Raw genomic sequence first — 144,179 nt, forward strand, 5'->3', positions numbered from 1 at the left:
TTTTTGTTTTTTTTTTTGTTTTTAATCTTGTAATTATACGTAGGGATTGTTTGATTATTAAGTGGTTTGCATTTTTCTTTTTTTTATTACTTTTTGATTTTTAAAAAAACCAAGAATCAAGTGGATTCTTAATCTAGTTTAAGAGCGAGACTTTGTTGACGGCAGAACTATATGGAACTAGGCTTTTTCTATAAACAAAGTATTACATCGTCTTCAATTTTTTTGTTCATTATTGAAATAAATTATAGCTTATAAATTGTCGTATAATGTATAGAGAACAAGTGAAGAATCATTTACAGTCTCCACTTGATTTTACACAAGATGTAACAATTGTGCATGAGAATAATGAAGAAAAAAAAAAATTAAAAAAGAAAAATTAAAAAAAAAACGATCACTGCAAGTCTTCAAAGCCAATGTGTAGCTGAGTTTCTATGTCTTGCGTAATATTCCTGTAATTCATTGCAACCTTATAAGAGAAGAAAAACTAATGTACTTTAAAAATACTTCGAATCCATGTAATGAGTGTAATTGAAGAACAACAGCTTACGGTGAGAATAAGAAAAAATTTCTACTAGAGGTCACGTAAATTAATCACATTTTGAGTAGATTTGTTGTAGTAGCTACATTTGTATATTCTTGTAAAATTTACCTTGTTTCCTCATGTACGTACATATTATATTCGCGCACCTTGTTTAAGCGCTACATTCTTTTTTTTTACTTTGATGCATAACATTTAAGGCCTTTGTATTTAAAAGATGGTAAAAACAAAAAAAAAAAAAAAAAAAAAAAAACAAGAAGAAATGGAAAGTTTCATAAAAGCTGACGTCGATGCAATCAGTCTGTTAATTTAAAAAAAAAAATATATATTTCTCTTTTAAATAATTAGTTTTATTCACATTACATCAAACTAACATACCTGACAACTAAGTTACAAACCACATCAATGGAACAAAAACACATGTAATTTCGAGAAAATCTTTTTTCCAATGCATACTTTTGATGTACTAAAAATCATCCAACATGTCACAAAAAATTCAAACAAAGCCTATTCAGATTAAATAGTTTCGTAAAATTAGCAAAACAAGTGTCAATTTCCCAATTTCATTAAATTTATGTTGTGACTATTGAGGCGTTTAACGATTTCGTAAATACAGTTGTACCAAAAATTTTCTAAAATTTATTATATAAACGCTACAACGTAAGACATTAAGAGACATCCACACACTAGACAATAAATATTTTTATTGTTCATACAAGAAGTGAGAATTCGAATTAACCGGGATAATTTTATAGTGCTTTCATGTGTACATAATGTCATAAACGTGATCCAGCACATTGTTTCTATGACATGATGAAGTGACAGGCAAACGTTTTACTGTTAATTTATCTAATTGTATTTTTTACTTTTATTACATTTGCTATTGGCAAAATAATTCAAAATGGACGTGTACATATTAATGGTGGCCGTTTAAAATTAAACGTACCTACTACTTTTACTCTTGAATTAGTCCATTTAAAATAATCGCATCAAAGCATTTTATTAGCTACGACTTTTTTCTTTTGTGTATAATTATATATTTTTAATATTAATGCTTTGTTGAAAAAATAAATTTTCTCCAAGTTCCAGTGAAAATTGATCTACTATACTTGTACTTGAAATTTAACGGACTTCCCTGTTGTTGCAGTCCAATAAAAACCAATAAAATTTTACAATGGGATTTTTCTATTAGTTTCTTATCGGTATTTGCACCCGTAAATCCAAATAAAATCCGAAATGGTCAAAAATAGATTTTCTATATCATTTATTATAACTAGGACATGATTGAACAAAAATAAATTGACAAATTTATGTCATACCATCCGGATGGTAACATCAAAACGGGGGGATTAAAGTATTTTATATGTAAATTGAAAGAAAAGTTAGTTATTAATTCTTATTAGAATTTTGTAAAAAATACTTTAGTCCCCCCGTTTTGGTGTAGCCATCCGGATGGTATGACATAAATTTGTCAATTTATTTTTGTTCAATCATGTCCTAGTTATAATAAATGATATAGAAAATCTATTTTTGACCATTTCGGATTTTATTTGGATTTACGGGTGCAAATACCGATAAGAAACTAATAGAAAAATCCCATTGTAAAATCAATGAATTTTTTATTGGTTTTTATTGGACCGCAACAACAGGGTTAGCAACTACTGAATCTAAAAAATGTTGTTACCCATGCACTTACATATGATTCTAATTTTTTGGTGTGGAATTCTTACTTTTTAAAAAAATTATCTGTACAGTTTGTACTTGTCATAGATTGCATTTGAAATTGCACAAGAAGTGTCAATTGCACTTTTAATAACATATGGCAATTTATATTTTACTTTTTTTCAAAGCGACTAAAACGAATTTTTCAAAATGTAAAACAAAACAAAATTTTTTTCCCCAAGTATCGTTCAGGTACCCAAGTAAAATCTGCAAAGTAATAACAATTTTTGCAATAATTGCAGATTAAACATACATATGCTTACATTGGTTATTATATTTACACACTAAATTTAGGTCCTCTCAGTAGACTGAGCAAATTTTTAAAACAGAAAATTTATTTCCGCTCATTCGGTTATAATTAAAAAAAAAAAGTTGGTTGGAATAAAAAACTAATTCCATTTTCATTTCGTTCTATTATAATTTAAAAATGTTTTCCCTCATTGAAAAGTATATTTAACAGAGTGAGTAAAAAAATTTTTTTCTGGTGACACTCTGAGTGTAAATATCATTGTGATTTTATCTAGTTCAGTTATTTTATTTTTTATTTATAAGTTTCTCTTAAGATAGAAAATCCATCGCCACTACTTAACAAATCAAACTTTTCTTGAATTTGAAACGTTATATATTAAGTTTTTTTTATGTTATGGAAAATTTTTTAAAGGTAATGTATCGGTACTAGTTTTTGATATATTTTAGTTTAAAAAATGTTTTTAACGTGGGTTTTATTACGGTATCAGCAATAACAGCTTTAGAGACATACGTAACAAATCAAACTATTTTTATGAAAAACACTGTACAAATCATCCAAATTTGTACTTTATTTTAGTCCTTTTAAATTACGGTTTGTCGGCACAAAATAAAAATCAATTTATTGATTAATATTTTTCCCGTTACAAAATCTTACGGCCATAACCTACAAGACTGTCACAATACGGTAAATGACGCACGTCACTCGCTTGATTAACTCGGCCCACGGATTTTCTACCTTAAAATTTCTATTAATCAAAGTTACATTTCACCACCTTTCATTTCGTATTTTCAAACATGTAATACCATTTAGAAACTGGACAGCAACTCGTTGACCACCCTAATTATTTGTTAACTAAATCCTTTTGCTCTGTTTTATTGACCAACGAACGTTTTTTGGTGCAGATTTTCACTTATCGACTCAAGGAAAGATTACGCTAGCGTAACCACAAATATATCCTTAGGAAACCATATATACGATACGTCATATTCCATATTCCAAAAAAAATCACGCGTAGCGTCACGTGACTTAACAGATTTTCTTCTAGGGTCCATACATTTTACAAATCAAAGAAACAATCATCGCACTCCCAAGGTACCAAAAACACATAAGCGTCCACCCGCACCTTGTATACATCATATCGTTAAATCAACGGCAACGATAAGTTTCACACGAGTCGTCGATCATCGAGCAACCTAAGAGCGCTCAGAAGCAGGACGAGCACGAAGCTCGTCGACCTCATCTCGATGAGCCTCCAAGCGGAGACCGCGTTCGTGGCGTTGCAGCAATTGTTTATCGCGGCATTCAAAACGTTCGGATAGTACTCGTTCCAGAACGCCAGGGCTTTGTAATCAACGGCCGAGGAGTCGCTCATCTCGATGTTCCTTTCGATGATCAGTATGCCTGGGTCCTTGTCCGAGAACGGCTCCCACTTGATGGTGCTGATGGACGGGTTTCCGGTGCGCGCGAACGTGGCGAGCATCGTCATCATGAGGTCGGTCATTTTCTTGTCCGCGGCGTTCCACTGGATGTTCGTACCGGTCGCGTAAGGCAGACCCCAGACGAACGGCAACTCGAACATGTGCGGCACTCCCGCCCAATCGGGTACGTCCCGGGTGACGGCTTGGGTGCGCGCTCGGTAGTCGAACCTGTACACGAACGCCTGCGCTCGTGTGGAGTGACTGCAAGAAATCAATTTCGTTAATAATTGCCCTTACATACATACTTTGTCCTTTTAAAAAGAAATGACGGGCTTTGTCGGTAAAATAATGTTCTTCTTTACTTACGGAGTGAAAAAAAAATGTTTTCTAGCTGTTTAGAAAAGTTGAATCGTTTGAGAACAGGAACGATACAGATAAAATAACCAATGAGAAGAAAACGCGTATCGTTATAGTTTGTAATACTTATGTTTGTCGGAACATTTTAAAATAAGGTATGGTTCAATGAATTAGTACTTGGTCGGTAAAATCGTATTCCATATTATCAACAGAACCTGGTGGAAAATGTTAATTGATTGAGACAAGATACCACGACCATTGAAATCAGGTTTAGGGCCGCATATACGCGTCCGCACGCGTTTGACATCCATCGGAATCGTGCCTATAGTTCTTCACTGCCAACGTGCAAACCTTAAATAAACTACAAAAAGTGAGAATATATACGGGATGTGTTTGGGAGTTGAAGTTGGCAGCTCAGAACTATTAAGCACGATCCTGACGGACGTCAAACGCGTGCGGACGCGGCCTTACAAAGAGGCTACCCGGTCGGTAAAGATGGTGAAGAAGAAACGCGTGTCGTAAGTCGTAATTAAGACAACATAAAGCACACCTGGAAACTTTATCCGCCAACTGTGTCAAACCGGCCGCGTAATTTTTCTCCGTCTGCAGATCGAGGAAGCGGTCCCTGAGATGTTTCGGGTCCTTGGTAGGGGGATATGGCCTGTAGTAAAACAGAACGGCGTCGGTAACTAGTTCGGGTTTCAGTTCGCAGGTGCTGTTCTCCTCGGGGGCGATGACGGCCGCGCTGCTCTCCTCCCTAATGAGGCTCTCGAACTGGTGCATCGGCAGTCTGCCGTCGACGTTCTCGCTGCCGATGGACTCGATGTAGGACAGCGCCTGCTCGTTGCTCGTGAAACCGGCCACGAGGGGCACGGCGTAGATCTCGTTCGCCTGGACCATGTCGCGCGGGTGCTTCGGCAGGAAGGGCCCGCCCGTCCAGTTGTTCGTGTCGGCGTCGACGATCGGCCCCCAGGTCTCGATGTCCGCCGTCTCGCGGATCAGGGTGTCGATCTCCACGTTGCGCAGGCACTCCATCAGATCGTCCGTGTTGCGGTAGCAGCCGAATTTGTCGGCCACCTGGTGGTCGAGCAGAATAAAAGTGATTTAACGTACCGTCTAGTCCAAGTGATGCTTTTCAGAAATTTGTTTGATTATTTTTTGAAAATAATTGCCAAGTATAAAACACTTCATTTTTTATACGTAATGATGTTTTTTTTTTAGATATTAACTTTTATTTTTATTCTAGAAAACCTTAATCCAGTTGTCTTAATGTTTCGAATGAACACAAATTTTTATACATTTTTTTCCTCGTAAAAACACTTTTTTGGAATTACCAATGGGAGTTTTTCGAAAGTTTGTAATAAATTAATTTTTATCTGCTACTTACATTCCCAAGTGAAAATAATTTTAGTAAGTAAGTAATGATAAGTAATAATAATCGATACTAAAAATATCAACAAAGTCCAGATTTGAGAATAAGAACAAAATTTAACAACTGCTATTATTAGTCGTTACCAGTTATTACTATTCTTTTTTTTCGTCCTAAATTAAATCTCAGAAAGAAAAAAAATGGATAACAACTGTTGATAAATAATGTATAACTGAAACTCATCGCTTTTAATGTCTAATACTTTTCAGTACTTAATATAAAGTTTTGGTGTAAAACTCACAAAGCTATTTCATAAATTATAACAAAATGTTCATAAAAATCATTTACCCTCGTTATTTAATGACGAAACTAATTCATTCTATGAATTTAGATTTTACAAACAAAAAACCATAACAGATAATAACTATTGAAAAGATTTACTGATAGTCCACTATAGATGAGTAACAAATATCATTATAACCTGGACTTTGTTAATATTTATTTGTCTACTAATTTTTATTCATCACTTTTTAAAGTTATACTTCTATAGGTGCGTTCTACCCTATGGATTTCAACGATTTCTGATTGGTGACCTTGAGAAAAAGTGTAACGGAAGTGGATTTTGCTTCATTCTCCCCCTTCGCCCCGCCCCACTTGACGTACTTCCGGTCCCCAAGTATACCACACCATACATTTTGAATTTTACTTCTTTTTTTTTTTTTAACCAATTCTTAAAAAAAAAAAAAAAATCATATTGTTTGTATTGTATTGTGCAATTATATATACATTATTGATAATTGTTCAGTTATTAAATATTAAAATATTTATTGAAACCACACCCAACGAACGTAGGTATAATTTTTCCAACGATAATTGCACCACCCTCGTACACAGTATTGTTTCATGAGAGATATATTTATACTTATAATTACTATCTACATTATTTGCCACATAATTTTATAGAAGTATAACTTGGGTACCCAAGCACCCACTGTCCACTGGTTTTCATAAATAATTAATCAAATCAGATTATTTTCGCTTTTGTTGAAACGTAAATTTAAAATCATCTTAAACATAGTTTTCCTAGTGTATAAATACCTTTTTATGAATAAGTCACGTGATTATTTATGAAGAAAATTAAAAAAAAAACGCGTGGCAAACATTTTTCGTTACCTCGTCGATGACGGTCATTTCCTCTTGGGGCATTCTCACGGAGCTAATGGCGTCGCCACTCATGGCAATGGCCTTGGCGAACTTGCCTCGGCTGAGTGGGCTCATCATGTGCAGGCCGACGCTTATGGCACCCGAGCTGTGCCCGTAAATGATGATGTTGGACGAGGAGCCGTCGAACAGCTCGATGTTGTCTTTGATCCAGTTGAGGGCGGCTATTTGGTCCAAAAGGCCATAATTACCCGGGGATTCCCCATCCGCTGTTGTGAAGAAGCCGAGGATGTTCAGCCGGTAGGCAACCGTGACGACAAGGATCTGTTTTATTTTATTTTATTTTTTTCAATTTTTTATTTGATTACAGGTTTTTGATTTGAATATCACATCGATGGTACATTTATTTAGTTGAGGAATAATAATTACATCCAAACGTGCATGAAACTAGGGTACTTGGTACGTCTGACTAAACGCGGAGCTCTACTACTTACGGTTTGACACACAACACGTGCGCGCTGATTGCTATTGAAGTAACCCCGCAAACGAAAAGGTACGTATTATAAACTAAATATTATGTAAAACGACTGTAACTTTGAGTCGATGGATCATTTGAAAAACAATAATTTTAGGTTTGTACCCATATTTATATGGAAAATACAAAAAAACAAAAATTTTTTTACACTTTAAAAATTTTCATATTTGAGATCTTGAGAGGATCAGGATGAATTTTGTCCCAGTCTTTGGTGAATTTTCAATTCTTGTACGTTTTACGTAAAGAAATTTTTAAGTCCTTGAAGGAAATCATACAATTTGTTCTCGCACAGGACGTCAATAAAGATTTTTTTTGAAAAGTAAAAAATTGTGCTATAACATAGACCCTTTAAACAAAGAAAATAATGTTTTTAATACGAAAAAAATGCGACAGAAGAATAAACTTTTTTACGAAGACAAAAAAAATTTTTGTTTGACAATGCCGATGAAAAACACGACGGTAACGAAAAAATCAGCCTATTTCGTTATTTCAATGAAAATTAACGTACAATCAATAAATTTTTTAAATCAACAAATTAATCAAAGTACAGGGACATTGACACAATTACACAGCTGAAACCCCGATCTTTGCCCTATTCTAAATCCACGTCCTAAATAAATAAACAAACAATTGAAAAACCCATCACCACCAGCTATTTTTGCGCGTATGTCCCTCAATGATAAAAAAAAAAAAAAAACAAAAAAAAAATAAAACAAGTTCAAGGCTACTGTAATCGAGGCCAATCAAACAGCCAATCGAAGCACCTGTCATTCCGGTATCAGACAACCTGAATTTTTCATTGGGCATCGATTTCGAGGAGAAAAAGCGACGATAACATAACTGCCCCTGGTCGCGTGCGTACAGCCGCTTTTGGTCAATTTGTCGCGTGCGCGCATCGACTCGGCTGTCGATCCTATCGCCCCTGCTGTCGAGCACACGGTATACACACAAGCTGTGTGTGTGTGTGTACTTATCTTTTTCGCTGGAAGTAACAATAGGTAATTGCACAACTTAATTCTCGACTTCCAACATGCCCCTTTGAACGCGATAAGCACGGCAGAGAGCAGCTAATTATTTTCGCATGAGCATTTTCAATTGGCACTTGCGGTCCTTTTTACACGATAAACTGAATAATGCATGAAATGTACATGAATCACGTGGGGAAAAAAAAAGAAAATTTGCTGGATCGACTGAAAAACATTGTTGAAAGTAATTTAATAGTTGAGGCAAAGGAGGAATACGTAAAGATTTTTACGAGAATTAAAATTAATGAAAGAAAAAGGAAATTTCGGACTCGTTAAATATATTTGTTTCCCACACGATTTCTGGTGCTGACGAAAAGCAGCACTTCTCCATACCCTTTTTTTTTCATGCATCCACGTGTCGTTGCGACCGACTCGATTATCGTACGATCGGGCGTGCATTGAGTCGTAAAAAAGTGGGTCAGTGTGCAAGCGTTGCATAGTATAGAAATCACGATCAAGCGTGTACGAAAAAAAAAAAAAAAAAAATTAACATACTCGTGTCACCTTCGAAGCGCGTTATTAGCATCGCATCGATACACGGGGCGACGAGTTGAAAAAATAAAAACAGAAAAAGCTCGGGTGCATCGTACGTGAGAGGGTGGGTGATACTATACGTGTATAGGTGCATCGAAAAGTGGACGAACTTGACCTTCTGCTTGGAGACGAAGACGGAAGCGTCCCAGATGGCTGGCGTGCCGGTGTTGAAGTCACCCCCGTGAAACCAGACCATGACCGGCCAACCCTCGGATGGTCGAGCGCCTGAAAACGCGCGTGTTATATGTATCCGTGGCACATATATATTTATTTACAAAATTTTCCATTACAATAAAATTACGTGCATGTACAATCGACTTTTGTAGATGTGCATGTATACACGTGATGTGTCGGGAAGGAGGGATCGATTGAAAATGCATTTGTATGAGGGTTCCTTTTTTTTTTATGTTCTGGCACTTGTTTCTGTTTTTGTATACAGCAAAGGGGATCGACGTTGCATTAACGATGCATGAGCCGGGCTGTGTAGGACGAGGGTATGTGGTATCAAGGTTGCGCGGCTTCCGGAGGACTGTATACCGCTGTACTGGCTGCGATTCGACTTTTTATCGATTCGTCTTGATAGGTAGGAGGGGTTTTTTCCTTGGGGGATCGTTTTGCAGCTCGATCTTGGGATTTTTTTTTTTTTTTTACCAATAGTGTATTTTATTACACACAGGTAATTTAAATATTCTCTACATAAACATTGTATGCGAAGGTAACTGGGTCAAATGTGTGTGAAAAAAATAATTAAGATTTTATTCTGATGTACTAGTGTAGTGGGGATTTTATTGAGCTCTATCAAATTTTTTCGAAAATTATTCTAAATGTTTCGATTAAGGATAGAAAAAAAAAGTTTTACATTCGTCATAACACAATACAATGCTTCCTATATGATTGGAAATCCTAATCGTAAAAAATGTTTCAAAAGCATTGATTTTAAGACTTTAAATGTTTGATTTAAATAAATATTTTGTGAAAACTTTGAAAGTGTTCTTGTTTAAATTTTGATGATGTCGCAATAAGGTGTAATAATGAAACGGAAACGTTGTGTGTTCACTCTTTTTTTAGGGAAACGAGTAAACAAATTTTTTTAGCAACAGATAACGTACAAATTTTGTTTTTCAGGCCTCTATAAAGTAAAAGGGCAGGGAATTTTTTTGTTTTTTATAAAACCTCTCTGCTATATGCTCGCAAAAAAATTCATCAAACATATTGGAGCACCATTAGGTGAAAGTTATTTATATTTTTCTCACTTTTTGATTTCATACGCATACACTTGTAATTTAAAATAAAACATAGAAAAGATACGCAGAATTCAGACAATGTTTACATAAAAGTAACGAATCACACAAGTTTTTAAATAATCTTTTCGTTCACTGCCAAGAGAGTGTAAAATTTATTGGTAAACTTCTACCTTTCGTACGTACTAAGAGTTAAATCGTATTTCATACATTTTTATGCAACTAATACAATCAAAGTACGTCTTACTATTTTACTTTTTTGTTACATTATATTACATTATATTACATTATTTGTTCTCTTTGTAATTACTAACGTATCATTTTTCGGACTCTTCTCGCTACTCCTAAAGTTCGCCCTTTTGTTCATATTATATTCAGTTGCAATTTATACATTCCTCCTAGTCCTATTCCGCACTTAATCTTAGAAGTTTTCGCATTTTTTACTCACTGGGAGATCTCTTTGATAATTTATTTCTTCAGTATTTCTATCATCCTACGAATAAAATTGTCCTTTTCCCCGCTAAGCCCTAATTCTTCAATTTTTTCTACCCATTCTCTTTCGATTTTCTCCCTAGCTATTATGAAGTTCAACACATGCTGCAAGTTTCCTTGTTCTACTTTACAAAGCCTGCTCACGGTAAAATACGTCTTACTATTTCATCAGAACTGATCACGATGATATATTAAGAATTAAATTTTTTTTTTAATAGTCCGTGATTGAAAAGTTATTCAAATCTTTTCTAGAAGTATTGTTAACTAAAAACTAGTAAACAAATAGATAATTGCTTCTTGTACATCAAAAAAATTCCTTTATTGAATCCAAAATTTTATAATACACATTTTGAAGAGTACTTTATACATGAAAAATTAACTCTGCGTCCAAATGCATAAAGTTGAAAATTTTTATTACTTTAATTACATAACTGATTCAAAATATTTCATAAATTATACATAGTTCAATGGAAAATTTATTTTCACCAAGAACAAAAAGAAAAAAAAAAAATTTTATACGTTACCAAATTAAAAAACAAACTACTTTGGGATGCTTTTCGTAGAATTTAAGATATAGGATGAAGGATCATGAACGGATTATCGCTCTTAAGGCCATTATATATGAAAAAAGTCTGTAAAGAAGCTGAAAATAAGGATAAAATTATTATAAAATTAACTTTACGAATAATATCTAACACTTACACGACTTAAATATCTCATGTCCCATGATTCCAATATACCAGGAATTGATACACCTAGTGGTTTTTGACTTCTTAATATTACCATGGACTTAGCTAATATAATTTGTCGATTTTGCTGATACCACGGGGATGAATATACCGAAAATCCAATGCTGTTTCCCTAAAGATGTAATTATTACATTAACTAGAAAATGTTTCGTTAAAATATCTATACTATTATGATTTTTTCTTACCGATTGCTTTATGTTTTCAGTACAGAGTGAGAATGTGTAGAGTCTCATGATGGCATTAATTATATTAAGCACTGATATTATTTGTCTTTCCGTCGTGAAGTCAGACTGAAGAAACATAAAACTATTTTTTTTATAAATTTTTACGTCTTTTAACAAAAAACATTACTAACCGTAAACCAATTTAAACTGCTAATTATGACGTAAACAGATAAACTTATAACCGATTTAAAAATGTAAACTCTTGCCAGCTGGTTTGTTTTATGTATGAACCTGCCAACAATCTATCATCAAATATTGCTGGAAAGTTATTATTTTAAACAAAAAATTGCAATATGCGCTTACTGTATTATGGATTGATGCTTAAAGATACATCGAGTGAAGTCTTCGTAAAAGTTTGCATTTTGTATTTTTTCTTTGAGCTCTTCTAGTTCAATTATTGGTAGAAAAAACAACATCGCAATGAGGCTGTTAATAAATACAAGAGAAAAAGCAGGTATTATTGCAACAAATTGATGAACATAAAGTAAATTCCATGTAATTGATGAATTTATCGAAAATGGATAATCAATCAATAAAAGAAGTTGCGCTGGTACACTACAAAGTGACTTATATAAAAACAAACTAATTGTAACTGTTACATTTCCTAACACTATAGCACTTAGTGTTATGTATCGGTAACTATGTTTACGTATTAGGGAGATTTTCTGATCATCTGCATCGGAGACGAAATCTTCAAAAACTTTCAACAAGTCCTACAAACATTTTTCTGTTATTTTATTAGCGATTGATTTTAAACTATTCAAAAATTGTGAAAAAATGTTCGTATTACCTGCATCTTTGATCTTTGATATTTATAATATAACAGCACTGAAGCAGAGTCAAGGCAATATAATAATTGAAAACCACATAAGTACAAATTAGTTGAGTCTAATCCAGCTTGATACATTGACAAAGAAAGCAACGCCCCAGTAATTATTTGGTTGACAAAATAAATGTACCAGAGGCATGAACTAATTAATTTCGCGATTTTTGAAGTATTTTCGTCCATTACACAAATCCCACATACTCGTCCTATGGATTTGTAAAGTTGAAAATTGAATAACAAAGACAGTCGTGACACCAAGTTTTTTATTGTTTTTTTGATGCTGTAATGCAAATCGACTTTATCGACCACTTCCATTTTTTTCTAAGTGTATTTATTCCAACAATATATTTTACACTATTTAGTAAAATATTAATATTTTTAGACTATTATTTTATTTAAATATCAAGTAATACTAATAATATGACCTTGTACTTTGTTATCTTTAAAGAAGTTTCACGATAGTATTAACAAAGACATTTTACCGAGAATGTGCGGTTAAGACTGAACTGTCAAAAATTTCCAGAAGCTCAATCCTTTGTTCTATCCAAAACAAGCATACCTTGACATTATGTCGGCATGGACTATAACGTTTAATGGATACACAAGACATAATTATTACGAAAACATAATAAAAGCAAATTAATGGTATTGAAAATAAATACATCAGGTAAACAGTATTAGGTACAACACGTACCTTAGATCTGTTTATCCAAGTAGCTTAATTACGAAATGCATCATAAGTTTGAGAGAAAAACATGTTGACATATTTTTTCATAATTGAAAGTTTTGGGTCGTTCCTGCAATAATTCAACGAAATAATCTAAGAAACTAATGAATACACAACACAAAACAAGTTATTCACACAATACCATGCACATTATTTATGCCAAAAAAAGGGAGATAGTTTATTTCACATTTCAGAATTTTGGGTATTTCCCATAGTAATCTCTAATTAACACTAAAATGTAATACCAAAACAATCCATGTACCGTATGAGTTAAATTTAAAAAATTAAGTAACATTATCTACAAGTTTGATATTAATCACATTTCTGTCTGTAAATTTTGCAGACTCTGTTTTGTAGATTTAAGGATTGTGCATATTTTCGTTTCATACAAATTTTTGTGTACACCAACAACAAAATGTTTTGTTTATATTTTTGGTGCACAATATTTGTGCCCAAATCAGCACAGTTTTGTTTAGAGACAACGTTTAATCTTAACGTAACATATTTATAAAAATAGTACAGTAGATTTAGGCACAAATATTTTGCATACAAAATGTCAATGAAATATTTTTTGTGATCGTTATACTCGTTAGCTCAAACCTTATATTTTGTGTAAAATTTTTGTACATAACAATTGTGTAAACTGAACATAGTCTATTGTAGCTTTTTTATGGTCAACTTATTACGGAGCAATTGTTATTCATCCACTATAATATAGGCCATAAACAAATCCCAAAATGAGAAGCCCGTAAATCGGGAAAATCAGAGCAAAAATTGCTTACATAACACTTTATTTAATCCTAGACGTCCTGTAATTAAGTCTTAGTTAAAACATTTTTTTTGATCATCACCAGTTATTGTATAAATTCTTTATTATCTTCTTTATTAATTAATTGAGTACTAAGATAAGTGCTAGGTACTTACTTTTTTTTTATTTTACATATACTAGTGACTATTCTCATCAAATTTCCAGTGGATCAACACATAAGCATTGATTTCATTAATTTCAGTCAAAAACCAATAAATAATACATCTGATAAGGGGTTCGAACTTTAATAATTAAAGACATACTACACATTACGTACATTTTTAGCAGAAATTTTACCAGAAATTTACTAAACTGTTGCATAATGAAAGATGCAAGAAGTTTCCATGTTTGAATTAATACTTTTATTTCAAGCTTTCTGTTGCAGTATATCTGCTTATTTCTTAATACTTGAAAGTATTACTAACTAATTACTTAAAAGTGAATATGACGTTGGATTAAAAAACTACGTTTAATACTTTTTTGATAAGAATAATGATAGTTTGTTCAATTACTAAAAAATTCTACTATTGTATATAATTCACCACTGATACATTCATTACTAAAAATAATTTTTTGTATAATATATATAGGTGGTGATTTTAAACAAGGTGAAAATGTATAATTAAAATGTGAAAAACAAACCTGTAAGTCATCAACGTCACATTAAATGCTGGTGTTACGATAAGAGTAATTAGATGGGTGTATTTATGAGGTTGATGGAATAATGAGCTACTATTGTATCAAAATATGGTTACGAAAAAATTTATGATGCATCCTGAAAATTAACGTTAGCGTATTTATTTTAAAATATACAAGATAGTTAATTTAAACATTAATCCATCGAGTAACTGTGTATTAAAATGTAGATAGATTTATTTATATTCTCGACCCTGCACAACCTTCCTTGCGAATCATACATTTACCACCTCAATTTGAGTATATGCAACTTTAAATAATGGAAAAACGTGTATTACACGCATTATTTAAGAAGCATACCTCGAATATATGTGAATAATAGAAGGTGCACAAGCCTTCAAAGCGTTCTTTTAATTAATCACTGCAAATTTTTGTCGCACATATTACGACAAATTTTACATGTAACTCGTGTGGACGTTTTCCGTACTTATGTGATTGACTCGCACTCGTTGGTCCCAGTAACTCGTACCGTGTGATCAAACTCGTATCACACAATAGTGTGATCGACTGGCACTCATTCCCGTCAACTTCGACCACCAGTATGCATCAATCACAACTTTCACTTTTTCTTTATTAAAGTGCACAAAGAAAATTATACATGTAAGTATCATATATTTTACTTCAAGTTTGACATGCTTCAGTTAAATCTCGCTTTGCATCCTTAAGGAGAAAATGTTAAACACCACTTGAGTTGAGCGCAAGAATTTGCATCCTTGTGCGAACTTCGCGCTCTTCGACTACTTTGGGCCCTAGGGCGCAAAGTACTTTTCTGCCCATGGACCCAAAGTAGTTGGTGGGCACAAAGTGAAACTTTGCGCTCTGGTGGCGTAATGCACTATTTTTAAAGGGATCGATAATTGACAAGTTTTTAAATTTTCTAGAGGTATGATAAACAAAAATATACTAGCCTATATATATATATAGATAGCCCTCTGGGCCCAAAGTGATTTACTGGGCGTAAAGTGTGCCCACGGGCGCAAAATTGCACTTTGCGCCCTCGGTAAGAAAAACATTATACGCGACTCGGGCACCAACCTACAACAAGCGCGCCCTTCAGGCGCTCAGATTTGTACTTTGTGCCCTAGTGACGTAATGTACCATTGTGTACAACAAAAACGTTTCTAATTAAAAGAAAAATATTCATTATATACATTCTATACACAAAAAAATAATACGTGTTTAAACTTATAACAGTAGTAATTTTTTTTTCTGATATTTTATTATTGAAGACAAAATCTTTAAAAAGTTGTAGTTTTTTTTATATTGTAGTGTTATACGTCCTCTCTTTCGCTGCACTTGACAGTTGGTAATGGAACAGTGAAAAAGATGGAATGGGATAAAAAAAAACGCTGTATTGTCTGAGTCCTGATCGAGTGTTTAAGTATAAACACCAAAACTAACTTCTACACGCGAAACTTCAGAACTTGAATGGTCACCCATTCCAAGTACTAACCGCGCCAAGTAAATCCTAATTTAACTTTACAAAGTTTAGTAACTTGAAGATATGAATCCTTAAAAGATAAAAAAAATTTAAATAAAATAATATTTTCTAACAAGTTTAACGTAAAAAATATGGCAAAAAAGATTGTCCCAATATTCAAAAATTTTAGCTATAAGTAAGTAAGTGTAAATAATAATCAAGAACACATTTTACAAGTATTGTAGTAAATAAATAATATTTATAATATGCACACATTTTTATTGAAACAATTATTTCTACAAAAGATTTAACTTTGACCATTTGAATAATTAATTAGATATAAGTAATACTAACTGTTAGCTTATGCAAGAAAATCGAGTACTTTTTTATAAACAGTTTCGTACAACATATGTTATTTTGTAATAATAATAGTAAAAACAATAATAACAACAATAGTAATAATAATAATAGTAGTAGTAATAATAGTAGTTATAATGATAATAATAGTAATAATAACAACAATATTAATAGTACTTAATGTCAATAACAGTAGAAAATTCATAAAAGTATACCTGTAAAACATTAGTTTTATAAAAATAATGGAAATAACTTACAAATTATTGAAAAAAAACAAGTATAGTACATGCGGTATTTAACACTAATGTGAAACTTATTTATTATTTATCTTTCAGTCTCTGGATAAAATTCTCCCAAAGTGGAGTGAGTGAAAGAGAAGTAAAAAGTAATGCTCTACTCAGAAAAGTGAATTTAAAGAAACTTTGTGTAATTAAAAAATTAAAACAACAATGATACCCTGATACTCACATCATTTCTAATGTCAAAAACAAATGTGCTGTCATAGTAATAAACATTGATGTGTCCCATTACAACTTACGTCCATTGACATGGAAAAAATAGTGGATTTGGTACTTTGTGGTGCATGTCACCAACACAAACGTCAGGAACTACAAGGGATCCTTTGTCCATGGCAGAAAATTACTACTTACCATGGCTAGACACTCATTAACGTATATATAAGTGAGTGGGTCGACAACATGTTAATGAGGTTTATCGAGTTTATGTAGTAACTTTTCTACCAGGGATGTTTTTTAAGTAAACGAAATTGATTTTTGTCAAGCCCAAGTAAAAAGAAAAAATAATCAACGTCTAAACCAATATATATTAACCACATTGAACAATAATCTACTTCGGGATGCTATTCGTAGAATTTAACATCTAGGATGAAGGATCATGAACGGATTATCGCTCTTAGGGCCATTATATATGAAAAAAGTCCGTAAAAAAGCTGAAAATAGGGATGTGATTATCGCATAATAAATTTTACGAATAATATCTGACACTTACACGACTTAAATATCTCATATCCCATGATACCAGTACACCAGGAATTGATACACCAAGTGGTTTTTGACTTCTTAATATTACCGTTGACTTAGTCAATGCAATTTCACGACTTTGCTGATACCACGGGGATGAATATACTGCAAATCCTATGTCATATCCCTGAAGACATTATTATTACATAAATTTACATAAGAACTTTCTAAGAAACACATATTGATACAAGTCATTTTTACCAACTGTTTGATGTTTTCAGTACAGAGTGAGAATGTATAGAGTCTCATGATGGCATTAATTATATTAAGCACTGATATTATTTGTCTTTCCGTCGTTAATTCAGACTGAAAAGAAATTTAACTATTTTTTTTTTAATTTTTACGTTTTTTTTACCAAAAAACGTTTCTTACCGTAACCCAACTTAAACTGCTAATTATGACGTACACAGATAAACTTGTAATCGATTTGAAAATATAAAATCGTGCCAGCTGGTTCGTTTTATTAATATACCTGATAAAATTTTATTACTAAATACCATTATATATTTTTTTTATTTTTAATAAGCAATATTCTTTCAAGCTTACGTTATGATGAATTGATGCTTAAAAACACATCGAGTCAAGTCTTTGTAAGATTTTGCATTTTGTATTTTTTCTTTGAGCTCTTCTAGTTCAATTATTGGTAGAAAAAACAACATCGCAATGAGGCTGTTAATAAATACAAGAGACAAAGCAGGTAATAATGCAACGAATTGATGAACATAAAGTAAATTCCATGTAATTGATGAATTTATCGAAAATGGATAATCAATCAAAAAAAGTAGTTGCGTTGGTTCACTAGAAAGTGACTTATATAAAAACATACTGATTATAATTATCATATTTCCTAACACCCCAGTACATAGTGCTATGTACCGGTAACTATGTTTACGTATTAGTGAGATTTTCTGATCATCTGCAGCGAAGATGAGATCCTTGAATACTTTCAACAAGTCCTACAAAAATTTTTCCTGTTATTGTATCAGTATTTGGTTTCAAATTATTCAATAGTTATTAAAAAATATATATATCACCTGCATCTCTGATCTTTGATATTTATAATACAACAGCACTGAAGCAGAGTCAAGGCAATATAATAATTGAAAACCACGTAACAACAAATTAGTTGAATCCAATCCAGCTTGATACATTGATAACGAAACCAACGCCGCAGTAATTGTTTGGTTGACCAAATAAACGTACCAAACGCATTGATAAATTAATTTCGCGATTTTTGAAGTATTTTCGTCCATTACACAAATCCCACATACTCGTCCTACGGATTTGTAAAGTTGAAAATTGAATAACAAAGACAGTCGTGACACCAAGTTTTTTATCGAATTTTTTATTATGTAATACAATTGCAATTTATTGGTCACATGCATTTTTTTTCTTAGTGTAATTATTTAAACACTATTAAATGCGGAATACATATTTGGTACTATGTTATTTAATCAAGATCTTGTATTTTTTTGTTGTTTATGGAAATTTTAATGTGGTATTAATAAATACATTTTACAACGAAGGCGAAGCACAGACTAAAGCAAAGACCCATCTTCTACTTCGTTATAACCGAGTCCAGAACAAGTTAGTATACCCTGACATTATGTCGATATGGGCTATAATATTAAATTGATCATATATACATTTATTAAGAAAACGCTACAAAAACGTATTAATTACAGGGAAAATTAACATATTAGCTGAATACCAATAGTTAAAACTAATAGTATAACAAGTAATATGTATATCGATTTATCAAAGTGCTTTTTTATGAATTCCATCAAGAAGCCCAAGGAGAAAGCTATTGACAATTTACTGTACAATTTATTGTATACTTCATAGTTTTGGGTAATTCCCACAATAATCTAAAACTACCTCTAAAAAGTAATACCAATACAATGCGTGTGCCATAAAAATTAAATTTTAAAAATGAAATAAAATTACAAGTTAAACGTTTATCACATTTATATAAGTAAATTTGACAGATTCCGTCCAATGGACTCAAGGATTGTGCACATTTTTATTTTGCACAAATTTTTGCAAATTATCTAATCAATACCAATCACAAAATATTTTATTTACATTTTTTGTGCACTATATATGTACATGTGTTGCGTAGGGTTCTATGGTCTTGGGGATATCGTACGTGACATATGTGTCTAAATTTTAATACGTTCACACAAGTGGTCTTCATTTCATCAAAACGCAAGATCAAATAATTTACACTTCATCAAAGTTATATGTACTGTATACATCACATAAAATTTTTAGCGAAAATTCTATCAGCAGCTTAAAAAATTATTGCATAAAAAACTAAGAAAGATATATTAATTTCATTACGGAAAAAGTTTTTCAATTTGAATTGATTCTGTTACGTACGATATGCTGGGCATATCATACTGACTCACCCTACAAGCCTACGCTAGTAAAGGACACCAATAGGGGAAACGAGCTTATATAAGGCCCTGCGAGACACGAATCGGGGCACTCGAGCGTCTTTTAGGCAAGAGACCGAACGATAAGTTGAAAACACCGCGCGAAACACACACGCCTCTGCCTCTAAGAAGCTAATAAATAATTGACCAACGAGTTGAGTTGTTTTCGTGACGCACCTCCTTACCAGTTTCTTTATCCTACGTAACAGTTTTGGTGCTAAGTGTGGGGTACGGTAAGAGTCGGAATATTTTTTTTTTTTCGCTTAGTTTACTCGTTTCAAAAAAAATTCCGCCGAGAAGCACACATAGTGCAGTGCCACGAAAATCGAACTTGAGTGCCGGAACGGACCCAAACAGGACAGAGATAAACGGGTAGCTGTTCATACGAGCGATTCTCGACATCAACGATCGGGAAGTCTACAAACAGAAGGTCAAAGCAACTTCGGGAAAGACCAGCAAGAAGGTAGCAGTTTTTAGCAGTCACATCTGTATTCCTGACGCTCAACGCCAAAAAGGGGAGTAGTTACCAGGGGAGGATGATATTCAGCACAATCATTCTGGCAATGGGAGTACTGTTGACTTGGTAAGTGAGTTGTTTAAATTTTTATATCGTTTTTTATTTTCCCTGACCCCGGGACAAAATATATAAAACTTTGCGTAACAAACATAAAACAAAGGTATCTTATTAGTGGGCTTGCACATGTATAGGAAGTATTCGAAAATAATTATAAAATAATAATAACCCGCACCTATATAGATCACTATTTTCAATACTATAATTTTTATTAACAAAAACAGTCTACAGATATTCCCAGAAGAATATTTCGTCCTATTTATCACTAAATAAAGAGAGAGCACAAAATTAAAAGAAACCGAGTAAAAGACACACGCCGCTCCTTTGCTTTCTTGTCTCGCATCTTACTATTCTTTTCGCGCGATTATTTTTAAGCCACTCTATACGTAATTAAACGTCGCCCCGTAATTAGGAAAATACATAAGCTTTGCAATAATCAAAAAGAAAATACGGTTCGCGACACGTACATACAAAAGGAGGGAAAAAGTAGGAAAAAATGATTCATCTTGGCGGCATTACCCATGAGTCAGGGAGCGAGAACGAAGGCCTAGATAACACGATAATCGACACGTGCAGGCAGAACCCTAGTAATAAAAAGCAAAAGAAAAATATGGCGGAACAGATGTTAGAATTAGAACTCGAACCAGAAGGGTGCGAGAAACTAGACGCCCTCGATGAAGGAACGAAGGCAATAGTAATGGGCCTGTTTTAGAAAATTAGTGCAAAGCTAAAGAAGACAGAAGAAGTGGGCGTGCCATTCACAGCGACCGCAGGGCCCATCCGAAATTTGTCACCGACAAATAGAGACTTCGACTACATACAACGCGACGCAGGAGTAAGCATAGGACCTGCAAATAAAGAAGTGAGTCTTATCTCCGGCGAACGGGCCATTGGGGGCAATATAAGAAGGGCCGAAGAAACACGCGGAGCTCGAACGGATAGAGTAGACACCCTACCGATACAATGGGGCATGCCGGGGAAACCAGAATGGCCGATTTCCGGTGCATCACAGTACGAAAGCGATGAGTCAAGAAAAATCGGGGCAAGCGACTTACACAACCAACAGCTATGGGATAGAATAAAGGATACGAGCGAAGAACTCGAAAAAATGATGAAAGCCGCGCGTATGGCAACGGCACCACCACCAACTAATTATCATACAGATCGGGTAGATTTTAACGCGAATAAGGATAGACGATGGGGTGACATAATACCGACCATGACACCATACATAGAGAAGGAACAAGAGACACGCAATTACGATCACCTACGCAGACCGCAGTATACGCACCACAACATTCTGTCCATGCTCAGCAATATGACAAACAACATCCCGTTTTTCGATGGTGACCCGATCAACTTACCGCTGTTCGAAAGAATGGTGCGTATGGTTGCACGTACAATAGGCCCGGAAAACGAACTTTTTTTTTTGGGCACCCTCGCAAATAGGCTAAAAGGGAAAGCAGCGGAACATTTTGCCCCGAGACTGACGCAGTTTAGTACAGTCGAAGAGTTCATCAAAGAGCTCTCAAACAGATACTGCAGTATTAATAATGCAGACTCGCTCATGGCAAAATTGAAAATAATAACGCAGCAAGATAGTGAAGCAATAGATGACTACGGGGGACGGGTACAACAATTATACAATAGACTAACAATGCTGTACGATTCAAACCCATACTTTCCCCCAATTCAAAAACAGGCGATGAAGGCAAACCTAGAATCCGAGGCGGTAAAACAATTTATTTACGGATTACTTCCAACTTTTAGTTGGAGGATGGCAAGGTTTAACCCAGAAACTCTAGGGGAAGCAATAATACAGGCGTTGAAAATTGAAAGTGACCTTAGTTTACGGCACGCAATACCGGTAAGCGCACTGCCCACATGCAATAGGACAACAACAGAGTGGGGACCACTCGTTAACCTAGCAAGAAAAGAAGAAAAAACAGCAGAAAACACTAAGGGAGTACAAGGAACAGCAGCAGTAAAAGAAAAACGCTGTATATACTGCGACGGCCGAACCGGGCATTCAGTTGAGGAATGCCGAAGGCTACTAGCGGTGATAAGTGATAGAAAAACTTTGAAAGAAAACGGAAGGGAACTGAGGGGCAATTGTAATTATTGTCAAAAACCGGGACACTATGCGAGAGACTGCCGCTCGCGCAAGCAAGACAGGGAGGAAGAAGAGAGACAGCGTAATGAGAGGCGTAACCAACCCGCAGATAATACTCCTACTGACAGTAATGCCCATAACTACAGGGGTAGGAATGATAACTATAACCACAATAATTATTATAATAATTACGACAGGGGTTATAACAATGGCCCAGCGGAGCCATACAATAGTAACAACAATCACAATTACAGGTATAATGATTATAACTCCAGAGGTTATAATTATTACGACAACCGTGGCAACGGTAACGCGTACAATAATTATAGCAGGGGCACATTCAACCGCTATGGTAACGGCTACAGAAATCAGGATAGCAGGGATGGCTATAATAGGGATCTAGTTAGGCACAGGCCGCCACAGGAGAGGGGCCCACAGCAGCGAAAAAGCGGCGCATACACTCCGGATAACAGAAGAGACCCTCCCGTAGCTTTAAACTCGCAAGATGTTCGACGTGGTCCCCAAACGTCGAGCATCAACTAGAGAAAGAGATAGAGAAAAGTGTGTCCGGTGAGGAAGAATGTGTGAGAGAGAGGCCGCAAAAGGCGGAGAAAGAGATAGTAGAGAAGAAGACGCACAACAACAGTCCGAGTACTTACACAGCGCAAGGAAAAATAGAAAGTAATACGGTAGAGCAAGATGACACTCCGATACAACGGAGCGGAAAACGCACAAGAAAAGGCAGGAGAGCCCGCAAGAAGAGTAATCGGACAAAGGCGCCGGACACACATGTAAATAATGATGAACCCGAGCTTTCAGAGCGCGACGAAGAAATAAAGCAGCTTCCGAAGATAACTATAAAACTCGCGAGAACAGGGCACATGCCACCATCGGTCCAGTTACAGGGACCACAGTTAAAGAATGGAAAGGCGACTTTTTATGCGGATACAGGCGCAGAGATTTCGATTGTAAAGGTTAATTTTCTGAGCACAGACATGCTAATAGACAGTAGGTATCGAGTAGCTATTATCGGCGTGACTCACGGAGCACGCCAAACGTTGGGCACAGTACAGGCTCAGTTGCACAGATTAGAGTGCACATTACATGTAGTCCCCCATGAATTCCCAATTGACGCGGAAGGAATCATCGGGTGGGATATTTTTAAGCGATACCGGGGCCAGATAAGCGCCGCCGAGAATACGATTAAATTGGATAGCGTAGAGATACCACTGGTAAGGCCGGAGTGTTTTAAAATACCTGCGAGATCGAGGCAAATAATTTATGCGCGAATAAGAAAAAGCAAAAATAATTTAGAAAATGGCTGGATACCCCTCCAAGAAATGGAGGAAGGAATACTGTTCGGGAACTTTATAGCCAGGAGTGTTAATGGAAAAATAGTCGCAGAGTGCATTAATACAAGTAACGAAATAAAATATGTGCCTGTTCCAGAAGTAGAGCTGCTAGAATATGAGGAAATTTACCGGAAGAACGCAGAAAACGTCGAAGGGGACGACGTCAAAAGCTTGGGGGAAGCAATGATAAGATTATTTAATAAAGAAAAAAGAGATGACAAGAAAAAAATTGAAAATTTTTACAAAAAACGAAGGGGAGCTAGAGAAACAAAAACGGGTAGATAAAATAATGCAACTCGTAGACACAGCTGGTTGCAACGTAAGGAATCTAATCGAGTCCAATAAACAAGGAGAGCCGAACATACATGATTTATTAGAGGGAAGGTCCGATGAATTACGGGCTCTAGTAATAATTGGCATGAAAATGCAAGATGTAGAGGGAAGGACGGGAATGAGGATTGACTTGTGGGAGCCCAACGAAAAGCGCATAAGGCCCCCACCTGAACCACCAACCCCACCGGATCCTTAAAGCAACGGTAAGCTATTGACTGAAGAGAATACAACGACGATAGTTACAACAATATTAATAATATTAATAATAATGATAGTAATATTAATAATAATAATGACAGAAGAAATACAGGATATAAGAAAAATAAAGCTAGTATACCGACATAGTATATTGTATGGGAAGACAGGATGAACAGAAACATACGTGTATAATACATATATATAGCGACAAGTGTTAGTTTTCATGAATTCGCGGCCCTCGGACGAGCCGCGAGTGAGCAACAAATCATACGAAAAGAAAATATGAAATAAGTGATTACTGCGCAACCAACAGATATTCTGAAAATTAACCCACCCCCTTGTGGAGATAGACTATTGTAAAAGTACGTACAAAAATTCAGATTTCTAAAATTTTCGCGGCCCCCGGACGCAGCGCGAAAATATGACAAAAAGAGTGGGATTAATTAGGTTCACGATAAAACTTTTTTCGCGGCCCCGGACGCGCCGCAAACTAGATATTCATATACGCTAGACTTAGATTTGCGAAAAAAAAACAACTATAATGGAAAGGTACGCATGAACAAAGCATTAATAATATTAATCAATTGTAATTTGATGTAACGTGAATGAAAAAAAGCAAAGCGAATGAGGGGCGCGTGTGGCACTCTCTAGTGAGTAGACGAACTTAATAGGAGTAGAATTAACTCACAGCCCAAATGTAAAAATTATGGATGGTAAAGACAAATAAAAAGGAAAAAACAGACGTATAAGCTGACATATACTTGTAAATTGAAGTAATTTTATTCTTGATTACCCGATTGACTTCGTTATTGTAAAAAATATATATAAAAAAAAATAAAAATTTTAGCAATCATTGTTAGGTAGAGAAGAGCATGGAGGAATGATAAAAAATAAATAAAACAATTTCAGGAAAAATAAAACCATTTTTTGAAAAGGCCCACGAGCCCACGTCGAGTATGAGAGATTAAACCTCCTCTTCTTATTTCCTTCTATCGTTCTCCATTAGAAACAATCCAACCCCTACCATCATGATATACTGATAATCACAACACCTGAAACGTCACACATAATCGTAACGGGATATAGAATTGACTGACATGTCTAAATTAACGAATAGCCCGTTCGTCAAACCGTCCACCTCAAAGTTAGCATAATTTTGCAAAAACTACATGGACCAGTACTTAATCGTTCATGTAAGGGAGACTAAAAATAATGCACCCAGATCACCGCTCGACGATCGAGAGGAATAATCGACCACACCAAGTGTGCGGCAGTGTTTCTGAGAACTTGGCCATCGAAGGACAACGTTACTAAGCCACCCTCATTCAAACAGGGTCGTCGATATTGGAGAGAAGGCATACGAATCTACAACCCGCATGCTTAACTAGGAAAAAATAAAAGACGCTTGCAATCACATAAGCTGTCACTTACATAACGACATTGCGCAGCAGTGTACGCGAGCTGCTCCTGCTTTTGCAAGAAAGAAAAAAATAAAATTGCATCCATAAGGACCACACACGGAGATTCTACTGGCGCAAAAAGAAAAAAAATCACGCTGTGACGCAAGTAGAGTTGAAGCTCAGCTTTGAGAACTCAGTCGCCACGCAAACATCTTAAAAAGTACACTTTCTCTAGACATTAGAGAGGAAAAATGAAAGCTTTGTTGTTGTAAAAAAAAAAAAAAAAAAAAAAAAAAAAAATATCGAAAAAGCAGCGAACTAACTCAGCAAATACGTCTACGGCGTCAAGAGTGGTTTTTGACAAAAAAAAATACCCTTATAAATCCTTTCCTAAATCTGACCTCATAAGAAAAGAGATTGGAGGAGTATAAGGGAAACATTATATAAAAAAATGTATGGATGAAAAGTATTAGAAATGTGTACGATACGGGTCAAAACTTCACTGCCAGAAAATGATTTTTTTTTTTATTCATACCTCCAAGCTTGTCTCGACCAAAAAAAATACTAGTGAAATGTAAGACAACCAATCGTCAAACTACCTGACTCTACAGTGTTCTTGAATATGTTATATGACCCCTCAGGCAAAATGAAGCGCATAATATTATATCCGACTATTCACAAACTCAATAAGCGACTTATATGCGCACGTAGAGCCGATGCGAAATAAAAGATAACGTAATGAAACATATTTACGATGGAGAATTTTTTTAACTAGGAGAAAAATACCCACATTGACAAAGACACTAAAATAAATTATAATAATTATAAAAAAAAAGTACAGAAAGAGGATTAAAAGATATACGTTTATTATTATATACTTTATATGTAAGGAGAGAGCCACACTCGCAGCTCAACGCTAACCAAATAAAGGGGAAACATAAGAGAAAGGGTAAGGTACATACGGTAATACATTTAAATAAATACCTATCGATGGAGTATAAGTAGTGTTAGGACAAGTATTTACCACAGAAACCAGGGTTGGCAACTAATAGCTAACAGCTTTATATATTACAGGATTAATAAATTCGGCATGGGGCTTCTTTTTCTTATGTATAAGTGCCTTCTCCATCGGGGGGGGCCCTACCACTGATATGTTATAGAATGTTCACAGGAAAACAAAAGGTTCAAGAAGAAGCACGAGAATTGGCAGTAATTCAAACCACACCGACAGTAGAACTCAGAGCAGAAAGGCGACTGCAATCCTCTAGACGGATACTAGAATTGCCGATGACCGTGATACAAAATTAGAATTCGTGAGCCTCGGGGATGAGCGCCGGGAGTCGCTCGACTATATCGGAGGGCGCAGTCCGAAGGATGAAACTATGAAACTATGAAAGAATTTTCTTTTTTTTAAAATATGTAGTATCAAAAAAAATCACCGTAAGTCAAAAAAAAAAAAACTGGTAGCTGTAGCTATAATAATAATAATAATAATAATAATAATAATAATAATAATAATAATAATAATAATAATAATAGTAATATTATAAGAATAATAACCACAAATAACATTTTAATTTGAAAAAGAGAATGAGCGTCGGGAGTCGCTCGACTATATCGGAGGGCGCAGTCCGTAGGACGAGACTAAGAAAGAATTTTCTTTTCTCTAAAATATGTAAAAACAAGAAAGATGTATTAAGTTTAATTATGTATGAAAAAAAAAATGGTCGTTGATCATAATCTACAGTAATTGTAATAATAATAACAATCATGATAATAAGAGAACGGGAATGAGCGCCGGGAGCCGCTCGGCTATATCGGAGGGCGCAGTCCGTAGGACAAGGATAAAGAATTTTTTTTTACAAAATGACAAGTAGTTTGGAAAATAGGTAAAGAAAAAAAAAAAGAAAAATCTCTAATGATAGATACTTAAGCGAACACGAACATGTAAAGTATAAATGTATTGATTAAATACGAAAAACATCATTAAATGTAAACTAGTAGTAATCAGCTGACTAATTCACTAAATTTTTTTAAACAAAAATGTAACAGAAGGCAGAGCGCATACATAAACAGAATTGTCATACACAATTATACTCGAGTACAGAATGAAAAGGATGATTGAATGTGAAAATGTACAAAGAACGGCGGTTTTCTAAAAGTATGAAAGGAGGAGTGAACCACCGTATATGAGAAAAACAACACAAACAACATAACACACGCATTACACACACAATCATAGGTACAACGGCCACCAGACACAATTCAGCGTCGTCGAGGACGAACGACGTCGCGGCCTCGGACGTGTTACGTACGATATGCTGGGCATATCATACTGACTCACCCTACAAGCCTACGCTAGTAAAGGACACCAATAGGGAAAACGAGCTTATATAAGGCCCTGTGAGACACGAATCGGGGCACTCGAGCGTCTTTTAGGCAAGAGACCGAACGATAAGTTGAAAACACCGCGCGAAACACACACGCCTCTGCCTCTAAGAAGCTAATAAATAATTGACCAACGAGTTGAGTTGTTTTCGTGACGCACCTCCTTACCAGTTTCTTTATCCTACGTAACAATTCTTTTACTTTGCTTTCTCTATTTCAATATGACTGATTATTTTCTAATAACGTACGGTTCAACCAAGTTTCATTCTGTTCAAATAGAAAAATGATAGTTTGTTCAGTTAATAAAAAATTCTACACTTTGTACATAATTCACCACTCAAACATTTATCACTAAAAACAGTCATTTATATAATGTTGGTGGTGGATTTAATTAAAAAAAATTTATGAATAATATCTGAAAAACAAATGCAAATATCACTTTATAAATGCATGTCCAAGTGTCATTAAAAGTTGATGTTAAAATTAGATTAATTAATTGGGTGTATTTACGACTTTGATGTATCATTGAGCTGCTATTGTATCAAACTATGGTTACAAAAAAATTTATGATGCATCATGAGAATTAACATTAATGTGTTTATTTTAAAATCTACAATATACTCAAGTAAAACATTAATCCATCGAGTGACTTGTATTAAAATTTAAATAGATTCACACAGAGACTGAAAAATTTATATTGGAGTTATAGGATTAAAACTGTAATAAAAAAGTTAACTTCAATTGAAATAACTTTTATTGTTTATTATTTACTATTTGTTGTTCACATTTTAAGTGTTGATTTTTAGATATTTTTAAAAATATTAATAATCTACACATACTTTTTAAAATAAACATTTTTATTACTCATATAACTTAGGACTCTTGAATTTATATAGAATATAACTGCAAGATTATGCCACCGATACAATTATGTACTCTGAAAGTCAACTTAATATAAAGTTTTTTTATTTGCAATAATTATAACAATAATAACAGTTACAACAAAATAGTAACAATAGTAAAAGTAATAAAAACAACTTTAAAAACAGTTATGGTAATTATCACTATAATAATGATAACAATAATAATACTAATAATAATTATAATGATAATAACAATAATAATAACAATAATAATAAATAGCAATACAAATAATTATGATAATAATAATGATAATACAAATAACAGTGTAAAATTAATAAAAATTTTATTTTTCAAACAAATATTTTACTAAAATTCATAACTTGCTTGGAAAAATGTAGTAAGTCTCTTATTAAAATAGTACGTAAATATAAATGAGATAAAAAAAATCAAAGAATAAAACCCTGATTACAGCTTTCTTTCTTTCTGTTATTTCTATATCACTGATTACTTTTTGACATTAAGATCAATTACAAATAAGAATATTTTATCCCTCCATTTCACCTTGAATTTCAAAAATATACCATAATGATTTTTAATGTCACTAACAATGGTACATTCATAAAAACAAACCTATTGACTTGTCCCATTAAATGCTCTAAGGGCTCGGTACTTGCCCTGGCGACATGCACTACCTGGTAAGAATTAAATTAACTTTTTTACCTACCGTTAATAGAAAACATGTGAAAAATTAACCTTTAACTATACATATTACGCGGATCGTTCTACAAAAATATAATACTGTGAAGACTGAAATGATCGAAGACTCAAAAGGGAGTTTGAATTTTAAAAATATTATTTCTGTACTGTTAGTAACCAAACAAAAAATCAGGAATTTTTGGGGTCCCGTTAAAAAAGAATTTTGCAGTACCAAAGTAATGGGTAGAGCTACAGGGTCTTACATAATTGCCGTAAAATGGAAATTGTGATCTAACTGATGCACCAAATAAAAATTAAACTTCACCGTTTCAATTATATCGTGTATGTAATAGCTATATTTTTACTCATCACCTATCAAGTCGACAACCAAACTCTTCGCAAAAATACACTTTATTCAAAAGCGTTACGGGCTACTCTGAGGTTTTATGGTGGAAAGACTGACCTTACAAATTTGCGAGCCTGTAGTACTGGCCAATGGTAATGGAAAAATCGAAAAAAATTTTGCAACACACTAAACCTCCGTAGAACAGAAAACGTTTGAACTTGAGCACCTAAATTTAGTTGCATACATTATTGCGAGAGTATTTTTCATAGAAATGTTGAATTTTTCAGATTTCGTTTCCACAACTTGAAGAGTATTCAAGTCTCAGATAAAATTTTTGGTCAGTTCTCTAAAAAGCATAAGAATATTCATTAAAGAAAAACTTTTTTATAACCTGAATTATGTTGTATCTTTCGAAGAAAAATTTCCTTAATGCTTTAAAAAAAATTTAAATTAAGAAGTCTTTATTCGACGTTATATCGAACTGAAACATAAAATATATTGTTTTTTGGTAGAATGACTCATACATACAATTTTAAAGAATTATCTACTTTAAGATGCTGTTTGTAGAATCTTTCATTGGATGAGACATCATTTATGAATTATGGCTCTGAGGGCCATTATATATGAAAAAAGTCCGTAAAGAAGCTAAAAACGAGAACATATTTATGGCATGATCTAGTTTACTCATATAAAATCTGACACTTACACGACTTAAATATCTCATGTCCCATGATTCCAATATACCAGGAATTGATACACCTAGTGGTTTTTGACTTCTTAATAATACAATGGACTTAGCCATTACAACTTGACGACTTTGCTGGTGCCATTGGGATAAATATACTGACAACCCAATGCTGTTCCCCTAAAGACGTAATTATCCAGTTAACCAGAAAGTATTTTTCAAAAATATATATATTATAACGATTCGTTCTTACCGATTGCTTTATGTTTTCAGTACAAAGAGAAAATATGTAAAATCTCAGAGTAACATTAACTATAGAAAAAATTGATATTATTCGCCTTTCCATCGGTAACTCAGACTAAAAATTTGTGTATCTTATATATTTTAGGTATACATTTTAAACTTTTTCTATAAAAAACTTTACGTACCGTAAACCAATTTAAACCACTTATAATTATGTGCATAGACAAAAATGTTATGGACTTCAAAATGTAAAGATGTGCCAAGTGGTTCGCTTTATGAATGTACCTAATAAAATTTCATTTCTAAATACTGTCAAAGGATTGTTTTTTTTCAAAGAAAAAAAAAATTATTTCACACTTACGTTATTATGAATTGATGCTTAAAAATACATCTAGTCAAGTCTTTGTAAGATTTTGCATTTTGGAATTCTTCTTTGAGCTGTTGCAATTCAATTATTGGTAGAGAAAACAACATCAGAATAAGACTATTAACATGTACAAGAGAAAAAGCAGGTATTAAAGCTACAAATTCATGAACATAAAGTAAAGTCCATGTAATTGATGAATTTATCGAAAATGGATAATCAATCAAAAAAAGAAGTTGCGTTGGTACACTACAAAGTGACTTGTATACAAACAAACTCGCCAAAATTGTTGTATTACATAACACTACAGCACATAGTGTTATGTATTGGTAACTGTGTTTACGTATTAGGGAGATTTTCTGATCATCTGCATCGGAGACGAAATCTTCAAAAACTTTCAACAAGTCCTATAAAAAATTTTCTGTTATTTTATTAGCGTTTGATCTTAAATTATTCAAAAATTGTCAAAAAATGTTTATGTTACCTGTATCTTTTGTCTTTTATATCTATAATACAGCAACACTAAAGCAGAGTCAAGAAAATAAGTTAGTTGAAAGACACGTATGAACAAAGTAGATGAATCCAATCCAGCTTGATACATTGATAACGAAACCAACGCTGCATTAATTGTTTGGTTAAAAAAATGAATATACCAGACGCACTGATAAACTAGTTTCGAAAATTTAGAAGCACTTTCATCCACCGGGAAAACTGCTAAAAATCTTCCCACACATTTGTATAGTTTAAAATTAAACCACAGAACTACTCGTGATAACCAATTATTTATAATTTTTTTAATTCTATATTCCGAATTTACTTTATTAATCGTATACATTTTTTTTCAGTGTACTTTTTTAATTACTAGTAAATCCGTAAAATATATTTGGCACTATTTAATGTTATTTAACCAAACTCTTGAATGTTATTGTTTTTAAGGAAATTTTAATATAGTATAGAATAAATACATTTTATGAAGAAGGCGAAGAAAAAACTAAAGCTGAAACCCACCTTTTATTCGGTTACAACCCAGTCCGTAACATGTATACCTTAATGTTATGTCGATATGGACTATAACATTTAATTTACACATTATTTGTAAGTATTGGGAAAACGTAACAGAAGCACATTTATGACATTGAAAATCAATACATTAATCGAGCGATGTACGTTTTATAGATCTTTTTATGAAAGTGTTCAAGTGCTTAATTACTCAACCAGTCATTAGTCTAAGAGAAATACAGGTGAATACTTTTTTTCAACTTTTACATGGTTCCACTATAATTTTTAAATAACACTGAAATTTTATATGAAAATAATAATTTATCAGAAGCAAACGGTTTTGTATTTTTTTTTCATACTTTTTAGCCGAAAGGATTCCTTGTGATGGCCTCGGTTATATGTGCACCAAGTATGGTGTCCATTTTTTTTGAGGACACAATAAACGTCAAAATGTAAAAAAACGCCTACAGTATAAAAAAAGCTCTTATTTTCAACACTTTTTATCAAGGAGAGTACATTTTATTTTATTATTTCCTGGTGAGGTAAAAATGGTTTTTTTTTTTTAGTAATTTGTTTAGATTGAGCGAAGTTATAACGATTGGTGATATTTATTCATACAAATTAGAGACGGTTACTTTTATTTAACTACCTTTTTTTCATTGATATCTATTTTTTACCTACACAAGTTATTCTCATCAAATTTACAGTGCGTTAACGCACAGTCATCATAACGTTTATTTTATTCAATAACAAAAGCAGTAAACACATGATCAAGAGTTTTATTTAACACTCATAGAGTTTTTAACAAATAAAATGTATTTGTGACAGCATGTAGTGAATAAATGTTCTTTATTTAAATACGACTTTATTTGACATTTAATAATTTTATAATTTACAAATATGCTTTTACAAAAAAAAGGGTATTGAAGATAAAATAATGTATTTCATTGAAAAATCGTCTGTCTAACACAGTTATTAAGTGAATAATACTAAACTCAGACGAATATTTTATCCAGAACACGTTCTTACGTGGTTTAGTCTCGTAAAAAATTATTAATGTAAAAAAAATGTTACAGATACAAATAAATTGGTTACAAAAATGCACTTGTGCATTACATATTAGAATTGTCGGACACTGTCTCAATATCACAACGTGTATGTGATTTTATAGTCGAAAAATCATTTCCACTGAGCGTTTCCAGTGTTTGTTGGTAAAAATTTTTTTAAAACTACTTTTCTCAAATAAACTTTTTCTGTAGACATGGATAAACTCATAACATTCATGCACACTTATAATTCAAATTACTTGGTTTAGTAAAAGCTCTTCCATGTCAACGTTCCTTACTTTTTCTTTACAAAATCTAGTCGTCTCATACGTTCATCACACTCTAACGAAAACTCGGCAGTTTGTAAAATTATATGCCTGTTGACCTTACTTTTGGTAGTAAACTTTTTATCCACTTTTGTCGCAGGGACGTTCGCCCGTGTGTGTGCGTGTATGATCCGTCAACACATTTTTGGAAGCAAAAGCTTTCCCACATCCAGCCTCTTTGCACATAAAGTGATGCTCACCAGTATGTCTGTGTTTATGTCTTGAGAGATTACTACGACAAGCAAAAGCTTTTCCACATCCGGCCTCTTTGCACTTAAAGGGTCGCTCCCCAGTGTGTGTGCGTGTGTGTGCTAAAAAATTGCTTTTTACAGCAAAAGCTTTTCCACATCCGGCCTCACTGCACTTATAGGGACGCTCGTCAGTGTGTATGTGTTTGTGTGTTAAAAGATTACTATGACAAGCAAAAGCTTTTCCACATCCGGCCTCTTTGCACTTAAAGGGTCGCTCCCCAGTGTGTGTGCGTGTGTGTGCTAAAAAATTGCTTTTTACAGCAAAAGCTTTGCCACATCCGGCCTCACTGCACTTATAGGGACGCTCGTCAGTGTGTATGTGTTTGTGTGTTGAAAGAGTACTTCGTTTAGCAAAAGATTTTTCACATCCGGCCTCTTTGCACTTAAAGGGTCGCTCGCCAGTGTGCACACGAAAATGATCAATGAGGTTTTCTTTATGAGCAAAATCTTTCTCACACTCATCACATTTATAAGGAAACTCAGCTGTATGTGAAATTAGATGCCTTTTGAGACTCCTTTTGGAAGAAAACTTTTTTCCACAGCCAATTTTGTCACACTTATACGGACGCTCCCCAGTGTGTGCGCGTGTGTGTGCTGAGAGATTACTTTGATGAGCAAAAGCTTTGCCACACCTGGCCTCACTGCACTTGTAAAGATACTCGCCAGTGTGCAAGCTTGCGTGTATTTTCAATGAACTTCGATAAGCAAAAGCTTTTCCACATCCAGATTCATTGCACTTAAAGGGACGCTCGCCGGTGTGGATGCGTGTGTGCGCTAAGAGACTGTTTTGTTGAGTAAAAGCTTTGCCACATCCGGCCTCTTTGCACTTAAAGGGTCGCTCCCCAGTGTGTGTGCGTGTATGATCCGTCAACACATTTTTGGAAGCAAAAGCTTTCCCACATCCAGCCTCTTTGCACTTAAAGGGTCGCTCACCGGTGTGTGTGCGATTATGTCTTAAGAGAGTACTTCGTTTAGCAAAAGCTTTGCCACATCCTGCCTCACTGCACTTAAAGGGACGCTCGCCGGTGTGGATGCGTGTGTGCTCTAAGAGACTGTTTTGTTGAGCAAAAGCTTTGCCACATCCGGCCTCTTTGCACTTAAAGGGTCGCTCCCCAGTGTGTGTGCGTGTATGATCCGTCAACACATTTTTGGAAGCAAAAGCTCTTCCACATCCAGCCTCTTTGCACTTAAAGGGTCGCTCCCCAGTGTGTGTGCGTGTGTGTGCTAAAAAATTGCTTTTTACAGCAAAAGCTTTTCCACATCCTGCCTCACTGCACTTAAAGGGACGCTCGCCAGTGTGGATGCGTGTGTGCACTAAGAGACTGTTTTGTTGAGTAAAAGCTTTGCCACATCCGGCCTCTTTGCACTTAAAGGGTCGCTCCCCAGTGTGTGTGCGTGTGTGTACTGAGAGATGACTACGTTGAGAAAAAGCTTTTTTACATCCAGGTTGATGGCACTTATAAGGTCGTTCTTCAGTGTGCACACGAAAATGATCAATGAGGTTTTCTTTATGAGCAAAATCTTGCCCACAATCGTCGCATTTATAGGGAAACTTGGCAGCGTGTGGGATTAGATGATTTTTAAAATTACTTTCGGTTGTAGACATTTTTTCTCATGTAACTTGATTGCACTTGTAAGGACCTTTGTTGGCGTGGCTTCGCATTTGCTCAATAAGTTAATTTTTGATGCTCAACACTTTTTCAAAAAATCGATATTTGTAAAGACGTCTTCATTGAATGGATATTTTTTTTCGTTTTTTCTGATGCTAATGATAAAATACGTTGGCGCGATACGTAAATGTGTACCCTCAGTTGCACAAACTGAAATTAAAATATTTTCTAGTTATAATGACAATTTCTGTTAAATAAGTTATTAATAAAATTTGATGGCCACTATTATGTAAAAACAGTAACTTCATTTAAATCACGTCAAAATGTTGCAGCACTTTTTTTTAAACCCATGCAAGAAATAACGAATAAAGGCTGTTTAAAGTACAAATGATATCCACTAAGAAGTACGAGTGTTATTTTGTAAATGCGAGTCTTACCTGATCGTTGTAGAGTTTATCAAAAATCGGTTTGTACATCAAAAAGACGGTATCAGTCCTTTAAACTGCTTAGCCCTAGTTTAAATTTTACACAATCTTTTTGCTATTAAAAACGAGGAGCCAAGAATTTTTTCTTCCGACAGTAGCTCCAACCACTTCAAGTTATGGAAGCACTATGAAATACAGCTGATAAAGAAACCTCTAACCGCTTTGTCCGTAAATGACTGCTTTTTATCATTAGCGTTATCTCACAACTTTTTCCACAAATTCTAACATGAACGCACTTCTTTGTCTATACTAGATAATGTTTGAAAAAGTTTCTACAAAATTAAGAATAACACGTGAAAACACTGAAAGTTGTTTGTCTTACGAACTTTATTTAACACATCCATTGCGCACGTAGGCTTTTATGTTTAGTCAGACATTCACATTTTTGTATAGTAAAAATTTCAAGAAATGACTATATACGTATAAGTGGGGACTTTCACTAGTAACAGCACAATTAAGTGCAACCCATTCTCATGCGTTCCCGAGATATATTATTATCAAATAATAGCGTCAATTATTGTTAAGTCTAGTTTTTACACGTTTCGATTATTATTTAGTTTTGAAACTATTAAAACCAGAGGTCATAATGTGTATGTACTTTTTTTAAAATTAAATGTTATCAACTTTTATTAGGATTAGTATTTAAGGTAAGTATACAAGTTGCTACGCAGGCTATATGTAAGCAAATAAGGGAACTGATAGGTGATATGACATATATACATTGCTGAAAAGCAGCTAGAGCGAGTAGTGATGTGCGTTGCTCAACGCTTAAGTCGGTTTTCACGACATTAGGTATGATTTACAAAAATTGTGAAACTTACATATATTTATCGTAAACTTTTTTTAAACTTAATTTTTTAGCAATAAAGCAATGAATATTCTATTGCGCTACGTGGAAGAGGAAACGCTTACTTCCCTCCTGAGTTGCGTATACGATTTTCATTCATATCCAGAGGAAAAGACGCACAACATATTTTTGAATGATATTTTTCGGATTAGAGTACGCATGAGCGCATATCCCATAGGTACCGTAAATCTACGCCGGAATGTGTCCTTCTCCTTTGCAAGTGTAACTACAATTTATAACTGTAGCGTATAATACATTCGTAGGCCTCGTGCGTGCTTGTTGATGCGAAAACATTTCCGAAAGAAGTCTGTTTCCCGAAAAACAGGGAGATAAGGCGTCTTTCACTCTAGAGTCCGAGAGAAAGTCAATTTCTCTACGTTTAAGAGATAGGAACTGTCATTAAAAATCGCACTTATCATTAAATAACTTTAAAATGGCATTTGCCATTTTTGTACAATTTTTACCATATGTAGGTCGGTAAAAGGCCAAGGAAAAAAAATAAAAAAAATTGAAATCGTCCGAAAACAAAGACATTAACGGAAACGTAAACAGCGACACACTACTCAATACTAATTATTATGAGTGTTCTTTGTCAGACCGTATGTTGCAACATGTGTTTTCATTAAATAGCTTATTAAATTTTCTGTTGCATGAAAGTTGATATTTTTAACACTTACTTACAAGGTATGTAGGAATAAAATATGATTAACGAAGTTTGACTTTTTGGAAATTTCCAACACACTTTTGTTGTCAATGAATAATTTAGCGAACATTTTTGTTCTGATGTTCAAAAATTTAAACTATCATCAAGTATGTGTTAATGATAGCCTATTACATACTGCACAGGTATTATAGTTTGTAAAATAATATTTGTAATGTACACACATGTTCTTATTACAACAGCCATTTTTGTAATACATTTAACTGTGACTTATATGGAAAATTGTAAGCTAATACGAGAAATACATTGATTTACTTTTATAAACAGTCTTATTGTAACATATGGTATCTTGCAAGCTTGTGTGATACCATGATACCACCAGGTATTATTATTATTATTAATATAATTATTATTATTATTATTAATGTTATTATTATTATTATTATTAATGTAATTGTTATCATTATCATCATTCTCATTATTATTATTATTATTATTATTATTATTATTATTATCATTATTATTAATATTATTATTATTACGATCAAGAAAAAGAGTCGACTTTTCACACGCTTAGTTAAGTCGTGGTGAAGGTCGTGTCACGATCGGTCAAATAAAGGCTGGTCGGGGGCACTTTTTTCTTCCTCACCAATCACCTTAGTGATTGATAAAACGGAAGGCCATGGAGCGGGAGAGCGAAGCGCAGACGTTCGACTAAAATACGTCATCTTTCTTTTGATCTTACTTCGTTTCATTGACAATAAAAATATTGAGTTTCTTGTTTTTTTTTAAATGTCCTTTCTCAACAGGCGAGTGTCAGAATTGTTCTGGTACGAAAGCGAGCAGCAACTGTTTTTGTATTAAAACTGTCGGCGAATAAAAGTTTTATTAAAACTATATTTGAAGTTTTTTAAAGTTTCTCCGAGTTAGAAACAAGTATCGTAGGTCCCGGAAATTTTTTCGAGACCTTCGAGACTTTATGGGGAGTCTCAGAGGTCTCGAGGAAGATTGTCAAGATTTTCTAATTTATTCAGTGATTAGCGGAAAACTTGGACTGTGGTCACATACATGTGTACATGGATTGCAAAAAAGCTCATACGATACAGTTATACGAGTTTAAGATTTTTTTTGGAAAGCATTACATGTATTTTTACAATTTTTGTGACCACAGTCTTAGGCCATGTTCTTACGGAGGTGGTAGGCCGTGTGTTGCATGGTGTGTCATTGCGTCACTAAGTTGCGTAAAGATTATATAAGTAAGGCTCTACTTAAAATAGTAGTTTCAAACAAACCTTAGGTAATAAAAAAATTAAAACAACTACGGTACCATAATACTTACATCATTTCAATATAATATATGTCCCATAACGTAGACATTAATTGTTTACAATTTTTTTCTTTGGTTTAGAAGAATAGTTGATTTTGTACTTATGAGAGCATGTCACCAAGGAAAATGCCAGATTTATGGACCTCTTTGTACTAACTCTGGTTGGATGCAAACCCCATTTTTTTTTTTTTTTTTTTTTACTACTGTAAATAAATTTCTTTTTCATACCTAAAAACTCAAGCATGAACTTCAAGTGCAGCATTTGGAACTTTTCATTCTATACCGCAAAGCATTCGAAGTTTGATATGGAATATTCATATAAAAAATACTTCTCTTGAGTTTTTGACAGTTTTCGACTCTGGTGCTGAATAAAAAGAGAACTAATTTTTTTCCTGGATTCCAAAGATAATATATTTAAAATATGTATTGCCAAAAATTAGCATGAGAATTGGTAAACGATTTTTTTTCAATTAAAAATCTAAAAAATTAATTTGAAAAAAAAAAAAATTTTTAAATGCAACAAAAAAATTTTTATTGTATTTTTCAAATAGAAGTTCAATGATTGGCGAAAACCGTCAAGAATTTAAATTTGGAATAGCCGCAAGAAACGTCAGATGCTTCGTGGCAGTGAAAGAACAACCAAATGCTTAATTTGAAATATTCGCATGAGTTTTTTTTATATAAAATGATTTTTACCAGCCCAAGTGAACAAAAAATAAATAAATAAAAAACATAATAAGTGAAATTTACTTTAATGTACACGTATCATATTTAACAATTAAAATTTAATTCAATTCATCATATTAAAATCGTTAAGGATGCTTTTGGTAGAATTCGACATTAAATGAAGCATCATGTACGAATTATTACTCTTAAGGCCATTACGTATGAAAAAATTGCGTAAAGAAGCTGAAAACGAGAATATGATTATCACAAAATTATTTTACATGTAAGATAACTAACACTTACACGGCTTAAATATCTCATATCCCATGATTCCAATATACCCGGAATTGATACACCAAGTGGTTTTTGACTTCTTAGTATAACAATGGACTTTGCCAATATAATTTCACGACTTTGCTGATACCATTGGGATAAATATGCTGATAATCCTATGTCACTTCCCTGAGAAAATTTTTTATAACATAATTATAAGAACTTTCCAAGAAACACAAATTAATGCAAGTCATTTTTACCAACTGTTTGATGTTTTCAGTACAGAGTGAGAATATGTAAAGCCTCATGATAGCGTTAATTATAATAAGCACTGATATTGTTCGTCTTTCTATCGGTAATTCAGACTAAAAGAAAATATATGTAATTACATTTTCATTTTAAATTTTAACGTCTTTTATAAATTTTAACCTACCGTAAACCAGCTTAGACCACTAACTGTGACGTGTATAGATAGAATTATGATCGATTTTAGAACATAAAATCGTGCCAAATCATTTGTTTTATAAATATATCTGACGAAAATTCACCAATCAATATTAGAGCTTTGATTGCTTAATTTAAACGAAAAAATTTAAATGCGCTTACCGTATTATGGATTGATGTTTAGAAATACAGCCAATCAAGTCTTTGTAAAAATTTGTACTTTGGAACTCTCCTTTGAGCTCTTGTAATTCAATTATTGGGAGAAAGAAAAACATCGCAATAAGAGTATTAACAAAAACGAGGGATAAACCAGGCAGTATCGCAAGCAATTGGTGAACGTAAAGTAAAGTCCACATAATTGATGAATTTATCGAAAATGGATAATCAATTAAAAAAGGAAATTTCATAGGTGTACTTGATAGTGACTTATACATCAATAAAATGACCACAATTGTTATATTTCCTAACACTACAGCACATAGTGTTATGTATTGGTAACTATGTTTACGTATTAGGGAGATTTTCTGATCATCTGCATCGGAGACGAAATTTTCAAAAACGTTAAACAAGTCCTAAAAAAGTTTTTCTGTTATTTTACAAGCATTTGATTTTCAATAATTAATGTTCAAGTTAAATAATGTTCATATCACCTGTATCTTTGATCTTTGAGATTTAGAATACAATAACACTAATATAGAATCAAGAAAGTAAGTTAAATAAAAGGCATGGAAGAACAATTTAGTTGAATCCAATACAGCTTGGTACATTGATAAAGAAACCAACGCCGCAGTAATTGTTTGGTTGAAAAAGTAAGTGTACCAAATGCACTGATTAATTAATTTCGAAAATTTAGAGGTACTTTCATTTATTAAAAAAACTCCACTAACTCTTCCTACCGATTTATACAGTTCGAAATTAAACCACAGAACTACTTGTGATAAACAATTTTTTATTAATTTTTTTATTTTATGATCCGAATTTATTTTATTCATCGAATGCATTTGTTTTTAGTGTATTTATTTAATCACCACTAACTGCGTAAAATATATATTATACACTGTCTAATGTGATAATAATAAGGATCGCGTATTTTTCAGTTTAAAATTAAATTTTAATTTAATATTAATAGATATGTTTTACGAAGAAAGTTTGGTAAAGACTGAACTGAAAAATTTTCCAGAACCTCAATTCCTCGCTCTATCAGTCACAACCGAGTCTAAAACAAGGATACCTTGATATTATGTCGGCATTGTCTATAACGTTTAATTGATACACAATTTTCGAGCATTAAGATAACGTAATAAAAAACACATCAATAACATTGAAAATCAATACATTGGCTTAATATTACTATTAGTTAAAACATCTACTGTAGATCTATTTGTCAAAGAGCTTAGTTACAAATTGGATCATTAGATTAAGACAAAAATATGTTGACGTGTTCTTTAATAATTGAAAGTTTAGGGTAGTTCCCACAATAATCTACAACGACCACTTAAATAAAAACTATAACCGATTACATAAAATAAAGTAATAGTACAAAATAATGAATAATTAAATTTCTATTAGTAAAGAGATGCATGAAAACCTTGGTTGCGCTAACTTTGAGATCCTATGCCGCAGAAAAAAATAAAATATGCGTATGTATAAGCTTCCAGGGGTCGTAAAAACTGAAAATTTTCAAATTAGACACGAGCCCGTAGCCAACTTAGCTCCTTTTGTTATCTAAAAATAAAATTAAAAAAAATCTTTTATGATATGACTTCTATAAAATTTCCTTGATTATTAAAAACAATTTGCAGGATCGAGATTTCCTTATGAGACGTTGTAATTGACTGGGACATGAAATATACCATTTTTGGTAGAATAACCGATACATATCCTTTTGAAGAATCAACTACGTAAGTAAGATGCTTTTTATATAATTTCCCATTGAATGAGTCATTATTGATGGATTATGGCTCTCAGGGCCATTATACATGAAAAAAGCCTGTAAAAAAGCTTTAAAAAAAACATATTTATCATGTAACCTGTTTTCGATTGTTTTAAAAATATAAGATTAGCCACTTACACGATTAAATATCTCATATTCCATATTTTCAATATACCAGTATCCAATATTAAATTATATTTAACACCCTAAATATAATTGTACATAGAAAACTAAGAAAAACCATCCTGTAGTATAGTATTCTTCAATAAGGTGGTATTACATGTCAGTGAATGTCCCTTCAGGACGTGCATCACACGTAGGTTTGTTTGACAGATACTATTCAGACGAAAACGTATATTGAAATAGCATAAAAAATACCCGTAAAAATTGCGACTCGTTTGACTGTACCATTATTTTATACATGATACATTTAAAAAAATGGATCTTTAACATGCAACCATATACAAAAATTATATCAAATGGGATTTATATGATTTGTAGGAATCTCCTAATTTTTTGGGTACAAAAGATTACTTTTAGAAAAACCTATCAAATTTTCAAATAGACCCACAAATTGAATTTTAAATCAATTTAGAAAAAGGGGATGAGGTGTGCGTGAAAGCATGTATATGAGTACATACATAAGAAAAATGTACATACATACATACATACATCTACGTAAGAAAAAAAATTGCTAGCTTTACTGTAAAAAGCATTTAAATCACGAATGAAAAAATTTTAAAAGAAAAAAAAAACAAAAAAAATTAATTATTGTATTTGTATAGTAAAAAAAATTTTTTTGTAATTTTTGAAAACTTTGAAAGAATATGAAAGAATTTTATATAAAAATTATTTATTTATTATAAAAGTAACAAATTGAATACGTAGAAATAAATATTTATTAATGAATTGGAAGGGTGCTCTGCTTAAATAACTGCCAAGTTAAAAAAAAAATTATTTTATTTAGTAAATTGTTTATTTATTTAATTTATAACCAAACCAAATAAACCAATGTACATTAAATAAAAATTTATATAAAAAATAAGTTACAAACTACAAGATAACATGAAGTAATTGATGACCACTACTGAGCCTGCTCATAGCAGAGTAGGTAAGAGCCGTTGCCAAAGAAAAAGAGGTCAGAGGTTCGAATCTCTATGGAAACTGTTTTATTTTTTTAGAATTGGTTAAAAGAAAAAGAAATAAAATTCATAAAATTAAAAATGTGTGGCATAGCGATGTGATGTGGCGTCATGGGATGTAGAGGAAACCGGAAGTACCTCACGAGGGGTGGGGCGAAGGGGAAAATCCACTTCCGTCACACTTTTTCTCAAGGTCAAAATCTGACATCGTTGATTTACCCCTGCGCATAACGCGCCTATAGAAGTATAACTTCAAAAAAGTGTGTGGAAAACATTTTGATTGGATAATAGAAGATGGGGTAAGAATTAACTAGTCAGGTTTTAAGAAAATACAGACTTTTTGCAGAGGTGGTAGAGAGTGCTCGTAAAAATCACTCTTAGGATGTAAGTTGGAAAAATAATATAAAATATGATCAGTAAGGAAAATTTGATTTTCCGCACTAAAAATAGTGCGGAAACCATCTATTTTCCGCACATTGTAACAAAAAAATAATCATGATTATAAGGGTTGGAGCTTATACTATTTAATAGAACAAAAAAATATTATATGAACGTTTTTACAATAGTTATTTACGTAACAAGTGCGGAAAAGACGATTTCCCGCACGAGTGCGAGTCTATCACACGAGTGCGGGAAATCGTCCCTCACGAGTTGCGTACAAGTTTTTTCGCAATAAGTGTGCGGAAAATAATTTATTTTCGCATGAAATGTTAGATATTTTTTCTATATGAATTTGTATGACGACATAATTTAAAAAATAAAAATGAATATGTTATTGCGTATAATAAATAATTATTTTTTATTTTCAAAAGACTCGTAAGTGGTTTCGCTATTTACCATTTACATGAATCAATTAATCAGCATACAAGGATACAGCATTCTAGTCACAGCCGTACGACTTAATTTTATTAAATATTCTGTAATGATTCTCATTTTTGTTTGTATATTCTTATTTCGTTGCTGAGTGATCAACTAAGATAATAATTAATAGCAAAACCACTACTTGAATAATAAATACAACATGTGGGATGATCACTGTAATTTACTGTCAAGGGTAATGTGGAGAGGATTGCTATAAATGTTAAAGAGATATAAAAAATAAGAAGTCTTTGATTGTAATTCAAAAATTTTTTAGTGTACAAATATGCTTCCACAATACTTATGTATGTATCGATAATATGACCTTTCAATCACTCTTTCCCACACTCACAGCAATACTCGTCACTTTGTAGACGGAAAAAAAAGGAAATAAATCAACACACATATTTTCTACATTTATTGAATTACATTGGAAATTTATTAGTGTATGTACTTATATGCTTTTTCAAGTCCCCACTGCTAGTAAACTTTTTTTTGCAACCACTTCTATCGCACGTATAGGGACGCTCGACAGTGTGTATGTAGCGTACGTGAGACTGCAACGTACTTCGTAGAGCAAAAGTTTTTCCACATCCTGCCTCACTGCACTTATATGGACGCTCGCCAGTGTGTGTGCGATTATGTCTGAAGAGAGTACTTCGTTTAGCAAAAGCTTTGCCACATCCGGCCTCTTTGCACTTAAAGGGTCGCTCCCCAGTGTGTGCGCGTGTGTGTGCTGAGAGATTACTTTTTACAGCAAAAGCTTTTCCACATCCTGCCTCACTGCACTTAAAGGGACGCTCGCCAGTGTGTGTCCGATTATGTCTTAAGAGAGTACTTCGTTTAGCAAAAGCTTTGCCACATCCGGCCTCACTGCACTCATATGGTCGATCGCCAGTGTGTGTGCGTTTGTGTACTGAGAGATGACTACGTTGAGAAAAAGCTTTGCCACATCCGGCCTCACTGCACTTATAGGGACGCTCGTCAGTGTGTATGTGTTTGTGTGTTGAAAGAGTACTTTGTTTAGCAAAAGATTTTTCACATCCAGGTTGATGGCATTTAAAAGGTCGCTCGCCAGTGTGCACACGAAAATGATCAATGAGGTTTTCTTTATGAGCAAAATCTTTCTCACACTCATCACATTTACAAGGAAACTCAGCTGTATGTGAAATTAGATGCCTTTTGAGACTCTTTTTGGAAGAAAACTTTTTTCCACATCCAATTTTGTCACACTTATACGGACGCTCCCCAGTGTGTGCGCGTGTGTGTGCTGAGAGATCACTTTGTTGAGCAAAAGCTTTGCCACACCTGGCCTCACTGCACTTGTAAAGATACTTGCCAGTGTGCGAGCTTGCGTGTATTTTCAATGAATTTCGATAAGCAAAAGCTTTTCCACATCCAGATTCATTGCACTTAAAGGGACGCTCGCCGGTGTGGATGCGTGTGTGCACTAAGAGACTGCTTTTTTGAATAAAAGCTTTGCCACATGCGACCTCAGTGCATTTAAAGGGACGCTCCCCAGTGTGTGTGCGTGTATGATCCGTCAACACATTTTTGGAAGCAAAAGCTTTCCCACATCCAGCCTCTTTGCACTTAAAGGGTCGCTCACCGGTGTGTGTGCGATTGTGTCTTGAGAGAGTACTTCGTTTAGCAAAAGCTTTGCCACATCCGGCCTCTTTGCACTTAAAGGGTCGCTCCCCAGTGTGTGTGCGTGTGTGTGCTAAAAAATTGCTTTTTACAGCAAAAGCTTTTCCACATCCTGCCTCACTGCACTTATAGGGACGTTCGCCAGTGTGTACACGCATGTGTCTTGTAAGCTGACTTTGATAAGCAAAAGCTTTTCCACATCCAGGTTGATGGCACTCATAAGGTCGTTCTTTAGTGTGCACACGAATATGAACAATGATGTTTTGTTTATGAGCAAAATCTTTCCCACAATCATCACGTTTATTTTTGATGCTCAACACTTTTTCAAAAAATCGACATTCGTAAAAACGTTTTTTGTCTGATTTTTTCTTGGTCTTCATTGAATGGAATCTTTTTTTTCGTTTTTTCTGATGCTAATGATAAAATACGTTGGCGCGATACGTAAATGTGTACCCTCAGTTGCACAAACTGAAATTAAAATATTTTCTAGTTATAATGACAATTTCTGTTAAATAAGTTATTAATAAAATTTGATGGCCACTATTATGTAAAAACAGTAACTTCATTTAAATCACGTCAAAATGTTGCAGCACTTTTTTTTAAACCCATGCAAGAAATAACGAATAAAGGCTGTTTAAAGTACAAATGATATCCACTAAGAAGTACGAGTGTTATTTTGTAAATGCGAGTCTTACCTGATCGTTGTAGAGTTTATCAAAAATCGGTTTGTACATCAAAAAGACGGTATCAGTCCTTTAAACTGCTTAGCCCTAGTTTAAATTTTACACAATCTTTTTGCTATTAAAAACGAGGAGCCAAGAATTTTTTCTTCCGACAGTAGCTCCAACCACTTCAAGTTATGGAAGCACTATGAAATACAGCTGATAAAGAAACCTCCAACCGCTTTGTCCGTAAATGACTGCTTTTTATCATTAGCGTTATCTCTCAACTTTTTCCACAAATTCTAACATGAACGCACTTCTTTGTCTATACTAGATAATGTTTGAAAAAGTTTCTACAAAATTAAGAATAACACGTGAAAACACTGAAAGTTGTTTGTCTTACGAACTTTATTTAACACATCCATTGCGCACGTAGGCTTTTATGTTTAGTCAGACATTCACATTTTTGTATAGTAAAAATTTCAAGAAATTACTACACGTATAAGTGGGGACTTCCACTAGTAACAACACAATTAAGCGCAACCCATTCTTATGCGTTCCCGAGATATATTATTATCAAATAATAGCGTCAATTATTGTTAAGTCTAGTTTTTACACGCTTTGATTATTATAAAAGTTTAAAACTATTTAAACCGTAGGTTCATGTATTTTTTTTGTTTAGCTTACATGAAACTGATAACAGTAATGTATGACAAAATACTCTAGTTTTTAAAAAGCAGTTCTTCCTTTCCAAAGTTAACAACTTTTTGAAGCAGCAAAAAAGATGACAATATCTACAAGATGCCATGCTGACTATATAAGTCGCTAAGCGAGCTGATGGGCTGTATGGTATATACATTGTTAAAAAACAACTAGATTTTATTAAATTTTATCATTTTCAGGAAAATTGATATTAGGACGAGAAAAATTTGAACGCTAGAACTTCAGCATTGTGTTAAATTGAACTACTTTTTAACATCGAAAAATGTCAGTGAAAGCCCCCCGAAAATGGTAATAATGGTCGAAACATGTTTTTCGTGTCTAGGAAAAAACCAAAGAAACAACGAAATCGACTAAGCCAGTAGGCTGTCGTGGTAATCCGGTAGAAATAAAAAGACAAAAAAAAACATTAAAAAAATTTAGTAGTTATGAGTAATGTAAACAATTTTTCTCTTTATGTCGATTTGAAATGAATATGTGTTTTAAAAATGCAAAGATTATAAAAATCTTTTCAACATTAATTACAGAAATGAAAAGTAATATTTATACAAATAGGGTATACATCTTAAGGAATTGCGTATAAAATATTTTCAAAAACAGACTTGAATTGTCAAAAAAGGATGAATAGTGGATAAATACGTATATATAATCTAGGAAAAAACTATAGTTGAGTGAAACTAGTCATATGTTCAGATGCACCTTCGGACTGTTACGACTACTTTTTATTTTTAACACATGTATGTGAATAGTTTATAAATTTTTAAGAGTTCCAATAGTTATCAACTATAGTTCCTCGCAACCAATTTACATTTGAAAGTTTTTCGGCTCGCAGCATTTGTGTGGGTAGTAGAAGCTCAATTTTGTGATAAGCTCGTTAATCGTATTATAATGTTAAATGTATTTTGTAACATAATGAGAAAATAATTGTAGATGTTAGAAAGACAAGCATTACAAATGCATTTAATACCCAACTAAAAATAAATTTCAACTGACTAGAAAAATATAGATAGTTAATCAGCTAAAATTTTTTCATTTTTTTCAGTGGTGCTTAAAATACTTTGTTTTAGTAGAACATACAATTTTATCAAAAAAGTAACACTTATGTTGACAAAAACCTCAACTGCAAAGTTTGATAAGAATATTTTTGGTACGCACTTGCACTTGGACGTGTACCTGAGATTAGTCATTGTTATAAGTAATTTTATGTCATTGACGAATCCTAACAACATGACGGGGACATAGAACGAAATAGTTTTAGGTATGCAATTTAAATAGTTCAAAGTTGATGTATTCAACTCTAATAGCTGGAATTAGTAGCATATACCTCACGATTTTACCAATTAAAAAGTCAATTATTTTTTCATCGTTTGTTACTCTTTCAGTTTTATTTTTCCATTTTCGGTGAGTTGTTAATTGATGTTTTTTTTTTTTTCCACCAAAGGACTCTGTTCTTAGTTCAGCCCATTCTCGAACATTAATCAAATAGATTCATTTTTTTTAATTTTCCTAGAAGATTTTTTAGAAATAAACACTCTTTGCCCTTATTTGATCAATGAATTTAGAGTTTTTTTCTTTTCTTGAAATATTACCATCGAATCACTCACTAAATAAACAACGTTATCAATTTCATATTTTCATATTAAATAAGTTGTCCTTTACTACAATTTCCTAACTTACTAAACTTGCCGTAAAAGCAATTGAAAAATTTCAACTGAACGATGTGACCGGAGTACGAGTCCCATTTTAGAATATTTCTACAATAAATGTCCTATTATAACAAGAGTCCAAGAAACTTTTGTTCTGAAAATGGATATATTATAACATTTAAACAAAATCTTAAAAAATAACAATGAAAATTAAAAAACGCCAAAATGATTAATTTGTGAGCTATCGTTTATTATACGCTTTTTATTGTTGCCATTTAGTCACTAAATTTACAGTAAATTGGTTAAAAAACAATTTAAAAATGAAAAAAGAGTTATTAAACAGAAAAGTACTTATACAAATAATATAATATTTTAAGGTTCTTTTTTACGCATTTGGTAAAATAAAATATAGAAAAACACACCCTGCTCATGGTTATATTAAAAGAATACAAATAAGTGTAAGTGTTTCTAAAACAGGATATGCTTGTGTTTATTCTCTTTATCATCTGTAATTTTAATGTCGAAATAGGATGTTTGTCAAAAAATTTGAGCATCGCCAAGCGTGTCCTAATTAAAAAAGGACAGTTTTGTATCTTTCACCGATAAATATATAAATAAGCAAGTTGAAGGTGTAAAACAAAATAACAAGCCTCATATTTCCCTAAGCGATTTCGAGTTATTTCATTCTAGAAATTGGCATTAGCTACTATTTTGCCCTTTAACGATAAAGTATTTTATAAAATACCGATTATAAATAATAGACTTTCTCATCTGGTAACCACAGAAAAAGATTAAACAAAAAAATGGATAAGTTACAAAGTGTCATGTGTACATAAATTTCATCAGTGTCGAGCTACTTATGTTGGGAGAAACTAGAAGACAGCTAGAAATGCGTATAAATGACCGTATGAAAATCTATAATCAAAATTATGTTATATAACCATAAAATATGTTACAAAAACAATAGTTTTTACGTTTCTATTATACAAGGTAAATTTTTCATCTAATACAATCGTGAACAAAAAGTGCTTTGCTGCATGTATTTTGTTATTCGATGATTAAAATAATGGCTTTGACTGGAACGGTTAATCGTTACATATTGATTAGTTAGTGCATGTAATTATTTATAGTGCGATAAATAATGAAATCACTAGAGTCCAGCAGAATATTAAACATAAATTGTTCAAATGCAATACAAAATTTCTTTTGTTACTTATACTTTAAAAAACTTGTACAATGAACAATTTTATATTACAAGTATACTTTCTCTACATTTAATGAGCATTACCAACGAAATAAAGTACAATTTCACCGCATAGACAATTTTACTTCAGACAAAGGAGACAATTGAATTACGTAGAAACATGACCTTTTCATTCCAGTTACCAAACAAATGACAAATAGTTTATCTATACTTAATAATGTAACAAAATGTTGTTACAAACACCAATAAGTGATTTCATAGTAAGACCCTTCACATGATTAAATATTCAATTGCACTTAGAGTTTTCGTAACCTATTCTTCTTCAATAAACTTTTTTATAGCCGAGGAATTTACACCATATTACAATAAATATTGAGAATAAAAATGTTGTATAAAAAAGATACTAGATAGACACACACTAAATGCAAAAAAATAATGTGTCTATTTCATGAGCAAAATTTTCTTTACAATCATCCCACTCATAAGGAAACTCGAAGGTGTATTAACTTTACATGTCTATTGCGTTTATTTTTGGTAATAAATTTTTTTCCACAGCCACTTTCGTCACACTTATAGGGACGCTCCCCAGTATGAATGCGTATATGACTTATCAACGCACTGTTGTGAGCAAACGCTTTTCCACATCCTGCCTCACTGCACTGAAAGGGACGCTCGCCGGTGTGTGTGCGTATATGTGTCAAGAGATTACTTTGTGTGGCAAAATCTCTTCCACATCCTGCCTCACTGCACTTATAGGGACGCTCGCCAGTATGTGTGCGTATGTGATTCGTTAACGCACTGTTGTAAGCAAAAGCTTTTCCACATCCGGCCTCACTGCACTTATAGGGACGCTCGCCAGTGTGTATACGCATGTGTCTTGTAAGATGACTTTGATAAGCAAAAGTTTTTTCACATCCAGATTGATGGCATTTAAAAGGTCGCTCGCCAGTGTGGCTTCGCACATGAAAAATAAGCTTACTTTTGAACTGAAAAATTTTTTGACAAAAGTGACACTTGTGGAGATGCACTTCATGAGGGTATTTCTTTAACTCCATTGAAAAATTCTTACTCGTTTATTTCGATGTTGAGTTGATGTAAAACTACCGCAGTGATGCTCACTTGGAACTGTAGTATTTCCAGGCGTTGGTGAGAACCGGATGTGAAATGAGGAAAGATTCAGTTAAAAGACAATAGCAACACTTTGAATCCACAATAGCCAGAGCCACCGTTAGTTGTAGAAGCTATGATGTACAACTGATAATTCCTTGATTGCTTTGGTGGTAAAAGACAGTTTAGTCGTTGCTACATTTACTTCGTAATTGCTTCTAGAAATTATAATACAAAAGCACTTCTTTCTCTTATCTATTAGTTACAGGAACAATTAAAAATTTGAATTTATCACGTCAGCACTTGACCACGTGCGATAGATATGAATTCCAGGGAGTATTGTGGAAGATTATAACGTTAATGTTTAATTACTCAATCTTATAATAGCATGACGATGACAACCAAATTAAATTATCAAGAGGAGTTTTGTCCTATTTCCTACAATCAGCTTGGATGAAGTTTTCATGTACATAAAGACCCTCCAGAAGCAGCTGAAATTGGCGTTGACTGTACTCCTTACTGTCGAGTCATTGATTTTCATTTCTGCAATTGAAATCTTTTTTTCTGTTTTTTGACTTACAATGCTCATATTTATTTTTACTCTAATGTTACTAAATGGGCTATTCAAAAGAAAATTATGTAATGATCCTAAATATGTCCGACTTTCAAATTTTTGTTTGCCCGTTTTTTTATTCCTTTTTTTAATGATTAAAAAAAAAGAATCGTAGTACATAACTTAATAAAAATCATAGTTTAGATTAACAAAAGTATGTATGAGAGTCTCCAAAAAACAAAACTCTTTTATCAAGATCCATTTGTACAGTCGCGCATCATTGCACTGCATTTGCCGTGATAAGGTTTCTTTGGTCTACATTTCATTAGATGTGAGGTTGAAGTGAAATTTAAATTTTTTAGCCATTTTCGTTAAATTTGCGTGTCAACTTTGTTTTAAAATTTTGCATATAAGTACGTCCTTACTTTCTAAAGATATTGCTATTTGTAAAACTTAATTCACTGGTGAATCTCTTTAAAATTCTAAAATAAGTGAAGCTTTACATAGACACCCAGGTTGTGTAGCGCTAAAGGGTGCAGTATATGTATACACTTATTTTAAATGATTATCAATGTATGATGTTGAAGAATAATTGATGTTTTTGTTAGAATTTACTATTCGACGACACATCACTTATGAATTATGACTCTTAACATCATTATATATGAAAAAAGTCCATAAAGAAGCTGAAAGCAAATGAATATTCATTACATAGTTTGTCTGACATAGTATTTATAATTTCCAGGTACTTACACGACTTAAATATCTCATATCCCATGATTCTAATACACCAGGAATTGATACACCAAGTGGTTTTTGACTTCTTAGTATAACAATAGACTTTGCCAATATAATTTTTTGACTTTGCTGATGCCAATTTGATGAATATACTGCTAATCCTACGTCATATCCCTGAGGGGAGTATTTTTGTATTTTCATATTATGAAGTATACAAGAGTTTTCCGAAATATAAATATTATTATTAGTTATGCTCACCAACTGCTTCATGTTTTCAGTACAGAGGGAGAATATGTAAAGTCTCATGATAGAATTAATTATAGTAAACATTGGTGCTATTTGTATGGAGATCGGTAACTCCGACTGTAAAATAATAAGAACGATTTCCTTGGAAGCTCATACTCTTTTGTTAAAAAAACATTACTCACCGAAACCAAGTTCAAACCACTAATAATGACGTGCATAGATAAAATTATGATCGATTTAAGAATGTAAAATCGTGCCATCTGGTTCGTTTTATTAATATACCTGATAACATTTTATTACTAAATACCATTATATATTTTTTTTTATTTTTAATAAGCAATATTCTTTCAAGCTTACGTTATGATGAATTGATGCTTAAAAACACATCGAGTCAAGTCTTTGTAAGATTTTGCATTTTGTATTTTTTCTTTGAGCTCTTCTAGTTCAATTATTGGTAGAAAAAAAAATGTGGAAATAAGACTATTAACAAATACAAGAGAAAAACCAGGCAATAATGCAAGCAATTGGATAACATAAAGTAAATTCCATGTAATTGATGAATTTATCGAAAATGGATAATCAATAAACAATAGAAGTTGCGTGGGTACACTAGAAAGTGATTGATATATAAATAAACTGGCCAACATTGCTATATTCCCTAACACAGCAACAAATAGTTTAATGTAGTGGGAACTGTATCTATGTATGAGTGAGATTTTCTGATCATCTGCATCCAAGAGTGTATCCTCAAAAACTTTGAACCAATTCTGTAAAAATTAAATTAATTTTTTATTAGTATTGAAATATATTATTTTTCTTACGTTTCAAAGTACATGCTGCCATCTTACTTGTATCTGTAGTCGTTGAGATTTAGAATACAACAACACTAATGCAGAGTCAAGACAATAAGTCAACTCTGTGCTACGAATGAATAAAATCGACGAGCTCAATCCGGATTGATACATTGATAAAGAAATCAATGCCAAAGTAGTTGTTTGGTTGACAAAATAAACGTACCAAATGCACTGATTAATGAGTTTTGCTAATTTAGAAGCATTGTTTTCTACCGGATAAATCCCGCAAAATCTTCCTACGGATTTGTACAGTCGAAGATTGAACAACAGAGACAGTTGTGATAACCAGTCTTTTATTTTCCTCTTGATTCTATGAGTCAACTTTAATTTATCGGTCACATGCATCTTATTTTTCATACTATATTCTGTATTTGAAAAGACCTAATGTTGATTATAATTTAGTATTTTTATTCGTTTTTGATGAAATTTTTAAACATAATAAACTCGATTCGGAGCAAGCATACGAAATTAGAAATGTTTCACGGGCTTTTTTGACAAGATAAGTTCTCGATGTGTACAAAAACCACTTATGCAATTATTAAGATGAACAGTGGATCTTCCAATACGAGATTTGAAATTCTAGGGGTTTCCTGAAAATGACCTGTCCTGCTTCGTGGTAAAATCTGTCACTGTCAGTTTTATTGAGGACGGTACGGCGAGTTATGTGGTTAAAACAAGAGATCTCTCCAATAACGGTTGCGGTGTTCTTAAAACGATCGTTGTACCCTGCAAATAGTACCCCGAAGGACGGGTGACTGAGTCGTTTTAAGGGGAAACTTCACATTAGGCCCTCGCACGAAAGAGGAGCATACTCGAGACATTGAATATGGATCCATTTATTAAAGAACTTAGTGAATTATATATTTGAGAGAAACATGCTTACAGTTAACTATAAATTCTAAATGTTTTGGTAGTTCCCGCGATAATCTGAAACTACCCCTAAAACTAAATACTAAAAAATGCATGTTCCGTATTAATTTAATTTGTTCCTTTATTTTATGTGTAGGTATTTGTATGCAACTACACCCATCTAGAAAATAAAAATTTAGTACTAAGAAAAATTTGATTTAATATTATTAGAAGTCAAATGTCATTTAAATTTTAAAGATGCTCTTTTAACTAACTACAGAACTTGATGTATAGAACAAAAATGAGTCGGTAAAAAATAAGGAAAATATTGACCACCTATTTGTAAGCAATAAAAATCGTTGCGTAAGAAACCCGCAAATTATCCGGCAGTATAGTTTACGAAAATTGAAAAATCAGTAAATTTAACATTAAAATAAAATAAAAAAACTACTTTAAATTGTATCTTTATCCAACTTTATTTTTTAAAAGAACCAGTCCTTTTTACAAGCAATAGAAATCGTTGTATAAAAAACCCACAAATTATCCTGCACTAAAGTGTACAAAAATGGAAAAGTCAGTAAATTTAACATTAAAATAAAAGTAAAAAATGAATTCGAATTATATTTTTTTCCACACTTTATTCGTTAATTTGAACCAGTCATTAGTTCCTTTTTACATTATCTGGTGTATCAAGTATTTATTAATTTTAAATTCAGTAACAGAGGACATTAATACTTTTCATATAAGTTTTAACTTCAGTTAAACATTTTCTTGTAAATTTGCGCGTCTAACTTATTTCAAATTGTTTATGACACGATATTCTATCTTTATCTGAAAATTACCTACTGTTACATGATAATTGTGATACTTTTTAATAATCGTCCTAATCTCTTTGAAATTCTGGAACTAACAAATGTTTTCGAAGTTTTAGGTGTAAGACTGACCATGTTGCTGAACAGTTTAATACGTATTATTGTTTTAAAAAATTATTGACAAAATGTTATTCTAAAGAATATATTACTATCACAACGCTTATGGCAGAACTTGATCCTAAATAACGCATCATCAATGGATTATTGCTCTTAAGGCCACTATATACTTACGAAAAAAGTCCGTAAAGAAGCTGAAAACAAATACTCAATTATTATACAATCTATTTTACTTAAAAGTTTTGCCTTAACTCACGCGACTTAAATATCTCATATCCCACGATTCTAGTACACCAGGAATTGAAACTCCAAGTGGTTTTTGACTTCTTAATATTACCATGGACTTAGCTAATATAATTTGTCGATTTTCCTTGTGCCAATTTGATGAATAAACTGCTAATCCTATATCAAACCCCTAAGATCATTTATGTTACATTAGTTATAAGAACTTTCCAAGAAACACTTATGAATCCAAGTTATTCTTACAGACTGCTTGATGTTTTCAGTACAAAGTGAGAAAATGTAAAGTCTCATGATAGCATTAATTATAGTAATTATTGATATCATTCGGATGTCTATTGGTAACTCAGACTGGAAAAAAAAAAATTTTATTAATATTTTCAAATTTTTTATAAACAACCTTACGTACTGTTAACCAGTTTAAACCATTATTTATTACGTTCGTAGATAAAACTGCTATTGACTTTAAAATATACAGACGTGCCAAGTGGTTCGTCTTATGAATATACCTTAAAACAATACATTACTGTAAATATTGTGATATAAATTTTTATTAAACAAAAAAAACCATTTCACGCTTACGTTATTATGAATTGATGCTTAAAAATACATCTAGTCAAGTCTTTGTAAGATTTTGCATTTTGGAATTCTTCTTTGAGCTGTTGCAATTCAATTATTGGTAGAAAAAAGAATAATGCAATAAGAGTATTAATAAATACAAGAGAAAAAGCAGGTATTAATGCAACGAATTGATGAATATAAAGTAAATTCCATGTAATTGATGAATTTATCGAAAATGGATAATCAATTACAAAAAGAAGTTGCGTTGGTACACTACAAAGTGACTTATATAAACATAAACTAGTCATAATTATGATATTTCCCGAAACCACAGCACATGGTTTCAAGTAGTGGGAACTATGTTTGTGTATAAGCGACATTTTCTGATCATCTGCATCTAAGATGAGATCCTTGAAAACTTTCAACAAGTCCTATAAAATTATTTCTGTTATTTTACAAGCATTTGATTTCTAATAATTCAAAATTGTCAAAAAACATCCATATCACCTGTATCTTTGATTTTTGGGATTTATAATACAACAGCACTGAAGCAGAGTCAAGGCAATATAATAATTGAAAACCACGTAACAACAAATTACTTGAATCCAATCCAGCTTGATACATTGAAAAAAAAAGCAACGCTCCAGTAATTGTTTGGTTTATAAAATAAACGTACCAAATGCACTGATTAATCAATTTTGCAAATTTAGAAGCATTTTGGTCAATCGAAAAAACCGCACAAAATCTCCCTACGGATTTATACAGTTGAAAATTGAACAACAGAGATAGTTGTGTAACCAAACTTTTAATCAAGTCTTTGATTTTATAAGGTAAAACTTCCTTGATCACATGCATTTTTTAAATGAAATTATTCAAACATCAAAACTGACAACGGCTAGGATGAGCTTGAGATGACCACTGCGTTGCCCCAAAGGACTGATAACCGAGTTATCTGAGGAAAACACTTTACACTACGGGCTCGCACGAAAGACTCTCATTTTTGAGGAAAAAGGAGAATTGGAAAAAAAAGAATTTGGTAGTAAAAAAGTAGGGGTGGGACACACAATACCATACAAAACTAATAGTAACACTGTTTGAGACATTTAATAAATATTTTTTAATTTATCAAAGGACTTAATAACAAAATAAAATACGAGTTCGAGAAAAACATGTAAATAATAAATTATTAGTTCCAAACATTTGGGTTGTCCGTAAATAATATAAATTGACCTCTGAAAATCAATACTAGAGAATGCTTGGTATGTTTGTATTTAATTTGTATCTTTATTTTATGTGTATGTAACTGTGTACTACTAATGCTACTATTTAACTAAATTAAAATTCACCACCACAAAAAATTAAATAAAAAACGTTACAATTGTAATACTATGCACATAAAATAATATGTTTATTTTCTTGTCATTACGTAGAGAGCTTAATGTAAAAATAAAAATTATAGTAATCAGAAAAGCAAGTTGATCACGAAATGTACTTAATAAGATGGATTCATTTTATTTACAAGATGAATAATTTTTTATTGTATCACTGCATCGTGATCATCGTATTTTTCATGCAAATACTCGATTTTTAAGGCACATTGTCGAAGAACTTTATGCAAATTTGTATCCATACGTATTAACTTAAGTGTATTCGCTAGGTGATGTATAAGTTGCTTGGAATTTTGAGCTCATACTAGTTAAAGGGATGACAACTTACCCTATTTATGAATCGAAAATTAAAAACTCCTACTCTTATACCATACATTTTTTTTTATTGAAATATTAGCTGTGTAAATACAACAGTAACTATTTTCAAACAATTTTTGGTGGATTAGCGCATAAGTATCTTAATGTTAAGTTTGTTTTATAACAAACATACTAAAAAACGTAATTAGGAATTTTATTTTTTATTAAAGATCAAGTTTTTGCTTGGTGTCGACATACTAAATGACTTTTTTTGTCCTCATGATAAGGTTTATGAAAATAAAATTGGTATTGTTTTACGATCCACTATTAATCCACATTCGTCGAAAAATCTTTTTACCAGCAAAAGAGTATTTTTTAATATTTTTTTCAAACAATCGTGAATCCATTCAAATCAAAGTTCACGCACTTTACTGAAGTAATGTACATATAATACTCTGTATAAATTTTTAATAAAAATTTTAACAGTAGCGTAAAGAATTTTTGCTTTAAAAGGTAATGCTGATAAATCAGTTTCTAGCGTGATAATTTTCCAAGTTAAAGTTAACATTTATACTCAAAAATATTTATAGTAATAGGACTGTTGATATCTCGATAAAGAGCACATAAAACCGTGGCCGCAGGCACTGAACAATTAATGTGACAAACAACTGATGACGAGCTAAGCATGCGTGGGGCCAGCTATTTATGATTGTTCGAAGCATTTCAACTGTAATGAATATCCGCGACTATCACACATGTGCAACCCTGCAAATATGAAATACAGCCCACACTCCCGAGACTACAGCCAGGATCAGTAGAGGCAAAAAATACCCACCCCATAAATTGGGTGCTTAGTTGGATTGAGAAATTAAGACACATACTCACAATGCGACTGATTATTCCTATGCAACGCTCTCTATAGTTTAGCGTGTCATCTGTCTCTCTTGCTATTATGTGAATACATAACCTTTAGTAGTTTTTTAACATACTTGTTAATTAATATCTTTTCACACTTGCACCCTCAAGAGGCATTCGAATTTGGACAGCGTCATTTTCATGACTTTATTGATTTGTAAATAAATTTTCGTCAATTTTTCATTGTTAATTCTGTAACCGATAGAACTCCTTTGCCCTCCGACAATTGCCGATTTTTGCTGCAGCTTGATTTTCGCATGACAAACACTTTGAACATAAGCAAGTCTTATCTGCGTAAATATCGATTTCATTACTCCTTTCTTTTCTAACGGGAGTATTGTGTGTTAGAACAGTCAGTGCTTTTCCTTTCATGACTCATATCTTCGGGCCCCGGCTATTGGGCGTAAAGCTTAGGCCAAAAAACGATTAAGAAGTTGTTACCGCGTTTTCGACGTCACACAGTCTTTGACGACCACAGCAATCAAGGAATTATCAGTTATACATCATAGCTTCTACGACTAACAGTGGCTCTGGCTATTGTGGATTCAAAGTGTTGCTATTGTCTTTTAACTGAATCTTTCCTCATTTCACATTCGGTTTTCACCAACGCCTGGAAATACTACAGTTCCAAGTGAGCATCACTGCGGTAGTTTTACATCAACTCAACATCGAAATAAACGAGTAAGAATTTTTCAATGGAGTCAAAGAAATACCCTCACGAAGTGCATCTCCACAAGTGTCACTTTTGTGAAAAAATCTGTAAGTACAAAAGTGAGCTTATTATTCACGAGCGGAGTCACACCTACGAACGTCCGTTTAAGTGCAAGGAATGGGGATGTCGAAAAGCTTTTACTCGAGAACATGTGTTGAAAAACCACATCCGTACACACACTGGGGAGCGACCCTTTAAGTGCAAAGAGGCCGGATGTGGCAAAGCTTTTGCTAAACGAAGTACTCTCTCAAGACACAATCGCACACACACTGGCGAGCGTCCGTATAAGTGCATCGAGGCAGGATGTGGAAAAATTTTTGCTTACAACAGTGCGTTGACGAATCACATACGCATACACACGGGCGAACGTCCCTACAAGTGTGACAAAAGTGGCTGTGGAAAAAATTTTACTATTAAAAGTAATCTTAATAGGCATTATATTTCACATACCGCCAAGTTTCCTTATAAATGCGATGATTGTGGGCAAGATTTTGCTCATAAACAAAACCTCATTATTCATTTTCTTGTGCATACTGGTCAGCGACCTTACAAATGCCATCAACCTGGATGTGGAAAAGCTTTTCCTCAACGTAGTCATCTCTCAGTACACACACGCACACACACTGGGGAGCGACCCTTTAAGTGCAAAGAGGCCGGATGTGGCAAAGCTTTTACTCAACAAAACAGTCTCTTAGTGCACACACGCATCCACACCGGCGAGCGTCCCTTTAAGTGCAGTGAGGCAGGATGTGGAAAAGCGTTTGCTCACAACAGTGCGTTGATAAGTCATATACGCATTCATACTGGGGAGCGTCCCTATGAGTGTGACGAAAGTGGTTGTGAAAAAAAGTTTTCTACCAAATGTAGTCTCAATAGACATGTTAAGTTAACACACTGTCGAGTTTCCTTATGAGTGTGATGACTGCGGAGATGATTTTGTTCAGAAAAACGGACAGATCGTTTTTTTTCATGTACACACTGGTGAGCAAATTTACGATTGCAACCTGGATGTAAATGACCTTTAACTGAACAAATTAACCACTATACGCCTGTATAAATAAACATTTCAACAAGTGTAGCTTACCTAAGTGTTCTTATACAACATTTTGATACTCAATATTTATTGGAATATGGTGTAAATTCCTCGGCTACAAAAAAGTTTATTAAAGAAGAATAGGTTACGAAAACTCTAAATGTAATTGACTTTTTAATCATGTAAAGGGCAACACCATGTAATCACCTATCGTTGAAATGCTGTACAATGTTCCAAAATTCTAATATTAAATGCTTGAGTGATTTTTATCGACTTATTTGTGCTCGTAGGAACATTGTAAACTATAGATAAAACATTTTTTATTTGTTTGATGACTGGATTCGAAAGGTCATATTTCTATGTAATTTCCTTGGTAGAAACTTTATTACATAAACTGACCAAAAACTTGTCAACATATTATAAGCCAATTTACTCATGTACGTTGACGTGTTTCAAGCCAGTTTAAGTAGTAATTTTCTACCAGGGTCATTTGTTTGTATCGTTTGTCTCAAGCGAAATTTTCTGTGCTTTGACATTGTATTTTATTTCGTCGATAATGCGTGTAAAGTGATAAAAAAATATGTACATGTATGTACATGTCTTTTTTTATTTAAAAATTTTTAAAGTGAAAGTTTCCTTCAGTATAATTAACAAAAAAAATTTTTTATGGTAATAAAATGTTTTATAAGTTAACAAAGGCTTTAAATGTTGATAGATAGTCAATTGTTTCTACGATACTTTTTCACAGTAAATTGTTGTATTCAAAGAAGTTACATTTAATATTCTAGAGGATTCTAGTGATTTTACATTAATTATTATATAAATTAATTAATTGACAGACAATAATTTATTATTGTAGCCAAGGCCTGATCTTAAATTTAAAAAAAATGTAACGAGTTTTATTTTTGATGTCTCAAATTCTTGTTTCGCTCTCCACGTTACGAAACTTGAATAGTTTTGGATCTATTTAGGCAATTATCAGAAGAAAAGCAAAAAATACAAAATTTGTTTGCAACGTTTTGGCAACTAGTGCTGCCCTTATAACGTTTTTTCTTTAAATGTATTGTTATTCTACCAAATGCATAAAAAAACCTTGTATTTATCATTATTTTTCGATAGTGAATTTTCTTTTTTAATAAAGTGTGATAAAAACTGGACACATAACTGTTTTGTCGTTTTTTAATATGATTTTTTAATAACCTCCTTAATCTCAATATATGTCTGTATCATCAAGCGCAACGGTGAGAATTTATTAATTCCTTACTTGAGCTATATATTTTTTGTAATAGTAATAAAGGACGTTTTTGGGCTAGGTTAGTACAAACTTTTTTATGAGAGACTGCATAGCAACAATAAAAAAAGTATAATAAACGATAGGTCACAAACTAATCATTTTGGGATTTTTCAATTTTCGTTGTTATTTTGTAAGGTTTTCCTTACATGTTATGATTAAGCCCTTTTTAGAACAATAGTTTCTTGGACTCTTGTTATAATAGGACATTTATTGTAGAAATATTCTAAAATGGGACTCGTATTCATATGATACTGCCGAAAATAATGTACAAACACTTCAAAGGATTCACACAAGATCTTCATGTTGTTCTTGGTTCTTCAATTTATGTATTATCTTTATTTTTTATTCATCTGACCACATACATATATTTTTGCAATTTATAATTTAATTAGCATAAATCTTTACATAGCAATAACAACATTTCTCTTGAATTGATTCGTTTATTTTTTCGCAGTTGCTAACGTACAAGTACTAAATCTTACCAATACAATTTTTATAAATTGAGTTATGTCAACGTTATTTTTAAGATTATATTTAACGTAAATGCTGCAATAGAAAAATATTCAATCGTTATAAACCATTTTTTTCTTTAAAAAAAAAGTTTACGTCATGTAGAAGGGAAAACTAGTAATTATAAATAGACTTTGTGTAATTTAATTTTATATTAAATTTCACTTAATATAACGCTCTGTCTAATTGCTTTTTTCCATAGAATGTATGAACAAAACAAAATTACTCTAGATCATTTTCACATAATAAACTTGATTTATTTCGTATAGGTATGACTATAACCAATAAAATTAATTTTTTTTAACCACACCAAACAAATAGTGTATGTAACTTGTTTGAAACAACAATACACGAATGAATGGTTTCAGTCACTGGACAAACAATCTTTCGGGGTAGGATTAAGAATAATAATACTAATATACCATTTACCTTTACAAATTGTGTATACTAATTGGAATGTTTCAAGTCATTTCAAAATAATAACCATCGTCAAATTGTAATCTTACAAAAATTTTGAGTAAAGTTATGTTAATAAAGAAAGTATGTCCCTAGATATTTTCTAATCGTCTTTTATTTTTATAAGAATAAACTAACAGATTTTAACGAGTTAAATGACATATTTACTAAAGACTTTTATTGTCCCTATGGTCAATATGTTTCAACTAAATTCGCATTCGCCTTCTTTGGTGTGCCAAGCGACACATAGTTGCCAAGTATGGTACTGAGATAACCAGGTGATTGGAATTAAATCATCATTACAAACCACTTTAAAGTAACTAAAAGACAAAATAAAAGGCTTTGACAGGAGAGAAAAAAGTCTTTTTAAGTGCTTGAATCTACAATAACAATTAGTTCGTTTTTTCAGTTGTCTAATGATCATATTAAAAGAAAACAACGAATAAACCTGCACTCGTTAGGTTACGTTTTCTTAAATTTTGGATTTTACTGATTAGATTTTTATGCATTATCCAAATCTTCTTGATTTTCTAAAATTCATAGACATTTTGAAGTGTTAATTTAACAGTTTACATTTTTCAACAGTATACCATGTACCTAATAAATAAATACTTACCAGTTACTATTCAGGAAAATAAAATATTACAATTGCTTTTTATAACAATGATAAAAATGTGACGTCTTATCAATGGATTATCACTCTCAAAGTCATGATGTATGAAACTATTAGGTAAAAAAACTAAAAAGATATAAGTATATTAATTACATGGTTCATATCTATATTACACGAAATTGAATCAACAACTTACACGACCCAAATATCTCATGTCCCATGAATCCAATACACCGGGGATTGTCACACCAAGTGGTTTTTGACATCTCAATATTATAATTGACTTAGCTAATACGATTTTACGACTTTGCTCGTACCATTGGGAAGAATACACTGCTAATCCTACGTCATACCCCTAAGGATATTTTTATAATATAAAGTATAACAAATTTTTCGAAATAAACGTATTAAACATTATAATTAATCCTTACCGACTGTTTTATATTTTCAGTACACAGTGAGAATATATAAAATCGCATGGAAATACTTATAACTGACGATATTGGTGCTATTCGATAAGCAAGTGGTAACTCAGACTGAAAAAATGCATACAATTTATTGGAAATTTATTCTTACATTTTTTGAAACAAATGTTACTTACGGTAAACCAGTTCAAACTATCTATAATAAAATACATGAATGAAATTATAATCGATTTCAAAATGTAAAGATGTGCCAGTGAGTTCGTTTGATGAAGATACCTAGAGACAGTTTATTTAAAAAATCATGTGTTATGTTTATGTTCAATAAAAATTGCACGTTACGCTTACCGTGTTACAAACTGATGCTTGGAAATACAATTAATAAAATTTTCGTAATTGGTTGCATTTTTAAATTATCTTTTAAGCTGTTTTAATTCGACTATTGCTAGGAAAAAAACATCAAAATAAAAGAATCAAGATAAGGGATAGACCATAACATTAATAGTGAAAGAATTTGATGAACATATACTAAAGCCCATATGGTAGAGGAATTTATCAGAAATGGATAATTAATCACTAAAGGAAGTTGTGCCGGTACACTCGAAAGCGATTTATATAACACTAAAATGGCCGCACTTGTAACAACTACAAACGAAATAGCATATAACTTAATGTAACATGAACCACGTTGTTGTATCAGTGAGAGTTTCTGATTATCTGCATCTGCGATAATTTCCCCAAAGATTTTTAACAAATCCTGCAATAATTAATTTATTTTGTTATTATTAGTATTAAGCTTATGATTATTTGTATTTCTTTATTTATTACCTGTGAAACCTTACCTTTGTCTGTCGTCTTTGACTTTTAGTATACAACAATATTAATAATGTGTCAAGACAAAAAATGAGTTCTAAACCGAAATTGAAAAAAGTAGATAAATCTGATCCAACATGATCAATGGACCATAAAAGGGACACTGCAATAACAATTTGGTTGACAAAAAGTATATACCAAATACACTGATTTATAAGTTTCAGAAATCTAGAAGCATTTTCTTCCAAAGGATATATCGCTAAAAATTTTCCAACGAATTTGTACAGTTGAAAATTGAACAGCAGAGACAGTTGAGACACGCAATTAATTACGAATCTTTTGATTTTATAAGCTGCTAAATCTACTCCATCGGCTACGTTCATTTTCTAATTGGTATATTTATTTATATACTACTTAATTCGTTGAGTATGTTTTATAAAACTTTGTGCAGTATTAATTTATTTATCTTATTTTTGTGATGAAGTTATATTTTTGTATTAGTCAAAAGGGTCAATAAAGAAAATCGTAGACAAAGATTAAAATTAGAAAAAGTCTAAGACTCTGAAGCGCGTCTTGTTTTCAACTGAATATGAAAAAATATTCTTTGACGTCGTTTCTACATAGGTTTTAACTATTCATTAATACTGACTTTTCCAGCAATAACCAATTGCAATAAAAAAGATTAGATATCATTAAAAATGAGATCATTCGTTACATACACCTATATCTAATCAACTTCAAGGATAATACTGTTGAGTAGGCAGATGACGAACCTACAATCAATAAATTCATCAAAGGTGTCAATTACGAAGTAATAATGAGTAACTAAAAAATATATTAACTTATTATTATGACTTTAAATCATTTGGATAGCTGGTACAATCAGTGGTAATCGTAAAATATTCCCAGAATGAAATCGATACTGAAATGGTACGTATATACTGTATGAATTAAATTTGTTTTTTCAACTTAGTAAAGTGGAAAGTGGGAGGAGGTAAAAATTCTGAAAGACTAGAAAAAATTATTCAGATGGAGGATAAATCATGGATGAGTGATAAATAACAAAAAAGCAGATTTCTTTAAATAACAAAGTGTTCATCAAGTAGGAATTACTCCAAATCTAAAACTTTTCTTTTTTCTTTGGAAGTAACAAAAAATATTTTTATTAATATTTTTAATTTTTTACTCTGTATGAGTACAAACTTTGATAAAAGACTTACACTTGACATAAATTAATCATAACAATATAAAATACAATAATATAAAATACTCTATATCTGAACTTGCCGAAAGCTCTAGTTACAGTTCCAGTGCAGATGTATAAAATATTTTTTATGAGAACAATTTTAAAATATAGAAGTGTACAATTTGAAAAATTTCAAAATAATATTGTACTGTAAAAATTATTATTGCTATTTTTAATTTCATTAAGATTAACATTAATCGTTCCTGAAGTACGTACTTCGACCATACTTATTTAAGATTTCAAAAATGTATTGCTATTTTTTTTTTTTATCAACAAACGTTGAAAACTCATTACTTTTTACAGCAGGATTTGTAAAAAACCTTTTCATTCAGATTTGTTTATTTTTATTTCGTCTCTTGAATTAGAACACTAAAAAAAATAAATTTTTAGTATCTAAAAAGTATTTAATAGAACATTTCCAAGTACATCTTCTCTTAGAACAAAATAAAATTTTATTACACAAAAAAAATTCTATTTATAATAAAATATTTTTTACTGTACTAAAATAGAACTTTATTTCAAGCGATAATTTGCTTGGAACTATTTTAGTAAGTTTTTTTTTTTAATTCTGAAAATTTTTTTTTCATTATACAATGGGTTTTAAGGATAATGTTCTTCGGTATATTTTATTTAATGGTCACTCTGATGGTAAACTATGAAATGACAGAAGATGTTTTTCTTCATGTCCTTTTTGACGTGGTTGTCAAATAAAAGGAGATGACTATAGTAAAGTGAAATAATTTAGATGACATGATTTCAATTTAATATAGTGTTCAAAACGAAATCGTAGATTACTTTTTTCCTTGTAATGCTTTTAAAGGTAATTACATTCCTTGTACAATTATTTATGTTTCCCTAACTTGTGAAATTGGCATTAAATAAAATAGCAAGAATAGTAGAACTTTAATGTATGATAATGATAGAAAAATATTGTTTGGACACACTTTGGGTAATTAAAAAATAAGGCTTATAATAAAAAAAATGTTGAAAAAATCAAATTAATATTATATAGATACAATACGTAGATTAAATGATTTTAGAATAGTAGTCAAAAGTATTGTGGTCTGTATATTGTAGTTGATGAAAAAAATTTTATCTATATAAAAAATTAAAAAGTTAAAAAAAAAAATTGAAATACCTTTCTACATCGTATAAAAAAGATAAAATAATTATTCATCGTACGCATAAGTAAAACAAGTGGAGATCTCTGATAATATATATGGAGCGGTTTTTCATACATTTTTTTTGATGAAAAAATAGATGTAAAAAAGTTATACAGTTGAACAGTAGAGCATACTTTATTCAACAAAATAATTAGTGAAGTAAAATGTTTGTAGGTAAATTAATAATAGTTGGATTTTGTAGAATTAAAAGTTGGATATCATATCATTAACGGATAATCACTCTTAAGGTCATTATAAATGAAAAAAGTCCATAAAGAAGCTAAAAACAAAAAACCTAATTATTATACAATCTATTTTACATCAAAGATTTGTCGTAACTTACACGCCTTAAATATCTCATGTCCCACGATTCTAGTACACCAGGAATTGAAACTCCAAGAGGTTTTTGACTTCTTAATATTACCATAGACTTTGCCAATACAATTTCACGACTTTGCTGGTGCCATTGGGAGGAATACACAGCTAATCCTATGTCATATCCCTGAGGATTCATTCATCAAAATAAAAATAATTTAAAAAAATAATATTATCGCTAGGTATACTTACTGACTGCTTTATATGTTCAGAAAAAAGTGATGATGTGTAAAAACTCATAATAACACTTGCTATAGAAAATATTGGTACTATTCGTAGTGCCGTAGATATTCTAGACTGTACATAAATAAAAAATTTATCATACTTGAAAATTATTACATCCTTTACGAAAAACATTACTCACGGTTAACGAGTTCAAACCATCCATAATAACATACAAGGACAAAATTGTTACTGATTTTGCAATGTAAAGAAATGCCAAGTGGTTTGTTTTACTAAGATATCTGACGACAGTTTATTTTGAAAATTATTGTATAATGTTTATTTTTAACAGTAAATTTTGAATTAAACGCTTACCGTATTATCAATTGATGTTTAAAAATACAGATACTTAAATCCCTGTAACTGTTTGCACTTCTAAATTCTCTATTAAGCTGTTTTAATTTGATTATTGCCAGGAAAAAGAATAGTGAAATAAGAGAATCAAGATAAGGAATAGACAAAGAAAGTAGGATTGAAAATATTTGATGGAGATACAGTAAAGTCCATGTGGTGGATGAATTTGTAGAAAATGGATAATTAATCAATAAAGGTAGTTCCTTAGGTGCACTAGAAAGTGATTTATATATGAATAAACTGGCCATAAAGGCCATATTTCCAAATGAAAAAGCATAAAGTTTAATATAGCATGAACTATGTTTTCGTATCAGTGCGATCTTTTCATCATTTGCATTTAAAACGAAGTCTTCAAAAATTTGTAGCAAATCCTATAAAAAGATAAAGTCTTTTTCATAAATATTTGATTTCTAATTCTGTATACTCTTCAAAGAAATATTGATGTCATGTTACCTGTATCTGTGATTGTTGAGTTTTAGAATACAGCAGTATGAATACGATTTCAAGGCAAACAATCAACTCAAAGCTAAATGTGAAGAAAGAGGATACATCTAAACCTGCGTTATATATTGACAGAGAAATAGACACAGCAGTAATGGTTAAGTTGATGAAATAAAAATACCAAACACACTGGTTTATTAGTTTTGCAGATTTAGTAGCATTTTTGTCTAGCGGATAAATCAAACATATTTTTCCTATGAATTTGTACAGTTTAAAATTGAATAACAGTGCCAGCAGCAATACCCAATTTCTTACTAAACCTTTGATTCTATAAACTAAATTTGCTTTGTTGATAATGTGCATTATTTTAATTGCTATATTGTTTCAACCTACTAAAAATAGGTGTAGTATCTTTTTGTTACGTAGCCTGTATGAACGTATATATGTTATATTATTATTTTTATTATTATTGTTATTATTATTATTATTATTATTATTATTATTATTATTATTATTATTAGTAGTAGTAGTATTATTATTTATAGAACCAAATCATAAGTGTAAAGTGATTGGTTCAAGAAAGACAATAAGGTAAAAGTTAAAAAATCTATCAACTTATACGCGCATTTTCTTGTTTATAACTGAATTAGATACCCATATGTCTTGGTATTTCTCATCAAGTTTAATTATTTATAGATGTACATTCCACCAGTGCTAAGAAATTATAGTCATTACCTATGAAAACTAATGGCTATGGAAGTCGATGTATTAATAAAACACCTATATTGAGTCCAATTTTTTTTCACGAGTTTTGTAGGTTGTTAATATACCTTACAGAATTCGATAGTAGGAGTTGGGAAAATTTGGTTGATCATAATTTTATAAAGCCTTTGGGGATTTCCTAAAATCAGTATCATTTATAGTAAAACCATGCATGAGTACTACCAATTTCATTCATTTTTTTTAACACGTGTGTTATGTATACCATGAACTACGTTTAACAATCTAGCATCGAATCAAATTAAATAGAAAAATTATTAAAAATTATTATTAATTAAATATCGTTTGAAATTCAAAACAAGCCCATACGTATTTTATTATTTTCTAATTATGATTCTTAGATCACGTGCCCTTTAAAATCTTCTTTATACCCTACAAGAAAAATTTATACTTCAAAAATCCAAAAATTTTGAATTAAACAGGTGCAAATCTATACAAAATAATTAAATTTTATATTTGAATATCACGGGATCAAAATTTTCTAACATTGTTTAATTTTTTTGACTTTTTTCCATATTTTCTGAATTTCAAAATCATCAACCTTGTTGTATATTGCCTGCTACACAAATTTTTCAATTTTCCAGTCCAAAATGATAAAGGTAAGAAAATTTGACGTTTTTTTCCTTCAAATTTTTTCCATGTACTTACGTCTCTTGAGTTGAAAAAAAAATTTCCATCCAGTTAAAGCAGTATATTAAAAAGTTCAGTGGTTTAATAATCTACGAAGAATATTAAAAGTGGTCAGAAAAATTTGAAAAGTTAAAAAATTAAAATCCTTTACTATATAAACGGGAAATCATCTTGCTTCTTGTGGAATGTGTACAGGTAAAGTAAATGTTCCTATTCGTGGAATGTGTCCCTATTTATGGAATATGAAAATTCATGTATTTGTTATACAACTAACTTGATAAAAAAATTGTGGTAGTTGTATATTGTATGTATCTTTAGGAATTCACAAGAAAAATTTCGTTTTACATACAATAAATGACCAATTTTAAAGATAATTCCATAAATAGGGACAAAGTCGTACATAACCTATCTTTTGAATTGTACATATTATGGCACCAAACTTCAACGAGGAATTTATATACTTCTAGTAAACAAATAAACGATATAATTATTTTTGTTAAATAAAATAGTGTTATGCAAGTAAAAAAGCTTTAATTGTCTTAAAATATTATACTAAATTTACGTTTTTTAAAAAGTTTCATAAATAGGGACAAAATATGAAACAATAGGTACAACGTTTTATAATTATGTACATTTTGGTCTTGTAATCTTTTTATAAAATAAAGTATTTTAACAAAAACCATATTTAAAAATTATAATAAAAATGGTAAATTTATAGCGCACCAGATAATACCAAAATTTCTACTGTTAAAGCTCACAGTTAAGAAGAAAAAATTAAAGAAGTAAGTGTGATAAAATTTATGGTTATAATAGGGACATTTACCTTAAGTAATTATATCTCTCACTGTAGTAGAAAAGTCTACTCTTTGAAAAGTCATCTGTCCCTTTCACATTTATGTCAAAACATAGCCTAGAAATTTTTTCTACACATAAGAGATTCGTTCACCTCACAATCCAGGGACGGTCAGGGACAGTGTGGGCGAGTCGGAGACGAAAGTGAACAAGTGCTCTTCTCCGATCGTCCCCGATCGTCCCTGACCGTACGCGATGCACAGTTATACATGTTAGGTTAGGTTAATGCAAAAAGTAAACAAACTTTTTTGTATTTGCACTTCTTTATTTACAAACTATTGTTTACATACAGCATTAACCTAACCTAACGTGTACAACTGCGCATCGTGTACGGTCAGGGACGATCGGGGACGATCGGAGAAGAGCACTTGTTCACTTTCGTCTCCGACTCGCTCACACTGTCCCCGACCGTCCCTGGATTGTAAGGTGAACGAATCTAAGGTAAAGAACCCAATACTCGACCACAGTGGCTCTGTTCGGAAATGATACGTTGGTTAAGTATTAAGTTGGTACCTATACCCCCACCCTGGCTTAACTAACTGACCGTGCGTTCGCACATGTAAACAATAGTTAATCAGCTGATCACATTTTGGCGCACTTTAAGCGCTTTTAAGGTTAAAAAGAGGACTTGAAAGCGCTCAAAGTGCGCCAAAACGTGACCAGCTGATTAACTATTGTTTACATGTGCGAACGCACGGTCAGTTAGTTAAGCCAGGGTGGGGGTAGGTACCAACCAAAAACTTAACCAACGCATCATTTCCGAACAGAGCCAGTATTTTATTTATGTCATCTGCACATGCGCAAAATTAAAATTTTGTCAACTACACATGTGCAGAAACCAAAAATTAGGTGATCGACTTTTGGGGTAAGAAAGTTACGTTTGTTAATTCTTTAAAGTGATTAAATTTTAGAAGGCAATCCTTTTTTATTTGCACTACTATAAAGTTAAGTAGTTTGTTTATGCTGTCCAACAATTTCAGTACCAAATTTTCATAACTGTTTTATTTTCTTGGTTAGTCAACCTAAAAGTTGTGTAGAGTGGTCGAGTATTGGGTCCTTTACCTTATTTTTATGTACAATATTTCTTATCTAATGGACACCCTCAAGATATTTAATAAAATTAAGTAAAATAATGAGATACTTTTGTCGTACAGAAAAACATGTTGTTAACAGTTCCCGATTATTTTGGGTGATTTTTGTTATTAACGCCTTAACAAACACATTTTGCTATTAGGAAATGTTACAAAAACTGTAATAAATATTTTGATTCCTAGGATTATTATCTATACATGTCAAGATATGAAACGACTCGTTTTTTTCAACGTATTTTTGGTCCGTAAAAAATAAAACATTTTCTTTTATAAGGTGGATCATAATTTTTCAAGATCGTCTGTACAAAATTTTAGGAATAAGTATTGTGAAGAAAAATTTTAAATTACGTCGTACCGCTACGCGGGTATCAATCATTATTTATTTGTATATATGTTTACCTATAGCTGTAAAATAATGATGTTGTCACAATTGCGTAAGCCTTTACTTGATTGCTTGCTTGTCAAGGTAATTATTTATTTAGAGTTTCTCTGAGAAATAATGTAAGTGAATCTCGATGATTATCTTTTATGTTTTATTTTCTTACTTGAAACAAATTACCACATCATATTAGTCGTAAAAAATTAATTTCTTACATGCTCTAAATTATCGTGATTACTTTTATAGATATAGACAAATACGAATACTTTTGTATAACATTATGAAATAAGCATATCGCACACATTAAATCTGGGAATTTAATTTCTCTGTGATAAAATCTCACCACTAAAAAACCACTTAAAAATTACTGAAATTTATTGGACTGGAAATTTGATTACGTATACACATAGAATAAAATACTCGAACTATTTTTATTCGTTTATTTACTTATTGACTGAACATGAATACAGTTTGAATACATTACATAATTTTGCTTGAATAATAATTCGCATTTGTAAAATGTAGGTTTATATAATACACATGCGTAAATGAACATAACAATTATCATGACTGTAAGTGTAGTTACGAAAATAATAGCATATGAAGAAACATTTTATTGTGATTTAATTTTCTAACTATTATTAAATAATTCTACATATTTTTCTGTTTATTGTTTTCATTTATTATATTTGGGTGGAAATTTTTCCTACATTCTTAATAGATGATTTACGTATTTTTAGAAATCTCCCACAATCTTTGGTTTTTTAACAAGTATATGTTTTTGTCAATTGATAAACATTATAACAACAAAAGGTGTAAAACAATTGTAAAAACTAAAATTTTTTATAGAGGCACATCTTAGTACTTCCAGAGTCTGCTTAGCAACTCTTAGTTCACTAAAGGTATTATGAAAAATTTTCACACAGCCTCTAATGAAGCATCTAATTAAAGATAAAAGTAAGAAAAATTTTATATTTCTGAGTAGTATTTTATTTATATTTGATAAAGTTAATAAATAACTTGTCGTTTTAACACCATCAAATACTTTTTATACAACTGACAATTGCCTGATTTATTATTAATGGATTATCACTCTTAAGGTCATTATAAATGAAAAAAGTCCGTAAAGAAGCTAAAAACAAACACTTAGTTATTATACAAACTATTTTATTCAAAAGTTCTGTCTTAACTTACACGACTTAAATATCTCATGTCCCATGATTCCAATATACCAGGAATTGATACACCTAGTGGTTTTTGACTTCTTAATATTACCATGGACTTAGCTAATGTAACTTCACGACTTTGCTGGTGCCATTGGGAGGAATACACAGCTAATCCTATGTCGTGACCCTGAAGACATGTTGGTTACATAAAATACAAGAAACTTCCGAAAAAACAAAAGTTATTGTTAGTCGCTCTTACCGACTGCTTTATATTTTCTGAACAAAGTGATGATATATAAAATCTTATAATGACACTTACTACGGAAAATATTGGGACTATTCGTATAGACGTGGACAATTCTGACTGTACTTAATAAGAACAACTGTATTTTTTATTAAAAATGGTTAAATTGTTCATTTGAAATATTACTTACGGTTAACGAGTTCAAACCATCCATAATAATATATAAGGAAAAAATTACTACTGATTTTGCAATGTAAAGACGCACCAGGTGGTTGGTTTTACTAAGATACCTAACGACAATTTATTTTGAAAATTATTGTGTGACGTTTTTTTACAAATAATTGCACCGTAAGGCTTACCGTATTATCAATTGATGTTTAAAAATACAGATACTTAAATCCCTGTAACTGTTTGCACTTCTAAATTCTCTTTTAAGCTGTTTTAATTCGATTATTGCCAGGAAAAAGAAAAGTGAAATAAGAGAATCAAGATAAGGAATGGACAAACATGGAATAATTGCTAAAATTTGATGAAGATACAGTAAAGTCCATGTGGTTGATGATTTTATAGAAAACGGGTAATTAATCAATAAAGGTAGTTCCTTAGGTACACTTGAAAGTGATGCGTATATAAATAAACTGGCCACAAATACTATGTTTCCAAAAGAGGAAGAAAATAGTTTAATGTAGCAGGAACCATGTTTTCGTATCAGTTCAATCCTCTCATCATTTGCATTTAAGGTGAAATCTTGAAAAACTGTTAACAAATCCTGTTAAGAAATAAATTCTTATTTATAAGTATTTGGTTTTTAAATCTGTGTATCTTTCCACAAGTAATCGTGGCATCTTACCTGTATCTGTCGTCGTTGAGTTTTAGAATACAACAAAATTAACATGATTTCAAGGCATACAACTAATTCGAAGCTTAATATGAAGAAAGAAGATACATCCAAACCAGCACCATACATTGACAGAGAAATAGACACAGCAGTAATGGTTAAGTTGATGAAATAAACATACCAAATACACTGATTTATTAGTTTTGCAAATTTAGAAGCATTTTTGTCAAGCGGATAAACCAAACAAAACTCTCCTACGCATTTGTACAATTTAAAATTGAATAACAGTGACAGTAGCGATACCAAATTTTTCATTAATCCTTTGGCTTTGTAAGCCAAATTTACTTTATTGATTATATGCATTTTTTAATTGGTCTATTTATTTAAATTGTTTTATTCTAGTGGAAGATCTTGTTACGTTGAAGCCAGCACCAATTTAGATGTTTTATAAACTTACATTGTAGTGTAAGCTGGACGATTTAACAAAGAAAATCGGGTAATAGTTTAAGATAAAAAATCTATCAACTTACACTCGCAGTTTCGTGTTTATAACTGCATCGAAGACATACATGCCTTGACATCATTTCTCAAGATATTTAATAATTGATTTATGTATTATTTCAGTGATATGAAATTATAGTAATTATCCGTGAATATCTATTATATACGTTACGGTAATTACGTTTATTAAGTCTAGTTGCTATATAATAGCGATATACCTTGTAGATACATCTAATATCGATCAATTTATTGAAGAAGTATATTGAAGAATCGATGGTAGGACTGATGAAAATATAATGATTGATTACAACTTTAAAAATTTTAGTTATTTTTCACAATTGTTTCTGATGGTATGAATCGACTTGTTGAAAGAAGTTATTAAATAATGCATATGTAAGATAAAGGTACTACTTTGGAACGGTTTTTGGCAAGTGTTTTCTTATGATTTTTATAAAAAAAATAATATTGACTTGTTTAGCGTAAATTTTGTTTCTTCAGAAGCGCTTCGTCTTGATCTTTAGTATTTTAATTTTTGATGAAACATTACTAAAATGTATGTCCTACTTTTGAAACAGTATGTCCCCCGTATGAAACCCACATGTATTTATATGCACTCAGTGTGTTTCATACGAGGGGCATCATGTGCTTGAGGTTATGTTCCCGATGTGTCCCAGTTTGAAACAGTACTTCACGATAATCTTTTTTTGCTGAGACCAGAACATGAAACAAATAAAAATGTTTACTGTTTAAAGAAGTTTACACTTAAAAGATTGTACGAGAATAATTTCTTCGTAAACAATCATCTAAAACTATATTCATTCCTACTGTTTCATGTGGGGACAGAATTTTTACGTGTTTCTAGGTGGTACTTTTACCTTATCAGAAATAAAAAAATTTTATTTATTTATTTATTTTTTTAATATTTGCGTAACAATTTTTAAATACCGATTTTACAGTTAAATATCTAGCATCTAGTCAAATTCAACAGAATAATATTGTTAGAAAAATATTTAAAATTCAAACGAGCCCATAATGTATGTGGGTAGGTAATAGGGTGAATAAAAAAAATATCATTTTCTCTTTTTTTGACATGTAAAATTTATTAGCTGTTTGAATGAATATTTGGAGGTCACTGTAACGATAAGAAGGTACTTCTTTGAAAAAATTTGATTACTTTGAATTTATTTATAAAATCTGCTAATTCTTTTAAAAATTATAAAAATACGTTAAAAAAATGAGTAGTAAATTTTTTACTGCTGAATCGTGTAAAATTATCCATTTAATATATTTTATTATCTTGTTATCCAGTACGATTCTTACAGTTACATCCCATAAATAAACACATGTACACGTTAAAGACAGTAGTTAGGGAGCCGGGGGGTTTCTTCAGGCTTTGGTATCCTAAAAGTTAGGATAGGTAAAGAACGCTACATGATTCTTATTACAAAATAACCGTGAAAACTTTTTTAAATTATTTCTCAATATGTTAAAAATGAAACGCTTCAGAAAATGAAGTTAAATATGAAAGTCTTTCAGTGGACTAAGTATTTGCCATTGGAAAATTCAAAAAAACTGCCATACCTTAAGGTAAAAAATCAGAATTTTTGAATTCAACGTTTATAATTTTTTCATAATTTTTTCTATGTTGTGAAACATTTAAATATAATATCATTTTCAAATATCTACTAGATGTTGATCCGACGTATTCGAACATGACGCATAAAGTGGCAGTTTTTGTAATGTAACCCATATCATCATTTAACAAAGAATATGATTTGATGTGAAACTAAAAATCAGTTGAGAAAAATTATTTTCAACAAATTTAAATCATCTATCTTTTTAAAGAATAGCCACTGCGCTTAAATTGAAAATTGCAAAATAGAAAACTTGTCCCCAAGTTTTAGTCGACCCGACTTGATGGACACACTGTTTGTATATTACACATGGTGTACGATCTATTATGACGGTATTACTACAATGTAATTAATGTATTTTTTCAAACACATACCTCATTTGCAAAGCATATTGTCAAAGACTAGCATCCATGCACCAATTAAATATGTTTACCAATTAACGTATAAGCTGCTTTTTTTATTTATATGTATTACAGATTCTCGTCATATTTTTATGTTTCCAAATTTCATAACTTTTACATGTACGCAGTAACCGTTTTTTCGCATAAATCGATGCCATACACATTTAGATATACGAATACTACTGTACTATTTTAATACACCATATGCATGATAACAATAAGTAAACGTCTCGAATGCTGTGTTGTTCTGACATAATATTTCGAAATTCACACTTAAATTAATTTGAAAGTAAAATAAAAAGGTAATTTCATTGCTTATTCTCTGCTAAATAACTAACTAAAAAGTCAAAAAATTTTTTTAAGGTTGATGTAAAAAACAAGCTATATAGCTAAATAGTAAAATATTACTTTATTTAACATAATTTATTCAACATAATTATTAACAGAATACAATATTTAAAAACAAATTATAACCATAATTTTTGCGAATCTTAAGATGGATGACGCATCATAAATGAATTATCATACGTAAAGTTATTACGTACGAAAAAAGTCCGTAAAGAAGCTAAAAATACAAACATTAATGTTAAATGATCCATTTTATACTTCAAAGATCTGTCTAACTTACCCGCCTTAAATATCTCATGTCCCACAATTCTAGTACACCAGGAATTGAAACTCCAAGAGGTTTTTGACTTCTTAATATTACCATAGACTTTGCCAATACAATTTCACGACTTTGCTGGTGCCATTGGGAGGAATACACAGCTAATCCTATGTCATATCCCTGAGGATTCATTCATCAAAATAAAAATAATTTAAAAAAATAATACTATCACAAGGTATACTTACCGACTGCTTTATATTTTCAGAAAAAAGTGATGATGTGTACACACTCATGATAACATTTGCTATAGAAAATATTGGTACTATTCGTAGTGCCGTAGATATTCTAGACTGTACATAAATAAAAAAATTTATCATACTTGAAAATTATTACATGTTTTATGAAAAACATTACGGTTAAAAAGTTCAAACAATCCATAATAACATACAAGGACAAAATTGTTATTGATTTTGCAATGTAAAGAAATGCCAAGTGGTTTGTTTTACTAAGATATCTGACGACAGTTTATTTTGAAAATTATTGTATAATGTTTATTTTAAAACAGTAAATTTTGTATTAAACGCTTACCGTATTATCAATTGATGTTTAAAAATACAGATATTTAAATCCCTGTAGCTGTTTGCACTTCTAAATTCTCTTTTAAGCTGTTTTAATTCGATTATTGCCAGGAAAAAGAAAAGTGAAATAGTAGAATCAAGATAAGGAATGGACAAACAAAGAATAATTGCTAAAATTTGGTGAAGATACAGTAAAGTCCATATGGTTAATGAATTTATAGAAAATGGATAACTAATCAATAAAGGTAGTTCCTTAGGTACACTTGAAAGTGATACGTATATAAATAAACTGGCCGCAAATACTATGTTTCCAAAAGAGAAAGGAAACAGTTTAATGTAGCGAGAACCATGTTTTCGTATCAGTGCGGTCTTTTTATCATTTGCATTTAAAATGAAGTCTTCAAAAATTTGTAGCAAATCCTATAAAAAGATAAAGTTTTCTTCATAAATATTTGATTTTTAATTCTTTACACTCTTCAAAGAAATATTGATATCATGTTACCTGTATCTGTGATTGTTGAGTCTTACAATACAACAGTATGAATACGATTTCAAGGCAAACAATTAACTCAAAGCTAAATGTGAAGAAAGAGGATACATCTAAACCTGCGTTATATATTGACAGAGAAATAGACGCAGCAATAATAGTTAAGTTGATGAAATAAACATACCAAACACACTGATTTATTAGTTTTGCAAATTTAGAAGCATTTTTGTCAAGCGGATAAACCAAACATATTTTCCCTACAAATTTGTATACTTTAAAATAAAATATTAGTGATATTTGCGATATCCAACTTCTTATTAAATCTTTGGCCTGATATACTAAATTTACTATATTAATTACATGCATTTTTTAATTGTTAATGACTTTAAACTATTATAAATGTGTGTATAAAGTTTTTGTCGTGTAGCCAGTATTAAGTTTTATTAAGACATAAACTGGAAAATTCATCAAAGGAATCGATATAAAAATTAAAGTAAAAACAATTTTAACTATTGAACTGCACGTTTTCTTGTTTTCAACTGAACAGGAAATACGTTTGTTTTGCCGCATTTCTCATTAAGTTGAATAATTTATTGCTGTATATTTTTTGAGTGATAATATAAGATGTTGTAGTAAATACTCATTGACATCGATGATTAGGAAAATCGCTGTTATAATTAAATATCCATATCACGATATTGTTACGCTTAATTATAACTTTGTGATCACTTGGGTATGGTTCACAATTATAATTAATAATATGAGTTTGCTTTTACAAATATAATAAACAACATAATTATGCATGTGAAGTACAAACTTAATTTTTTTCTTTAACTTTTATGCATTTATTTGTAAGTGCCGTTTTTACATTTAGTTATTTAGCTTCGAGTTGAATTAATGGAATAAGTTTATTAGTCAATTATCATTTATAGTTCAGAATGAGCCTACATGTATATTTCCATGACAAAATATGGAACTTGATGTAAAACCAATAATTAGTAGAGATCAACTTATTTTTCAACAAATTCAATTTACTTTATATTGGCTTTAATAAAAGAAAAAATCCACTACGTTTGAGTAAAAAATTGTAAATTACAAAACTTGACTCGTCCAAAATTGTTATTTCAGGAGAAGTTGCAAAAATAACTTTTTTTATTACAGTGTGCGAAAAATAGATGTTTTCTGCACTATTTTTAGTAAAGAAAATTTAATTTCACGTAAATTGTAAACTGGCACTCAGCCCCAGAAATAACAACTACTCGAAAAAGTCCATCACTTCGTCTTATTACTTAAATAACTATTTATCTTGGGATCTTAAAATAGAGAAAGGGCCTCAAAAATAGCTAAGAATATTTATCCCATTATAAAACCTCTCTGCTTGAAAACTACTTAAAATTACTTGACTTGGGCTGGAAACTTGGTTACATATTTACATAGAATAAAACACTCGAACAACTCCTATTTATTTATTTACTTACTTACCTTAGCAATAACAAATGTCCTTTGAATTATTAAATATTATATATGATATAAAATCATATATACATATTGTACATTCGTACAAGTATTCGTTACAGGGTAGGAGACTTTTCTGAAGAATAGAACAATTTATTAGTAAGTTATACGTGAGTCTACATTTCTTTTAAAATTCCACTTTATACATCTACATGATCTTACAAGCTTATATATAACAGATTTTTTGATTTACGATGAGGCTATAAGGTTTTTTTTTTTATATAAACGTTGAAAATGTACTACTTTCCATTAATGGTTTTGTTGAAAATCTGTTTGTTCAACGATTTTTTCTTATAATTTCGAGCGTCAATCTTATCTGAAATTTTGTGTATTAATATATTCTTGCTTTATAAGCTAATCATACAAGTTTAATTATATTCATAAAACTTTTTAAGTATAGGATTAAATTTCCTAGAAACATAAGATTCGTAGACATTTTTCAAGATTTGAGTAAAAAATCAATGAAGAGCATAGATCGACCTTAATTTATAAAGTTATCAACAACCTAATATTTTAAAAAAGTACTTATGCATGCTTTTTGTAATATTGATTGTTGAGTAATGAATTATTCGTGGAGTAACACTCTCAAGGTCATGATGTACGAAAATATTAGGTAAAGAAACTAAAAAAAAATTTACATTATTATTATCTATAGGTGGATTCCTCAATTTTTATCCATCTCTTAGTTACAACTTGACTAAATCTTAATCTGGTACTAACACGACTTAAGTATCTCATATCCCATGATTCCAATACACCAGAAATTGGAACGTCAAGAGGTTTTTGACTACTTAATATTACAATGGATTTAACTAATATAATTTGTCGATTTTCCTGGAGCCACGGGGATGAATACACTGCCAATCCTCAACTAGGAATATGCATTTTTTACTTAAAAAACTCAATTTTGCATGAAACTGTTTGAAAAAAAAGCATGTACTTATTATTATGAGGTAAGGTCAACCATCTGGTGTTGACTCTAGTAACCTATTAGTTTTAAAAATCTCGTAGTTTTTTTAATAATACCTGATAGCTTTTAAAATATCTACACGATAGTGGAAATCTTCCAACCTTTTTTGTTTAACCTTGTGATTTTTATCAATAGGGTACTTTTTGTTTTTTAAACCATTTCTCAATTATCCATTTAAATACTAAAGTGCTTTCATTAAAATTTGTCTGAAAAATTGGCATCCATGTAATTAGTGATATAGTTAGTTATATTGACTAAGATAATGTACGTGTATTTGCAAAGACGAAAAAAAAGACACAATTTTAATCATAAAGTATGAAAATATTTTTAAGTGACTTTAATATCAGTCATGATGACAATTATACCGCTTCAAGTTCGTCTAACACATCTCTTTTACTAATATTGTGGGTTACTTGACTGTATACTGACAAAAATAACCTATATCAGTGCTCGAAAATTCATACTGCAAAAAAATGTGTACAATTTCATTTGATACTTTTTTCAAATATGTCGATTTTCTTAATTTTTTGTTGTTATTAAATGTTTTTTGCTAAGATATGAAAAAAAAAGTATACAAGAACATCCTCACCCACCTTTTTAATTCGATAATAGACAATGTTCTAACTCTTGGGTAGCATTGAAAAGATAAAATTCAACTTCGTGATGCGATTTGACGATATTTACCTGGACGATATTAAACAAAGAAAAAAAAACAAGAAAGTATGGGTAATTAGGCGAGAAATGTTGCGGGGGTTTAGAAGCGTGCCACAAATGTCTTAGCCTCGCGTGACATATTAGTCAGCTAAAGCTCAGGCTGGGCCGTCTTGATAAATTTCCACGTCCCCGTTGCATAATCGTGTGTGTGTATGTGTGTGTGAGTCGTATTAACCGGATGAAGTCGTAAGTTGCGGTGTCTCTTGCAGGATATGCCCTCTTCTATGCATACAGGCGCCGTTTCTAACGACTGTAACGACTGTGTTTCAGGTAAGAACCGTATAACTTGCGTTTTGTCGGTGGATACGTGTAATAAATTAATGTACAGTAAACAAAGCTTTTTTTTTTATCGTTACATTTAGTAACAGAAAAAAAGAATAAAAATTATACGGAAATCCAAACAAAAATCACCATTTTGCATAGGAAATTAAATGCAAGTTGACGAAAAAGGAAAAAAATTGTTATTTTTAACAGTTAATATTATTGTTTCAACAGTAAAAATTATGGTTAGAACAGTGAAAATCGCTATGATGGAATAGTAAGCCTTAAAATGATCGGTTGATAAATTTTACTTTCCAGCTTAGTAATTATTTCTGGTCCAACCATAATTTTTACCATTTAAAATATAATTTTTACTGTTAAAACAAAACAAATCTTGACTGTTAAAAATAATAAGTTTTTCCTTTTTTCGCCAACTTGCATCCGATTTACTGTGCAAAATGGTTACTTTTGTCAGAATTTCTCTATTATTTTTATTATTTTTTCCTCACAGTGAATGATTTATTGAAGACGTGACATTAAATATTTTGCGTATCGAAAAATTTCAAAGCTGTAATATTTACATACCTATCTTTTTTTTCGTCGAGGTTGTTATACTTAGAGGACAGAAAATTTTATTTTGTATCAGTATCATAAATTAGGTATTTTACAAACTATGGTTTTCATTACTTGAGACATTTATCCACTGGGGCTATCCAGAAGCCTGAGGACCTCTTGAGTGTCTCAAATTAGATTGAGCTCGAACACTGCTTTTTTTGACTGATTACACAAAAAATGTCCAAAGTCTAAGAAAAAGATGACAGTTATCGTGCTACAGTCAACTATTAGGATTGATTTTTACTGCGTTGAACTGCACCACTGTATAGATCCACAAATAACGTTGTGCTATAACTTTGAACTGATATATCTTCAAAACAGTGAAGCTAGTATAAGTAACTTCAGCATATTATTTATTTATAACATTCTGTAAAAAATTTAAGGAGCAGTAAGTGTAAATACTGTCATGACAACGACTTCGCGACGATCCATCATAAGAGCCTGTGCATAATCAGAATCCTTTCTGTTTTAATTTCTTGGAAACTGCAAATCTAGGCCTTCTGACATTTGAGTATATAATTCTCAGTACTAAAGTAGATTAGTTCTTATGTTTCCGAAATTGCTGTAAAATATAGAATTTTACGATGGCGCGATAGCGTTCATGGATACACTATTGTGAGCTGCTGTAAAGAGGTTTTTTAAATAGTGAAGAAAAATTCAGTATGCAATTTTTTCTATCTAAAAACTTTAGAATTTAATGTTGTGGGGTCTAAATCGTTGATTAAATTAATTATATGGTGTTAAACAATAATTTACTAATTAAAAACAATTTTATTAGTCACAAGCAGTATGGGAATGGCAATAGAATTTTTTCGTATACTAATCTAAAAATGGCTGTGTTTTTTATACTACAGAACATAACTATACGATGAGTGTAATTATCATCATCACAAGAGGTTGTATTATAAACTTTTGTATTAAACGATTTTTTACTCGCAATTTCACGCTTCAATATTATCTGAAATACTGTGAGTTTAATGCTTTTTATATGTCTTATGGGATGAAATCTTCTCAAAACTTATAATTAACAGACATTTTGTAAACTTCAAGTAAGAAACCACTTTTATAATATCAAACAGCGTAGAATATATTTTTATTCAACGAAACTGTGAACAACTTATTATTTTATAAAATAAAGTACTTGACAGATGTTTTTTGTAAAATTGACCTTTGAATGATGCATCATAAACGGATCATAGCTCTTAAAGCAATTATGTATGAAAAAATTCCATAGAGAAGCTAAAAAAATAAGGGTATATGTTTAATACATAATGTACCTAACATATTAGTAGGGCGCGTTCGATTCCATTATTCGTTATTTAGATCGTTCCTTCCTTATAAATGCAGTTCAATCTGCATGTAGAAGAATATACTATTTTTTGTGTGGATAAACTGCGTGTAACCTCAATGCAAATGCAAAAGTTGGAATCTAATGTTATTTACGTATGGGTGATAAAATGAATAGTAAAACAAAAAGTTTTGTTCAGTTAACAACGATAGTGATTAAGATATGTGACTTGTTTCGATGTATTCGTTGAAACTTTTTGCGGGTGTCTGGTAGTTGATACTCTACCCATTAATCTTTGCTATCTTGCTATTGTAATTAATTACATCTCATTAGAATGAACTTGATTAACCATTACTTTTCATTTAAAAAAAGCCCTTTCAAGAATTTGTCAAGATTTTTGTCTGCGTTTTATACTCCGTTTTATAATTAATTAAATAAAAATTATTGTTTCAATATTTGTTGCACAAAAAATGAATAAGCAATAGAAAATTTTAATTGTTTGCTTTTGTGTTTGTACTGAGTTTATAGACACAGTTTACTATAACGAACGATCCAAGTGACAAATGATACAATTGGAACGCGACCACAAGATGTAACACTTACATTACTTAAATATCTCATGTCCCATGATTTCAGTACACCAGGAATTGATACATCCAGTGGTTTTTGACTTCTTAATATTACCATAGACTTTGCCAATACAATTTCACGACTTTGCTGGTGCCATTGGGATGAATACACTGCCAATCCTATGTCATATCCCTGAAGATATTCATAGTACAAAGTATAAGAAACTCCAAAATACAAATTGTCATGGGTCATTCTTACCGATTGTTTTAAATTTTCAGTACATAGAGAAAATATGTAAAATCTCATGACAGCAATGATTATTGAAAATATTTGTACCACCATTATTGCCGGAGATATTTCAGACTGTGTAAAATAAAATAAAAAACTGTAATATTTTGAAAAATCATATTATTTTTTTTTAAAACATCACTTACGGTAAAGAAGTTCAAGCTGTTCATGATAACATACATGGATAAAATTATTATTGATTTTAAAATGTAAAGACGTGCTAGAGAGTTCATCTTTTGAAGATACCTGACGATAATTTATTATTAATACCGTCATACAATTTTTCATTTTAAACAAAAAATTGCGATACACACTTACTGTATTATAAATTGATGCTTAAAAATACAACTAGTCAAGTTGTCATAATTGTTCGCATTTTTAAATTCTCTTTTAAGCTGTTTCAATTCGACTATTGCTAGGAAAAAAAACATGGAAATGAGAGAGTCAAGATAAAAAATAGTCACAGGAGAAAACGTTGCAAACAGTTGATGAATATACAGTAAAGTCCATGTAGTTGATGAATTTATCGAAAATGGGTAATCAGTCCACAAAGGCAGTTCTTTAGGTACACTAGAAAGTGACTTATATACGAACGAACTGGTCAGAATTGCTACAGTTCCAAACGAGGCAGCATAAAGCCTAAAATAGCATGAACCGTGTTTACGTATTAATTTTTTCTTCTCATCATTTGCATTTAAAATGAAGTCTTCTAAAATTATTGACAAATCCTACAAAAAATAAATCCTTTTTTTAATAGTATTTAATTTCTGATTCTTCGTAATCTTCAAAAAAATGTTTATGTCTTCTTACCTTTATCTGTGGCTTCTGAGTTTTTGTGTACAACAACGTTAACAAAACATTAAAACAAACTATTAATTCGAAGCTAGACGTGATGAAAGTCGATAAATCTAACACAGCATAACAAAGGGACCGAAAAATCGCCAACGCAACCAAAGTTTCGTTGACAAAAAGAAAGTACCAAACAAACTGATCTGTCAATTTTGCAAATTTAGAAGCATTTTCGTCCATCGGATAAATTGCGAAAAATTTTCCTACATGTTTAAACAGTTGAAAATTGAATAACAAAGACAGTTTTGTCACCCAGTTTTTTATTAAGACTTTGACTGTACAAGTTAAATTTATTTTATTAATTCCATGCATTTTTTTATTTTTGGTATTTTTATTAATACACTATTAAATTCATCCGATACGTCTTACACCGTTTAGACTGGTACTAATTTAGATTTTTTTATTTTAGTGGTTTTCATTCAATTGCATCATAGAATAACCGAGAAGGTGTAACAAAGAAAATAAGGTAAATGTTGAAGTAACAAAGAATGTAACAACTTGATTACACATTTTCGTGTTTTTAACTGATTCAAAAACTAATTACACCTTGCTATCGTTTCTACATAAATTTTAATAGTTAATTTATTGGCTTTATTCAAATAACGGGAAAGCGTGATAAAGTTGATGGTATTGAAAATCGATATATTAATTAAATATCATTGAGTCTATGTGCAGGTTAACTGTTAGGTAAGCTGTTGATGTATCCAGTACCAATATACGTCATAAGAAATTAATGTGTGAAATAAATAATAGGTTTGAGAAAATGTGTTTACTCTCTATTACACGTAAACATAAATATAAACGTGGTGTAATTAGTGAGTAATTAAAATAAAAAATGCACAAGTAAAATTTAAAAAAAATTATAAACTTAAATTCATTTTTATATTTCTTCTCACAAATCTGAGGTAAATAATTTGTTTAAAATTTTTATGAAAGTTAGTTATCACTAAGACGATTGGGCTCACATTAAGTTAGAAATAACTTTGTTTTTTGCATGTAACTTTTTTAATGGGCTTTTTAGGTCCATACACGGTCGAGAAAAAAATTTAGATCTCCAAACAATAAAAGTTTTAACCACCTATGTGTATTGAAAAAAGATAGATTCCTATGCCTTTATAGTCTAAGTGGTAATATTTTATCGGACGAAAAAATCAGTTGTTTCGTTACATCTTAAAAAGCAAAAGACTTGGACATTTGGTATGAAAGAGAAAATTGTAGATCTCAAAAAAAATTTTTTTAATGTTTTAATTGATTTTTTCAAAACTGTATCATACTTTAAAAAATTGAAAAAAAATTAGAAAGTATGAAGAAAATCGTTTTTTTTTGCTATAACTTTTATAATTTTCATTGAAGGTGTGTGTATGGTCTTAGAAAGAGGGTCTCTTTAAAATTTAACGAATAATGAAAGCCCAACTACCACAAAACCTCTTAATTAAGCCCTAATCTAATAATAGTCTTATCGAACTGACAAACAAGCAGGTACTGGTAAGAATATGCTGGCTAATAATCGTTATAAATCAAAAATTGATTATAAACAGTACCACAAGTAAGTTTCAGTATATTTAGCGAAAAGACCTCGAAGTGTTAATTCCCTGCTCTTATATGTGGATAAAAAACCCCTTTCAAAAACGCTCCAATAATTATCTGCAAAAAAAGGTAAAAAAATCTTTCCATTCTTCTTTTAGCATCAATTAATTTATTTTATATTTATAATGCTGTTAGATTTGAGAGAAAATTAACCACCGAGAATAATTAACGCTTTCTTACTTTCTATGAGACCATTGTAAAACCACACTCAAATCCTTAATCAACCCTTAAAGAAATAAAAAACTACTATAATAATATTTATGAATTTAGACTCTCTTGAAATCTTTTATTAGAACTTATGCAGCATTAATATTGACATGAGCTCATCAGAAATATTCTCCTATCTACAGGTGCCATCTTTATGTGTAATACAGTTTAATGATTTATTTTTTAGGTAAGGATTGAAATTTGACTTTTACCAGTAGGTCAAATTGCAAGGACAATACCACTGTGAAAGCATTATCTATTTTGTGGGTGTTTTTTTTCTTTATACGATTGTTTAACACCTAATTAAATGGTGAGAAAAAAAAATGGTTCTGAAATTTTTACATTCAGTTCAAACTTTTACTACAGTATTTTTCTGTAGTAACTTCTGTATACAACCCATAAAAATTGCACTTGATACATTTTTTCAATAAAATCATACAACTGAATTTGATTCTTTTAACGATAGTTAAAGTCATCTGTATTCTAACTACGGAATCTACCTTACCAGTCGAATCAAACCACGTGTTTTTCTTCCTAACCAATGAAACAATGCGTAAAATAGCTTCACTGACAGACCCATCATGTTTCAAAAGAAAAAATGGTTGCTTCGACGCATGAGTCCTGGAAAAAATAAAAAGGTCTTTCACCCGAAAGGAGCAGGCGAGGAAAACTCTCATCGAGCTTATCTTTTTTCCTTCTTTTCCATCGGCTCCAACGTGACACTCACATAATGCGAGGTGCGTGTGTGCAGCGATACGGTAAGTACGGGGCTCGGCGTAATAAGAATAAAAGAGAAAGAATAACGGCTAAGGAGAGCCGAGTGTAAGTATCGCGTGCGGCGGCTTTTCTCTTTCTCTCGTCCGCACCCTTCCGCGTGTGCGGGTACCTGGTATGCATATATAACACACGTGGGTGCGAGGTACCTATCCTCTTTCTTTCTCTTGGCGATCGATTCCTTTCTATCTCTCTCTCTCTCTCTCTCTCTCTCTCTTATTTCTCTGGTTCTGCAATAGTGTTTCGCTACTATTGTGTTTTTATTATGTGTACATTTTTATTTGACGTTTTACTTCGCAAGTTGGTTTTTCACTGGGGTAGATTTTTGGGGGGTTTTTTGTTTTTGTTTGATTTTTTTGGAAATTTTTTTGCCGTGAATAATAGTTCATGAGATTTTTGTATGAGTTTGGATTTCTTTAAGATTATATATGTAGCTGATGTATTGTGTTTTTTAAGGTTTTTGCACTATACATTGAAAATACAGAATAACGAAAAAAGTAAAATATACTTAATGGTTCAATTTTTGGGATATATTTTTTAATTTGTTATGTTTCAATTCAGAGTTCAAATTGGTCTGTTAAATTGTAAATTATTTCATACATACAACATGTCCCTGAGCGCCCCCATACTAAACGGAAATTTAAAAAAAAATCATAAGCTTTACTGTAGTTCAGGCTTTGGACTATCCTTTAGAAAAGCCCAAAACCATGTAAGCACATTTACAATGTCGTTCTAAAGCATATTATTTTTTTTGCAGTTCTTCCTCATAAAAAAAAAAAAAAAAAAAATGATGCTGTTCCCAAAAACCAGCTCAGTTTTTTGGTAAAATAATTTTTCATTTTTGGTCAAATTTTGTAGTGAAAACACTGCTATCCAATTCATGAGAATAAGAAACAATGTAAAATATACAAAAAAATCGGAAACTTTTGGTCTGGAGCAATAATTTTATCATCCCGAAAAAAAATTTTTTTAAAAACACCAAAAACTTTCTCGGAACTCCATCAAGCGGGTATATATCGTAAAATCTCACACAGAAAAAAAAAACCCAATGACGTTGGCAAGAAAAAAAAATTTTAAGAAAGATTCTTAATCAAGATCGCAGTGGGTGTTTGGGAAAAGGGCTGCAGCCGAGCAAAATGACGAATGATTTCCGCAATCGGCTCCGGCTTCCTCGCGATTAGGCCTCCCCTGCGGCGTATTATATACACTTGGACATGTAAAATTGAGCCTGATTGCTTTGACATTGCGTGATGCATGCGTGAGTGTGTGGTGTGCCGTCATTGTGTGCACTTAATGCAAGGCAGGGGCGAAAATTGCGGCCACGCGATAAAGAAAGTTGGAAGAAAAAACGGGAACAAAAAAGACGAATTTTCCGTCAAGATAGCACAAGAATTTTTTATTTTCTGTCGTAAGCTCGGATAAAATCGTTGAATGATGTATAATATTGCATTGTGCTCATTGGGACTCCGAGAATGAGAAATCTGCGCTCAAGCATCACCGTAGGTTGAGTATTAGGGCAATTTGTCAAGCCCCTCCATGTGAACGTGCAATTATTTTTTATTTAAAATGCACTCCTTATTTTTGTCAATTTAAAAACCACAGATGAGCATTTATTGAAAGTTATTATGAAATTTTTATACCTAAATGTATAAAAAATTAATCAACGTCTCCCACAAAGACTATCACATGTCAGCACGTTACAACACATAGGTGAATGGTAACGTCATGTTATGTGATAGTCTTCGTGAAAGATGTCGTCGTGTGTTGAATTTGTTTAAACTACTAATTATTATGTGATTTAAAATTCTTCTAATTCAAGAATACAAATTAGATCAAAGAGATCCTATTCACTAACCAATCGAATCGAAAAAAAATCACTGTGTACAAAAGCGGGATATTAGTTTTGAATACTAAACTGTTTTACTTTTCCATGTAAATTTTATCGATTTATACATATATATTTTTTTTTTTAAGGACTGGGTATAAAATACTCTATAAATTTTTGTTAAACCTATGTCATAGTAGAACATGTTACGTAGTGGCTTCGAAGGAATAACTTGCTAATACCTCAGCTAAATGCTAGAGAGGGTGTTATGAGGGTAAAAGGGGCTAACTCGGCCAGCTTTGTGCTTTTCTCAGCAATAAGCCGATCATGTCATCAAGCTATAGAAGAATGCTTATTTTCTCATGTTAAAAAATAAAAAATAAAAAAATGACTCACCGTCAGGTATGTAGATATTGAGAAAAAGGCAGTCCTCGCTGCGTCCAGGGTCAGGCTGATCGTTGGGCAGTAGCCTGAGATAAAGCCTCTCCTGGAGCTTACGCCTGCCCGTAGCTTGTGGACACGACGCCCCGAAGTTCGAGGCATTCCGAACGCCAGACCAAGTGGGCAAAGGATCCGTAACTGGAGCGGCGAAGCGTAACTGATTCACTGGTGGCTGGGCATACGGTACGCCCAGATATTGAATGACTCGCTGGGCTCTGTTCAGGAACACCTGCCACGAAGAAAAAAAAGGTAACGAGGATTTTTTTCGAATTATTTGTGGGAATAAAACATACGTATGCAAATGAAAAAAAAAATTTTTTTTAACATTACTTTTGCACTTTAATGAAAACCCCTTTATTAAATCAAGTCATTACATCAAGTGGATTTTTTAAAACGCGTTATTTTAAAATCTTTAGCTATCAAAATAACTGGTAGCTTTAATTGTGTTTTAATAAGTATACACATATTATATTTTAGGTTACCTGATTAAATAATCGTCATTAGTCAATAAAAGTATGATAATTAATATATTTCATAATTATAAGAATAAACTACACAATAAAAAATAATAATTCAAGGATTAGTTTAAGGAAGTGTCAATGATTAACAGATTTTTAAAGACAGTTTTATAAATGAAACAAATTCAAGATTATGAACAGTAGATATTTTAATCAACACTAATTGTTAAAAATTCAAAAGCTATTGCTATAAATAAAAAATTTTTGTTTTGTTTTGCCGTTTGAATAATCCTACAATTAAAAACTTAATCTGGGACACTTGACGCCCAGGTGTTGGAACCATCAGGGATCTGAATAATTAAATATTATCTCAATTTACTCACAGCTGAATTATAAATTTTAATTAATTGTTTGAATAATGCAATATTAATTATCAATTAAATTTTAACTATAGTTGATTAGGGAATTAAATATTTTAGAATCCTATGGACTTGGAACAAATATATTCTATTAAAATACTATGTACGTATGGGATATCACGTTTCGCTATTGTAGGACATGCTTTATTTGGTGTTTTATCTCGTGTTTTTTCCAATTTAAAATTATTATTAACTGAAATAAAATTCTTAAAAAGTACAAATTAATGATAAAGAAGAAAAAGATCGATAACCACTGGAATTTTAATAAAGGGTGTCAATAACTATTTTCTATGAATTTATGAAAAAACCATTTTATCACTGATACTTTCACCGTATACTTACTTGATTTATAAAAATCAATAAAAATAAATTAATAAATACATTTATTTGTCTCTTAAAATGAATGTTTTTACATTAAGATTTATCTTATGTGATGATTGTTTGTGAAATCACAGATAAAATATGAATAAAAAGTCAAAAATGTCAACAATGTCTTGTAACGATGAAAAAAAAAATAAAAATACAATAAATGTTTTTTAAAACTTTTTTTAAGGAAGCGCGTGACTTACTTCAATTTATTTGGATAAAATTAAAATTTACTTTAAAGTTTGTAAAAGTTAATGAACAAAACACCGCTTCACCGTTAAATAACAATCGGGTCGACAGCCATTTACATCCTCGTTATAGTTCTGTAGATAAAAAAGAAAAAAATCCATTTTCTTAAACGCATACACTTGCCCCATTATCTTTCAAGCACATCAAATCGCGACTCGAATGAAATACTGCTTCCTTTTTTTTTCCCAAGTCTCATCGAAAGTTTAATGAGCCCGCATGCACGAAAATAATAATAATAAAAAAAAGCACCTACCCCATCCCGATAACATCTTTTATCAATCAGCCGTGACTTTATGACTTCATACATAATTATGTTTATGCACGAATACATATTCGACGAAGGCCGATTCGTCATTCATAATCCGCGCAGTTCTCGGCTAACTGCAGAATTATACTTGCACTTTTCAATGGCAAGCCGCAGAAACTAGCACCTTCATTCCACGTACGAGCATATAATGTATAGGTAAGGTAGCACCTTTTAATTTTTCCTCACCTTGAATCCTAATGTTGATCGTTTCGGTTTGATGAAGTGGGTGTTTCAAGATTTCGTACTTTTTTTTTTTTTTTTTTTTTTTTTTTTTTTTTGATTTTTACATAACTTTTAAATGTTTTTTGGCTGCACGTGATATTGATTTTCGACAAGTGATTTTTTGCACAATGAAATATTAATGTTGCGAGGTGTTGATTGAAATTTGGATGAGAATCTAATGTTGCACAACTTTGACCAAGTTGTGGCAAAGTGATTGGTGTCTTGATTTAAAAAATATCTACAGCCATCAGCGTGGCTTCGTTAAATTATTCACGGGTGGGTAAAGGACGGCGATTCGATTGTCTGTTTCTTGAGGTGTAAGTTCATGGAATGACATTGACCTTCGGCAAGGCCTGGAGCCAAGTGCGTTAGCCCGCTAGATTTTTGGGGCGAGATTGGGCACATTTAAGGCGGAACGAGAGGTCGATTATCTGGGTAATCTAAGGAAGCGATTGTAGCCGCTGTCACGGTGTCGGTGATTTACTCCTTTTGTGCATACGTTGTAGCGATTCTTATTTTTTCTTACCGATTTAATTCGGAAGAATCAATTGCATATTCTAATTAATACTTTTTTTTTTTTTTTTTTTTTTTTTGGTCGATAACGAAGGATTTACATAAAATCGCGAGATTGAGATTAAAAGTGAATAGGATGATGGAGTTTTTTAATTTTTATTTATTTATTAAAATTTTTTGCTGGTTTTATTGGTTCATTACAGATATTTACAAGCGTTAGAATGAATAAAAATTAATTGCTCTAGAATTAAGAAGCAATTTCAAACGGAATTTTATTAGTGGTTTTAATGAGGAGGCCAACTATTGATATTTAAAGTCTTGAAAAAAATTATTTTATGGAAATTTAAACACTTGAAGATAAGTTTATTTCAATTTAATTTTGTCCCTTTAATTACTTATTGTTTAATTTTGTTATTGTCATTGAAAGATATCTTTTTTTTATTACTAGCATTGACTAAATTATTATTAAAAAAATTATTTTTCTAAATACAGCACAATATTTTGTTACAAAATTAAATTTTTTATATTGTTAGAAAATGAAAAAAAAGTTAAAGAATAATATTATAAAGTATACAAATAATTATTTAATATATTTAAAAATACTTTGACACTTTCTTTTTTTTAATTCTTTTTTCTTTCGCAGAATATGGTGCATTTTTTTTATTGCAAAATTTTTGGTAGAACTATTGTTTAAGAAGTAAAGAAAATTTTACAGCACCAACAAATATTTAAAAGAAAACAACTGTAACAGTAAGTATTTAAAAAAAATCTTATCCAAAACAATAGTTTAATGCAAAGTAAAAAAATTAATTTTTTTTTGTACTCGTGCAGGAGGATGGGTGAGTGTGAAAATTTTGTATAATATACATAGTGGAAAATTTTTCAATTTTAATTAAAATAAAGTCATTAATGCTTTCATTTTTTTTTTAAATTGCAGCCTGGTATACATTTACGGCCGAATGGTCAACTAGATGTCGAAGAAAAAAAGAGAAAAAATAGAAAATAGTCGCGAATGGTGCAGCCTAACAACGCGTAAAGCGAAAATCCTCGGAATAGTACGTGAGTTCTCGGCCTCGACTTTCCACGCTATTAGTACTTATATATATGCACGCAGTGCGCTCTAACCAAGCGGAAAATCAGCGATTCTCATTCAAATTTTATTCGACGATTCTGGAACTCTCCTTTTCGTTCGATCGCTCAGAGGAGTCGTAAAGTCGGTTTTTTCATTTTACTATTTTTAACGACGGTGAGAATTTTGTTGGCATGTAAAAAAATATTTTTCCACAAAAATAAAAAATTTGGATAAAAATTAATGTATGAATGTGAAATTAATTTTTTTAAATCGCTAGACCTAATGCAGGAAAGAGTAATCTAGTTTGTAGTGTTGGTGTAATTTGCGGTTTTTTTCAAATGATAAGGACTTTTCCTCCTAGAATTAATATAAATCTAATGAAAAAAGTATTGTAAAGTCCTTTTGTTTACTTATGTTAGAGTAAACTTACGTGTATATTTGGCTTAAGGTCACGGTACAGTATGATATAAGATTTTTGTTCTGTAACCTTTTAAAATTGTATTTAAAAAATAATATTTAAAAAAGTGTATAAGATGTGGTGAAAGTATTTGTTCATGTGGTATTGAAATAAATGTATTTATAGGAAAATTTTGTCCATCAAAAAATTATGTTTGTTGTATTGACTGTTATCTTTAAAAATTAATTTAATAAAAAATTTAATTAATCATTTTAATTAATAAAAAAATGATTGCTTTTATAAAATCATTCCATAGGTATCAAAAAAATTATACATAAGAAGTATTTTACAAAATAAAGTTAACCCCCCATTGTTTCCTTTTTTCAACATGTTTTTTTAATATTGTGACCACAATCTGACCGTGGATTTTTTACTCTTAAGACATTAATGAAAATTCGAAAGTAAAATATTACGTTGCGGAATAGCAAAAAACACTGGCCAAAACCATAAAAAATTGTTTCAAAAATATTCTTCTGTTTAACAGTAAAAACTGTTAAAAATATTTTCAATCCAATTAAAAAAAAAATTTATCCTTTATCCAATGCAAGCAAAGCACGAAAAAACACAATTTTATATATTCACCGACCGAACGATTGTTCACCCCATTTAACTTTGAAATTGCATTGGAACAATTCTTTCGAATACGAAATTCAAATTGCCAATAAAAAAACACGGTAAAAATGGCATCGAGCAAGGAGACAATAAAAGAAACGCGGTATTTCGTTTTAAAAAGTTCGCGGTCGCGTAACGTGCCCGTGCACCACGTTATTGGTTGCTCGCTTTTCTAAGAACCCCACAATAATTGCCCACCTCAGTGGTTATTCGTTCCTTCGTCTCAGCGCAAGAATGGGTTAATTTGCAGAAATATTAAATTTTAAGAAGCTCCTTAACGTTTGCACACCTATGTATCGATCCACGCCTCCGTAAAAGAGTGTTATGTTTAACAACTTTTTTTTAGTGCCCTGTCATATATTTGTGCAAAAAAATGAGTTTTTTTTTTGAAATTTTATATTCATTGAATAAATTTTAATCGTTTTCCAATACAATATTCCACTGTTCTGACAACGAAGGCAGTCCATTACACGTAAAACCCCCAAAGCGATCTGCGTGATTCTAAAACATAAAAAAAACTCTCCACCGAACCATGAAGAATAAAAAAAAAAAAAAAACGAAACTTCACTCAACGAAGAGCTACCATTATTATTTTTATTAAATCCAAAGGCACCGACCACAGCGTGCACTCTTTACAAGCCCAATCAATATGCACTTGAGGTGAAAAAAAAAGAAAGAAAAGAAACCGGCGCTGTCACGCTTAGTAGACACATTTCCCTCAAAAAAAAAAAAAAAAAAAAAAAAAACTGTAAAGCGCACGCACCTCACGGCCGGCAATAGTGCCCTGCGGTAGTCTGACGGTGGGCGGCGGTGCGTTGCCGGGTCCCTGCTGCCTCCTCTGGGCCCCGACTTTGTCCATCTCCCCGAGGCAGAGACACACCAGCACCAGACAACCGACCAGCCAATCCCTCCTCACCGCCATCCCTAATAAAGCACCACAAACTAATGCGTATCGAAAAAAACGACTCGTCCGCACACGCGGTTACATTTTTTAAAGAAAAATTTTCGATTTTTTTTTATTTTTTTTTATTTTTTATTTATTTGCCATCTACGGTAATACGCTGACGGCTGCAGCCCGGCTTCGACTGCTGGCCTTACTCTCCTTTTTCCCCCTCGCTGGTGCAGCCGTCGAGTTTGAGGCTTTCTCTCCCTCTCTCTCTCTGTTATAACACACAACAGGACTTTCTATACCGTGTACTGTGGTGGCTGCTTTCGTGTGCTCGTGGTCCGTATATCCCTCCGACTTTGCGTGACCTACCCTCCTTACGATATCTCCGGGGGGTAAAGGGTTTCCTTTTCTCTCCTACCCCCCCTCCCACCGACTCCTTCGCCGCTTTTTTTTCTTCTTCCGTGTGAGCAAAAGTGAATGCAGCTCGTGTGGGTGATAGTAGTTTTTATTTTTATTTGTCTTTGTTTTATAAAAGGGGTTTTAATGTAAAATTTGGGGTTTTCTTTCGATACAGTGAGAGAGTTCGATGCGTGGGGGGTTTCACGGGGAGATGCGCGTGTACCTTGGAAAGTACGACATGTTTTGGTAAGCGGTGACACTAAAATTTTGGGTGAAATCATGGGGATCTTGATTTATTTCGGTTGTTTCATTGGATAATTTTAACGAGGATACATTCCCGAGTATGAATGTACAAGTATAAAATAAGTACAAGACGCTCCCTCCCTCGAGTGGGTTGATTCGCGTGGATTGTGCAAGGCCTCGAGGAGAAAAGCTATTCGGGTTTGATTAAATGTAAATTGTGAACCTGAAATCTTTTCAAGTTCGACTGCCTCGGGGGGATTGAAACTAGATGTAGAAATCAAATGTTTGATAAATTTATAAATATTTGAAGTTAATTTCTCGATTCCATTTTGTTTGTTTAGTGCTTTTGAAAAAAAAAAAAAAAAAAATATCGGTTAACGCGATACTAGACTTACAGATATTACCTACAAGGTATTTCGAGATTGAAATAAATATAATTTTTTTAATTTACTTTCAAACGTTGATTTGTGTACAGAAAATTATTTAGAGCTTAAAAATTTCAGAAGATTTATTTTGAAAAATATGAGGCTTATATGGTTTTCAAAGCTTTGTAATATAATTGTTTTTGAATTGGAATAAAAACAATTATTCTTCATAGGATAAAACTAGTTTAAATTTTTTATAAAGCGAATGTTAAATATAAAACTGGTGAAATTAAAAAATATAAAATTTTTCTGCACAATATATCATAAATCACTTAATTACACTTTTTTTGTTGAGTCATATCTCACGATAGCAATTCAATAGTAAAAGCTTAATTTTTATTATTTTTTATTTTAAAATACTTATTTACCACTTGAATTTCCTTATTTTAAAAATCCAATTACATAATTGTAAATTTTATAAATATTATTTTCTCTCAATCATAAAACATGGTTTAAAATTTGGAAAAATTATATTTGATACCATCTAATTTCGGAATTTCAAGTATTTTGAAAAAAAAACAGGAAGTGAATTAAACAACTCATAAAGGTAACATGCTCAATCATAGTTTATTGAAGCCTTAACAATTTACTAAATTTCTCATATGTACAAATGATAAATGCTACAAATATAATTACGTAAAATCATTGTCGTCATCATTTAAACTGTGAAACCAGATAAAAACAAAAAAGCAAAAACTGCGTTGTATCGACAATTCAGCTATTCCCCTAAAAAACAATATCTATAAAAACATACCGTGATGCGGCATGTTTATTGCGCATATGTGTAGTTTATCTAATCGAATTTCAAAAATTTTTTTAAGTTGTTGCCATGGTAAGAAAAAATTTGTCAAATTATAAACACAATATGGTTACATCAAAAACAATTTCACGATAAAAGGGCTTTGCAATTGATAACTATACAGCCAAAATGTCTACTTACTTTATTATTTCCATAAAAACAAATTCACTTAAAAACGAATTTCATCCAGTTTGTGATTTTCAGAAGATTTTAACGCAGTATCTCTTTTTAAACAAACCACATTACTGAGCTGAGAGATAACGATTTCTTAGAACTGAGAAAATAACCCCTCACATAGTATACCGAGAATATTCTCTTGAAAGCAGATAATATTTTTTTACATTAACAATATTTTTTATTGCAAATAATTACTTTTTCAAAGAGACTATGCACTTGAAATTATTCCAGTTAACATTTTCTTGACTCGAAGAAATTTCTTTTCAGTGCAAGCACCAAAAACGATCTACATGTATTTCGCGCACGACTCGTAAGTCGGAATGACGTATTTAATGTTGGCGAGGGCCTCCTCACCGCCGTGCAGCTCAAGTACCTGCAGCGTCTCCTGAATTAAGTCGGGCACGTTTTCGCCCCGCTGATGCGAGTAATCGATCTCCTCGCCATAGTTCACTGCAATCAATTTTAGCTTTTATTTTCACACGACCAAATCAGACTTATTTTTAAAATTTTTTACAACAACTACAAACGCCAAGGTAACCCCCTCTCCCCCACTTTCCTAAAAAACCAATACACATCCACGAAATAGACAACCAACTTACCAGTTCGATCCTTGAGTATGTTGAGGACCGGCAATATTTGCCGGAAGTACGGCACGAGAGCCTGACCAACGCAGTGGTCGCTTCGCACGAGTCTCTGTAACACCCGCAGGGTTCTGCAAACGATCCTTGAGATTTTTGTGTCAACCGCCCCTAAAACCCATCCGCAACACCAGCTGTGAGCAATATACATTTGGAATGAAAGTAACAAAAAAAACTCACGCTTGATCGGACGAACGAGAAGGGGCAAGACGGGCAGCACCTTGTTGGTGCCGTGCTCGAGCATGTCCGCGAGAGCGTGATCGACCAGCTGGGGAAACGGTGGCTTGCACTCGACCAGACCGTCGAGCATTAGCGGCAAGTAGAGGTTGTAGTCGAGTTCCTTTAATTCCTTGAACTCCTCGAATTTCCAGCTGACCCTCTGGCCGTCGCTTTCGAGGGTCACTGGTAGGGCGCTCCTGTCGTAGAAACGACGGAATGTGGTTACCCCCCTCGGTGGGCGCTCCGCGTGAGGGTCACAACGCGGAGGCCGGGCCACCACTGTGTTGTCCTGTTGATGAATTATATTTGGGTGAGCTTTTTTTAGTTTTATATCTAGTACATTGTATTATTTCGTTTTGTTTTTCAAACGGAGGTTAGGTTATGTTTTCCGATGCACAAACGTGGTTCGGGTCAAGTGGAACAGAGCGAGGGGATTCATAGGTAATGAGTCAGAAAGTTGGCAATGGGCGTAGGTAAAAAGTGTCAATGTAGATTTTGTGGATATATACGTGCGCGGTAAGTGATGCCAACCTGGAGGGCTTGGATAGTGAACGCCGGGACAATGCGAGGCCGTGCCGGTGTGTGCCTCTGCCTTCTGGCGCGTATCTCCGACAAGAATTCGCTCTGCTTTACCATCCTCTCTTCGGGTATGTATGCTGTTATACTTGTTTATTTTGTTTACTTTTGTCTATTATAATAATTTTTTTTTTTTTTTTTTTCGAAAACTTAGTAGCGGTGGCACATTTCTGGGCCTCTTAACAAAATGTTGCATGTGTTAATCGTACGAAGGATTTTGATGAAGGGCCCCGCTGCAGTGGCCACTTGCTGAAACTGCAGGGTAAATCGAGCTGTTGGCGCTGCTGTGAGGGTAGCTTAGCAACCGTTTGCGGTGTACCACCTTCTTCATTGATAAAACTTTGTGCCGCAGAAGCCAGAGTTTTTGGTTGCAGAGCTGTTATACAATACATAATATATGTTCTACATTTGAGATTGATAAAAATAAATCTCACGGAATCTCATTCGGCCAGAATGGAGCAAATTAGGTGTATTATAGGGACCAGAAGATTTTAAAACCGATTTTTTTTTTTAGAAAGCGAAACGGTAGCATCTCATCATCGCGTTACTTGCGATGAAACATGTGTATTTATTTTTTTTTTAATATCTAAATTAAACCTTTTTAAGCCATGTTTTGCTTAGTTTTGTAAAGTAGTAAATGTAAAGTGTTTATTTTACCTTAAAAATAGTCAAACGAACGAAAAATAAAAAAAAAATAATAAAGCGGTTAGATGGCATTAGCGAGATCAACTTTGGTTGCTCGTGGATTATGTTCTATCGTTTTAGATCAGTCAAATCTATTAGACATCGACAATTTTACTTGACTTGTATCAAGCTAACATCATCGATCCTATATTAAAAGGCATTGTTTTTCAAAATAAAAAGTATATTCATGAAATGAAAGTTATTTTCAACATGAATAAATTACAATTTATTCACATGATTCATTCACTACGTTTACTTACTACTAAATTTTTTCTTCGAATAACAAAGGCATGTTGATGTCATAAATGACTCTTGTGGCGAAGCATCGTTGAAACAAATTACAAAAAAAAATTTCATGATTTAGAGTCAATATACTTAAATCATTCAGAGAGTTCGTAGTTCTTACAACTTTAAAAATAAATTTTTTATTTTATTGGCATGTAAGAAACATTATTAGAAAATTGCGCTTGAACAAAAAAATCAATAGAATAACAAAAACATTAGGTACTTATTTAATCAATTGTTCACTTAACCTACGAAAGTTTAACCCATTGTTTAATAAATTGAAACTTGCACTTGATTACTTTTTCTGCCAGTGCTTAAAAGGACTTCAACTACTTTACATGACTTTTACGCACCTATTTTTCGGTAACTTTCATGTTTATTTTAAATAACAATTTGGTACGTCTAACTGATTTTTTTCCCTGACCTGGAGTTAACGTTAGATACTCTCAATTTAACTTTCTAAAGAGTTGATGTAGGTTTTAACAAAAATTGTTCGTGTGAAATATACGTAGTTTCTATTTTTATCGTATTTTACAATCAACAAATGATTAAAATTTTACTAATTCGTGGACAACGTCAATTATCGTATAATTAACGTACCTCGCCTGTCGCTTATTGCAGACAAAGAACATCGAATATCACTTAGTTCTTACAACGAGTCGTACACTCTAGGATTGCATTAACTTTTTGGGTGTTTAACTGTAAAGAACAATACCTTTTATTTTTTTACACGTACAATAAATACTTAATAATATCGTGTCAAGATTTCGAACATAATATTTAGTAAAAAATACAGTACGTATACACATCTATACACATTTATTAAAGTTAAGTTGCCTTTGAAGAAGTCATTAATTTATATTTCATAATTTTTTGGGACACTAAGGGACATCCATTGTTGACTAAATATTAGGAAAATTTATAAAAACAGCAAAACAGTTGGATTCAACAAGTGCTTACATAACGCAACAATACCATTGGACATTTTTTTTTTTTTTTATATATAAAATAAATACCTACTTACGCAGTATATTTATTTTTTAGGCTTTATTGTAAACGAGTACATACAGCCTTGGTACAGTAAGGTACATTTTACATTATAATAGTTACATATTACAAGTAATTGGTTACATATTACATTATTAGTTACACATTATTGGATACACTTTGTAGTTTTTGTTGGTTCGGTGATGATATCACATAGACCACCTCGAGAGCGAAGGATCTATGTATGTGGTAGGCATTGATACAGTTGTATTTCGTTGGCACGCTGATGATGTCACATAGACCACCTCGAGAGCGAAGGATCTCTATGTGGTAGGCAATTTTTGCTGCGAGAAGGTCGCCCAAACCCTTCACGAGGAGCATTGCGTGGTGAAAAAGCACATGTGATAATTCACAGAAGTAAGTACTTGCTCGGAAGAGTCGAACTGGCCGGGAAACGAACCCGCAGTCTCCCGCGTGCCGTCCCACAAACCAGCCGACCGAGCCACCGCGCGCTCAACTTCACCATTGGACATACGGAAAGGTGAGTTTTTGTCTGTAAGATCAAATTTTTGTTTCAACAAATTCGCACAGGAATTCGACTGCACTTGTACATTTTGAATTTCACGTGGATAAGAACGAAAAAATCCAACAGTAAGATCAAGCATTAATTAGCTAACAGCAAATAGGCAAGATGTCGTAAAACATCACAATTTATTAAGTTGGGGAAATACCATGGCCTAGTGGACTCTGATATTTTTTGTAATGTATTGTATTAGATAAACCTAAAAAAGTCAGGACAGGATATTAATAAACGGGTAAAATAGTCATATAGAGGGCTGCCTTGGCCTCCCTACCAGGCACGTTGGCGCCTCGAGCGCCGGAAATTTGATTGACTCGAAAATGATGATTACTTGACATATTGCATATCGTAGCTCAACTTTTTAGTCTTTAAGAATCCAAATTCGTTCAAAAATCCATTTTTACGGGTAAATCTCTTAGTTAGGGTGTTCTGGTGAAGACCCTACTTTTATAAATAGCGACAGTTCACAAAAATTAAAAAGTACTTTAATTAAAAAATTGTATTACGTATTGAGAGCTAATAAATCTATAACAAATTCCATTTCAAGCCTCAAAATTATTTACAACGTGGTTCATGAATAATTAAATTCATAGCCAAAAACACGTTTTTTTTCAATTTGCAGAAGAACCGCGAAGTCGATTCGATTACACCAAATCTCTTATTTTTTGCTGCTTTTTATATTTTTTTTTACCTGGGCCAGTCTAATAGTCAGATGAGAAGTCTTTACACTCACTAACATTGTACTTTGAGTCCTACAGTTCTTAGCTGTTTTCGTCAAGCTTAAATATCTCTGTTTTTATTCTCAACAATTTTACACTTTTTTAAAAAGTAACAATTGAATCTAAAGATTTATTACTTGGAGTGTAACGACCGCGATTTTAGAAAAATGTTGTCAGAGCCCGTAATGCTCTTATTTCTTCTCAGAGCCCATAACACTACTCTTAATATTGTCATCGATTAATTTTTTCGAGATGACCCCAAAAATAATAATTTGCTTTGTTAACAAAATAAATGTAAGAAATACTAGAAAAATAAATAAGTTATCATGTCCAACTGCATTTTAATATTAGTAACGTTAAATTTCGAACAGCAAACTTACATACTAAAAAATGCTTTTTTAGCCGTTTAAAAATTTTATAAGAATTTTAGAAGATCTATTGTTGTTTGTTAAACATGTTTTTTTTCTAAATTGTTGAAATATTCTTTAAAAAAAAAAGTACAAAAAAGAGCTCTACAAACTTTACCCTAACACTATGTCGTAAAATTTAATTTATTAATTTTTGTAACGGACAAAAAACATGTTTTTTGTTGTTTCCGTATCTATTTTGCATTATACAGTGTCTAAATTAAATGCCAGAATAAAATATATGATACAAAACAGTTGTATTTAACGAGATCTATAACTTTGTCTTCGAGTGCGAACTTGGGAAATGTACGTGAAAGACGTTATCGCAAAAAAACTGGTTTATTCATCTCAGTGCGATGCACTTGAAAATTTTTCTTTTACATGAAACACGTCCATATTCAAACTACCAGCTTAGACAGTCGATCCCAACAACAACTATTTCAGTCCATTTGAATCATAACAGCTTAAATTAGTCGAAAAACTTAATAAGGTACATACGTCCATACATACACCAAAAAACCAACTCAAATCACCATTATACTTGGTTGTGCGGAATAGACGATTTCCCACACGAGTCGTGATTTACTCGCACAAGTGGCTGGTGACGGTAACTCGTGCCTTGCGATCATTCTCAAGATTTTTCGCAATAAGTGTGAGGAAAATAGTAAATAAATCAATGAATTGCAAGGAAGGTTGTGCAGGGTCCAGGGGCAGGGGACCAAGGGGTGGAGCCCCCGGGGGGGGGGTACGGGGGAGCAAAGCCCCCCCGACTGCAATAATACCAAATGATCGTCCAAAAAAAAAAGTATTTTTATGCCTCAAATATAGAAACAGAAATTTGATTAAATTAAAATTTTATTTTAAAAAGTGAACGTTGAATTATTTAAACAAAAAAATTTTCAAAGAATTTTACAACTGTAATAAATTATGTTAAAGGATCCCACACCAACACAATGGGATTGTGGTTCCCAACGAAATTTTCTAAAATTTTAATATGAAATAGTTTAATGGAACTATCAAAAAAAACTCATTAAGAAGGAATTTTATTTGAAAGTAGAAACTTACACCGGATAGGATTATTGGGACGCACGTAGACGAGAGGCCATTCGAGTGCTCGATATGTCAGAAAGCATGTATACAAAAAGTGATTTAACAATGCATATCCGGACACACACGGGTGAGAAGCCGTTTGAGTGTTTAATTTGTCATAAAACATTCAGTACTAAATATTATTTAACAGTTCATAGGAGAACCCATACAATAGAGAAGCCATTCGAGTGTTCGATATGTCAGAAAGCATTTTCACTAAAAGGTAATTTAACAACGCATATTAGGATCCATACAGGTGAGAAGCTATTTGAGTGTGTAATTTGTCATAAAACATTTATACAAAAAAGTAGATTAACTAAACATATCAGGACACACATAGACGAGAGGCCGTTTGCGTGCTCGATATGTCAGAAAACATTTATACAAAAAAGTGATTTAGTAACGCATATCAGGACACACACAGGTGAGAAGCCATTCGAGTGTTCGATGTATCAGAAAGCATTTACACTAAAAGGTAATTTAATAACTTATATTAGGATCCATACATGTGAGAAGCTATTTGAGTGTTTAATTTGTCATAAAACATTTAGTGTGAAATATAATTTAACAGTTCATTAAAAAACTATACAATAGAGAAGACATTCAAGTGACCGAAATTTTGGAAAACATTTATCAACAAATTAATATACTTTCTCCACTTACTTAAGGAGGGATTTAATAATAGTCTATTAAGTGCTCTAACTATCCTAAATCTTTCAACATCAAATCCGAACTTACAGTGCACATCGCAGCTACTAGGATTTAAAACCTTACACAGTATTTAAATGCCATTAATCTTCCCAAACTTTCATTTGAAACAAGGGCATGATGGGACACATAATGTAATGACCATACAAATCCTAGACCCTTTCGCTGCTTCAATTGTCGCGAAGCCTCCAACAAACCGATTGATTTTATGGGCACATGCGGACCCATCCGAGGAAGAGAACCGACGAATTTTACAAGTACTATACGGTATCATATAAAATTGAATTCTGTAAGTATATTACTTCAATGACCTTTTGAAAAGTGCTTAAGTCGCAACAGTGCCACACTATAAAGAAGTTACATAACATTTTTCATGATCACTGAAGTCAACAAATGCACTGTTTTGACTCAAAAAGCTTAAAATCGAAAGGTAATGACGATTTTTTGGATGAGAAGATATTTTCATTTTTTCTTTTATACAGATGAAAACGTTTTTTAAAATTAACAGCTCCAGCTCACAAAATCAAAACAAGACTGAACAAAAAGAGCGCAGCAGTCATTCGCATTGCAAAAAACAAAAGACAAAACATAATTAGTTTTCGTTGACATGGCAACGGAACTATGACATTCGATTTTACGTTCTCCTACTTATTCAAATTATCAACGAGGGCAAATTATAATAAGAGAATCGCGCTGTCTCTTGAGATAAAAATGAAATTTCATCTTGAACTCTAACTCCTGGCCAACCGTCTACGAGAGAACCGCTTTTGTCCTCTCGTTCCGTTACTCCTCTCTTTTTCGAACTAAAAATAAGTTTGGTGAGAGGAAAAAGGCGCCCCCGCCCCGGCCCTTACTCGACCGGTCGTGACACGGCCTTCCACGGCTACTCTCTTCGTGTAAGAGTAGTTTTCGAGATTAAAATCTTTAATAAAAAATTAGTATGTGAACGTATTACAATTATTACTTCGCAACATTCTCCCCCCGTACAAAACTCTCAATTTTGTACCTTTAAAAATCTAATTAGCTTCCTTGTCGGACGCTTCACTGTTCCATTTGCAGTTTTAACTTCTGCTATACGGACCTGCTTATCTGAACTACGAAAAATCTGCGTTACGAGCCCCTTCCTCCATTGGTTTCGTTCGATATTTTTTTCAGCGATTAGTACTACATCATGCCACTTTGATCTTGGTAGCAATGAAGGAAGGTACTCGTGAAGCCATCTTTTCCAAAAAAGATTACCGACAAATTCACTAATTTCCCACTGCTTTCGAGAACAGGACGAAATGGATTTATTGTGATTGAAGCGAATTTCTCCAGACGAGGAACCCAATAAAAAATGATTCGGCGCCAATGCCTCTTTATCATGTGGGCTTAAAGAAACATGAGTTAATGGCCGCGAGTTAACCGAATGCTCAATTTCAGCGAAAATTGTCAAAAGGGTCTCCTCGTTTGAAGCCTGCTCTTTTAATGATGCATAAATTCCAATTTTTACGGAACGAATCAACCTTTCCCATGCTCCCCCCATATGAGGAGCTGAAGGAGGGTTGAATTTCCAATAAAAACCCCGATGTGCCGCAAATTCTTCGAGTTTTTTGTTATCTCTATTTAATTCAACTATTGATTCTTTTAACTCGTTACACATACCCCTGAAGTTTGTTCCGTTATCCGAGTGGATGACAGTAGGTACTCCTAGACGAGCAATAAACCTTTTTAAAGCCAATATAGCTGAGTCAGTACTTAAACTGTGAGTGATTTCTAAGTGAATACCTCTGACAGATAAACAAGTAAATAGAACGCCCCACCTTTTTTCTCTTTTTCGTCATATTTTTACGTAAAAAGGCCCGAAAAAATCTAATCCACACTGGGAAAAAGGTCTCTCTTTATATGCGACTGTAGCGTACGATAGCGCAGCCATTTTTGGATTCGCTAGTTTTCCTTGCATCATTTTACGTATTGTACATTTAAAAGTGAGACTGCGTAATGCTTGCCGGATACCAAGAATCCAAAATTTTTGAGTTATTTCATTTATAACCGTATCATGATTTCTATGAAAATACTTTTCAGGATAATACTTCATCAAAAGTTTTGTCAGAGGGTTTTTACTTTCTAAAATTGTTGGCTCATAAATTGGTTTACCATGTTCGCTTTTAAAATTTGTTAATCTACCGTTCAGTCTTAAAATTTCCTTTTCATCAATGAATGCATCAAATTTCTAGAGTTTACTTTTTTTTGAAATTTTGTTTGAACTTGAAATTGCGTTTAATTCATCTGAAAAAGAAGATTTTTGTGAAATTTTTAAACATAATTCTATTGCTTTTATTTGTAGATCTGTCAACGAAGTTTTTTGTTCTGCGATTTTTTTTTTTTATTTAGCTTGTTTTTTAATTTTAAAACGTATAGAAAAACATAACGCATTGTCAATAGAAGTCTAACCCAGGATGAGAAACACGAAAAATCAATTATGGGAATTTCTACTTGTACACTAAATACTTGTTGTTTTGTTTCTAGTTCTGCTTTAAATCGTCACGAGTAATCTTAGTTTTTTGTTCTGGCCATTCCCTTTTGTTTTTTTTTTTAAATCTGGACCCTTAAACCATCGACTTTCTTTATTCAAACTTCCAGGTGCAAATTTGGTACCGTCGTCTGCTGGGTTTTGCTTGGAGGGAACCCAACGCCATTCACATTCGTTTGAATTTTTACGAATTTCGTTTAAACGGTTAGTGACAAAAATTTTAAATTCTTTCGGATCTTTTTGAATCCAATACAAAAGCCCCAAGGCTTTTCAAAATTAAATTTTATTATGAAATTTTTGCACCAATTTTTTTTACTACATCTGCGTATATATTTGAGGCTGTAGAGCCTTCATCGAGAAAAACATCAATTTTTGTTTAAATTCTTTCGCCTTCTATTTGTATAGGAAGAGTTTTTAAAAATACTTGAGATTTCGAATTGTTTGACAGCAAATTATAAATGTAATTATCTGACTCGAGTCACAGAGGCTTGTTGTTTCTCAATGAAGACTCTACGCCAGTTTTTTTAAAGTTTGCAAGACGATATTATTTGTGCCTAAATGATCTCGATGTAATAACTCATGATGATTCCTACCGCATCTTTTACAATTATTTTTTTTACAATCTTGTCTCAAATGACCTTTGTTTAAACAATTGAAACACAAATTATTCGTCTTAGCGATTTTCCAACGCTTAGCCAACGAGTCTTTAAAATACTCTCTGCATTCGCTTAGGTAATAATTAATTTTTTTGCATTTGAAACACAATGGTTTGTTTTTCTCTTCTTTTGTTCGCATTTCTAAGCTAGAATTATCAACAGTTTCGGTTAAAAATACGCTTTTTTCTTGACGATAATTACGATTCGTGCGCTCAGAAGTTTTTACATTCGTATCGTTTGAACCCAACGTAAATACTCCTCTTGCTATAACAATTTCAGCTTGATCGTATAAAAAATTTGATAATTTTTCCAACTTCGGCTTCTCTTGATCTTTAAGGGCTGCATAACGAATACAAGCGCTCATTATTGAGTCAGGCAATTTTTTGATGATTTCATTAGATAAATTGGAACCATGCAAAAAACTAGTTTTTCCTAGTGACTTGATCGCTGAAACTGAATTTTTCAACTGAGTCGCAATTTCCATTAAATTTTGTTTCCTTGTATCAATTTTTGGCAATTCTTTCAAGTCGTTAATTATCTTTTCTAAAATCAATCGCGTATTTCCAAATCTCATTTCCAAAGTCTCAAGTATTTCATCAGAACTTCCCCCAACAACGAAAAGCGTCTTAACTGCGTAACGAGCCTCGCCCTTCAAAGCTTCAGAAAGCCGGAGTATATTTTCTTGGTCGGTGAAATCATTTTGAATCGTTGACAAATTATATGCTTGTATAAATTCAACCCAGTCAAGTGGATCTCCTAAAAAAATAGGTAACGGCTTAGCCGTCATTCTGTTTACTAACGTAGAATTATTTGCAAGAAAACTTGAGTCTCTAATTGTCATTAAAGTATTCTCTATCGCGTTAGCTAATCGATTCTCTGCGTCCCTGCTTGACTGAAACGCGTACGCGGTACTATGAAACGGATTCCTTATGGGTTGATCGCAATTATTGAAACGCTTATCAAAATCGTTGTTTCTATTAGAAATTTGTGACATTTCGCTGTCTGAGACATTTTCATCAAAAAACTCGTTTAAAGTATAACCTTCAATTTCAGTTTGATGTAATGTCATTTCAATTGCCGCAGCGAGGTTCGGATTTTGATGCACTACTCTTTGTTGAGCCGGTGTTGCAGCAGGAACTACTCTCTGACGTGGTCTTCGGACATGATTTGCTACTGCTGCAGGGGGTGACGATGCCGCAAGCTCGACGGCTTCCGCTGCTGGTCGACGGCGCGGCGCTCGATTGCGAGCTACCGCTACTGCAGGGGGTGACGGTGCCGCAAGCTCGACGGCTTCCGCTGCTGGTCGACGGCGCGGCGCTCGATTGCGAGCTACCGCTGCTGCAGGTGGTGACGGTGCCGCAAGCTCGACGGCTTCCGCTGCTGGTCGACGGCGCGGCGCTCGATTGCGAGCTACCGCTGCTGCAGGTGGTGACGGTGCCGCAAGCTCGACGGCTTCCGCTGCTGGTCGACGGCGCGGCGCTCGATTGCGAGCTACCGCTGCTGCAGGTGGTGACGGTGCCGCAAGCTCGACGGCTTCCGCTGCTGGTTGACGGCGCGGCGCTCGATTGCGAGCTACCGCTGCTGCAGGTGGTGACGGTGCCGCAAGCTCGACGGCTTCCGCTGCTGGTCGACCGCGTGGCGCTCGATTGCAAGCTACCACGGGAGATATAGGAACTGCAGGCGCAACCTCCAGGTGTGGTGGAGTAGCAGCGCGGTGATGAGACGACGCTCGATTTCGAGCTACTGCAGGGGGTGCAGCAGCTGCAGGCGCAAGCTCCAGCACTTGATGGTTATCTTCTCCTTCGACTTCTGATTCTTCCGACGACTGTATTTCTCGCTTATCTTCTTCATCTTGAAGGTGTGCGAATCTCGGGAATGGTCTTGCTCCGAATCTGTTTGGGTTGACGAAGAAATCGTCCTCCGAGTCTACGTCCGGAAAATCGTTTTCTCCAATACGTCAACGTCTTTCTGGAGGTCCGTCTAACAGTGGATGTAATCTTCTCCTCATTGTATACAAAACGCACAAAAAAAAAAATGGAAAAAACTTTTTTTTTTACGATTTCCGGGCCGATGCACCAAAAATGTTTCGACTCAAAAAGCTTAAAATCGAAAGGTAATGACGATTTTTTGGATGAGAAGATGTTTTTATTTTTTCTTTTAAACAGATGAAAACGTGTAACAAGTATAGAAAAAATAAAGGTAATAATATAAATTACAAAAATAAAAAATGTATAAGATAGTAGATAAATATATCTACAAAGATAGAAAAAATACCTTGGATAACATTATTGTTCGTGAGTAGAAAATCGATAATCTTAAAGTCTGCATTTTTGAACAAAATTTTAGTCAGCTCTTAGGCCTACCTATGTCTGCATCACAAGGTACTCAATAGACAAAAATTTTGAAACATGCTTTGAATTTGATAAAAATGTTTTAAATGTTATAAGAAAAAGTTAAGCAGGTTACTGTTCATCAAGTTATAAGTATTGTCATACTATAGTTTAAGGATTTTTTCCATTTTATTTTATATGTAACTAATAAAAATAGTTGTAGTATAAGATTACATAATAAATGCAGAAAAGTTGATAAGTACGTGATATTCTCTGACAAATATAATTCAATTTATCATGAAAATGAAAACTGTTTTTTAAATAATTTGGAAACTCGCGTTACTTATAGCTATAATTGTTAATAAAATTTTGTGTGACAACTGTTTTGGAGAAAAACACAAAGAAAGCGCTAACAGAGAAAGTGCAAACATTAGAGAAAACTGTATAAGTGGAGTATTAGTTTTCGCACAGTGGGCCTCTGACAATTATATGTTCAAGTGAGATAATATAACAATTTAAAATAAAAACACTGAATTACAATAGAATTTTTAACTTTACTAGGGGGCTGCGCCCCCTGCATGCTCCGCGCGCCATTCCCCAAAATTTAATCACACATTTATTTTCTATATAAGTACAAATTACTTTTCACTAATTTTTTAAAATCTTACTTTTAAATTTACCCGCGCTTGATCAGTCTCAGCCAATCACACAATAAATAAACATGCTTTATCACGGGACCCATCATTTTTTTAAGATATGATCAGAAAATACTGTTTCTTGATTTTTTTCTGAAACTAGGGGGCTGCGCCCCGTGAACGCCAACCCCCAAAATCTAATCACACATTTATTTTATATATAAGTACAAATGACTTTTCACTGATTTTTCAAAATCTTATTTTCAAATTTACCCGCGCTCGATCAGTCTCAGCCAACTACATAACTCATAAACAGGCTTCATCACGTGACCCATCATTTTTTAAAGATAGGATCCAGAATACTGTATCTTGATTTTTTTCGGAACCAAAGAGGCTGAGCCTCCTGCGCGCTCCGCGTGCTAACCTCCAAAATCTAATCACACATTTATTTTCTATATAAGTACAAATTACTTTTCACTGATTTTTCAAAATCTTATTTTCAAATTTACCCGCGCTTGATCAGTCTCAGCCAATCACATAACGAATAAACAGGCTTCATCACGCAACCCACCATTTTTTTCAGATAGGAAAATGCACTAATACCTCATTTTTAACAGTTACATTATCTATAGACAAAAGGACCTGTACAATTCAAGTCACGTACCTACCGAAATTTTTAAAAAATTTGTACACTTTTAGTTACAATTATGTTTTGGTGAATAAACTCGTATCACTGTACTATTTATATTTGCACAAGTTCTTGCTTATGTTGAGTTATAAATGACAAACACAGTTCATCTTAATACCGATGTTAGTCTAACTGGCGTACGAGAAGTGTACCCACTGCAATACATTATTTAATTACAGTTAGAAAAAAGTAATCTGTATTTGTATATTTAAAATTATCTGGATCTTTTGTATCTATAATTGTCATTGTCAAATTACAATAAATATAATACCAGTTGACAAAACGCTGCTGCAATTTAGTTGACAATTATTAGTCCCGAAGCATCAATCAAAGCCGATACGTATGTTGGATAATGTGGAGGGTAAGAACGATTTAAACCTTGTTACATTTATTTTGTATTTTTTAAAACTTCATCTCGAGAAACTGATATAAAAAATTAAAAATTACAATCATTTTAATTCTTCTTCCTCCGGTGTTTTTGAGAGGCTGGTGTGTCCTCGGTAGGAAAAATAGGATTCGCCACATAAGCGCAATCGCACTGCGGCTACCCTACGTTTCTCGGGCCCTGCTTCGTTGGTTTTTCGGGACGCAAAATAGCCCTGGAGACGATGTCGCGTATCCGACGAAAACTACTATTTTGTCAAACTCTCATTATGTATGAATAAAGTAGGTACATTGTCGTTTATTTCGAGATTGTTAAACTCACATGTGATAATCCTATGACTTATTTTATTACGCTACTAGAGCACAAAGTGACGCTTCATGCACATGGGTCCACTTTTCATCCGTCGAGTATTACTTAAAAAGCGCAAAGTGCGCTCAAGAACGTGCCCGAACAGAAATGAAAGTCGGTTGCCTCTCTATAGGCAGCCTATATAACCTACCCTTATCTTACTTCTCGAATAGTATATACAGTTGTATCAGCTACAGTTGCAGTGTAAACTGTAGCGTAAAATTATACACAGGTATACAAGTTACAAGTGTCTTTCATTGAGTCCTATACAAATGATTAATGAGTATTCTTATACATATGAGACTGACAAAATCAATCGACATCAAATTTTTTGTCAACTAAACAAAGTTTCTCAAAGTACTGAATTAGAAATAATAATTGTTGCTTCAAAAAATTTCAATAAAAACTATTTAAAAACCGTACTAAGATTATGAAATTTAACATTTAACAGCTTGTACACTGTCATTTAGATGTCCGCCGTCAAATCAAGTTAATCTGTCATTTAATTGAATCAATATGTTTTTGTATGAAAGAAAAGTAAACTGCAGTGAGAGCATTTAATTTATATTAATTTCTTGGTGATTATTCAATAGTTCCTCAGAATTAACTCATGAATCACATGTTCATATTGTAAACTTGATATCAATTGTGAATGAGATATTTTTAAGGTGACATTTATATCTTCATTTATATAAAATTTCTATTTATCTTAGGGTTATATTTTTGTGATCAACAATGCCGGGATGAAAAATTTTCATGAGGATATTAAATATGATTTGTTTGAAATGAAGCATGACTTTTGTTCAATTATGATACAATGTGTATTTTCATATATCCATGCCTATATTTATCGATTGAAAGGTGGTTATGTTTCGTCAATGGAGGCAGCCTACTTAGGGCCTACCAAACGCCACCTGACGCTGCCAACGTAGGACCTCAGTTGGCAAGAGAGGCATCCTAAGTAGGCCCTACTATGGCTATCAAGTGATGCCATGATAAGAGAGAAAATATTATTTGATGTTTCGTCCCGGGAGCACGCCAGGACTCATCAGTAAGGCTGATGACGTGCTCCCTGCCTTAGACACCTATATCGGTGGGGATACCCTAGCTCAATCTTAAACGCCCTTATATATTAACCAACATGAAATCCGGGCACTTGCGAGAAGGTCGAGTGACATGGTTAGACGCCTAGCGGATGGTTGGAGAAGGACGGAGAGCCGAAGTGTACGTACATGTGTGTGAGAGGGTCCCCACATACTCCCCCTCCAGTTACAACGCCGGATGAAGGAGTGTAGACGATAGTGTAAGAAGTGCGCAGTGACGCATATGACGTGCATGACGTGGTGTATTAGCAGAAGGCAAGATAGGGGAGAAAGAAGTCGATAGTTGATAAAGTAGATCTCCGAATCCTCCACGCTCTTGTAGAGTCCTAGAGAGAGGCGAGCAGAAGCTCTAGCCGCGACCGAGACAGAGGTCAAGTCGGAGAAAGAGAGGGAAGCTAGTTGCTGTCCCGAGGCGTAGAGATTACGGAGATGCTATTAGAATAATTAGAAGAAGGTTGCGCATGTTCAAGTTTTACGGGGTCACCAATATGGCTATCAAGTGATGCCATGATAAGAGAGAAAATATTATTTGATGTTTCGTCCCGGGAGCACGCCAGGACTCATCAGTAAGGCTGATGACGTGCTCCCTGCCTTAGACACCTATATCGGTGGGGATACCCTAGCTCAATCTTAAACGCCCTTATATATTAACCAACATGAAATCCGGGCACTTGCGAGAAGGTCGAGTGACATGGTTAGACGCCTAGCGGATGGTTGGAGAAGGACGGAGAGCCGAAGTGTACGTACATGTGTGTGAGAGGGTCCCCACACTACCTACTGATCGCCTACTTACAATTTCCGTTCGGGTGGAAGCCTGCACTTGAGTCGCGTATTTTATTTTTCTCTGTCAGGTTGCAAAAGTCGTATTGTGTCTGGTTCATAGTTAATTTAATAGAAGAGTTTAATTATCTCATTAAAATCACACAAGTATTTATGAAAATGTATGTATTATGTATAAAAAGCTTTCCTTAGGCATAAATAATCTAAATAATTAGTATTTGCAATCATAACAACCATCCAACATATCATAAGGATAGTTCAGATATCACTCAAATTCTCCAGCTATAAATAGCGTTGTATTGCCTTGTGTAATTAACTAACATTATTCATTAAACAATAACTTATCCCTTTGTAAAAAAAACAGGTCAACATAAGTTAATCAAGTATCAGAGAAAAAAATCAAATTCAAGGCTATGTTAATTGATTGTTTACTTACAGAGAAAAATGGGAATGGGTATTTGTTTGGCATCTTTTTTATAAAATTATACTTATTCTTTTTCGCAAATTTTTAATCATCTTACATAAATCTTAGTTTGATACGTTATGTGTAAAGTAAATCAAGTCAGTAAATATGAATAAAACCAGTAATAGGTGACATGCGTCACCAGGTGTGAAAAGAATCATTGCTTGGATGTATTGAAGACTTAATCAGAGAAAAATAGAAAAAAAAATCTTTTTACGTATAAGCAAAAATTAATTTTACCTAAAAAAAGTTTCGCATTAAATATTGTGCAGGGACCAGGAGATAGAGCCCCCGGTGGAGGGTAGAAAAGGCAAAGCCCCTTACTACAAAAAAATGAAATCATCGTTCATAAAAAAAAGTTTATATCTATTTTCTCAAAAAAAAAAAAAAATAATAAACTCGATGGAATTAGAGTATTTGAATTTTTGAAAATATTAGTATACAAAACCAATTTCATAAAATCATCGGATATTGTACCAAAAATGTTTAAAAAAATGTTTAAAAGACAGCACACGAGACGTGTATTGTAGAACTCTACAATTGTCTGTGTGAATCATATACGGTCCATAGTTGCAACACCATGTTCGAAAATTACCATCCATACCTCACTTTTCATCCGAAAGGAGGATAATCAATCATTTACAAAAGGGGTAAGTTCCTAACACAGTAAAAAACATTGATACAATTATCAAAGTACATATCGTAGTTACTGAGCTGCGAGTATAATGTTTTGACAAATAGCAATGTTTGCATTATTATAGTAATGTTATTACATATATAATAATAGTAATGTTATTACATTAAGTGCTCTCTTAATTCTACATAAAAATTTCAGCATTCATATGTGCGTGAAAAAAATAAAAACTTACGTTCTGCAGTGCTTTTTCTAAAGTTTAAAGTTCATAACTTATTTATATGCATAAGCAGGGACTTTTTGTCTTGAATTTTTAGACCTTTTATTGATCAACTTGGATTGGTGAGCTTTTTTTCCTCCGGGCGTTTTGTTAGTTATTACGTTCAAACTCCCTAATCACGTAATTAATTTTCCTAACAGTAGCTTTGGTTAGTTCATCCGTAATCTCGTAATAAAAAACTAGCCTCGCTAGGCAGCTGCTGAGCGCCAGCCCCCTCACAACGATCCTGTCGTCATCATCAGCCTCGTTCTTCACACACTGAAGCCGTGCCACAAAGTCCCTCGCCGACACCTTGCTCTTCCCATTGACTCCATCTGCAGAAACCTTTATCATGATCATATTCGAGTGAGTCACCCCAAGATCAACCGAAAAAATCCTCGATCCCGTTGCGTTGATTGCCTTGGCGATCTCGCTCGCCCTCCTGTGGTCGTCCTTCAGCAGAGGCACCATCTCGTCAAGAGCAAATATACCTGCAGCGGCGAGCACGCCTACCTGCCTCATCCCGCCACCGAGGACCTTGCGTGCCCTCCTGGCTCGCCTGATAAAATCAGCTGATCCACAAAGTACCGATCCGGCGGGCGCGGCCAATCCTTTGCTCAGACAAAAGGTCACCGAGTCGAAGGGCCGGGCAAGCTCGCAAGCCGGCCGGCCGGAGGCAACGCTCGCGTTCCATAGCCGCGCGCCATCTAGGTGCAGTTTGAGATTGTGCCTGTGGACAAGCTGCTCAAGCTGGTTTATCCACTCTTGGGGCACCAAGCGACCATTTATCGTGTTTTCCACTGCCACCAGACAGGATATCGGTTCGTGCAACCAATTGCTCCGCAGCTTCGACTCGAGGTCAACTAGGCTGAATGTACCGTCCGGTCGGTTAGGTAGGCTGCAGACGGTCACACCGGCGATCTGAGCGGCACCGCCTTGCTCGTGGTTCACTATGTGAGACTCAGATCCGCAGTAAATCTCGCAGCCTCGGGTGTCGCAGTGGATCATTACTGAAACAATGTTATATTTTTTAAAGAATTAGAATGATACCACATTTTCATTTCCTATGAAATAAAATAAGATTTTTGGTACATATTTCAATTTCTGGAAATTCAAAGTGATCAGTGATCCGTTGGGGGCGAAATGTAAGAAAATAAATAAATACAAGTAAAGTGTATTTAAATTTAAGTAATTATTAATTTTGTAGCCTGATGAGGCTGACGCATATTGTCAGCGAAACGTTGCGCATCAATAAATCAACGCAGGAAAATTTAAATACACTTTACTTGTATTTATTTATTTTCTTACATTTCGCCCCTAACGGATCACTGATCACTTTGAATTTCCAAATTCACCGGAGGGCACTGATATATACTAACAAATCGTATTTCAATTTCTATATATCTATAAGAAATATTGTATCAGTTAGAAATATTGTATATTTCAAATTACATAAAAAACAGTTTCTTACTCTATTTGAATCTGATGGGCCAAATACATCGAAATGATTTTTTTAAATTACATTTAAAGGTCCTAGAATGTCATAAATCTCAAAACACTTGCAGGCAACGACAATTTATGCTTGCATTTTCCGTAATATGTTTTGATGAAGTCGAATAATCCGTATTATTTGAGGTACCAATCTTTTAAAAACCGTATGTTTTGTAATATTCAACTTATATTGCTTTATGTTCTATAAAAGTTTTTTTTTCGTTAGTAACGTCATTAAATGGTACTTTTTTCCCCAGAGTCCCTGTTAAAACTAAAATTTTTTTTAAATTTTTTCTACGATTTTGATCAATGACCTTATCGGCAATCGTAACAAAGAATTCATCGTAAATTTATAAACATTTTCTCAAAATTTCATTTAATTTTGATGACAAGTAAGTATTTTCTCGTTAATTTATTTTTCAACGAGTGTTAAAATTTTGTTTTTTCTCAACGCAATACCTCAATCTATTTTATACGTTAAAAAAAATATTGGTTGGACCAGTAAGACTTTTGAAACCGATAAAAGTACTACTCTAAATGATGCAGTATATGAGATAAGTGATAAATAATCTGCTGTTGTATCTCATCGTCAAATCAGTTCGTAATTTGCACCGTTGACTCAGAATTTATGCACTTATTTAAAAAAGGTTAAAAAAAATGAAGTACCGGAAATTAAATTTCCCATCGTTCCGGTTGAAACGAACAGCGCCGCCTCTTTACCCAGCAACTTGGCAGCCTTCTCCTCGAGACCTGTTTAACAAAAATATATTATTATATAAGAACCAAAAGACCAGTTTCCTGAGCTAGAGTTTTACAAAATATCAAAATGTGTTTTTGATGTTGTCTTGCTTTTTGAGACACTAGTCATATACTTTTCCGTGCTCGTTTCTATACTTTAATACAATACCAATGTAAAGTAATTATTAATATTGGTCTTCAGTATTTTCAATTGTCACGACTGTTTCGTCTTGAAAAAAAATTTATTTATACTTTCTGATTTCTAATATTACAGTGAGGCATAATAATAATATCCAAATAATATCCAAAAATTCTATTAACGATGATATGTCATTCTAGACAATAAAACGACTTTACAAAGACTTTAAAACAATAAAAACTATAGAAAACCGATCAGTCATTTGAAAAAATTGTTATTTAAATGTGTAAGTTTACAAAGTATTAAAAATACAGATAAAAAGTATGTGTCATCTGAAAAAAAACTGTGAGCTATTTCTATGCATAAGATCATAATTATACAGAAGTAGTTTTCATTGGTTAATCTCAAAATTCCTCAAATATGTATATTGTAATACAGTTGACTCACAATACTTTCTGAGTAATTATTGAATAAATTTATTGCTGGAATATAATTTTTAAAGACTTGCGTGAGCTGACTGTCCGCAAAAAGTATGACATGTGGTCATACTTTCTTAATGGACTCGTGGATATAGGAAACACTCAACTAAAATCTAATTGACAGTATTTTTTAAATAATTGTTAATAATAAGATGAAAAGTTTGTTGCTAATATAAGTGTTTTTCAATGGTATCTAACTGCAACTTGATTCAAGATTTAAGTATTACTGACCATATAATTTAAAAAATCTGTAACTCAAACATCATTTCATGAGGGAATAAGAAAATGTTTTTTATTCAATATCACATGAACAACCGCCTAAAACAATAAGTTGATGGCAATAGGTATGAAAATGAAAATTTCAACCCTATAGATTCAAGACTAGACAAGACTCGTATAAACATACTTGACGACAGGGTCAGCTATTTTTTATCAAAAATTTTTCAGAATTAAAAAAAATTTTTACAAATATTGGCTTATCTGAGTTCTCGTGAAACTTCATACATATATGCTGACCTTCGTTTGTGAATTACTTACGTTTGACAGTCGGATCCTCCTCGAAAACGTCATCGCCAACTTCGGCGTCGAACATAGCCTGCCTCATTGCCAATGGAGGCTTACTGATGGTGTCGCTCCGCAGATCCACAATAAGTGCCTATACCATTTGGTAGTGAAAAAATACATACACTATTACTCTATCCTCTGATTTGAAAATTCGAAACAAATTTTACATTTAATTAAAAAAAAAAAAAAAAAACAATGTTTTTTCTCATTTTGCTTGGTTAATCAGGCATGGATTATGTAAAAACATTGGTTTGCACGTATATAAAAACTGATGAATACAAATTCACGCTAATTGGTTTGGTTCATGAAAACATCCAGCCATGTCAGTTAAATTTAATTGAAAGTAGTGTATGTTTTTGTAATGTTCAGAAGTTGTGTAATGTTTTGTAAAGTTCAAAGCAATAATTTTAAACAAAAACTCGAGAAAGATAACGGCTTCAAAAACCAGTCAAAAGAGCGTGAAAAATTACTTGAGAGTAACCAAAAAATGAGGTGCGACCAGCACATGGCAAACACGATACTTATTGTTTCTTTTTCAATGGCTTCTTCACGGCAATTGGTTTTTTTCCTCTCGGTGCTCATATTTTTAGATCGTATGCGTTTTAAAATATTACGCGTAGTTTTTTTCGTTTAACTGCAGCGCTGAAATTTTTTTCTTTTTTTCTTTTCTCGCCAGGTCGTAGAAAATGTTTATTATTAGGTTGGCATTTCATTTCGAGAGAATAGCAGAAAAATTAAAAAATGCGCTAAAAATGTGTACAACGCACATGACAAAGTCTCAATAAGTACAATATCCCGATGAAAAAATCAAAACGACATTATTAAACCTGCACGAGTACCATAAATTGTTTTATTTTATCATGTATCAAATACTTATTGTTCTTAATAGTTTTTATCCTGATTTTTTCATTGTTTACGTATTTTTTATGTCACCATACTCACAACGGGTATAAATTCAGCACTAACCTTCGTCTCCAGCGCATGTTTCTTAATCTCCTCTGACGGTCTTTGCCCGTACATCATTAAATTGAAATAACTCAGGATGTTCATACCTGCGAGGAAAAAAAAAAATTGCTTACAGTTTGGGCTAAAAAAATGTCCTGCACTTGCACTCTCAATTGCTAGCAACTTTCGTACTGTTCGAGTCAAATGTACATGAGCGTCACGTCCGAACACTCGCAGCGCTACCAGTGCTATACGGATTTGCAGTGGAGTGGGAACATCCCATACTCTGTAAGCACTTTTGTTCATTTATTTTCAAAATCTGTTGATGTACGCACAGTTTTAAGCACTTGATCGTTTAACGCTCAAATCGCTCAAGTGCATTTTTTCATTTTTATGATCGTTTGTTAAAAAAAAAAAAAAAAAAATGCTTAAGTCTTTTGAAAGTAAACCTATGAAAGAGTTTCAAATCTGTGAGCGATAAAATGTAAGGATTAAGTTAAAAAAAAACTTGGATTTATAGTTTAAAGAAGTAAGTGATTGATGTTTCTCTCACAGTTTTTAAACGATTGAAGGTGCTTGCAGTATTATGTATTTGAAATACGTTTTGTAATAAAACACTTGAATTATTTTTAATTTTTTAATCTGAAGTATTAAACTCTGTAAGTGCAAAGTATATATTGTAACATGCTTTGAGCGTTTTTTTTTTTTTTTTTTTTGACACACTAAAAATATGTATACTTGAAGCTTAACTTTTTTGGTTATTATTATTATTTTCATTTTTTTTGCGTAGCAAAACAGTTTTACAGTGAAATAAAGAAATGCATAAATATATGTTTCAATGTTTGAAATAAGTAAACGTTAACTTTCATATTAAAACTGCGTCATAGCCGAATGAGCACATACGAGCAAAATCGAAGTAATCAACTCTCGGAGACACAAAAACACATCATCGTTTTGGAGGATTATTACTCAGAGTAGGTGAATCATTTGTTAATAGCTTTTTCAATCACAACCAACATATTTTTTGTCGGAGAAGAAAGTGCAAATTCGTAGGAAAATGCTTTTTTGGAGTAAAAAAAAAAATAACATGCAAGCACATTATTAAATATTTAAAGTATAACCATCATCTGGTAACGCTAGAATTGGGGATATGACTTGGGATTTATTATTAAACCTGACAAATTGTATTTGAACATATTTTATAAGAAGAAAAAAATCACCAATATTATTCTTATGTATTCATAATGGGAAAAAATAACTAATTTGACAATAACTTTTGTTACGTACACGTTAGAAGACAATGTTATATATCTAGATCAAATCGAAATTTTTGTATTGTGTGTTACATGGACATTTGTAATATACATGTATACAGTAGAAAGCAGATAGAGCATAGAGATACAAATAAGGGGGAGAGCAGGTAACTATTAATTAAAAATTGTGAAAATGGAGGGCGATATATGGCCAAATCAGGATCTAATTTTTCAAAATCTAAGTTAAATACGAAAGTGTTAGACCATAAAGTAGTATATATTTTTCAAAAATTGAACAATGATTCAACATCTCTCAATTTTAGCGTTTACCTATATTTTCATTGTGTCTGTAAATATGTGAGTAATTAAATCATAACACTGACACACGCAATGAAAAAATAAAATCACCGTAGACATTAAAATCTGAGTTGATAAAATTTTTATTTTTTCAGTTATAGAATCATCATGTGAGTAAAAAAAAGCAGTTTTACTAAAATAAGTTAATAGGATTTTCCATCGACCTATCTACATTTTGAACAGAATCTATTCGAAGTGAGCCACGACTACTAGCGCTGAAGAGCCCGTATAAAAGTAAATGAAGTGGCTAAAGTTGAAACTACAACCTTAACCATTTCACGTGTTTAAATCAAAAGCGCGAGAATTGAGGCGCCATTCTATAATATAAAAAAGCATCATGTGGCAATAACTGAAACTAAAACCTTAGCCACGGTGCCCACCTCGAATATGTTTCAATACCTAGGCATGAAATTTTTGAGGTTATGTTTCTAACTGTATGGGTGTTAATACAATAAAAAGGTAATTTTTTTTCAAAAGAAATCGACGATCAAGTAGGTGTCCGTAATATTGGGTGCTGTAATTTAACACGATTAAACTACTATGTGCTTTATAATATTGTAATCGTTTTATATTAAATTTTTTCGAGATAAAATCGAGTATTGTCAGTTGTTTTAATAACTATTCCAACCTTTAGGACGTAACTTTTAAATTATTTCTTAACTGGTAATTTTTAGTTATTAGTCGTGCCAGCACCCAGCTAACACATGCACATACGTAATGACACAACCTTTGATTCACTTAAATCATAATTTTAATCAAGCTTACACGGCTTTTTCTACTTCACAACAACGAAAATGTGACTTATCACGTGATTGTAAACAATATATGTATAAATTTTTTTTTTTTTTTTTTTTAACGAAAAGTGCTTTATTTTATAATGTACACAAGAATTTAGTGTTTAAAAAATTCAAGGGTTTGATTTTTTTATACAAATAGAGTGATTAAAAGTTAGTATCAAAATTCTAAATGGATACCTGAATGGAATTCAATACTATTAAAAAAAACCTCGGGTAAAGAGAACAAAGCAATTTGAACACTGTAGAGTTAAATAATAATCCAAAAGAGCTTTCGTCTTCGTGGTTAATTAAATATAAAATTATATTTATATCTTGATAAACAATTACGCATGTTTTTGTTGTATAAAAAATATTTTTTTTTTAATAATCACGTTGAAAAGATTATATTCCTTCTCATTTACGATACATCATATTTATGTTTTTTAATTCAAGTGCAAAAGCCATCTTAAACTTGACACTTTCTTAATCAAAAAATTATTGTGAGTTATTTCACTCGCATTTTCTACACGCCTAACTCAAGCTTATTTCAGATTGTCAAAGCATTAGAGACGGTTCAACCAGAAGTTGATGATAAAATCCTCATTACCGAAGAGAAATCAAAAAATACTTGAGATAAGAAATTTTTTTTTTCATAACGAGCAGTGATAAATCGTGAAAGCCATGCGATATGAAATATTAAGTAAGTTTCTAAAAAACGTTTACCTCCTCAACTCTTGTAACTATTGAAAGTTATTTTTAAAGCCAAACATCAGATACAGAAATTTTTTCTTTTTTATACCCTTCGGTATTTTAGATTACTTGTACTCACAGTCCAAAGCCTGGATCTAGTATGACGGAAATAAGTAACTTTCATGTAACACATCAATTTTTAGAGTCGATTAAGCTTTTTTTTTTTATAAATCCCAAGAACCCGATCGAAACTGTTATGACTCATGAAAAAAGTTGTCAAACAATATTTATTGTTCATCGGTGGTTATTATAAAAAAAATTGAATCGGAAGAAAAATGGATTTTCCCCGTCCGTAAACACATCAATCAATTGCTTTACGAAATCTCTCAAAGTCATTACTTACAGGAAATTGTTAACAAAATAATAAAAATTATTAATAAATAAAATGTTTGGTGAGTGACCATCAAGTGAACCACAGATAAGCTCGAAGATCGAAAGTGAGATCGAGCTGTCAAGATATGCAGAGTAAATTTTACTTTTTTCACATGATTAAATATTCCGTGGTTCACTCGACAGCCACTCACCTCCACGTGCCTCCAAATAAACAGTAAAAATACGAACCAATCAACCAAGGGACTATTTAATACAACATTTGCTATAGCATTGTCTTCTCCTCGCGTCACCTACAGCTTTGAGAGTTTTATCCCGAATTTCGAGCTACGGCGTTCACACGCCTAAGACCACGTGCTGCACTGCAGTGTTACTTACTAATTTCGCTGCGAATACCGGACATCTGGCATCACATGCGTCCCAGTTTTTTTTTTTTTTTTTTCCCAGCTCTTACAGTACAAAATTCTGATAATTTTTGTGTACATTTGCTTTCTCGTGGCGATCAAGGAAATTCGAAAGTCCCGAATCAAAGTTAATGTTAATTCGTGAATTATTTTGCGATATTGAGTTATTGATGGAATTGGGACCTATCAATAATTGCAGTAAGTATCTCAAAGATTTTCAAACCTTAAATAAGTGGTTAAAATACATACACGAGTACTTGTCCGGAGAAAGTAGTTTTTTCCTTCGCAAACGGATCGAGTACACGCAGCTCCGGGTACGTCTAACCGACGCAACAAACTGACTACTTATGTTTAAAGGAAGTATTTCCTGTACGGTAATCCCCTCTGCTTCTGTGCTATTGTTACTTGGTGTTACCGCGCCATTTTAGCCCAAGATGAGATAAGATGAGGATGTTTACACGAGTGATTCCGCAAAAAATTATTCGTGCGTGAAAAATTGAGACCATGAAAGTATGGTACATGGAACTGATTTTTATTTCTTTTTTGTAACGTCATTTGATACTTCAGAAATTCGCGAGCAGCAGTAATCCTTTCTTTTGGACTACCTCGAAATTTTGCGTAAATTTGCGAACTGACTTACAAACTGACAAAATCTTGTGAAATTCAATGAATTTACTTTAGTTCTTCGAGATTCTGTTCTTTTTTTTCGACTCAACAAATTTCATTGGGACGCTTACCTAATATTCTTTATAATAGGTTTTTTTTAATTCGATTTAAATATTTTATGAAATACGTATTTCAACTACGGCACGTACATGTTACTTATTTAAGCAAATTACACACCTTTATCATAGTAACACCACATCATTATTTCAAGTCATGTCTTTTATGAATTAAAAAATGAATTTTGCAACGACATAAAATTGATTTTATTTAAATTATATGCAATATTCTCTAAACCGTTTATCTACACATGGTATCTGTCATACTTTTTCTCTCCCCTGCCCCTCAATCCAATGAGCATAGATTGATCGATTAGCTGCACAACAACAAATAATTGTAAATATTTAATTTTTTCAAAGCATTTGCTTCAAGATAAATTTTGAGCTTTAGTAAGTTGTAAATAATGCAGTCATAATTGAATGGTAAATGATTGAAAATCGTAAAAAATCGTATTTTTTCGACCTATGAGTATTTTTTACTCTACAACTACCACAGTCTTTTTGTGACTAAAATAAGTAACAGAAGCAGAAAAAAAACTTTTTACAGCAAAAACTAATTAATTGAATTTTGTTAAAGATACAAAATTTTTACTACACAGAGTCTCAGTTATAACGTTACGGCAATGAGGACGCACTTGATGAGGTTGGAAAAAAAACTAGAAAGTTTAATCAACATAACATGTGTCTACGTACAAAAACTCACAACTGATTGAGAATAAAAAGCAAAATTGACAATTCAACCAGGACACATAACATATAACACTTGGTTTTCTTTTTTTTTCTCTATTACACATTCTGCAATAATTTTTTGCTTAAAAATTGCATCTATTTTGGTTACACAGTAAGTACTGTGTCTTCTTGCCATGCACGTAGCGCTGTCAGATTACCACACGCAGTGAATATTCTATAGCAACGTAGCAGCTAAATGCTTAAGCTATATACCAGAAAATACATCGTATATAAGATATACAATTGAGTGTAACTACTTTGTAAAATAAACAAGTTTCAAATATTTACTCGATGCTTGCATATGCATGTCCCTAAAAAATGGAAATATAGCTGCTTACATGATACTTGGTATACAAAAATAGTTGAATTATAAAAAAAGCTTCATTCAAAATAATATAACCATACAACGAGCCTACCAGAAAAATTTTTAAATACTTTTTAATTTTTTTAAATTAATTTTAATTTTAATTTTTTCATACAAAAATATCTTACAACATATCTTGATATAAGTTGTATACGGTTTTGTTAAAAAACATAAAAAAATATAGAGCAAATTCGGCCACGATAATTGGATTCAATAATATAACCAACTAATGGCTCCTGGGTTATTTAAACCTTTTAATTCTAAATTTTTCTTGGAAGTCACAAGAAAGTCACAATAATACATTAAAAAATGAACCTTAATTTTATAATAAAAATATGTTTACTTCGACAAAATACACTAGTTCTAATAAATTTGAATTATAAGGTAAATTGTGACACATATTAAGTGTAACTCCAGAAATGTGGCTATAGCGTTTAGAATTTCGAAAACAGTTTTTCTTTCAACAATCGCAAAGAAATATCGTTATCTAATTGGGTGAAACTTTGCAATACATCCTCGTAAATTTTCTCAGTAATAAAACCACTCTGCATTTTGAGGAAAATGTCAGAATCCGTGCTAATGACATTTTTTAGGCTTTTCACGTCAAGGTTGCGTAAAATGGCATAAGCCGTATTGTAATTGTAACAAAAATCATCAAAATTATTGCACATAACATTTGCTGCTACATATTCCAACATTGACCTAGTCATTATGCACACATATTTTACGTGCAAAATTGATTTATAAGTTTCCAAATATAACAAAAGTTGATTCATATGTAGCATTACATTCGTAAAAACTTGCTCATGCCGAAAAATACTTGTTAGAGAGTCTACACTTTTTGTTAAAATATCGAGCATAGAAACATTCTGAAATAATACCGACTTCATAATATATATTTCAGAGACGCTTCTGGCGTACAGTGGATGCGTCTCGAAGCATCGAAAAATGTCCTTATTTTGAAAAGATGACCACTTTTTTACTCTTTGGGGCAGTGTCCTCATGATTAAATTGCGAAACGCGTCTATTTTTACATTAACATTTTCGTCATTAGTCTCATGTGGTACCCAATCGTTGGTTTCTAAAATTTTCTCGGCGACATCCTTCACATCTGCCCCGGCGTCAATCAGAAGATTCGCGATTTTGTTGACTTCCAAATTGTCCGAGCACTGCGACTCCCCCATGTAAATTTGGAAAAGCAAATTTCTGCCTCTCGAGTCCTCGACGTCAGGATTGGCGCCATACTCCAATAATAAACGTGCACATTTTGCAGTTGTGACGTAATGTAGTGGAGCCATGCCTCGACCATCGAGTTGCCTTATGTCAGCCCCTCTTCGTAGCAAAATCCTGAAATAATAATAATTTATTGTAGGGATTACAGTTCTATCAACCAAAATTGTTTAAATTTTGCAAAAGAGATTATCATACTGATGCAAATTTGGTATTCATTTGATTTTATTTCCATAATCTTACTCTAAATGACCGTTTTGAGAAAATACATAATCATTTTCAATTTCAAGTTGACATTGATATCAGTATTTTTTTCCCTCGTGTATGTTATGGTTTTAATACGTCAGCGTTTCTTTCAATCAAATAAATTATTAACAAAATATAAAATTTTATCGTTTGCCAAAATTAAAATGACGATAGTTGATTAAAAATACTAAAAACTATTAAAAAATCTACAATAAATGGAAAAACCCTACATATTGCATTCAATTTATGTCATATTATAGTCATATAATTAAATAAGTAGTAATAATATTATTAAATACTAGTTATTTACGTAAACAGTGCGGAAAGACGGTTACCCGCACGAGTTGTGATTGACTCTATCATATTACAGCATGTGCGAAAAATAGCAAGTACTTATGTTGCAAATTCGCAAGAAAGGTCGTCTGAGGTCCAGGGGGACCAGAGGGCTGAGCCCCCGGTGGGTATGGGGGGGGGGCGAAGCCCCCTGACTGCGAAAATTTTAAATGATCCTTCAAAGAAAAAAAAAAAAAAAATTAGTTGTATGCCTCAAACACAAAAGCAGAAGTTGGATTAACTTGAAATTTTATTTTTAAAAATAAACTTTTAATTACTCAAACAAAAACATTTTTAAAGAATTTACCACTGTAACAAATTTTTTTAAGGGACCTCACACTAACACTATGAAAAACCTTATTAGAAAAAAAATTATTATTTTACGATCTATTTTTAATGTAACATTGAAAACATTCAATGAAAGGTAGTACCAACCTGGGGCATTTCACGTTGTTCCGCGCAATCAGAGCACGTAAAATGGGGATCTCGTGCGAATTTACATACTTTAAACAAACGGTGAATAAGAACAAGTGTCAAGCAGCCTGACTTGATACCAAAAATCTTAAAAAACCATCCTCCGAACAACAATAAACTCTTGCCGCTTTCAAGGACACTTGCACAATTTTATCATGTGGTTGAAGATTGCGTTTAGCTATTACCTTCGATATATCTTTGCTCAGTTGGACCATGTATTCGTGAAAATATTTGCAACCACTTAGCGACGAATTCTTTCGCAGAAGATTGTCGATCAATACTTTTAATACAATATTTTTCTCCCTTGCTTGTGACGTTGACAACTTTTTCTTGATTTGGCCATTATGCCTATTGTAATTTGTGCCTGAGGAGTTGATACTGAAATTCATTTTTACTTGTTATCACTAAATATGATCCGAACTGCTGCTGAACACTTTCACTTCTACAATTTTGCGTCAAAGACGTAATAATTGTATTTACTCCAATTTTTGTAGCGAACTGAGGCTCTCGTCAACTTTTGAAAATCCAACCTTCGTGTATAACTTAAAATTGTGCTGACGTGTCGTGAACGCAACACTAAAGTAGTGATGTACTTACGTTTATCTATGACTCGATGAGCAAGAGAAAATGTTTCGATGACGATTGGCGCTGAACAGTATAAGTTAAGGTAGTCCACCACCCACCACTTTTTAACGTTAGTTTCCATGAACAAAAATGTATGTTGTAGATTAAATTTTTTTTTTTTCAGAATAAATTATAAAATAAATATTCTTACCACATTGCTTTTTGAGATAATAAAGTTGCAAGTTTAAAATTTTAACACAGGTTACAACGGCCAAAAAGAGCTACTTAAGCAACTAAGAAAATTCTAAAAAGTGTACTGTAAGAAAAATTTAAAATTCGTACTATTTTATAAAAAGGTATACTCAATAGATGCTCAACTTTCTGTGACTGTTGCCATATCTCAGCAGAACGTAACAATAAGTCTTTTCTACATTCAAGCGTTACGCGTATTTTGAATGCACTAACAGATGATGTATTGTAGTTGAGCCTGTGGGTGGTAGACTACCTTAATGATGTTTTAATTACTATATAATTTCCAACGGCTGCATACACGTACTTGAAAACTTGTGACGAAAAGTACCTCATACGTTAAAATAACTTCAATTTCAAAAACAAAAGTATTCTACATACAATGTTGGGCATGTACTTACAGATTACGCAAAAGTTATAAAAAAAAAAAAATAAATAATGATAATTATAATGGTATTAATAAATTCATACAATCATGTGGCTATCGACACTCTAAAGTAATAGCCAATGTTTCAGATTGTTTTGCATGATATCAATGATGAATTAATTAATTAATAATACATGAATCTACAAGTATGTTATACGGTGCATAAATAATAGCACATTTCTTTTTTTGGTACTTTTCCCAGATTATTGCAAAAGTTACCATGTGATAAAAATGCAAAAAATTAAAAGTTAAAAAATAAATTAAAAATTATAAATCATGTGATATTTCAAACATCAAAAATATTTTTCTTTCAAAAAATTAGAGGAAAAGCATATGAATAATCTTTTAACTTTTGAATCCTAGATAATACACAAGAGTGCAAAAACGAAATTTAGACTACGTGGTCTACTTTTATATTTTAAATATTGATCTCTACAGCTGATAAAATTATTGCAACGTCACAAAATTTGTCTAAGCATACAATGATATTAAATAAATACTGTGATAGGTATTTGACATTGCACCTCCACAATTCGATTGGTAGTTATTTTTTTACACCTAAGAAAGTTAATAATTAATTCACGATTTTTACATTAGACTTGTATAATAATTATTTCATTTCTACTCACGACGTATATAATGCATGTACTATAATTAAACTTGCGAGACCAAAAAACTATATTTCCGACTGCGTCATTTACACTGCTTACTTTAATCTTTACAAATCTATGTAAAATGACGTCGATGTAGAAAGTTCGTTTTCATTACCATTTCAAAACATCTTCTATCATTGTTACTCAATTATTGTGATTAAGTATTCAAGATCTGAGCTAGCTCGTTATATCATGGGAATTTTTATTCTATTCAACAGATTTTAAGAAGTTCGAGAATCATCGCAAAATTCTTGTGCGCGTATCTTTTCCAGTTCCGCTTTTTCATGATATAGCTTATAGATCTATCAAAGAGGGTCCGACAAAAAAAATGTTAGATAACGCTGAAACACAATACGGGGGTCAGTAATTGAGTTACGTTCAAGCTACCATTTAAATAAATCAAAACTTTTGAAAATCACTTCTCCTAGTTAAAATTATATTGAGTATTCTGTTTAAAAAAAATCAACATATAAAAAACTTTGAAAAAATTTTTGTTTTCAATATTTATGGAAAAAAATTTAGAAAAAAATTCATATGCACAAGTCAAATGTGGTCAAAAGTAGAAAGGATATTTAAACAGTTGAAAAAATAATCCTCTTTTTTACATTAGGCAGGGGTTCCAAAAGAAAATTATTGACCCATGTAATTATCATTGAAATGTTGACTGTTGAATTTCATTGCGTAAAATTTTATCCAGCTGTACTGTTTGCTACTTTTTTTTCTTCCTGTCTACAAGGTAAATTTAGACAAGTAAAAAACTCGTGGCTAAATTTATTCTTGCAATCCAGGCACGGCCAATCCACGGTTTTCCAGAGCAAAAAGGGCAATTTTGACTGTAGGACTTTCATTGGAGATTATATTTTTTCACCAAATTTTAAATAATACAATAATATCACGTAGTACAAGTCAATTTGTCCGCCTTTTCAAAGTGCTTTTTGATGTATCTTATGTTAGGATGACACTGAAGACATGAACGCCAAACACAAATAAGTCTTTTTTTATAAGATCTATAAGTTTTATATCAAGCAAATATGGCACTTACAAAAGTTAAATGCTATAAAACGATTTCTTCATCTAAAATGTAAGGATGGCAATATTAACAAACGTTGAACGCAAACGTGTAAAAATGTATGTGTTGAAACTTAGAGCCAAAAAATATAGAGTGCTATAGTTAAAATTCTGGAAAAACTTTTCTCTCCGATAAAAACTAACCAAATGCAATACATCAGCGTACAGACGTTGAACTTGAACTTACCAACAAAACTTTGAGCCCATTTGAATATGAACTACCTGAAATCGTTGAAAAACTTATACATGCATGTGATGTCCCTCCTAAAGTAATAAAAAAAAATAAATTTTTTTTAAATGTACATGTAGGCATCAAGGGGTTGGTTTACGAAACAAGTTTCAAGCAAAAATTGTAAACAAAACATGATTGATATGAGTCCAAACTGTGTGCAGTTTTACGCATTTTTAGAAGCTTATTAGCAGTTGCAAATATTTTGCTAATAATAAGTAGAATTTTAGTATAATTAAGTACAAAATAATAGATAATAAAATGCACAAAAACGATGCACGATACACTTGATATTTTTTACCATGGAATAATTAGTTTGTCTGTTTTTTTACTGACAGCTACTGTACTAATGTCACCAATTTTACAACACCATCGGCTAATAAAACAAGGTGCGATAAGATAAGGACATAGTATACCTATAGGTGCTATAGCACGATTCGCATCGGTACATGATGTACAAATATGAATGATTCTGCAAAAAATTGTTGCGAAAAAATTTTAGAGCAAATTTTAGGTTTTTTTTCATATTTACTATTATTAAGTTATCAAAACAATTCTAATTTACTTTATATCTTATTTCTGACAACCTTAAACCAATTAAAAAATTTTTAGTTATTACTATTATTTTTTTTTTATTCAAAAATAATATTGTTCATATAACTGAGCTTATTTTTAACATTAAAGTTCTCTTGTAAAATTTTTGTAAATACCTTAGTTTTGAGGGTCAAATACTGCATTGTTTTCAACTCGCCAAGATTATAATTTCAGTATATAATACTAATTATATGATATCTAAAATTGCTGAGCGCACAAGCATGTACATAGCACATGTTGATCGATTACAACTCAGTTGCACAACAGCAAGCGATTGTAAATATTTTTTATCTCAAAAAATTTGCTTCAAGATAAAATTTGAGCCTTGAAAATAATGCAGTGTAATAATCGAGGGGTAATCGATTGAAAGTAAAACTCTGAGAATTTATAAGCAAAGGGATTATAAAAATGTAATAAGAGATTTTTTGTGTCTAAAATAAGCAACAGAGTCTAGAAAAATTTTTTGAAACAAAAAATTACTTTTTGTGATTTGCCATGCGAAATTGTTAATACCAATCGATTAATAATTTTCTGAAAAAAATTTCCCTACATTTCGTGTTCAGAGAACCAAAATACATAAAATAAAAAAAAAAGTGTTTCCATGGACTTCGATCGGCCACATTCACTTCCGGGCAAACCCGAAAAATTTTCAGAGTCTGAAAATTCGGTACACTACTTGAAACTATAAGATATATTTTTTTTTACAAACTAATAAATCATGTTATCTCTTGAAAGAATCACTTTCAAAATGTGCATTCGAGCAAAAGAGTGTATATAAATGAAATATAATTTTTACGTATGAAATAAAAAATAATTTGTACTTATTAAATTATTCTTTCAACCAGAAATTTCTTTAAAATATCATAATTTTTGTTTCACAACGTATTATTATAACGTAAAAAATGTAAGACTTTATTTAAGCCTTGTGGTAAAAACCACGTATGGCTCCAAAAAATTATTACATGGGTAAATAATACATAATGCCAAAAAGATCGATAACATACAGTTTGAATTAATATGATATAAGTACATGAATATAATACTAGATATAAAACCAAATATAATTACAGAATTTTGCGAGAGTAACATTATTTGACAATTCTAAGGAATATTGAATAATCAGAACTTTTCGTTTGTAACAATTTAGTGTACAACAAAAGATGTTTCAGAAATTATTTCTTATCGTGGTTTGGTACAATTTTTATGTTGTATTTACAAATAAGAGTGATTCATAAGATATTTATCGTGATTTTACATTATTTTGTTTGCAATACATAAAAGATTAATATGACGAAAGTTAGTAGTATCAAAGAATATTTGATATCCACGAAATGAAGCTATAACTTGGGTGACAATCCATTTTCACTCCATCCCATTTGCTCTTATCCTGACTCATAAGAAATAAAAATTTACTATAGACTTAAAGGTGATAAAATGACAAGATGTTACGAGAGAAATCACCAACTATAGAATCAAGGTATCGGTCCAATCGATCGAACACAACTGCGATGGTTGTACATAATTTAGAAAAGGCGTCAGCGAATTTAGTATTTAATTAAGTGATTTACTTTGTTGAAATTTGGAGATAAATTTTTTGTGTATACTTGCGGCTTACGAAGAATCATTGTCAACTCAATGAAATCGTGTTCAGAGCAGTAAACGGAGCACCTGATTTCGAGTATTGTTTCTAAGGGGGGTGGAGTGACGAGTGGGAGCAGAGAGGGTACTAGAAATAATAAGTGCGCATTCAAAAACCGACGGAAGAGAGAGAGAGAGGCACAATCGGAATATCACCCGTTAAAATCTCCGGTGACAACAATATTCGTATAGGCAGGCAAGTCAGCAGATAAAACTGTACAAGGAGTTTATGTGTTTTAAGTGAGATTTCCAAAACTATGCGCATACTCCGGGGTATTATCGAATAATGGGTCTGAGGAATGTAAAATTTTTGCTGGTTGGTCGTCACGGGTGTATATACAGACAACACCTTCCTCTTTGGTTGTGCCAATAGCTATAGGAACACCAAGAAGTCGAAAATATCAAGATGAAAGATAGAGTGAGGAGATGGAATATTAAATGTTTGACAATGAACTATTGATTTACAAACCGATACATAATCTAAAATTATCTATATATACGCCAGTGATATTAAACAACATAGTTAATACTTATTACTGGCCTGGACCACAGCACTGAATTATTACAGCCGTCTTGCTCACTGGTCCAGTTTTGAAGGTAGAGCAATAACAGACACCGGATTGGCAGAGGATCACAATCCCATGGGTATAGAGGTGCACCCTCAGTAAGAGAGAGAAAATCAGTTGAAGTCAAGGCCCAGTCACGCGAGGGAAAAAGTAACTGTTTTTAGCGGACTCCTATAGGCTCAACAGGAGAGCGACCGTGATTTATGCTCTCAGAAAGCTAGACAAATAGTAAAAAAACACTGCAACTAAATTACTTTCTGGGACTTATTTTCAGCCAAAATCCATTTTTCGCGTTCGGCACAAAACTAAATCTATCGTACTCGAAAGGTACCGGTGATTTTTGGCACAATTCCAGACTACACTTGGTCAAAAGGTGCAAAAACAAAATCTTGGTCTCGAGTATGGCAAAGCGATTCCCAATGCACACCCTCGGGCCCATTCCAAAGCCCAAATTCGTCACCCCGGTCGGCGGGAACTTTTTCCCCAAAAACCTGTTCGGATCGAACGCCTCGGGATCCTCGAAGTAACCCGCGTCCGCGTGTATGGCACAACTCGGCACGAAAATCCCGTCTCCCTTCCTCACCACGTAAGGCTCGCAACCCGGCAGGGCCGGCGGCAGCTCAAAGTCCTCCGACGCCAACCGCCGCAGCAAACTCACCGGGTACAACCTCATCGTCTCGCTGAAAACCGCGTCCATGTACGGCATTTCGTTACTTACAACTTCGTAACTTGGTTTCCCACTGCATTTCTCCATCACAGATTCCACTTCATCCTGCAAGCGTCTCTGGACGTCCGGACGAGCCGCGAGCTCATTGGCTATCAGACACATCTGGGACGCGATGCTTTCGAAACCACCGAGGAAAAATATAAATGCCTGCGCCGTGATGTCGAGCAAACTCTCCCGCGACTTTGTATCCCTTGCCTCCATCATGATTTGCAGCATGTCTGGCCTCGTGATGCCCTTTTCTTCCCTCGTTCTGATGGTCGTTTCGATGATGTCGACAAAGTAGTCGGTGTCCGGCTTCGACACGAGCCTCAAGCCGAGTTTCCGCGACAGCGAGGGAAAGCCGTTCATCAAGACCAACTTGGCCACGGGGATTTTCTGGAAGTCCGTGCACCTCTTGCCCGCCACGTAAAACCGGTTGTCCCTGTCCCTCAGGCTGTCAACCTCGATCCCGAAGGCGCACGTGGCTACGACGTCGTTGGCGTACCTCGAGAAGGCGTCTTTCGTATCGATTTCCCCTTCGTCCTTGTAAAGATGGACAAACAATTGAGTAAACCTTTGGGCGCACTCGTTCATGGGCGCGAACATCCCTCGCATCTTGCTCGACGTAAAAGCCGGGCTCAGTAAATTTCGAACCTCGCGCCACTCGTCCCCGCCCAGTAGGGCCAGATTTTTGCCCAGCAGCGGGTCGGATTGCACGTCGACGAAGCTCCGGCGGTCGGAAAAGTGGTCAAAGTTTTTCACGAGGACGCTTTTTATCAGATCCAAGTCGCGCACCACGACTATACGCTCGGCAAACATGTGGCAGCCCACGTACTTGGCTTCCTTGTTCAGGTGGTACAGGTCCTTGAGTATGTGGTTCATGTGCCGTCCCTTGAACACGTTCTCCACGGATATCCCGAGGAATGGCCACTCGAACGGCTGGGGTATGCCCCTTTCCGAGAAATGGTACCTTCTTCTGTTGGCTTTGTAAAATAGAAATGTGACTACCAAAACGACGAGTGTCCATGCTAGGTAGTACATCCTTGTTTTGTCCCTATTCGACGTGTGGGAGCTGTCGACCGAGAAATTCGCGAGCGCCAGCAGTTTTATATCTCGGGTGGTGGCCGCTACGTCGGCGAAAAGTATGAGTACGTAGATGTGGTGGCGACAATAATTATAAATGTATATGTGTTTATGTACGAGAGATCGGAGTACAAAGATATCGTTGTACGCGGGTCTTTTATCTCTGCGGCAGATAATACGGGACGGAGTGTGGGAAAGGTATGAGGAGGATGGTTTTCTCTTTATATTGAATGTTAATTGGGTACACGTATATTTGGGTCCTGTGTGTTTGCCACAAGGAAATAAATTAGGGTATTACGTGCGAGTTCTCGGGATGACTTGTATTTCACAAAAAAATTATCAAGGGCGATTTGATTACCAAGTTTGGCAAAAATCTTGTTTTTTCTCCAAATTTTTTTTCACGATAATAATTGATAAGGATTTTAATTAGATTACCACCTTTTTTTTTTTTTTTTACTGTGTGTTACACAATGATATTTCGAGTGACTTATCTCAAGTTTGACGTTTTGTTTTTTTTGGGCAATTACAAAACATTAGTACTTGGATTACAAAAAAAAATTTAGAAAAAAGGGTTTCCCTTTATTCTTGTTGACAAAAAATGCATAATTAAACTATAGCTTAATTTGAAATCATCAAATCGTTGAAGGTATACATTTATTTGTAACTGAGAAAATTTTTACCTCTGATCTTTCTGTTGACTTTGTTTTCCATTAAATAATTGTAAGTTATGGTAGTTGAAGCATAAGTAAAAAAAAACACTTTTAAAAATCGACCAGAATCATTTAAAAACACTCTAAGTTTATATTACAGACGATTAAATTGACGAAACTTTCATAAAAATAAATAAAAGACGTCTAATAGAATATGTTTGCAACCAAATCACAAATTAATAACTTTTAGACTATGTAAAATCTTTATTACCATATTTTTAAAAAATGACAATTATGTATCTAAAAATTTGTCTCTTTTTTATAATAAAAAAATATTTACGTAGACTGAATACACTAATTCTTATAAATTGAAAGTTATAAAATAAAAAGTTAAACAAATTTCATTGTGAGTCCATTAACGTAATGTTCAAAAATTCGAAAACAGTTTTTCTTTTAACAATCGCAAAGAAATATCGTTATCTAATTAAGTGAAACTTTGCAATACATCCTCGTAAATTTTCTCAGTAATAAAATCGCTCTGCATTTTGAGGAAGATGTCAGAATCCGTGCTAATGACATTTTCTAGGCTTTTCACGTCAAGGTTGCGTAAAATGGCATAAGCCATATTGTAATTGTAACAAAAATCATTAAAATTATTGCACATAACATTTGCCGCTACGTATTCCAACATCGACCTAGTCATTATACACACACATTTTACGTACATAATGGCTTTGTAAGTTTCTAAATATGACAAATGGTCATTCATGAAAGACATAACACTCGTAAAGACTTGATTATGCCGAAAAATACTTGTTAGAGAGTCTGCACTTTTGGTTAAAATGTCGAGCATAGAAATATTCTGAAATTTCGTCACTTTCATAAAAAATATTTCAGTGACGCTTTTGGCGTACAGTGGATGCGTCTCGAAGCATAGAAAAATGTCCTTATTTTGATAAGATGACCACTTTTTTACTCTTTGGGGCAGTGTCCTCATGATTAAATTGCGAAACACATCTATTTTTACGTTAACATTTTTGTCTTTAGTCACATGTGGTACCCAATCGTTGGTTTCTAAAATTTTCTCGGCGACATCCTTCATATCTGCCCCGGTGTCAATCAGAAGATTCGCGATTTTGTTGACTTCCAAATGGTCCGAGCACTGCGACTCCCCCATGTAAATTTGGAAAAGCAAATTTCTGCCTCTCGAGTCCTCGACGTCAGGATTGGCGCCATACTCCAATAATAAACGTGCACATTTTGCAGTTTTGACGTAATGTAGTGGGGCCATGCCTCGACCATCGAGTTGCCTTATGTCAGCCCCTCTTCGTAGTAAAATCCTGAAACAATAATAATTTATGGTAGGGATTACAGTTCTATCAACCAAAATTGTTTAAATTTTGCAAAAGAGATTATTCTACTGATGAAAATTTGGTATTTATTTGATTTTATTTCCATAATCTTATTCTAAATGACCGATTTGAGAAAATACATAATCATCTTCAACTTCAAGTCGACATTGATGTCAGTATTTTTTCTCTCGTATATATTATAGTTTTAAGACCTCAGCGTTTGTTTCAATCAAATAAATTTTTAACAAAATATAAAACTTTATCGTTTGCCAAAATTAAATTGACGATAGTTAATTAAAAGTACTTAAAACTATTAAAAAATCTACAATAAAGGAAAAAACCTCACTTATTGCATTAAATTTATGTCATATTATAGTTATATATTTAAATAATCAGTAATATTATTATTAAATATTAGTTATTTACATAAACAGTGCGGAAAGACGGTCACCCGCACGAGTTGTGATTGACTCTATCATATTATAGCGAGTCTATCACACGAGTTGTGTACAACATTTTTCGTAAAAAGTGTAAGAAAAAAAGTAAGTACTTATGTTGCAAATTCGCAAGAAAGGTCGTGTGAGGTCCAGGGGGACCGGGCGAAGCCCCCGGTGGGTACGGGACGGGGCGAAGCCCCCCGACTGCAAAAGTATCGAATGATCGTTCAAAAAAAAAGAAAAAAATTAGTTGTATGCCTCAAACATAAAAGCAGAAGTTGGATTAAGTTAAAATTTTATTTTTTAAAATAAACTTTTAATTACTCAAACAAAAACATTTTCAAAGAATTTACCACTATAACAAATTTTTTTAAGGGACCTCCAACTAACACTATGGAAAACCTTATTAAAAAAAAAATTATTGTTTAACGATTTATTTTTTAATGTAACATTGAAAACATTCAATGAAAGGTAGTACCAACCTGGGGCATTTCACGTTGTTCCGCGCAATCAGAGCACGTAAAATGGGGATCTCGTGCGAATTTACATACTTTAAACAAACGGTGAATAAGAACAAGTGTCGAGCAGCCTGACTTGATACCAAAAATCTTAGAGAACCATCCTCCGAACAACAATAAACTCGCGCCGCTTTCAAGGACACTTGCACAATTTTATCATGTGGTTGAAGATTGCGTTTAGCTTTTACCTTCGATATATCTTTGCTCAGTTGGACCATGTATTCGTGAAAATATTTGCAACCACTTAGCGACGAATTCTTTCGCAGAAAATTGTCGATCAATACTTCCAATACAAAATTTTTCTCCCTTACTTGTGACGTTGACAACTTTTTCTTAATTCGGCCATTATGCCTATTGTAATTTGTACCTTAGGAGTTGACACTAAAATTCCTTTTTACTTGTTATCACTAAATGTGATGTGAACTGTTGCTAAACATTTTCACTTCCACAAATTTGCGTCAAAGCTCCTAGGTTACTTAAACTTTTTTAATCTAAATTTTTCTTGCAAGTCACAAGAAAGTCACAATTATACATTAAAAATAAACCTTAATTTAATAATGAAAATATATTTACTTCGACAAAATACACTAGTTCTAATAAATTTGAGTTATACGGTGAATTGTAACACATATTCAGTGTAACTCCAGAAATGTGGCTATAGCGTTTGGAAATTCAAAAACAGCTTTTCTTTCAACAATCGCAAAGAAATATCGTTATCTAACTGAGTGAAACTCCGCAATACATCCTCGTAAATCTTCTCAGTAATAAAATCGCTCTGCATTTTGAGGAAAATGTCAGAATCTGTGCTAATGACGTTTTTTAGGCTTTTCTCATCAAGGTTGCGTAAAATGGCATAAGCCGTGTTGTAATTGTAACAAAAATCATCAAAATTATTGCTTATAAAATTTGCTGCTACATATTCCAACATCGACCTAGTCATTATGCTCACATATTTTACGTGCAAAATTGATTTATAAGTTTCGAAATATGACAAAAAATGATTCACATATAACAATACATTCGTAAAAACTTGCTCATGCCGAAAAATACTTGTTAGAAAGTCTACACTTTTCGTTAAAATATCGAGCATAGAAACATTCTGAAATAATACCGACTTCATAATATATATATCAGAGACGCGTCTGGCGTACAGTGGATGCGTCTTGAAGCATCAAAAAATGTCCTTATTTTGAAAAGATGACCACTTTTTTACTTTTACTTTCACTTTTACAATTTTGCGTCAAAGCTCCTGGGTTGTTTAAACTTTTTAATTCTAAATTTTTCTTGCAAGTCACAAGGAAGACACAATTATTCATCAAAAAATGAACCTTAATTTTGTAATAAAAATATATTTACTTCGACAAAATACACTAGTTTTAATAAATTTGAATTATGAGGTAAATTGTGACACATATTAAGTGTAACTCCAGAAATGTGGCTATAGCGTTTAGAAATTTGAAAACAGTTTTTCTTTAAACAATCGCAAAGAAATATCGTTATCTAATTGGGTGAAACTTTGCAATACATCCTCGTTAATCTTCTCAGTAATAAAATCGCTCTGCATTTCAAGGAAAATGTCAGAATCTGTGCTAATGGTATGTTTTAGGATTTTCACATCAAGGTTGCGTAAAATGGCATAAGCTGTGTTGTAATTGTAACAAAAATCATCAAAATTATTTCACATAACATTTGTTGCTACATATTTTAACATCGACCTAGTCAATATGCACACATATTTTACGTGCAAAATTGATTTATAAGTTTTAAAATATGACGAAGGTTGATTCATATATAACATTACATTCGTAATAACTTGCTCATGCCGATAAAGACTTATTAGAGAGTCTACACTTTTCATTAAAATATCGAGCATAGAAACATTCTAAAATACTACCGACTTCATAATATATATTTGAGAGACGCGTCTGGCGTACAAAGAATGCGTCTTGAAGCATTGAAAAATATCCTTGGTTTAAAAAAATAACCACTTTTTTACTTTCACTTTTATTTTCAAAATTTTGCGTCAAAGCTTCTGGGTTGTTTAAACTTTTGAATTCTGAATTTTTTTTGTAAGTCACAAGAAAGTCTTAATTATTCATCAAAAAATCAATCCTAATTTTATAATAAAAATGTTTTTACTTCGACAAAGTACACAAGTTTTAATAAATTTAAATTATGAGGTAAATTGTGACACATATTAAGTGTTACTCCAGAAATGTGGCTATAGCGTTTAGAAATTCGAAAACAGTTTTTCTTTTAACAATCGCAAAGAAATATTGTTATCTAATTGGGTGACACTTTGCAATACATACTCATAAATCTATTTAGTAATAAAATCGCTCTGCATTTTGAGGAAAATGTCAGAATCTGTGCTAATGACATTTTTTAGGCTTTTCACATCAAGGTTGCGTAAAATGGCATAAGCCGTTTTGTAATTGTAACAAAAATCATCAAAATTATTGCACATAACAGTTGTTGCTACATATTTCAACATCGACCTTGTCATTATGCACACATATTTTACGTGCAAAATTGATTTATAAGTTTCGAAATATGACAAAGGTTGATTCATATATAACATAACATTCGTAAAAACTTGCTCATGCCGATAAATACTTGTTAGAGAGTCTACACTTTTCGTTAAAATATCGAGCATAGAAACATCCTGAAATAATACCGACTTCATAATGTATATACTAGAGACGCGTCTAACGTACAGTGGATGCGTCTTGAAGCATCGAAAAATGTCTTGATTCTGAAAAGATGACCACTTTTTTACATTTACTTTCACTTTCACAATTTTGCGTCAAAGCTCTGTAACATCGGTGTATCCACATTAATTTTTTTTCCTCTTGTTTCAAATCTTTCCGTGCCGATTTCAAAATACAAAACGCAGGGGCCAAAGTGCATCTGCAAAGAGGTGAATCACTTACAAGAATGCTCGTAGCTAAGGTACTACGACCATGCATGATTCACTTACATGCACGCTGGCCCACGCTGACTGGAAATGCAAAATAAAATACTTTTCTACAACCATCGATACAAAAGTTTAACTGGGAACAGTTGAACTGAAATATTAAATTCAGATATAATGTTAGATAAACATAAGGTTGAACATTAGGATAGCTTAGAATTAATGCATAGAAATAAGCGAAAATATTATTACAAGCCAGAATCATCACAAACAACCAGTGCGTACTGCATTACCAACAAACAACTACATTACATATTAACTATAACAAATTTGGTACACAACTTTAGTAACCTTCAAAGAATTATCCTATTTTCACCATTCATGTTCGCAGGCTCATGGTCCACTGTACAACCCTTTTGTATCACGTCAACAATTTTATAAACATACTGCAATAGCCTAAATTGTAATCTTGTTAAAAACTGTCACCGTTTCAAATGTAAAGGACAACGGGAAAGTCATGGCACTTCCCCCTTTTCCTGACGCAGAGATGTCGAGAGAGTCCGCACTCTTGCCCCAACACGGGTAACGGAATTCCCGATTCCCCAGGGCACCCTGAGCCGACTTCCTCTCTTACGACAAACAGAAAAACCCATAGTTGACGAAATGTTACTAACATGTTGAAATACATTCACAACTAACAATGAATGGAAATTACTGGTAAATTCAAGTAAATTAACAATATGATAAGTCGCAACGAACTCCTACTACTGTCCGTGTTTTAACCAAAGAAACCGCTACTGTTAAATAATTATTTATGATAATTTACCAGTCCGATCATGCTCACGTGTACAGCGGAAAAACTAGCAATTATTACAATTATTTACTACTACTAAAACTATTATTAATATTTTAAAGTACCGAACACTTATTCAATCAAACCTGAATATTAAGCGATTTTCACCGCTCTTTTTGCATTGGGTTCGATTGAATGGGCGAACAATGGCTACTATTAGCTAAAACTTGTTAATATTACACCTTAACATTAATATTAAGTTATGATGAAACTCTGTAAACTTTTGATGTAAAAGAGAAAGGAAGGGCATGAGTAAGTGAATCACCTTCCCTTCTCTTGACGCACAGAGGAGAACAAGCCGGATGTGGGATGTGCCAATTTCTGAGTGGCTAAACTAGAGCAGTTCTAGCCAATTAGATTTTCGGCTATTGTCTTTTCTCCAAAATTTTCCCCCGGCAAGTTTTCCTGCGTTTTTCGAGCCAGCGCGTGACCGAGGTCCGCTTCTCGCAATAAAAAGGCCCGTAGGCCCAGAGAGCATCCACTTCAATTCGGCACGCGAAATCCGACGATATCCTTCGAAGTAGACTGAGTAGTGAGAGCCCGACTCTGCTACAACCCAGTCTTCTGCGAAGCGAGGACACTGTCGAATTTCGCTACCACCCTCGTAAGATCAACTGGTTGCCAGAGTCCGTCTCTACTGCCACTTGATCTTCCTCGAGAGCGACTTATATTCACGCTGGTTCAACGTTTGTATAACAACTTTCGTGTTCAAATAAAAGTAAGTGACAACATATCATATTCTTTCTTTTGACAAAGTGTTTCCTTTTGCGCGAATACCATTACTCGCCTTAATATTGGCACCCGCGGATCACCGGGAAGTGTAAAGTGTTTTCGTTTTCGCGAACGCCATTACTCGCCACAGTATTGGCATCCTGCGGTCACCGGTAATAACAAATCAATCTTGAGTATAAAGTGTTCTTCGCGAACGCCATTACTCGCCACAGTATTGGCATCCTTCGGTCACCGGTAATAACAAATCAATCTTTAGTATAAAGTGTTCTTCGCGAACGCCATTACTCGCCACAGTATTGGCATCCTTCGGTCATCGGTAATATCAAATTAATCTTCAGTATAAAGTGTTCTTTGCGAACGCCATTACTCGCCACAGTATTGGCACCCTTCGGTCACCGGTAATAACAAATTAATCTTCAGTATAAAGTGTTCTTCGCGAACGCCATTACTCGCCACAGTATTGGCATCCTTTGGTCATCGGTAATATCAAATTAGCCAAGGACAATCCGTTGCCCTCCGTGGTAATAATACTATTAGAATAACAACGAACAATTGAGAGCGGCGTTGGCTCAGTGGTAAGCGTGCTTGCTACTGATACAACGCTGTTCTAGGGGTCGTGGGTTCGATTCCCGGTGAGTGCAGATTTTTTCAAAAACTGTTTTCACCGGAAAAAGTTC

The 144,179-nt window shown here is 32.7% G+C and overlaps 6 protein-coding genes and 1 pseudogene across 7 annotated transcripts; 1 reads left to right on the plus strand and 6 right to left on the minus strand.

Annotated features, from left to right (window-relative positions):
* Positions 1-3,484: 3,484 nt before the first annotated feature.
* On the minus strand, positions 3,485-96,409 carry LOC106641618 (pyrethroid hydrolase Ces2a). Its single transcript, XM_089595336.1, has 6 exons — positions 96,092-96,409; positions 90,609-90,882; positions 9,025-9,134; positions 6,828-7,139; positions 4,836-5,362; positions 3,485-4,189 (listed from the first exon to the last, which is right to left on the minus strand). Exons 1-6 carry the CDS (start codon positions 96,248-96,250, stop codon positions 3,676-3,678), a joined length of 1,896 nt encoding a protein of 631 aa, XP_089451462.1. The 5' UTR covers positions 96,251-96,409; the 3' UTR covers positions 3,485-3,675.
* Positions 33,412-36,308, minus strand: LOC149373873 (uncharacterized). The gene is made up of 2 exons (XM_089595285.1): positions 36,153-36,308; positions 33,412-35,925 (listed from the first exon to the last, which is right to left on the minus strand). Exon 2 carries the CDS (start codon positions 35,709-35,711, stop codon positions 33,936-33,938), a length of 1,776 nt encoding a protein of 591 aa, XP_089451411.1. The 5' UTR covers positions 35,712-35,925; positions 36,153-36,308; the 3' UTR covers positions 33,412-33,935.
* On the minus strand, positions 44,636-46,914 carry LOC149373874 (uncharacterized). Its single transcript, XM_089595205.1, has 2 exons — positions 46,694-46,914; positions 44,636-46,466 (listed from the first exon to the last, which is right to left on the minus strand). Exon 2 carries the CDS (start codon positions 46,376-46,378, stop codon positions 44,777-44,779), a length of 1,602 nt encoding a protein of 533 aa, XP_089451331.1. The 5' UTR covers positions 46,379-46,466; positions 46,694-46,914; the 3' UTR covers positions 44,636-44,776.
* On the minus strand, positions 73,479-84,934 carry LOC149373875 (uncharacterized). The gene is made up of 4 exons (XM_089595420.1): positions 84,716-84,934; positions 78,434-78,682; positions 77,706-77,864; positions 73,479-73,646 (listed from the first exon to the last, which is right to left on the minus strand). The coding sequence occupies exons 1-4, from the start codon at positions 84,932-84,934 to the stop codon at positions 73,479-73,481; spliced, it is 795 nt and encodes a 264-aa protein (XP_089451546.1).
* Positions 96,410-98,546: 2,137 nt separating the features above from the next.
* Positions 98,547-99,753, minus strand: LOC106641623 (parkin coregulated gene protein homolog). The gene is made up of 4 exons (XM_014356105.2): positions 99,649-99,753; positions 99,079-99,406; positions 98,860-99,009; positions 98,547-98,710 (listed from the first exon to the last, which is right to left on the minus strand). The coding sequence occupies exons 1-4, from the start codon at positions 99,751-99,753 to the stop codon at positions 98,547-98,549; spliced, it is 747 nt and encodes a 248-aa protein (XP_014211591.2).
* Positions 99,754-104,510: 4,757 nt separating this feature from the next.
* LOC149373876 (uncharacterized) lies at positions 104,511-105,038 on the plus strand (annotated as a pseudogene).
* A 10,782-nt stretch (positions 105,039-115,820) lies between these two features.
* LOC106641637 (uncharacterized) lies at positions 115,821-124,488 on the minus strand. 2 transcript variants are annotated; one of them, XM_014356129.2, is made up of 5 exons: positions 124,421-124,488; positions 120,323-120,408; positions 119,330-119,447; positions 118,103-118,186; positions 115,821-116,955 (listed from the first exon to the last, which is right to left on the minus strand). In XM_014356129.2, exons 2-5 carry the CDS (start codon positions 120,404-120,406, stop codon positions 116,057-116,059), a joined length of 1,185 nt encoding a protein of 394 aa, XP_014211615.2. In that variant the 5' UTR covers positions 120,407-120,408; positions 124,421-124,488; the 3' UTR covers positions 115,821-116,056. The 2 variants fall into 2 exon arrangements, with proteins under 2 accessions (XP_014211615.2, XP_089451413.1); XM_089595287.1 differs by lacking the exon at positions 124,421-124,488 and adding an exon at positions 124,146-124,204.
* Positions 124,489-144,179: the final 19,691 nt, after the last annotated feature.

Source organism: Copidosoma floridanum, unplaced genomic scaffold (genome assembly GCF_036245765.1).
Source record: "Copidosoma floridanum isolate Cflo_tuat_1 unplaced genomic scaffold, Cflo_Japanese_pri ptg000025l, whole genome shotgun sequence".
Lineage (NCBI taxonomy): Eukaryota > Metazoa > Arthropoda > Insecta > Hymenoptera > Encyrtidae > Copidosoma > Copidosoma floridanum.

What these genes read in the sequence shown, in the direction of transcription:
- LOC149373873 (XM_089595285.1), bottom strand. Translation starts at nt 35,711, where the DNA reads ATGTCTACAACCGAAAGTAATTTTAAAAATCATCTAATCCCACACGCT.
- LOC149373874 (XM_089595205.1), bottom strand. Translation starts at nt 46,378, where the DNA reads ATGAAGACCAAGAAAAAATCAGACAAAAAACGTTTTTACGAATGTCGA.
- LOC149373875 (XM_089595420.1), bottom strand. Translation starts at nt 84,934, where the DNA reads ATGACCCATGACAATTTGTATTTTGGAGTTTCTTATACTTTGTACTAT. An exon ending in ACATGAGATATTTAAGTAAT is followed by an intron (nt 78,683 to 84,715) that starts GTAAGTGTTACA and finishes ATCTTTTTATAG; the next exon opens with GATTTGCTACAAATTTTTGA. An exon ending in ACATGAGATATTTAAGGCGG is followed by an intron (nt 73,647 to 77,705) that starts GTAAGTTAGACA and finishes ACATGTCTTCAG; the next exon opens with GGTCACGACATAGGATTAGC.
- LOC106641618 (XM_089595336.1), bottom strand. Translation starts at nt 96,250, where the DNA reads ATGGCGGTGAGGAGGGATTGGCTGGTCGGTTGTCTGGTGCTGGTGTGT. An exon ending in GCACTATTGCCGGCCGTGAG is followed by an intron (nt 90,883 to 96,091) that starts GTGCGTGCGCTT and finishes TCTTCGTGGCAG; the next exon opens with GTGTTCCTGAACAGAGCCCA. An exon ending in CAATATCTACATACCTGACG is followed by an intron (nt 9,135 to 90,608) that starts GTGAGTCATTTT and finishes GCGCGTTTTCAG; the next exon opens with GCGCTCGACCATCCGAGGGT.
- LOC106641623 (XM_014356105.2), bottom strand. Translation starts at nt 99,753, where the DNA reads ATGGTAAAGCAGAGCGAATTCTTGTCGGAGATACGCGCCAGAAGGCAG. An exon ending in TCTCGTTCGTCCGATCAAGC is followed by an intron (nt 99,010 to 99,078) that starts GTGAGTTTTTTT and finishes GATGGGTTTTAG; the next exon opens with GGGCGGTTGACACAAAAATC. An exon ending in CATACTCAAGGATCGAACTG is followed by an intron (nt 98,711 to 98,859) that starts GTAAGTTGGTTG and finishes AATTGATTGCAG; the next exon opens with TGAACTATGGCGAGGAGATC.
- LOC106641637 (XM_089595287.1), bottom strand. Translation starts at nt 124,170, where the DNA reads ATGTCCGGTATTCGCAGCGAAATTA. An exon ending in CGGTATTCGCAGCGAAATTA is followed by an intron (nt 120,409 to 124,145) that starts GTAAGTAACACT and finishes TTTTCCTCGCAG; the next exon opens with GTATGAACATCCTGAGTTAT. An exon ending in AACATGCGCTGGAGACGAAG is followed by an intron (nt 119,448 to 120,322) that starts GTTAGTGCTGAA and finishes CAAATGGTATAG; the next exon opens with GCACTTATTGTGGATCTGCG.